The 144,179-nt window shown below is 44.2% G+C and overlaps 2 protein-coding genes across 10 annotated transcripts; one reads left to right on the top strand and one right to left on the bottom strand.

Annotated features, from left to right (window-relative positions):
- Nucleotides 1-59,097: 59,097 nt before the first annotated feature.
- Nucleotides 59,098-106,460, top strand: LOC147318375 (centrosomal protein of 162 kDa-like). 7 transcript variants are annotated; one of them, XM_086310294.1, is made up of 29 exons: nt 60,783-60,823; nt 62,852-62,942; nt 63,381-63,498; nt 66,366-66,488; nt 66,963-67,140; nt 69,381-69,460; nt 69,534-69,604; nt 69,991-70,021; nt 74,359-74,433; nt 81,251-81,457; nt 81,851-81,932; nt 84,203-84,452; nt 84,528-84,744; nt 84,957-85,105; nt 87,278-87,412; nt 87,517-87,648; nt 89,881-89,993; nt 90,360-90,459; nt 90,549-90,675; nt 92,212-92,375; nt 100,072-100,173; nt 100,253-100,486; nt 103,121-103,318; nt 103,501-103,768; nt 104,276-104,408; nt 104,919-105,060; nt 105,132-105,230; nt 105,418-105,552; nt 106,039-106,460. In XM_086310294.1, exons 2-29 carry the CDS (start codon nt 62,883-62,885, stop codon nt 106,237-106,239), a joined length of 3,924 nt encoding a protein of 1,307 aa, XP_086166420.1. In that variant the 5' UTR covers nt 60,783-60,823; nt 62,852-62,882; the 3' UTR covers nt 106,240-106,460. The 7 variants fall into 7 exon arrangements, with proteins under 7 accessions (XP_086166416.1, XP_086166417.1, XP_086166414.1 ...); XM_086310290.1 differs by lacking the exons at nt 60,783-60,823; nt 74,359-74,433 and adding an exon at nt 59,098-59,116; XM_086310291.1 differs by lacking the exon at nt 74,359-74,433 and having other exon boundaries at nt 60,728-60,823; nt 81,251-81,448.
- Nucleotides 106,461-109,554: 3,094 nt separating this feature from the next.
- LOC147318374 (cytochrome b5 reductase 4-like) lies at nt 109,555-128,307 on the bottom strand. 3 transcript variants are annotated; one of them, XR_015131449.1, is made up of 16 exons: nt 128,129-128,307; nt 126,612-126,736; nt 125,752-125,905; nt 121,561-121,661; nt 120,774-120,858; nt 120,376-120,457; nt 120,234-120,291; nt 119,957-120,050; nt 118,436-118,468; nt 118,223-118,345; nt 117,951-118,091; nt 116,796-116,942; nt 116,406-116,556; nt 113,334-113,416; nt 112,806-112,967; nt 109,555-112,344 (listed from the first exon to the last, which is right to left on the bottom strand). XR_015131449.1 is itself a non-coding variant. In XM_086310295.1 (16 exons), exons 1-16 carry the CDS (start codon nt 128,238-128,240, stop codon nt 112,290-112,292), a joined length of 1,710 nt encoding a protein of 569 aa, XP_086166421.1. In that variant the 5' UTR covers nt 128,241-128,307; the 3' UTR covers nt 109,555-112,289. The 3 variants fall into 3 exon arrangements, 2 of the variants coding, with proteins under 2 accessions (XP_086166421.1, XP_086166422.1); XM_086310295.1 differs by having other exon boundaries at nt 113,330-113,416; XM_086310296.1 differs by having other exon boundaries at nt 113,330-113,416; nt 126,612-127,935; nt 128,129-128,246.
- Between the last annotated feature and the right edge of the window lie 15,872 nt (nt 128,308-144,179).

Below are 144,179 nucleotides of genomic sequence, written 5' to 3'. Positions count from 1 at the left end.
GGAACCTTGGTGCATTCCGGAACTCTGAACATTCCGGAACTCTGAACATTCCGGAATTCCGAACATTCCGGAACCTTGCTGCATTCCGGAACTCTGAACATTCCGGAACCTTGGTACATTCCGGAATTCTGAACATTCCGGAACCTTGGTGCATTCCGGAACCTTGGTACATTCCGGAATTCCGAACATTCCGGAACCTTGGTGCATTCCGGAACTCTGAACATTCCGGAACTTCGAACATTCCGGAATTCCGAACATTCCGGAACCTTGGTGCATTCCGGAACTCTGAACATTCCATAACCTTTGTGCATTCCGGAACTCTGAACATTCCGGAACCTTGGTGCATTCCGGAACCTTGGTGCATTCCGGAACTCTGAACATTCCGGAATTCCGAACATTCCGGAATTCCGAACATTCCGGAATTCCGAACATTCCGGAACCTTGGTGCATTCCGGAACTCTGAACATTCCGGAACTCTGAACATTCCGGAATTCCGAACATTCCGGAACTCTGAACATTCCGGAACCTTGGTGCATTCCGGAACTCTGAACATTCCGGAACCTTTGTGCATTCCGGAACTCTGAACATTCCGGAACCTTGGTGCATTCCGGAACATTGGTGCATTCCGGAACTCTGAACATTCCGGAACCTTTGTGCATTCCGGAACTCTGAACATTCCGGAACCTTGGTGCATTCCGGAACATTGGTGCATTCCGGAACTCTGAACATTCCGGAACCTTGGTACATTCCGGAATTCCGAACATTCCGGAACCTTGGTGGATTCCGGAACTCTGAACATTCCGGAATTCCAAACATTCCGGAACCTTGGTGCAATCCGGAACTCTGAATTCCGGAACCTTTGTGCATTCCGGAACCTTGGTGCATTCCGGAACTCTGAACATTCCGGAACCTTGGTACATTCCGGAATTCCGAACATTCCCGAACCTTGGTGCATTCCGGAACTCTGAACATTCCGGAACCTTGGAACATTCCGGAATTTTGAACATTCCGGAACCTTGGTGCATTCCGGAACCTTGGTGCATTCCGGAACTCTGAACATTCCGGAACTCTGAACATTCCGGAACTCTGAACATTCCGGAACCTTGGTGCATTCCGGAATTCTGAACATTCCGGAACCTTGGTGCATTCCGGAACCTTGGTGCATTCCGGAACTCTGAACATTCCGGAACTCTGAACATTCCGGAACCTTGGTGCATTCCGGCACTCTGAACTTTCCGGAACCTTGGTACATTCCGGAATTCCGAACATTCCGGAACCTTGGTACATTCCGGAATTCCGAACATTCCGGAACCTTGGTGCATTCCGGCACTCTGAACTTTCCGGAACCTTGGTGCATTCCGGAACCTTGGTGCATTCCGGAACTCTGAACATTCCGGAACTCTGAACATTCCGGAACCTTTGTGCATTCCGGAACCTTGGTGCATTCCGGAACTCTTAACATTCCGGAACCTTGGTGCATTCCGGAACTCTGAACATTCCGGAATTCCGAACATTCCGGAACCTTGGTGCATTCCGGAACTCTGAACATTCCGGAACTATGAACATTCCGGAATTCCAGACATTCCGGAACCTTGGTGCATTCCGGAACCCTGAACATTCCGGAACCTTGGTACATTCCGGAATTCCGAACATTCCGGAACCTTGGTGCATTCCGGAACTCTGAACATTCCGGAACCTTGGTGCATTCCGGAACTCTGAACATTCCGGAACTCTGAACATTCCGGAATTCCGAACATTCCGGAACCTTGGTGCATTCCGGAACTCTGAACATTCCGGAACCTTGGTGCATTCCGGAACCTTGGTGCATTCCGGAACTCTGAACATTCCGGAACTCTGAACATTCCGGAATTCCGAACATTCCGGAACCTTGGTGCATTCCGGAACTCTGAACATTCCGGAACTATGAACATTCCGGAACTCCGAACATTCCGGAACCTTTGTGCATTCCGGAACTCTGAACATTCCGGAACCTTGGTGCATTCCGGAACTCTGAACATTCCGGAATTCCGAACATTCCGGAACCTTGGTGCATTCCGGAACTCTGAACATTCCGGAACCTTGGTGCATTCCGGAACCTTGGTGCATTCCGGAACTCTGAACATTCCGGAACCTTTGTGCATTCCGGAACTCTGAACATTCCGGAACCTTGGTGCATTCCGGAACTCTGAACATTCCGGAATTCCGAACATTCCGGAACCTTGGTGCATTCCGGAACTCTGAACATTCCGGAACTCTGAACATTCCGGAATTCCGAACATTCCGGAACCTTGGTGCATTCCGGAACTCTGAACATTCCATAACCTTTGTGCATTCCGGAACTCTGAACATTCCGGAACCTTGGTGCATTCCGGAACCTTGGTGCATTCCGGAACTCTGAACATTCCGGAATTCCGAACATTCCGGAATTCCGAACATTCCGGAACCTTGGTGCATTCCGGAACTCTGAACATTCCGGAACTCTGAACATTCCGGAATTCCGAACATTCCGGAACCTTGGTGCATTCCGGAACTCTGAACATTCCGGAACTCTGAACATTCCGGAATTCCGAACATTCCGGAACCTTGGTGCATTCCGGAACTCTGAACATTCCGGAATTCCGAACATTCCGGAACCTTGGTGCATTCCGGAACTCTGAACATTCCGGAACCTTGGTGCATTCCGGAACCTTGGTGCATTCCGGAACTCTGAACATTCCGGAACCTTTGTGCATTCCGGAACTCTGAACATTCCGGAACCTTGGTGCATTCCGGAACTCTGAACATTCCGGAATTCCGAACATTCCGGAACCTTGGTGCATTCCGGAACTCTGAACATTCCGGAACTCTGAACATTCCGGAATTCCGAACATTCCGGAACCTTGGTGCATTCCGGAACTCTGAACATTCCATAACCTTTGTGCATTCCGGAACTCTGAACATTCCGGAACCTTGGTGCATTCCGGAACCTTGGTGCATTCCGGAACTCTGAACATTCCGGAATTCCGAACATTCCGGAATTCCGAACATTCCGGAATTCCGAACATTCCGGAACCTTGGTGCATTCCGGAACTCTGAACATTCCGGAACTCTGAACATTCCGGAACTCTGAACATTCCGGAATTCCGAACATTCCGGAACCTTGGTGCATTCCGGAACTCTGAACATTCCGGAATTCCGAACATTCCGGAACCTTGGTGCATTCCGGAACTCTGAACATTCCGGAACCTTGGTGCATTCCGGAACCTTGGTGCATTCCGGAACTCTGAACATTCCGGAACTCTGAACATTCCGGAATTCCGAACATTCCGGAACCTTGGTGCATTCCGGAACTCTGAACATTCCATAACCTTTGTGCATTCCGGAACTCTGAACATTCCGGAACCTTGGTGCATTCCGGAACCTTGGTGCATTCCGGAACTCTGAACATTCCGGAATTCCGAACATTCCGGAATTCCGAACATTCCGGAATTCCGAACATTCCGGAACCTTGGTGCATTCCGGAACTCTGAACATTCCGGAACTCTGAACATTCCGGAATTCCGAACATTCCGGAACCTTTGTGCATTCCGGAACTCTGAACATTCCGGAACCTTGGTGCATTCCGGAACATTGGTGCATTCCGGAACTCTGAACATTCCGGAACCTTTGTGCATTCCGGAACTCTGAACATTCCGGAACCTTGGTGCATTCCGGAACATTGGTGCATTCCGGAACTCTGAACATTCCGGAACCTTGGTACATTCCGGAATTCCGAACATTCCGGAACCTTGGTGCATTCCGGAACTCTTAACATTCCGGAACCTTGGTGCATTCCGGAACTCTGAACTTTCCGGAACTCTGAACATTCCGGAATTCCGAACATTCCGGAACCTTGGTGGATTCCGGAACTCTGAACATTCCGGAATTCCAAACATTCCGGAACCTTGGTGCATTCCGGAACTCTGAACATTTCGGAACGCGGAACATTCCGGAATTCCGAAAATTCCGGAACCTTGCTGCATTCCGGAACTCTGAATTCCGGAACCTTGGTGCAATCCGGAACTCTGAATTCCGGAACCTTTGTGCATTCCGGAACCTTGGTGCATTCCGGAACTCTGAACATTCCGGAACCTTGGTACATTCCGGAATTCCGAACATTCCCGAACCTTGGTGCATTCCAGAACTCTGAACATTCCGGAACCTTGGAACATTCCGGAATTTTGAACATTCCGGAACCTTGGTGCATTCCGGAACCTTGGTGCATTCCGGAACTCTGAACATTCCGGAACTCTGAACATTCCGGAACTCTGAACATTCCGGAACCTTGGTGCATTCCGGAACCTTGGTGCATTCCGGAACTCTGAACATTCCGGAACTCTGAACATTCCGGAACCTTGGTGCATTCCGGCACTCTGAACTTTCCGGAACCTTGGTACATTCCGGAATTCCGAACATTCCGGAACCTTGGTACATTCCGGAATTCCGAACATTCCGGAACCTTGGTGCATTCCGGCACTCTGAACTTTCCGGAACCTTGGTACATTCCGGAATTCTGAACATTCCGGAACCTTGGTGCATTCCGGAACCTTGGTGCATTCCGGAACTCTTAACATTCCGGAACCTTGGTGCATTCCGGAACTCTGAACATTCCGGAATTCCGAACATTCCGGAACCTTGGTGCATTCCGGAATTCCGAACATTCCGGAACTCTGAACATTCCAGAACTCTGAACATTCCGGAATTCCGAACATTCCGGAACCTTGGTGCATTCCGGAATTCCGAACATTCCGGAACTCTGAACATTCCGGAACTCTGAACATTCCGGAACGCTGAACATTCCGGAACCTTGGTGCATTCCGGAACTCTGAACATTCCGGAACTCTGAACATTCCGGAATTCCGAACATTCCGGAACCTTGGTACATTCCGGAACTCTGAACATTTCGGAACGCTGAACATTCCGGAATTCCGAAAATTCCGGAACCTTGCTGCATTCCGGAACTCTGAATTCCGGAACCTTTGTGCATTCCGGAACCTTGGTGCATTCCGGAACTCTGAACATTCCGGAATTCCGAACATTCCGGAACCTTGGTGCATTCCGGAACTCTGAACATTCCAGAACTCTGAACATTCCGGAATTCCGAACATTCCGGAACCTTGGTGCATTCCGGAATTCCGAACATTCCCGAACCTTGGTGCATTCCGGAACTCTGAACATTCCGGAACCTTGGAACATTCCGGAATTTTGAACATTCCGGAACCTTGGTGCATTCCGGAACCTTGGTGCATTCCGGAACTCTGAACATTCCGGAATTCCGAACATTCCGGAACCTTGGTGCATTCCGGAACTCTAAACATTCCAGAACTCTGAACATTCCGGAACTCTGAACATTCCGGAACCTTGGTGCATTCCGGAATTCTGAACATTCCGGAACCTTGGTGCATTCCGGAACCTTGGTGCATTCCGGAACTCTGAACATTCCGGAACTCTGAACATTCCGGAACCTTGGTGCATTCCGGCACTCTGAACTTTCCGGAACCTTGGTACATTCCAGAATTCCGAACATTCCGGAACCTTGGTACATTCCGGAATTCCGAACATTCCGGAACCTTGGTGCATTCCGGCACTCTGAACTTTCCGGAACCTTGGTACATTCCGGAATTCTGAACATTCCGGAACCTTGGTGCATTCCGGAACCTTGGTGCATTCCGGAACTCTGAACATTCCGGAACCTTGGTGCATTCCGGAATTCCGAACATTCCGGAACTCTGAACATTCCGGAATTCCGAACATTCCGGAACCTTGGTGCATTCCGGAACGCTGAACATTCCGGAATTCCGAACATTCCGGAACCTTGGTGCATTCAGGAACTCTGAACATTCCAGAACTCTGAACATTCCGGAATTCCGAACATTCCGGAACCTTGGTGCATTCCGGAATTCCGAACATTCCGGAACTCTGAACATTCCGGAACTCTGAACATTCCGGAATTCCGAACATTCCGGAACCGTGGTGCATTCCGGAACTCTGAACATTCTGGAATTCCGAACATTCCGGAACCTTGGTGCATTCCGGAACTCTGAACATTCCGGAACCTTGGTACATTCCGGAACTCTGAACATTCCGGAACCTTGGTACATTCCGGAATTCCGAACATTCCGGAACCTTGGTGCATTCCGGAACTCTGAACATTCCGGAATTCCGAACATTCCGGAACCTTGGTGCATTCCGGAACTCTGAACATTCCGGAACCTTGGTACATTCCGGAATTCCGAACATTCCGGAACCTTGGTGCATTCCGGAATTCCGAACATTCCGGAACCTTGGTGCATTCCGGAACTCTGAATTCCGGAACCTTGGTGCAATCCGGAACTCCGAACATTCCGGAACCTTGGTGCATTCCGGAACTCCAAACATTCCGGAACTCTGAACATTCCGGAATTCCGAACATTCCGGAACCTTGGTGCATTCCGGAACGCTGAACATTCCGGAACTCTGAACATTCCAGAATTCCGAACATTCCGGAACTCTGAACATTCCGGAATTCCGAACATTCCGGAACCTTGGTGGATTCCGGAACTCTGAACATTCCGGAATTCCAAACATTCCGGAACCTTGGTGCATTCCGGAACTCTGAATTCCGGAACCTTGGTGCAATCCGGAACTCTGAATTCCGGAACCTTGGTACATTCCGGAATTCCGAACATTCCCGAACCTTGGTGCATTCCGGAACTCTGAACATTCGGGAACCTTGGTGCATTCCGGAACTCTGACCATTCCGGAACTCTGAACATTCCGGAACCTTTGTGCATTCCGGAACCTTGGTGCATTCCGGAACTCTGAACATTCCGGAATTCCGAACATTCCGGAACCTTGGTGCATTCCGGAACTCTGAACATTCCGGAACCTTGGTACATTCCGGAATTCCGAACATTCCGGAACCTTGGTGCATTCCGGAACCATGGTGCATTCCGGAACTCTGAACATTCCGGAATTCTGAACATTCCGGAACCTTGGTGCATTCCGGAACTCTGAACATTCCGGAACTCTGAACATTCCGGAATTCCGAACATTCCGGAACCTTGGTACATTCCGGAATTCCGAACATTCCGGAACCTTGGTGCATTCCGGAACTCTGAACATTCCGGAACTCTGAACATTCCGGAATTCCGAACATTCCGGAACCTTGGTGCATTCCGGAACTCTGAACATTCCGGAACTCTGAACATTCCGGAATTCCGAACATTCCGGAACCTTGGTGCATTCCGGAACTCTGAACATTCCGGAACCTTGGTACATTCCGGAACTCTGAACATTCCGGAACCTTGATGCATTCCGGAATTCCGAACATTCCGGAACCTTGGTACATTCCGGAATTCCGAACATTCCGGAACCTTGGTGCATTCCGGAACTCTGAATTCCGGAACCTTGGTGCAATCCGGAACTCCGAACATTCCGGAACCTTGGTGCATTCCGGAACTCTGAACATTCCGGAATTCCAAACATTCCGGAACCTTGGTGCATTCCGGATCTCTGAATTCCGGAACCTTGGTGCAATCCGGAACTCTGAATTCCGGAACCTTGGTACATTCCGGAATTCCGAACATTCCCGAACCTTGGTGCATTCCGGAACTCTGAACATTCGGGAACCTTGGTGCATTCCGGAACTCTGACCATTCCGGAACTCTGAAAATTCCGGAACCTTTGTGCATTCCGGAACCTTGGTGCATTCCGGAACTCTGAACATTCCGGAATTCCGAACATTCCGGAACCTTGGTGCATTCCGGAACTCTGAACATTCCGGAACCTTGGTACATTCCGGAATTCCGAACATTCCGGAACCTTGGTGCATTCCGGAACCTTGGTGCATTCCGGAATTCTGAACATTCCGGAACCTTGGTGCATTCCGGAACTCTGAACATTCCGGAATTCTGAACATTCCGGAACCTTGGTGCATTCCGGAACTCTGAACATTCCGGAACTCTGAACCTTCCGGAACTCTGAACATTCCGGAACCTTGGTGCATTCCGGAACCTTGGTGCATTCCGGAACTCTGAACATTCCGGAATTCCGAACATTCCGGAATTCCGAACATTCCGGAATTCCGAACATTCCGGAACCTTGGTGCATTCCGGAACTCTGAACATTCCGGAACTCTGAACATTCCGGAATTCCGAACATTCCGGAACTCTGAACATTCCGGAACCTTGGTGCATTCCGGAACTCTGAACATTCCGGAACCTTTGTGCATTCCGGAACTCTGAACATTCCGGAACCTTGGTGCATTCCGGAACATTGGTGCATTCCGGAACTCTGAACATTCCGGAACCTTTGTGCATTCCGGAACTCTGAACATTCCGGAACCTTGGTGCATTCCGGAACATTGGTGCATTCCGGAACTCTGAACATTCCGGAACCTTGGTACATTCCGGAATTCCGAACATTCCGGAACCTTGGTGCATTCCGGAACTCTTAACATTCCGGAACCTTGGTGCATTCCGGAACTCTGAACTTTCCGGAACTCTGAACATTCCGGAATTCCGAACATTCCGGAACCTTGGTGGATTCCGGAACTCTGAACATTCCGGAATTCCAAACATTCCGGAACCTTGGTGCATTCCGGAACTCTGAACATTTCGGAACGCGGAACATTCCGGAATTCCGAAAATTCCGGAACCTTGCTGCATTCCGGAACTCTGAATTCCGGAACCTTGGTGCAATCCGGAACTCTGAATTCCGGAACCTTTGTGCATTCCGGAACCTTGGTGCATTCCGGAACTCTGAACATTCCGGAACCTTGGTACATTCCGGAATTCCGAACATTCCCGAACCTTGGTGCATTCCAGAACTCTGAACATTCCGGAACCTTGGAACATTCCGGAATTTTGAACATTCCGGAACCTTGGTGCATTCCGGAACCTTGGTGCATTCCGGAACTCTGAACATTCCGGAACTCTGAACATTCCGGAACTCTGAACATTCCGGAACCTTGGTGCATTCCGGAATTCTGAACATTCCGGAACCTTGGTGCATTCCGGAACCTTGGTGCATTCCGGAACTCTGAACATTCCGGAACTCTGAACATTCCGGAACCTTGGTGCATTCCGGCACTCTGAACTTTCCGGAACCTTGGTACATTCCGGAATTCCGAACATTCCGGAACCTTGGTACATTCCGGAATTCCGAACATTCCGGAACCTTGGTGCATTCCGGCACTCTGAACTTTCCGGAACCTTGGTACATTCCGGAATTCTGAACATTCCGGAACCTTGGTGCATTCCGGAACCTTGGTGCATTCCGGAACTCTGAACATTCCGGAACCTTGGTAGATTCCGGAATTCCGAACATTCCGGAACCTTGGTGCATTCCGGAATTCCGAACATTCCGGAACTCTGAACATTCCGGAACCTTTGTGCATTCCGGAACCTTGGTGCATTCCGGAACTCTTAACATTCCGGAACCTTGGTGCATTCCGGAACTCTGAACATTCCGGAACTCTGAACATTCCAGAACTCTGAACATTCCGGAATTCCGAACATTCCGGAACCTTGGTGCATTCCGGAATTCCGAACATTCCGGAACTCTGAACATTCCGGAACTCTGAACATTCCGGAACGCTGAACATTCCGGAACCTTGGTGCATTCCGGACCTCTGAACATTCCGGAACTCTGAACATTCCGGAATTCCGAACATTCCGGAACCTTGGTACATTCCGGAACTCTGAACATTTCGGAACGCTGAACATTCCGGAATTCCGAAAATTCCGGAACCTTGCTGCATTCCGGAACTCTGAATTCCGGAACCTTTGTGCATTCCGGAACCTTGGTGCATTCCGGAACTCTGAACATTCCGGAACCTTGGAACATTCCGGAATTTTGAACATTCCGGAACCTTGGTGCATTCCGGAACCTTGGTGCATTCCGGAACTCTGAACATTCCGGAATTCCGAACATTCCGGAACCTTGGTGCATTCCGGAACTCTGAACATTCCAGAACTCTGAACATTCCGGAATTCCGAACATTCCGGAACCTTGGTGCATTCCGGAATTCCGAACATTCCCGAACCTTGGTGCATTCCGGAACTCTGAACATTCCGGAACCTTGGAACATTCCGGAATTTTGAACATTCCGGAACCTTGGTGCATTCCGGAACCTTGGTGCATTCCGGAACTCTGAACATTCCGGAATTCCGAACATTCCGGAACCTTGGTGCATTCCGGAACTCTAAACATTCCAGAACTCTGAACATTCCGGAACTCTGAACATTCCGGAACCTTGGTGCATTCCGGAATTCTGAACATTCCGGAACCTTGGTGCATTCCGGAACCTTGGTGCATTCCGGAACTCTGAACATTCCGGAACCTTGGTGCATTCCGGAATTCTGAACATTCCGGAACCTTGGTGCATTCCGGAACCTTGGTGCATTCCGGAACTCTGAACATTCCGGAACTCTGAACATTCCGGAACCTTGGTGCATTCCGGCACTCTGAACTTTCCGGAACCTTGGTACATTCCAGAATTCCGAACATTCCGGAACCTTGGTACATTCCGGAATTCCGAACATTCCGGAACCTTGGTGCATTCCGGCACTCTGAACTTTCCGGAACCTTGGTACATTCCGGAATTCTGAACATTCCGGAACCTTGGTGCATTCCGGAACCTTGGTGCATTCCGGAACTCTGAACATTCCGGAACCTTGGTGCATTCCGGAATTCCGAACATTCCGGAACTCTGAACATTCCGGAATTCCGAACATTCCGGAACCTTGGTGCATTCCGGAACGCTGAACATTCCGGAATTCCGAACATTCCGGAACCTTGGTGCATTCAGGAACTCTGAACATTCCAGAACTCTGAACATTCCGGAATTCCGAACATTCCGGAACCTTGGTGCATTCCGGAATTCCGAACATTCCGGAACTCTGAACATTCCGGAACTCTGAACATTCCGGAATTCCGAACATTCCGGAACCGTGGTGCATTCCGGAACTCTGAACATTCTGGAATTCCGAACATTCCGGAACCTTGGTGCATTCCGGAACTCTGAACATTCCGGAACCTTGGTACATTCCGGAACTCTGAACATTCCGGAACGTTGATGCATTCCGGAATTCCGAACATTCCGGAACCTTGGTGCATTCCCGAACTCTGAACATTCCGGAACCTTGGTACATTCCGGAATTCCGAACATTCCGGAACCTTGGTGCATTCCGGAACTCTGAACATTCCGGAATTCCGAACATTCCGGAACCTTGGTGCATTCCGGAACTCTGAACATTCCGGAACCTTGGTACATTCCGGAATTCCGAACATTCCGGAACCTTGGTGCATTCCGGAATTCCGAACATTCCGGAACCTTGGTGCATTCCGGAACTCTGAATTCCGGAACCTTGGTGCAATCCGGAACTCCGAACATTCCGGAACCTTGGTGCATTCCGGAACTCCAAACATTCCGGAACTCTGAACATTCCGGAATTCCGAACATTCCGGAACCTTGGTGCATTCCGGAACGCTGAACATTCCGGAACTCTGAACATTCCAGAATTCCGAACATTCCGGAACTCTGAACATTCCGGAATTCCAAACATTCCGGAACCTTGGTGCATTCCGGAACTCTGAATTCCGGAACCTTGGTGCAATCCGGAACTCTGAATTCCGGAACCTTGGTACATTCCGGAATTCCGAACATTCCCGAACCTTGGTGCATTCCGGAACTCTGAACATTCGGGAACCTTGGTGCATTCCGGAACTCTGACCATTCCGGAACTCTGAACATTCCGGAACCTTTGTGCATTCCGGAACCTTGGTGCATTCCGGAACTCTGAACATTCCGGAATTCCGAACATTCCGGAACCTTGGTGCATTCCGGAACTCTGAACATTCCGGAACCTTGGTACATTCCGGAATTCCGAACATTCCGGAACCTTGGTGCATTCCGGAACCTTGGTGCATTCCGGAACTCTGAACATTCCGGAACTCTGAACATTCCGGAATTCCGAACATTCCGGAACCTTGGTACATTCCGGAATTCCGAACATTCCGGAACCTTGGTGCATTCCGGAACTCTGAACATTCCGGAACTCTGAACATTCCGGAATTCCGAACATTCCGGAACCTTGGTGCATTCCGGAACTCTGAACATTCCGGAACTCTGAACATTCCGGAATTCCGAACATTCCGGAACCTTGGTGCATTCCGGAACTCTGAACATTCCGGAACCTTGGTACATTCCGGAACTCTGAACATTCCGGAACCTTGATGCATTCCGGAATTCCGAACATTCCGGAACCTTGGTACATTCCGGAATTCCGAACATTCCGGAACCTTGGTGCATTCCGGAACTCTGAATTCCGGAACCTTGGTGCAATCCGGAACTCCGAACATTCCGGAACCTTGGTGCATTCCGGAACTCTGAACATTCCGGAATTCCAAACATTCCGGAACCTTGGTGCATTCCGGAACTCTGAATTCCGGAACCTTGGTGCAATCCGGAACTCTGAATTCCGGAACCTTGGTACATTCCGGAATTCCGAACATTCCCGAACCTTGGTGCATTCCGGAACTCTGAACATTCGGGAACCTTGGTGCATTCCGGAACTCTGACCATTCCGGAACTCTGAAAATTCCGGAACCTTTGTGCATTCCGGAACCTTGGTGCATTCCGGAACTCTGAACATTCCGGAATTCCGAACATTCCGGAACCTTGGTGCATTCCGGAACTCTGAACATTCCGGAACCTTGGTACATTCCGGAATTCCGAACATTCCGGAACCTTGGTGCATTCCGGAACCTTGGTGCATTCCGGAATTCTGAACATTCCGGAACCTTGGTGCATTCCGGAACTCTGAACATTCCGGAATTCTGAACATTCCGGAACCTTGGTGCATTCCGGAACTCTGAACATTCCGGAACTCTGAACCTTCCGGAATTCCGAACATTCCGGAACCTTGGTACATTCCGGAATTCCGAACATTCCGGAACCTTGGTGCATTCCGGCACTCTGAACTTTCCGGAACCTTGGTACATTCCGGAATTCTGAACATTCCGGAACCTTGGTGCATTCCGGAACCTTGGTGCATTCCGGAACTCTGAACATTCCGGAACCTTGGTAGATTCCGGAATTCCGAACATTCCGGAACCTTGGTGCATTCCGGAATTCCGAACATTCCGGAACTCTGAACATTCCGGAACCTTTGTGCATTCCGGAACCTTGGTGCATTCCGGAACTCTTAACATTCCGGAACCTTGGTGCATTCCGGAACTCTGAACATTCCGGAATTCCGAACATTCCGGAACCTTGGTGCATTCCGGAACTCTGAACATTCCGGAACTATGAACATTCCGGAATTCCAGACATTCCGGAACCTTGGTGCATTCCGGAACCCTGAACATTCCGGAACCTTGGTACATTCCGGAATTCCGAACATTCCGGAACCTTGGTGCATTCCGGAACTCTGAACATTCCGGAACCTTGGTGCATTCCGGAGCTCTGAACATTCCGGAACTCTGAACATTCCGGAATTCCGAACATTCCGGAACCTTGGTGCATTCCGGAACTCTGAACATTCCGGAACCTTGGTGCATTCCGGAACCTTGGTGCATTCCGGAACTCTGAACATTCCGGAACTCTGAACATTCCGGAATTCCGAACATTCCGGAACCTTGGTGCATTCCGGAACTCTGAACATTCCGGAACTATGAACATTCCGGAATTCCAAACATTCCGGAACCTTGGTGCATTCCGGAACCCTGAACATTCCGGAACCTTGGTACATTCCGGAATTCCGAACATTCCGGAACCTTGGTGCATTCCGGAACTCCGACCATTCCGGAACCTTTGTGCATTCCGGAACTCTGAACATTCCGGAACCTTGGTGCATTCCGGAACTCTGAACATTCCGGAATTCCGAACATTCCGGAACCTTGGTGCATTCCGGAACTCTGAACATTCCGGAACCTTGGTGCATTCCGGAACCTTGGTGCATTCCGGAACTCTGAACATTCCGGAACCTTTGTGCATTCCGGAACTCTGAACATTCCGGAACCTTGGTGCATTCCGGAACTCTGAACATTCCGGAATTCCGAACATTCCGGAACCTTGGTGCATTCCGGAACTCTGAACATTCCGGAACTCTGAACATTCCGGAATTCCGAACATTCCGGAACCTTGGTGCATTCCGGAACTCTGAACATTCCATAACCTTTGTGCATTCCGGAACTCTGAACATTCCGGAACCTTGGTGCATTCCGGAACCTTGGTGCATTCCGGAACTCTGAACTTTCCGGAACCTTGGTACATTCCGGAATTCCGAACATTCCGGAACCTTGGTACATTCCGGAATTCCGAACATTCCGGAACCTTGGTGCATTCCGGCACTCTGAACTTTCCGGAACCTTGGTACATTCCGGAATTCTGAACATTCCGGAACCTTGGTGCATTCCGGAACCTTGGTGCATTCCGGAACTCTGAACATTCCGGAACCTTGGTAGATTCCGGAATTCCGAACATTCCGGAACCTTGGTGCATTCCGGAATTCCGAACATTCCGGAACTCTGAACATTCCGGAACCTTTGTGCATTCCGGAACCTTGGTGCATTCCGGAACTCTTAACATTCCGGAACCTTGGTGCATTCCGGAACTCTGAACATTCCGGAACTCTGAACATTCCAGAACTCTGAACATTCCGGAATTCCGAACATTCCGGAACCTTGGTGCATTCCGGAATTCCGAACATTCCGGAACTCTGAACATTCCGGAACTCTGAACATTCCGGAACGCTGAACATTCCGGAACCTTGGTGCATTCCGGACCTCTGAACATTCCGGAACTCTGAACATTCCGGAATTCCGAACATTCCGGAACCTTGGTACATTCCGGAACTCTGAACATTTCGGAACGCTGAACATTCCGGAATTCCGAAAATTCCGGAACCTTGCTGCATTCCGGAACTCTGAATTCCGGAACCTTTGTGCATTCCGGAACCTTGGTGCATTCCGGAACTCTGAACATTCCGGAACCTTGGAACATTCCGGAATTTTGAACATTCCGGAACCTTGGTGCATTCCGGAACCTTGGTGCATTCCGGAACTCTGAACATTCCGGAATTCCGAACATTCCGGAACCTTGGTGCATTCCGGAACTCTGAACATTCCAGAACTCTGAACATTCCGGAATTCCGAACATTCCGGAACCTTGGTGCATTCCGGAATTCCGAACATTCCCGAACCTTGGTGCATTCCGGAACTCTGAACATTCCGGAACCTTGGAACATTCCGGAATTTTGAACATTCCGGAACCTTGGTGCATTCCGGAACCTTGGTGCATTCCGGAACTCTGAACATTCCGGAATTCCGAACATTCCGGAACCTTGGTGCATTCCGGAACTCTAAACATTCCAGAACTCTGAACATTCCGGAACTCTGAACATTCCGGAACCTTGGTGCATTCCGGAATTCTGAACATTCCGGAACCTTGGTGCATTCCGGAACCTTGGTGCATTCCGGAACTCTGAACATTCCGGAACCTTGGTGCATTCCGGAATTCTGAACATTCCGGAACCTTGGTGCATTCCGGAACCTTGGTGCATTCCGGAACTCTGAACATTCCGGAACTCTGAACATTCCGGAACCTTGGTGCATTCCGGCACTCTGAACTTTCCGGAACCTTGGTACATTCCAGAATTCCGAACATTCCGGAACCTTGGTACATTCCGGAATTCCGAACATTCCGGAACCTTGGTGCATTCCGGCACTCTGAACTTTCCGGAACCTTGGTACATTCCGGAATTCTGAACATTCCGGAACCTTGGTGCATTCCGGAACCTTGGTGCATTCCGGAACTCTGAACATTCCGGAACCTTGGTGCATTCCGGAATTCCGAACATTCCGGAACTCTGAACATTCCGGAATTCCGAACATTCCGGAACCTTGGTGCATTCCGGAACGCTGAACATTCCGGAATTCCGAACATTCCGGAACCTTGGTGCATTCAGGAACTCTGAACATTCCAGAACTCTGAACATTCCGGAATTCCGAACATTCCGGAACCTTGGTGCATTCCGGAATTCCGAACATTCCGGAACTCTGAACATTCCGGAACTCTGAACATTCCGGAATTCCGAACATTCCGGAACCGTGGTGCATTCCGGAACTCTGAACATTCTGGAATTCCGAACATTCCGGAACCTTGGTGCATTCCGGAACTCTGAACATTCCGGAACCTTGGTACATTCCGGAACTCTGAACATTCCGGAACGTTGATGCATTCCGGAATTCCGAACATTCCGGAACCTTGGTGCATTCCCGAACTCTGAACATTCCGGAACCTTGGTACATTCCGGAATTCCGAACATTCCGGAACCTTGGTGCATTCCGGAACTCTGAACATTCCGGAATTCCGAACATTCCGGAACCTTGGTGCATTCCGGAACTCTGAACATTCCGGAACCTTGGTACATTCCGGAATTCCGAACATTCCGGAACCTTGGTGCATTCCGGAATTCCGAACATTCCGGAACCTTGGTGCATTCCGGAACTCTGAATTCCGGAACCTTGGTGCAATCCGGAACTCCGAACATTCCGGAACCTTGGTGCATTCCGGAACTCCAAACATTCCGGAACTCTGAACATTCCGGAATTCCGAACATTCCGGAACCTTGGTGCATTCCGGAACGCTGAACATTCCGGAACTCTGAACATTCCAGAATTCCGAACATTCCGGAACTCTGAACATTCCGGAATTCCGAACATTCCGGAACCTTGGTGCATTCCGGAATTCCGAACATTCCGGAACTCTGAACATTCCGGAACCTTTGTGCATTCCGGAACCTTGGTGCATTCCGGAACTCTTAACATTCCGGAACCTTGGTGCATTCCGGAACTCTGAACATTCCGGAACTCTGAACATTCCAGAACTCTGAACATTCCGGAATTCCGAACATTCCGGAACCTTGGTGCATTCCGGAATTCCGAACATTCCGGAACTCTGAACATTCCGGAACTCTGAACATTCCGGAACGCTGAACATTCCGGAACCTTGGTGCATTCCGGACCTCTGAACATTCCGGAACTCTGAACATTCCGGAATTCCGAACATTCCGGAACCTTGGTACATTCCGGAACTCTGAACATTTCGGAACGCTGAACATTCCGGAATTCCGAAAATTCCGGAACCTTGCTGCATTCCGGAACTCTGAATTCCGGAACCTTTGTGCATTCCGGAACCTTGGTGCATTCCGGAACTCTGAACATTCCGGAACCTTGGAACATTCCGGAATTTTGAACATTCCGGAACCTTGGTGCATTCCGGAACCTTGGTGCATTCCGGAACTCTGAACATTCCGGAATTCCGAACATTCCGGAACCTTGGTGCATTCCGGAACTCTGAACATTCCAGAACTCTGAACATTCCGGAATTCCGAACATTCCGGAACCTTGGTGCATTCCGGAATTCCGAACATTCCCGAACCTTGGTGCATTCCGGAACTCTGAACATTCCGGAACCTTGGAACATTCCGGAATTTTGAACATTCCGGAACCTTGGTGCATTCCGGAACCTTGGTGCATTCCGGAACTCTGAACATTCCGGAATTCCGAACATTCCGGAACCTTGGTGCATTCCGGAACTCTAAACATTCCAGAACTCTGAACATTCCGGAACTCTGAACATTCCGGAACCTTGGTGCATTCCGGAATTCTGAACATTCCGGAACCTTGGTGCATTCCGGAACTCTGACCATTCCGGAACTCTGAACATTCCGGAACCTTTGTGCATTCCGGAACCTTGGTGCATTCCGGAACTCTGAACATTCCGGAATTCCGAACATTCCGGAACCTTGGTGCATTCCGGAACTCTGAACATTCCGGAACCTTGGTACATTCCGGAATTCCGAACATTCCGGAACCTTGGTGCATTCCGGAACCTTGGTGCATTCCGGAACTCTGAACATTCCGGAACTCTGAACATTCCGGAATTCCGAACATTCCGGAACCTTGGTACATTCCGGAATTCCGAACATTCCGGAACCTTGGTGCATTCCGGAACTCTGAACATTCCGGAACTCTGAACATTCCGGAATTCCGAACATTCCGGAACCTTGGTGCATTCCGGAACTCTGAACATTCCGGAACTCTGAACATTCCGGAATTCCGAACATTCCGGAACCTTGGTGCATTCCGGAACTCTGAACATTCCGGAACCTTGGTACATTCCGGAACTCTGAACATTCCGGAACCTTGATGCATTCCGGAATTCCGAACATTCCGGAACCTTGGTACATTCCGGAATTCCGAACATTCCGGAACCTTGGTGCATTCCGGAACTCTGAATTCCGGAACCTTGGTGCAATCCGGAACTCCGAACATTCCGGAACCTTGGTGCATTCCGGAACTCTGAACATTCCGGAATTCCAAACATTCCGGAACCTTGGTGCATTCCGGAACTCTGAATTCCGGAACCTTGGTGCAATCCGGAACTCTGAATTCCGGAACCTTGGTACATTCCGGAATTCCGAACATTCCCGAACCTTGGTGCATTCCGGAACTCTGAACATTCGGGAACCTTGGTGCATTCCGGAACTCTGACCATTCCGGAACTCTGAAAATTCCGGAACCTTTGTGCATTCCGGAACCTTGGTGCATTCCGGAACTCTGAACATTCCGGAATTCCGAACATTCCGGAACCTTGGTGCATTCCGGAACTCTGAACATTCCGGAACCTTGGTACATTCCGGAATTCCGAACATTCCGGAACCTTGGTGCATTCCGGAACCTTGGTGCATTCCGGAATTCTGAACATTCCGGAACCTTGGTGCATTCCGGAACTCTGAACATTCCGGAATTCTGAACATTCCGGAACCTTGGTGCATTCCGGAACTCTGAACATTCCGGAACTCTGAACCTTCCGGAATTCCGAACATTCCGGAACCTTGGTACATTCCGGAATTCCGAACATTCCGGAACCTTGGTGCATTCCGGCACTCTGAACTTTCCGGAACCTTGGTACATTCCGGAATTCTGAACATTCCGGAACCTTGGTGCATTCCGGAACCTTGGTGCATTCCGGAACTCTGAACATTCCGGAACCTTGGTAGATTCCGGAATTCCGAACATTCCGGAACCTTGGTGCATTCCGGAATTCCGAACATTCCGGAACTCTGAACATTCCGGAACCTTTGTGCATTCCGGAACCTTGGTGCATTCCGGAACTCTTAACATTCCGGAACCTTGGTGCATTCCGGAACTCTGAACATTCCGGAATTCCGAACATTCCGGAACCTTGGTGCATTCCGGAACTCTGAACATTCCGGAACTATGAACATTCCGGAATTCCAGACATTCCGGAACCTTGGTGCATTCCGGAACCCTGAACATTCCGGAACCTTGGTACATTCCGGAATTCCGAACATTCCGGAACCTTGGTGCATTCCGGAACTCTGAACATTCCGGAACCTTGGTGCATTCCGGAGCTCTGAACATTCCGGAACTCTGAACATTCCGGAATTCCGAACATTCCGGAACCTTGGTGCATTCCGGAACTCTGAACATTCCGGAACCTTGGTGCATTCCGGAACCTTGGTGCATTCCGGAACTCTGAACATTCCGGAACTCTGAACATTCCGGAATTCCGAACATTCCGGAACCTTGGTGCATTCCGGAACTCTGAACATTCCGGAACTATGAACATTCCGGAATTCCAAACATTCCGGAACCTTGGTGCATTCCGGAACCCTGAACATTCCGGAACCTTGGTACATTCCGGAATTCCGAACATTCCGGAACCTTGGTGCATTCCGGAACTCCGACCATTCCGGAACCTTTGTGCATTCCGGAACTCTGAACATTCCGGAACCTTGGTGCATTCCGGAACTCTGAACATTCCGGAATTCCGAACATTCCGGAACCTTGGTGCATTCCGGAACTCTGAACATTCCGGAACCTTGGTGCATTCCGGAACCTTGGTGCATTCCGGAACTCTGAACATTCCGGAACCTTTGTGCATTCCGGAACTCTGAACATTCCGGAACCTTGGTGCATTCCGGAACTCTGAACATTCCGGAATTCCGAACATTCCGGAACCTTGGTGCATTCCGGAACTCTGAACATTCCGGAACTCTGAACATTCCGGAATTCCGAACATTCCGGAACCTTGGTGCATTCCGGAACTCTGAACATTCCATAACCTTTGTGCATTCCGGAACTCTGAACATTCCGGAACCTTGGTGCATTCCGGAACCTTGGTGCATTCCGGAACTCTGAACTTTCCGGAACCTTGGTACATTCCGGAATTCCGAACATTCCGGAACCTTGGTACATTCCGGAATTCCGAACATTCCGGAACCTTGGTGCATTCCGGCACTCTGAACTTTCCGGAACCTTGGTACATTCCGGAATTCTGAACATTCCGGAACCTTGGTGCATTCCGGAACCTTGGTGCATTCCGGAACTCTGAACATTCCGGAACCTTGGTAGATTCCGGAATTCCGAACATTCCGGAACCTTGGTGCATTCCGGAATTCCGAACATTCCGGAACTCTGAACATTCCGGAACCTTTGTGCATTCCGGAACCTTGGTGCATTCCGGAACTCTTAACATTCCGGAACCTTGGTGCATTCCGGAACTCTGAACATTCCGGAACTCTGAACATTCCAGAACTCTGAACATTCCGGAATTCCGAACATTCCGGAACCTTGGTGCATTCCGGAATTCCGAACATTCCGGAACTCTGAACATTCCGGAACTCTGAACATTCCGGAACGCTGAACATTCCGGAACCTTGGTGCATTCCGGACCTCTGAACATTCCGGAACTCTGAACATTCCGGAATTCCGAACATTCCGGAACCTTGGTACATTCCGGAACTCTGAACATTTCGGAACGCTGAACATTCCGGAATTCCGAAAATTCCGGAACCTTGCTGCATTCCGGAACTCTGAATTCCGGAACCTTTGTGCATTCCGGAACCTTGGTGCATTCCGGAACTCTGAACATTCCGGAACCTTGGAACATTCCGGAATTTTGAACATTCCGGAACCTTGGTGCATTCCGGAACCTTGGTGCATTCCGGAACTCTGAACATTCCGGAATTCCGAACATTCCGGAACCTTGGTGCATTCCGGAACTCTGAACATTCCAGAACTCTGAACATTCCGGAATTCCGAACATTCCGGAACCTTGGTGCATTCCGGAATTCCGAACATTCCCGAACCTTGGTGCATTCCGGAACTCTGAACATTCCGGAACCTTGGAACATTCCGGAATTTTGAACATTCCGGAACCTTGGTGCATTCCGGAACCTTGGTGCATTCCGGAACTCTGAACATTCCGGAATTCCGAACATTCCGGAACCTTGGTGCATTCCGGAACTCTAAACATTCCAGAACTCTGAACATTCCGGAACTCTGAACATTCCGGAACCTTGGTGCATTCCGGAATTCTGAACATTCCGGAACCTTGGTGCATTCCGGAACCTTGGTGCATTCCGGAACTCTGAACATTCCGGAACCTTGGTGCATTCCGGAATTCTGAACATTCCGGAACCTTGGTGCATTCCGGAACCTTGGTGCATTCCGGAACTCTGAACATTCCGGAACTCTGAACATTCCGGAACCTTGGTGCATTCCGGCACTCTGAACTTTCCGGAACCTTGGTACATTCCAGAATTCCGAACATTCCGGAACCTTGGTACATTCCGGAATTCCGAACATTCCGGAACCTTGGTGCATTCCGGCACTCTGAACTTTCCGGAACCTTGGTACATTCCGGAATTCTGAACATTCCGGAACCTTGGTGCATTCCGGAACCTTGGTGCATTCCGGAACTCTGAACATTCCGGAACCTTGGTGCATTCCGGAATTCCGAACATTCCGGAACTCTGAACATTCCGGAATTCCGAACATTCCGGAACCTTGGTGCATTCCGGAACGCTGAACATTCCGGAATTCCGAACATTCCGGAACCTTGGTGCATTCAGGAACTCTGAACATTCCAGAACTCTGAACATTCCGGAATTCCGAACATTCCGGAACCTTGGTGCATTCCGGAATTCCGAACATTCCGGAACTCTGAACATTCCGGAACTCTGAACATTCCGGAATTCCGAACATTCCGGAACCGTGGTGCATTCCGGAACTCTGAACATTCTGGAATTCCGAACATTCCGGAACCTTGGTGCATTCCGGAACTCTGAACATTCCGGAACCTTGGTACATTCCGGAACTCTGAACATTCCGGAACGTTGATGCATTCCGGAATTCCGAACATTCCGGAACCTTGGTGCATTCCCGAACTCTGAACATTCCGGAACCTTGGTACATTCCGGAATTCCGAACATTCCGGAACCTTGGTGCATTCCGGAACTCTGAACATTCCGGAATTCCGAACATTCCGGAACCTTGGTGCATTCCGGAACTCTGAACATTCCGGAACCTTGGTACATTCCGGAATTCCGAACATTCCGGAACCTTGGTGCATTCCGGAATTCCGAACATTCCGGAACCTTGGTGCATTCCGGAACTCTGAATTCCGGAACCTTGGTGCAATCCGGAACTCCGAACATTCCGGAACCTTGGTGCATTCCGGAACTCCAAACATTCCGGAACTCTGAACATTCCGGAATTCCGAACATTCCGGAACCTTGGTGCATTCCGGAACGCTGAACATTCCGGAACTCTGAACATTCCAGAATTCCGAACATTCCGGAACTCTGAACATTCCGGAATTCCGAACATTCCGGAACCTTGGTGCATTCCGGAATTCCGAACATTCCGGAACTCTGAACATTCCGGAACCTTTGTGCATTCCGGAACCTTGGTGCATTCCGGAACTCTTAACATTCCGGAACCTTGGTGCATTCCGGAACTCTGAACATTCCGGAACTCTGAACATTCCAGAACTCTGAACATTCCGGAATTCCGAACATTCCGGAACCTTGGTGCATTCCGGAATTCCGAACATTCCGGAACTCTGAACATTCCGGAACTCTGAACATTCCGGAACGCTGAACATTCCGGAACCTTGGTGCATTCCGGACCTCTGAACATTCCGGAACTCTGAACATTCCGGAATTCCGAACATTCCGGAACCTTGGTACATTCCGGAACTCTGAACATTTCGGAACGCTGAACATTCCGGAATTCCGAAAATTCCGGAACCTTGCTGCATTCCGGAACTCTGAATTCCGGAACCTTTGTGCATTCCGGAACCTTGGTGCATTCCGGAACTCTGAACATTCCGGAACCTTGGAACATTCCGGAATTTTGAACATTCCGGAACCTTGGTGCATTCCGGAACCTTGGTGCATTCCGGAACTCTGAACATTCCGGAATTCCGAACATTCCGGAACCTTGGTGCATTCCGGAACTCTGAACATTCCAGAACTCTGAACATTCCGGAATTCCGAACATTCCGGAACCTTGGTGCATTCCGGAATTCCGAACATTCCCGAACCTTGGTGCATTCCGGAACTCTGAACATTCCGGAACCTTGGAACATTCCGGAATTTTGAACATTCCGGAACCTTGGTGCATTCCGGAACCTTGGTGCATTCCGGAACTCTGAACATTCCGGAATTCCGAACATTCCGGAACCTTGGTGCATTCCGGAACTCTAAACATTCCAGAACTCTGAACATTCCGGAACTCTGAACATTCCGGAACCTTGGTGCATTCCGGAATTCTGAACATTCCGGAACCTTGGTGCATTCCGGAACCTTGGTGCATTCCGGAACTCTGAACATTCCGGAACCTTGGTGCATTCCGGAATTCTGAACATTCCGGAACCTTGGTGCATTCCGGAACCTTGGTGCATTCCGGAACTCTGAACATTCCGGAACTCTGAACATTCCGGAACCTTGGTGCATTCCGGCACTCTGAACTTTCCGGAACCTTGGTACATTCCAGAATTCCGAACATTCCGGAACCTTGGTACATTCCGGAATTCCGAACATTCCGGAACCTTGGTGCATTCCGGCACTCTGAACTTTCCGGAACCTTGGTACATTCCGGAATTCTGAACATTCCGGAACCTTGGTGCATTCCGGAACCTTGGTGCATTCCGGAACTCTGAACATTCCGGAACCTTGGTGCATTCCGGAATTCCGAACATTCCGGAACTCTGAACATTCCGGAATTCCGAACATTCCGGAACCTTGGTGCATTCCGGAACGCTGAACATTCCGGAATTCCGAACATTCCGGAACCTTGGTGCATTCAGGAACTCTGAACATTCCAGAACTCTGAACATTCCGGAATTCCGAACATTCCGGAACCTTGGTGCATTCCGGAATTCCGAACATTCCGGAACTCTGAACATTCCGGAACTCTGAACATTCCGGAATTCCGAACATTCCGGAACCGTGGTGCATTCCGGAACTCTGAACATTCTGGAATTCCGAACATTCCGGAACCTTGGTGCATTCCGGAACTCTGAACATTCCGGAACCTTGGTACATTCCGGAACTCTGAACATTCCGGAACGTTGATGCATTCCGGAATTCCGAACATTCCGGAACCTTGGTGCATTCCCGAACTCTGAACATTCCGGAACCTTGGTACATTCCGGAATTCCGAACATTCCGGAACCTTGGTGCATTCCGGAACTCTGAACATTCCGGAATTCCGAACATTCCGGAACCTTGGTGCATTCCGGAACTCTGAACATTCCGGAACCTTGGTACATTCCGGAATTCCGAACATTCCGGAACCTTGGTGCATTCCGGAATTCCGAACATTCCGGAACCTTGGTGCATTCCGGAACTCTGAATTCCGGAACCTTGGTGCAATCCGGAACTCCGAACATTCCGGAACCTTGGTGCATTCCGGAACTCCAAACATTCCGGAACTCTGAACATTCCGGAATTCCGAACATTCCGGAACCTTGGTGCATTCCGGAACGCTGAACATTCCGGAACTCTGAACATTCCAGAATTCCGAACATTCCGGAACTCTGAACATTCCGGAATTCCAAACATTCCGGAACCTTGGTGCATTCCGGAACTCTGAATTCCGGAACCTTGGTGCAATCCGGAACTCTGAATTCCGGAACCTTGGTACATTCCGGAATTCCGAACATTCCCGAACCTTGGTGCATTCCGGAACTCTGAACATTCGGGAACCTTGGTGCATTCCGGAACTCTGACCATTCCGGAACTCTGAAAATTCCGGAACCTTTGTGCATTCCGGAACCTTGGTGCATTCCGGAACTCTGAACATTCCGGAATTCCGAACATTCCGGAACCTTGGTGCATTCCGGAACTCTGAACATTCCGGAACCTTGGTACATTCCGGAATTCCGAACATTCCGGAACCTTGGTGCATTCCGGAACCTTGGTGCATTCCGGAATTCTGAACATTCCGGAACCTTGGTGCATTCCGGAACTCTGAACATTCCGGAATTCTGAACATTCCGGAACCTTGGTGCATTCCGGAACTCTGAACATTCCGGAACTCTGAACCTTCCGGAATTCCGAACATTCCGGAACCTTGGTACATTCCGGAATTCCGAACATTCCGGAACCTTGGTGCATTCCGGCACTCTGAACTTTCCGGAACCTTGGTACATTCCGGAATTCTGAACATTCCGGAACCTTGGTGCATTCCGGAACCTTGGTGCATTCCGGAACTCTGAACATTCCGGAACCTTGGTAGATTCCGGAATTCCGAACATTCCGGAACCTTGGTGCATTCCGGAATTCCGAACATTCCGGAACTCTGAACATTCCGGAACCTTTGTGCATTCCGGAACCTTGGTGCATTCCGGAACTCTTAACATTCCGGAACCTTGGTGCATTCCGGAACTCTGAACATTCCGGAATTCCGAACATTCCGGAACCTTGGTGCATTCCGGAACTCTGAACATTCCGGAACTATGAACATTCCGGAATTCCAGACATTCCGGAACCTTGGTGCATTCCGGAACCCTGAACATTCCGGAACCTTGGTACATTCCGGAATTCCGAACATTCCGGAACCTTGGTGCATTCCGGAACTCTGAACATTCCGGAACCTTGGTGCATTCCGGAGCTCTGAACATTCCGGAACTCTGAACATTCCGGAATTCCGAACATTCCGGAACCTTGGTGCATTCCGGAACTCTGAACATTCCGGAACCTTGGTGCATTCCGGAACCTTGGTGCATTCCGGAACTCTGAACATTCCGGAACTCTGAACATTCCGGAATTCCGAACATTCCGGAACCTTGGTGCATTCCGGAACTCTGAACATTCCGGAACTATGAACATTCCGGAATTCCAAACATTCCGGAACCTTGGTGCATTCCGGAACCCTGAACATTCCGGAACCTTGGTACATTCCGGAATTCCGAACATTCCGGAACCTTGGTGCATTCCGGAACTCCGAACATTCCGGAACCTTTGTGCATTCCGGAACTCTGAACATTCCGGAACCTTGGTGCATTCCGGAACTCTGAACATTCCGGAATTCCGAACATTCCGGAACCTTGGTGCATTCCGGAACTCTGAACATTCCGGAACCTTGGTGCATTCCGGAACCTTGGTGCATTCCGGAACTCTGAACATTCCGGAACCTTTGTGCATTCCGGAACTCTGAACATTCCGGAACCTTGGTGCATTCCGGAACTCTGAACATTCCGGAATTCCGAACATTCCGGAACCTTGGTGCATTCCGGAACTCTGAACATTCCGGAACTCTGAACATTCCGGAATTCCGAACATTCCGGAACCTTGGTGCATTCCGGAACTCTGAACATTCCATAACCTTTGTGCATTCCGGAACTCTGAACATTCCGGAACCTTGGTGCATTCCGGAACCTTGGTGCATTCCGGAACTCTGAACATTCCGGAATTCCGAACATTCCGGAATTCCGAACATTCCGGAATTCCGAACATTCCGGAACCTTGGTGCATTCCGGAACTCTGAACATTCCGGAACTCTGAACATTCCGGAATTCCGAACATTCCGGAACCTTGGTGCATTCCGGAACTCTGAACATTCCGGAACTCTGAACATTCCGGAATTCCGAACATTCCGGAACCTTGGTGCATTCCGGAACTCTGAACATTCCGGAATTCCGAACATTCCGGAACCTTGGTGCATTCCGGAACTCTGAACATTCCGGAACCTTGGTGCATTCCGGAACCTTGGTGCATTCCGGAACTCTGAACATTCCGGAACCTTTGTGCATTCCGGAACTCTGAACATTCCGGAACCTTGGTGCATTCCGGAACTCTGAACATTCCGGAATTCCGAACATTCCGGAACCTTGGTGCATTCCGGAACTCTGAACATTCCATAACCTTTGTGCATTCCGGAACTCTGAACATTCCGGAACCTTGGTGCATTCCGGAACCTTGGTGCATTCCGGAACTCTGAACATTCCGGAATTCCGAACATTCCGGAATTCCGAACATTCCGGAATTCCGAACATTCCGGAACCTTGGTGCATTCCGGAACTCTGAACATTCCGGAACTCTGAACATTCCGGAATTCCGAACATTCCGGAACCTTGGTGCATTCCGGAACTCTGAACATTCCGGAACTCTGAACATTCCGGAATTCCGAACATTCCGGAACCTTGGTGCATTCCGGAACTCTGAACATTCCGGAATTCCGAACATTCCGGAACCTTGGTGCATTCCGGAACTCTGAACATTCCGGAACCTTGGTGCATTCCGGAACCTTGGTGCATTCCGGAACTCTGAACATTCCGGAATTCCGAACATTCCGGAACCTTGGTGCATTCCGGAACTCTGAACATTCCATAACCTTTGTGCATTCCGGAACTCTGAACATTCCGGAACCTTGGTGCATTCCGGAACCTTGGTGCATTCCGGAACTCTGAACATTCCGGAATTCCGAACATTCCGGAATTCCGAACATTCCGGAATTCCGAACATTCCGGAACCTTGGTGCATTCCGGAACTCTGAACATTCCGGAACTCTGAACATTCCGGAATTCCGAACATTCCGGAACTCTGAACATTCCGGAACCTTGGTGCATTCCGGAACTCTGAACATTCCGGAACCTTTGTGCATTCCGGAACTCTGAACATTCCGGAACCTTGGTGCATTCCGGAACATTGGTGCATTCCGGAACTCTGAACATTCCGGAATCTTTGTGCATTCCGGAACTCTGAACATTCCGGAACCTTGGTGCATTCCGGAACATTGGTGCATTCCGGAACTCTGAACATTCCGGAACCTTGGTACATTCCGGAATTCCGAACATTCCGGAACCTTGGTGCATTCCGGAACTCTTAACATTCCGGAACCTTGGTGCATTCCGGAACTCTGAACTTTCCGGAACTCTGAACATTCCGGAATTCCAAACATTCCGGAACCTTGGTGCATTCCGGAACTCTGAACATTTCGGAACGCGGAACATTCCGGAATTCCGAAAATTCCGGAACCTTGCTGCATTCCGGAACTCTGAATTCCGGAACCTTGGTGCAATCCGGAACTCTGAATTCCGGAACCTTTGTGCATTCCGGAACCTTGGTGCATTCCGGAACTCTGAACATTCCGGAACCTTGGTACATTCCGGAATTCCGAACATTCCCGAACCTTGGTGCATTCCAGAACTCTGAACATTCCGGAACCTTGGAACATTCCGGAATTTTGAACATTCCGGAACCTTGGTGCATTCCGGAACCTTGGTGCATTCCTGAACTCTGAACATTCCGGAACTCTGAACATTCCGGAACTCTGAACATTCCGGAACCTTGGTGCATTCCGGAATTCTGAACATTCCGGAACCTTGGTGCATTCCGGAACCTTGGTGCATTCCGGAACTCTGAACATTCCGGAACTCTGAACATTCCGGAACCTTGGTGCATTCCGGCACTCTGAACTTTCCGGAACCTTGGTACATTCCGGAATTCCGAACATTCCGGAACCTTGGTACATTCCGGAATTCCGAACATTCCGGAACCTTGGTGCATTCCGGCACTCTGAACTTTCCGGAACCTTGGTACATTCCGGAATTCTGAACATTCCGGAACCTTGGTGCATTCCGGAACCTTGGTGCATTCCGGAACTCTGAACATTCCGGAACCTTGGTAGATTCCGGAATTCCGAACATTCCGGAACCTTGGTGCATTCCGGAATTCCGAACATTCCGGAACTCTGAACATTCCGGAACCTTTGTGCATTCCGGAACCTTGGTGCATTCCGGAACTCTTAACATTCCGGAACCTTGGTGCATTCCGGAACTCTGAACATTCCGGAATTCCGAACATTCAGGAACCTTGGTGCATTCCGGAATTCCGAACATTCCGGAACTCTGAACATTCCAGAACTCTGAACATTCCGGAATTCCGAACATTCCGGAACCTTGGTGCATTCCGGAATTCCGAACATTCCGGAACTCTGAACATTCCGGAACTCTGAACATTCCGGAACTCTGAAAATTCCGGGATTCCGAACATTCCGGAACCTTGGTGCATTCCGGAACTCTAAACATTCCGGAATTCCGAACATTCCGGAACCTTGGTGCATTCCGGAACTCTGAACATTCCGGAACCTTGGTGCACTCTGGAACTCTGAACATTCCGGAATTCCGAACATTCCGGAACCTTGGTGCATTCCGGAACTCTAAACATTCCGGAATTCCGAACATTCCGGAACCTTGGTGCATTCCGGAACTCTGAACATTCCGGAACCTTGGTGCACTCTGGAACTCTGAACATTCCGGAATTCCGAACATTCCGGAACCTTGGTGCATTCCGGAACTCTGAACATTCCGGAATTCCGAACATTCCGGAACCTTGGTGCATTCCGGAACCTTGGTGCATTCCGGAACTCTGAATTCCGGAACCTTGGTGCATTCCGGAACTCTGAACATTCCGGAACTCTGAACATTCCGGAATTCCGAACATTCCGGAACTCTGAACATTCCGGAACCTTGGTGCATTCCGGAACTCTGAACATTCCGGAACCTTGGTACATTCCGGAATTCCGAACATTCCGGAACCTTGGTGCATTCCGGAACTCCGAACATTCCGGAACTCTGAACATTCCGGAACCTTTGTGCATTCCGGAACCTTGGTGCATTCCGGAACTCTTAACATTCCGGAACCTTGGTGCATTCCGGAACTCTGAACATTCCGGAATTCCGAACATTCAGGAACCTTGGTGCATTCCGGAATTCCGAACATTCCGGAACTCTGAACATTCCAGAACTCTGAACATTCCGGAATTCCGAACATTCCGGAACCTTGGTGCATTCCGGAATTCCGAACATTCCGGAACTCTGAACATTCCGGAACTCTGAACATTCCGGAACTCTGAAAATTCCGGGATTCCGAACATTCCGGAACCTTGGTGCATTCCGGAACTCTAAACATTCCGGAATTCCGAACATTCCGGAACCTTGGTGCATTCCGGAACTCTGAACATTCCGGAACCTTGGTGCACTCTGGAACTCTGAACATTCCGGAATTCCGAACATTCCGGAACCTTGGTGCATTCCGGAACTCTAAACATTCCGGAATTCCGAACATTCCGGAACCTTGGTGCATTCCGGAACTCTGAACATTCCGGAACCTTGGTGCACTCTGGAACTCTGAACATTCCGGAATTCCGAACATTCCGGAACCTTGGTGCATTCCGGAACTCTGAACATTCCGGAATTCCGAACATTCCGGAACCTTGGTGCATTCCGGAACCTTGGTGCATTCCGGAACTCTGAATTCCGGAACCTTGGTGCATTCCGGAACTCTGAACATTCCGGAACTCTGAACATTCCGGAATTCCGAACATTCCGGAACTCTGAACATTCCGGAACCTTGGTGCATTCCGGAACTCTGAACATTCCGGAACCTTGGTACATTCCGGAATTCCGAACATTCCGGAACCTTGGTGCATTCCGGAACTCTGAACATTCCGGAACGCTGAACATTCCGGAATTCCGAAAATTCCGGAACTCTGAACATTCCGGAATTCCGAACATTCCGGAACCTTGGTACATTCCGGAACCTTGGTGCATTCCGGAACTCTGAACATTCCGGAACTCTGAACATTCCGGAACCTTGGTACATTCCGGAATTCCGAACATTCCGGAACCTTGGTGCATTCCGGAACTCTGAACATTCCGGAACGCTGAACATTCCGGAATTCCGAAAATTCCGGAACCTTTGTGCATTCCGGAACCTTGGTGCATTCCGGAATTCCAAACATTCCGGAACCCTGAACATTCCGGAACGCTGAACATTCCGGAACCTTGGTACATTCCGGAACTCTGAACATTCCGGAACCTTGGTGCATTCCAGAACTCTGAACATTCCGGAACCTTGGTGCATTCCGGAACTCTGAACATTCCGGAACTCTGAACATTCCAGAATTCCGAACATTCCGGAACTCTGAACATTCCGGAACCTTGGTGCATTCCGGAACTCTGAACATTCCGGAACCTTGGTGCATTCCGGAACTCTGAACATTCCGGAACCTTTGTGCATTCCGGAACTCTGAACATTCCGGAACCTTGGTGCATTCCGGAACTCTGAACATTCCGGAACCTTTGTGCATTCCGGAACTCTGAACATTCCGGAACCTTGGTGCATTCCGGAACATTGGTGCATTCCGGAACTCTGAACATTCCGGAACCTTGGTACATTCCGGAATTCCGAACATTCCGGAACCTTGGTGCATTCCGGAACTCCGAACATTCCGGAACCTTGGTGCATTCCGGAATTCCGAACATTCCGGAACCTTGGTAATTCCGGAACTCTGAACATTCCGGAACGCTGAACATTCCGGAATTCCGAAAATTCCGGAACCTTTGTGCATTCCGGAACCTTGGTGCATTCCGGAATTCCAAACATTCCGGAACCCTGAACATTCCGGAACGCTGAACATTCCGGAACCTTGGTACATTCCGGAACTCTGAACATTCCGGAACCTTGGTGCATTCCGGAACTCTGAACATTCCGGAACCTTGGTGCATTCCGGAACCTTGGTGCATTCCGGAACTCTGAACATTCCGGAACCTTTGTGCATTCCGGAACTCTGAACATTCCGGAACCTTGGTGCATTCCGGAACTCTGAACATTCCGGAACCTTGGTGCATTCCGGAACCTTGGTGCATTCCGGAACTCTGAACATTCCGGAACCTTGGTACATTCCGGAATTCCGAACATTCCGGAACCTTGGTGCATTCCGGAACCTTGGTGCATTCCGGAACTCTGAACATTCCGGAATTCTGAACATTCCGGAACCTTGGTGCATTCCGGAACTCTGAACATTCCGGAACTCTGAACATTCCGGAATTCCGAACATTCCGGAACCTTGGTACATTCCGGAATTCCGAACATTCCGGAACCTTGGTGCATTCCGGAACTCTGAACATTCCGGAACTCTGAACATTCCGGAATTCCGAACATTCCGGAACCTTGGTGCATTCCGGAACTCTGAACATTCCGGAACGCTGAACATTCCGGAATTCCGAAAATTCCGGAACCTTTGTGCATTCCGGAACCTTGGTGCATTCCGGAATTCCAAACATTCCGGAACCCTGAACATTCCGGAACGCTGAACATTCCGGAACCTTGGTACATTCCGGAACTCTGAACATTCCGGAACCTTGGTGCATTCCGGAACTCTGAACATTCCGGAACCTTTGTGCATTCCGGAACTCTGAACATTCCGGAACCTTGGTGCATTCCGGAACCTTGGTGCATTCCGGAACTCTGAACATTCCGGAACCTTGGTGCATTCCGGAACCTTGGTGCATTCCGGAACTCTGAACATTCCGGAACCTTTGTGCATTCCGGAACTCTGAACATTCCGGAACCTTGGTGCATTCCGGAACTCTGAACATTCCGGAACCTTGGTGCATTCCGGAACCTTGGTGCATTCCGGAACTCTGAACATTCCGGTATTCTGAACATTCCGGAACCTTGGTGCATTCCGGAACTCTGAACATTCCGGAACTCTGAACATTCCTGAATTCCGAACATTCCGGAACCTTGGTACATTCCGGAATTCCGAACATTCCGGAACCTTGGTGCATTCCGGAACTCTGAACATTCCGGAACTCTGAACATTCCGGAATTCCGAACATTCCGGAACCTTGGTGCATTCCGGAACTCTGAACATTCCGGAACTCTGAACATTCCGGAATTCCGAACATTCCGGAACCTTGGTGCATTCCGGAACTCTGAACATTCCGGAACCTTGGTACATTCCGGAACTCTGAACATTCCGGAACCTTGATGCATTCCGGAATTCCGAACATTCCGGAACCTTGGTGCATTCCGGAACTCTGAATTCCGGAACCTTGGTGCAATCCGGAACTCCGAACATTCCGGAACCTTGGTGCATTCCGGAACTCTGAACATTCCGGAATTCCAAACATTCCGGAACCTTGGTGCATTCCGGAACTCTGAATTCCGGAACCTTGGTGCAATCCGGAACTCTGAATTCCGGAACCTTGGTACATTCCGGAATTCCGAACATTCCCGAACCTTGGTGCATTCCGGAACTCTGAACATTCGGGAACCTTGGTGCATTCCGGAACTCTGACCATTCCGGAACTCTGAACATTCCGGAACCTTTGTGCATTCCGGAACCTTGGTGCATTCCGGAACTCTGAACATTCCGGAATTCCGAACATTCCGGAACCTTGGTGCATTCCGGAACTCTGAACATTCCGGAACCTTGGTACATTCCGGAATTCCGAACATTCCGGAACCTTGGTGCATTCCGGAACCTTGGTGCATTCCGGAATTCTGAACATTCCGGAACCTTGGTGCATTCCGGAACTCTGAACATTCCGGAATTCTGAACATTCCGGAACCTTGGTGCATTCCGGAACCTTGGTGCATTCCGGAACTCTGAACCTTCCGGAATTCCGAACATTCCGGAACCTTGGTACATTCCGGAATTCCGAACATTCCGGAACCTTGGTACATTCCGGAACTCTGAACATTCCGGAACTCTGAACATTCCGGAATTCCGAACATTCCGGAACCTTGGTGCATTCCGGAACTCTGAACATTCCGGAACTCTGAACATTCCGGAATTCCGAACATTCCGGAACCTTGGTGCATTCCGGAACTCTGAACATTCCGGAACCTTGGTACATTCCGGAACTCTGAACATTCCGGAACCTTGATGCATTCCGGAATTCCGAACATTCCGGAACCTTGGTACATTCCGGAATTCCGAACATTCCGGAACCTTGGTGCATTCCGGAACTCTGAACATTCCGGAACCTTGGTACATTCCGGAACTCTGAACATTCCGGAACCTTGATGCATTCCGGAATTCCGAACATTCCGGAACCTTGGTACATTCCGGAATTCCGAACATTCCGGAACCTTGGTGCATTCCGGAACCTTGGTGCATTCCAGAATTCTGAACATTCCGGAACCTTGGTGCATTCCGGAACTCTGAACATTCCGGAACCTTGGTACATTCCGGAATTCCGAACATTCCGGAACCTTGGTGCATTCCGGAACTCCAAACATTCCGGAACTCTGAACATTCCGGAATTCCGAACATTCCGGAACCTTGGTGCATTCCGGAACTCTGAACATTCCGGAATTCCGAACATTCCAGAACCTTGGTGCATATCGGAACTCTGAACATTCCGGAACCTTGGTACATTCCGGAATTCCGAACATTCCGGAACCTTGGTGCATTCCGGAATTCCGAACATTCCGGAACCTTGGTGCATTCCGGAACTCCAAACATTCCGGAACTCTGAACATTCCAGAACCTTGGTGCATATCGGAACTCTGAACATTCCGGAACCTTGGTACATTCCGGAATTCCGAACATTCCGGAACCTTGGTACATTCCGGAATTCCGAACATTCCGGAACCTTGGTGCATTCCGGAACTCTGAACATTCCGGAATTCTGAACATTCCGGAACCTTGGTGCATTCCGGAACCTTGGTGCATTCCGGAACTCTGAACCTTCCGGAATTCCGAACATTCCGGAACCTTGGTACATTCCGGAATTCCGAACATTCCGGAACCTTGGTACATTCCGGAACTCTGAACATTCCGGAACTCTGAACATTCCGGAATTCCGAACATTCCGGAACCTTGGTGCATTCCGGAACTCTGAACATTCCGGAACTCTGAACATTCCGGAATTCCGAACATTCCGGAACCTTGGTGCATTCCGGAACTCTGAACATTCCGGAACCTTGGTACATTCCGGAACTCTGAACATTCCGGAACCTTGATGCATTCCGGAATTCCGAACATTCCGGAACCTTGGTACATTCCGGAATTCCGAACATTCCGGAACCTTGGTGCATTCCGGAACTCTGAACATTCCGGAACCTTGGTACATTCCGGAACTCTGAACATTCCGGAACCGTGATGCATTCCGGAATTCCGAACATTCCGGAACCTTGGTACATTCCGGAATTCCGAACATTCCGGAACCTTGGTGCATTCCGGAACCTTGGTGCATTCCAGAATTCTGAACATTCCGGAACCTTGGTGCATTCCGGAACTCTGAACATTCCGGAACCTTGGTACATTCCGGAATTCCGAACATTCCGGAACCTTGGTGCATTCCGGAACTCCAAACATTCCGGAACTCTGAACATTCCGGAATTCCGAACATTCCGGAACCTTGGTGCATTCCGGAACTCTGAACATTCCGGAATTCCGAACATTCCAGAACCTTGGTGCATATCGGAACTCTGAACATTCCGGAACCTTGGTACATTCCGGAATTCCGAACATTCCGGAACCTTGGTGCATTCCGGAATTCCGAACATTCCGGAACCTTGGTGCATTCCGGAACTCTGAATTCCGGAACCTTGGTGCAATCCGGAACTCCGAACATTCCGGAACCTTGGTGCATTCCGGAACTCCAAACATTCCGGAACTCTGAACATTCCAGAACCTTGGTGCATATCGGAACTCTGAACATTCCGGAACCTTGGTACATTCCGGAATTCCGAACATTCCGGAACCTTGGTACATTCCGGAATTCCGAACATTCCGGAACCTTGGTGCATTCCGGAACTCTGAACATTCCGGAATTCTGAACATTCCGGAACCTTGGTGCATTCCGGAACCTTGGTGCATTCCGGAACTCTGAACCTTCCGGAATTCCGAACATTCCGGAACCTTGGTACATTCCGGAATTCCGAACATTCCGGAACCTTGGTACATTCCGGAACTCTGAACATTCCGGAACTCTGAACATTCCGGAATTCCGAACATTCCGGAACCTTGGTGCATTCCGGAACTCTGAACATTCCGGAACTCTGAACATTCCGGAATTCCGAACATTCCGGAACCTTGGTGCATTCCGGAACTCTGAACATTCCGGAACCTTGGTACATTCCGGAACTCTGAACATTCCGGAACCTTGATGCATTCCGGAATTCCGAACATTCCGGAACCTTGGTACATTCCGGAATTCCGAACATTCCGGAACCTTGGTGCATTCCGGAACTCTGAACATTCCGGAACCTTGGTACATTCCGGAACTCTGAACATTCCGGAACCTTGATGCATTCCGGAATTCCGAACATTCCGGAACCTTGGTACATTCCGGAATTCCGAACATTCCGGAACCTTGGTGCATTCCGGAACCTTGGTGCATTCCAGAATTCTGAACATTCCGGAACCTTGGTGCATTCCGGAACTCTGAACATTCCGGAACCTTGGTACATTCCGGAATTCCGAACATTCCGGAACCTTGGTGCATTCCGGAACTCCAAACATTCCGGAACTCTGAACATTCCGGAATTCCGAACATTCCGGAACCTTGGTGCATTCCGGAACTCTGAACATTCCGGAATTCCGAACATTCCAGAACCTTGGTGCATATCGGAACTCTGAACATTCCGGAACCTTGGTACATTCCGGAATTCCGAACATTCCGGAACCTTGGTGCATTCCGGAATTCCGAACATTCCGGAACCTTGGTGCATTCCGGAACTCTGAATTCCGGAACCTTGGTGCAATCCGGAACTCCGAACATTCCGGAACCTTGGTGCATTCCGGAACTCCAAACATTCCGGAACTCTGAACATTCCAGAACCTTGGTGCATATCGGAACTCTGAACATTCCGGAACCTTGGTACATTCCGGAATTCCGAACATTCCGGAACCTTGGTACATTCCGGAATTCCGAACATTCCGGAACCTTGGTGCATTCCGGAACTCTGAACATTCCGGAACTCTGAACATTCCGGAATTCCGAACATTCCGGAACCTTGGTGCATTCCGGAACTCTGAACATTCCGGAACTCTGAACATTCCGGAATTCCGAACATTCCGGAACCTTGGTGCATTCCGGAACTCTGAACATTCCCAAACCTTGGTGCATTCCGGAACTCTGGACATTCCGGAATTCCGAACATTCCGGAACCTTGGTGCATTCCGGAACTCCGAACATTCCGGAACCTTGGTGCATTCCGGAACTCTGAACATTCCCAAACCTTGGTGCATTCCGGAACTCTGGACATTCCGGAATTCCGAACATTCCGGAACCTTGGTGCATTCCGGAACTCTGAACATTTCGGAATTCCGAACATTCCGGAACCTTGGTGCATTCCGGAACTCTGAACATTCCGGAACTCTGAACATTCCGGAACCTTTGTGCATTCCGGAACCTTGGTGCATTCCGGAACTCTGAACATTCCGGAATTCCGAACATTCCGGAACCTTGGTGCATTGAAAAAATGGAGATCGAGGTAATGGACCTCACACAGGGGGAATTCACCCCCACCAAATCCAAGGGAGGCAGAAGAACAGCGCCCAAACCCCCGACAGCTTCACACTCCAGCCTGCCACGCACCACTCAGGATAGACTGAAATCCTGCGTGCAGACCCGCCTCCAAACGAGGAGAATTGAGGAATCCTCCCTGTCTCCTCCCTCTTCACCAGGTTCACCTATTCAGCAAACGCACCCTCCAACGAGACACCCGAACACGCAGAAGAAACTGCAAGACTGGAGTCTTCACATCAGAGAAACATCACTCATCATGGGTGATTCGAATGTGAGCACACTCCCATCCTTTTCAGCACCAGGAATACAAATTGACAGTTTTCCCGGGGCGAAATGGTGCCACGCACAAGCCCTTTTGGAAAAAGCGACCTGCGACGAAGATTTGGAAACACTGGTGTTATCTTTTGGCCTAAACAATAGGTCACAAAGAGACAAGAGCACACCGGTCACAGAGCTGAAAAAGGCACTGCAGACAGCCCAGGAAAGATTTCCTGAGGCTGACATCTACATTCCAGCTATTAACTTCTCCTCAGCTCTGCCCCAGAATGAGCAGGAAACACTGCTGCACTTGAACACTTTTATTGCAGGTCTGGACGAACACATACCTACTCTTCCTGCTTCAATGTTCCACACAGAAAAGGACAATATCCACTGGACTGATAAGACAGCGAAGTGTATGTTGGAGCATTGGAGTAACTATGTAAATGTGGTGTCCCCATGAACCCAGCCAACAGGGAGGGGGTAAGTTGTGACAATTGCAACAGTGTCATTAATTTATCTAAACACTTTCAGCCTTCCACTGCTCAGCGGACCCTTTTAAGTAGGGGCCTTAATTTCATTCCCACAAAAGGTCACAATAAAAATTTCCTATTACAATGTAGATACGACATTCAACAATACCACAGAAGGGTCAAATTGGCTATACATTATGGGGATAAGTCTGATACAGAACCCCAACCCTTCACTCCCAAATCTGATTGGTCTCCTCCCTTGGGCCAGCTTCCACATGAGGTGTCCACCTTGGTGAAAGCTGATTATGAATATTTTGATAATCATTTCCAGATTGACCGCATCAAACCTAACTTAAAGGGAGAAGAAACCAAAGCTCTAAAAGAACTAAGAGAAAACAAACAAATAATTATAAAACCGGCAGACAAAGGAAGTGCTGTGGTCATCCTGGACAGAGATCAATATTTACAGGAGGGCTACAGACAACTAAATGATACAACATACTACTCAAAATTGAAGAAACCCATCTATTTGGACACACTGCCTATTGTGGAGAAAATAATTAATAATCTTTATCAAAAGAAATTCATTAATATGAAACAAAAAAACTATTTATTAGGCTCCTCTGAGCCAAGAGGAAGGCTGTTTTATTTGCTACCCAAAATCCACAAAGACCCGGCAAAGTGGTCTGTACCATTCCAGGTGCCCCCCGGGCGTCCCATCGTATCTGACTGTGAAAGTGAAACATACCACACAGCAGAATACCTGGACTTTTTCCTGAATCCCTTGTCCACAAAGCATGATAGTTACATTAAAGACACATATGACTTTGTGGAGAAGGTGAAACAGGCAGAGGTACCCCCTAACTCATTTCTCTTCTCGATTGACATTGACAGCCTGTACACCAATATTGACATTAAGGAGGGAATGAACTCCATTAGGAATATTTTCCACAAATATCCAGAAAAGAAAAGGCCAGAAAAAGAATTATTACAATTATTGGAAATCAATCTGACAAGAAATGACTTTGAATTCAACGGGGACTTCTTCTTACAAATAAAAGGGACAGCCATGGGCAAGAAATTTGCCCCAGCATATGCCAACATATTCATGGCTGAATGGGAAACTGCAGCCCTGGCAAAATGTATTAAAAAACCATTGTATTACTACAGGTTTCTTGACGACATCTGGGGAGTATGGCCTCATTCTGAACAAGATTTTGAAACGTTTCTAAGCACTCTGAATAATCACAATGACTCAATTAAACTTAAATCCACAATTAGCGACTCCACAATTGACTTCTTGGACACAACCACTTTTAAAGGCCCAAATTTTTCACAGACCCACAAATTGGACATCAAAGTGTTTTTCAAACCCACGGACACACATGCATTGTTGTTTAAAACAAGCTTCCACCCGAAACATACCTTTGCTGGTCTAATTAAGTCCCAATTATTGCGATTCCACAGAATCTGCACCCAGCGGACTGATTTCAGAGCAGCGACCAAAATTCTATTTGCAGCTCTCGCCACTAGGGGGTACTGTCGCTCTTTCCTTAGGAAATGTTTTAAATCATTCCTACAGACCAAACCCATTGATCTGACCCCTATCCTACCAGTGATTGTGACATATGCCCCATCAACATGCAAACTGATCAGAGTGATTAAGAGCAACTTTCAGGATCTTGTCCAGAAAACCCAATTGCTGGGTGATCATAAGGTGATAGCGGCCTTTAGGAGGAATAAAAACCTGAGGGATTTCCTCATTAAGGCAAAACTTTCACCTCTCTCTGAGCCCAAACTCAGAGACCAAGGGCAATTTTTTAAGCACCAAACATGGTTGCGCAGCTTCTCAAACGGAAATGTATTCCACTCACAGTGTAACGGTTCTCCACGCTCCAAGAACTGTGTTTATGTGATTACTTGCAGCGAATGTGGCATCCAATATGTTGGTGAGACAGGCAACACACTTCTGACCAAATATTTTCCTACGTGTGTGTGTGTGTGTGTGTGTGTGTGTGTGTATACACATTTTTACAAATTAAATAGTAAAAAATAATAATAATAATAATAATAATAATAATAATAGTAATAATAAAATATATAAAATATACAGAGTTGAATATGTGCAAAACAAGTGGCATTTATATACAGTGTGGAGTGCATAATGTTGAAGTTCCAGTAGTGAATCTGAGGTGTCTATGACGTGTTCAGCAGTCTGATGGCCTGATGGAAGAAGCTGTCTCTCAGTCTGCTGGTACGGGACCGGATGCTGCAGAACCTCCTTCCTGATGGAAGCAGTCTGAACAGTTTATGGCTGGGGTGACTGGAGTCCTTGATGATCCTCCCCGCTTTCCTCAGGCACCGCTTCCTGTAGATGTCTTGGAGGGAGGGAAGCTCACCTCCAATTATCCGTTCAGAGCACCGCACTACTCGCTGGAGAGCTTTGCAGTTGTAGGCGGTGCTGTTGCCATACCAGGTGGTGATGCATCCAGTGAGGATGCTCTCAATGGCACAGTGATAGAAGGTCCTGAGGATGCGGGGCTCATGCCGAATCTTTTCAGTCTCCTGAGAAAGAAGAGGCGCTGCTGCGCCTTCTTCACTGTTTTGTTTGTGTGTACTGACCACGTAAGATCTTCAGCCAGATGTACTCCAAGGAACCGGAAGCTGCTCACTCTCTCCACAGCAGCGCCGTTGATGGTGATGGGGGTGTGTACTTCTCTGCACCTCCGGAAGTCCACTATCAGCTCCTTTGTCTTTGCGACGTTGAGGGTGAGATGGTTGTCTTGACACCAGTGGGTCAGGGCACTGACCTCCTCCCTGTAAGCCGTCTCATCACCGTTGGTGATAAGACCCACCACTGTAGTGTCGTCCGCAAACTTCACAATGATGTTGGAGCTGTTAGTGGCTGTGCAGTCGTAGGTGTAGAGTGAGTACAGGAGAGGGCTCAGTACACACCCCTGTGGAGCACCAGTGTTCAGTGTGATGGGGGATGAGGTGATGCTGCCCAGTCTGACCACCTGGCGTCTGTCAGACAGGAAGCTAAGGATCCAGCTGCAGAGGGAGCTGCTCAGTCCTAGATCCTGCAGTTTCCTGTCCAGCTTCGAGGGAACGATGGTATTGAATGCTGAGCTGTAATCTACAAACTAATCTACTATAATCTGTAATAATCTACTGTAATCTACTATTAATATAAATCAGGTCACTTTAACCTTGCTGAACTGAGGTAACATTTTTTCTTATGGATGAACTGGCCTAATCTGAGCTTTGATCATTTGCCACCCAAGAACCAGGATGGAGGTTAGTCAGTGTGCTGTCATACACCATCTTCCCTCATCCACCTACAGGAATATTGACATCATTAGGTATGTTTCCATTTTCGGAACTTAAGGGTAATTTTAAGGATGCACCAAAATGAAAATTCTTGTCTGAAACCGAAAATAAGGAAAGCAACGTCAAAAACCGAAACACTGAAAAAAATGGTTATGTCTATAAGAACCATAGTATTTGTGGCTACAATGTGTTCTAACCGCACTAGAATCAAGGCACTGCAATGAATCAATAACAAAACTGAAATTATTTATTTACTACTGACGTAACAACAGTGCACAATATAAATTAAAATTTAAAATAAAATGTTTAGCGCTACCCCACTCATGTACATAATAAGAAATCATAAATGAAAAAAATTATAGATGTACAACTGAAAGTATTGCTAAGAGAGATATGTAATAATGCTGCAGCGGGTCATTTTTGAAGGAGCGTTACATCTTTTTCCGCAGATTTTCTGGTTGTGACTCTTCTCTGATTCTGATAGCCTCTGCTGCTGGTGCTGACTGTCCCACTAAGCTCACCATCTCAGCCTGTGAGTGAATGCGCGGCCTGCCATCTTTCTCCCTATTACCCCGAAGTTCTGATCGTGGAAACACACCTCATGTGTACATTGTCAACATTGTAGGGACGTGCCATCTTGGGTGCCTCACGATTACGATTCGATTATAAAACGATTGTTTTTGTTGCATATTTTTTCCCCATTCAGGGTTTTTCTTTTTTCATTCCCTCCATAGATAAGTTCTAATCCTAAATCCATTCATTTTATATTAATGGAAGCTTCCTGTCTTTTATTTATTTGAAACCACAAATAAAATCAACAGATAAAGTAAGTAAAGTAAAATTTTATTTATATAGCACCTTTCTAGATAAAAAGATCACAAAGTGCTTCACAAAGTATAAAACAAAAACAGACAAAAGTTAACAATATGCAGTTCTAAAAAGATGTGTTTTTAGTTGTTTTTTAAAAGTGATCACTGAGTCTGCAGATCTTAAGTTCCGAGGAAGAGAGTCCACAGTCTGGCGGCCACAGTAGCAAAAGCTCTATCTCCCTTGGTTTTCAGCCTTGTATGCTGAATAACAAGTAGGCCCTGATCACAAGACCTCAGGGACCTCCTAGGGGCATAGGGCTGTAAAAGTTCAATGGTGTAGGCTGGTGCTTGTCCTAGAAGAGCTTTAAAGGTCAGAACCAGTATCTTAAAATGGACTCTGAATTCAACGGGGAGCCAGTGCAGCTGTATAAGCAACGGTGTTACATGAGAGTACTTAGATGTTTTTGTCAGAAGCCTTGCTGCAGCATTTTGGACAATCTGCAGACGCTCCAGGGAGTTTTTGTTTAGACATGTAAACAGTGAATTACAGTAGTACAATCGCGATTAAATGAATGCATGAATAACAATCTCCAGTTCAGTATGAGATACTCTGGGGCTCAATTTAGAAATGTTTCTTAAATGATAGAAGCAGGACCAAAATAGAGATTTGACGTGAACATCCAGGGTAAGAGTAGAATCAAAGGTTACCCCGAGGTTCCTGATAGACGGTTTCACAAATGTTGAAAGAGGACCAAGAGCATTCATTATGTTAGGTACATGTCTGTCTGGAGCACATACAAGGACTTCAGTCTTTTCTTCATTAAGTTGGAGGAAGTTGTCAGCTATCCAACCTTTGATGGATTCTAAACACTCATTTAAAATCTGCAGCCTAGAAACATCTTCAGGTTTAAAAGAAATATATAACTGGATATCATCTGCGTAGCAGTGGTAGCAAATGTCCTCAAAGGTGCTCAAAATATGCTGGAAAGGAAGTAGAAATGTCCAAAGTATGTTTCAAAATCATGTCAAGGTCATATTTTCAATTAACAATAAACATGAAATGTGTGTTGGCAGTTTAAGTATAATAAAAAAGGACCATATTTTGATTTCCTTAAAGGAGGAAACTCAAACACATCCATCAAATTCAGTTTACTTTTAGACCTTTAACCCTGTCTAATGTGTTCCTTCTGTATGTGGTTAAAAAGAAAAATTTAATAAAGTTCAGGTCAGCTTTTCCAAGTCAACCATTACAGAAATTACTTTAAAATCTAAGTAGAAATAATTTAATTTTATTAGAAAATAAACCATAAATAATATCTTCCTTTAAGTCATGTAGGACAAAAATTACACAAATCTTAAAATTATATTCTGAGAAAATAAATATTATTTTCCAGTCAGAGTAATAGAAAATAAAAGCAGCATTGATCTATGAATGTTGAACAGCTTTTTCAAAGTTTCTGTATCAGTTTGACCAACGGGATGTTTACACATTAGGAGTTGATGTCACACTGTCAGCTACAGCTAAGCTGCCTAGGTTCAGAAGAGAAAAAGTTGGCAAATCAGGGGAAACTTGACATTTCTGCTAACATGAAACACAACAGAGACACTACTTTCAAGACTAAGGTGCTAAATATTTGTTGTTTTGTGAATTTTGCACCGAAGGGGTGAGACGGAAATAACAGCCAGCTGTTTCTTGTCAGTCCGTCCGCTAAAAATGTCCGGGCGGCATGTCCGAATATTACGTTTTCCTCCCTTGTTTATTATGAAAAATAATCGAGTTTTAAACGTTTTTGAATCGTAATCGATTTGGTACATTTAACATCGTGATTAATCCATTTTTTTAATGAATCACCACACCCCTACAACATTGAGGAAATATAACTGTACTAACCTCACTGTTCATTTTGGCACAGCATATTGAGTGACAGAGTTTTGTGAAATAAAAATGAACCCACAAATATGGGCCGGGAATATTGAACTGAAAGTTGATTTAGTCCTTTCTTTCCTGTTCTGTTTAAACATAGCCCTGTTCAGGGCACTACCAACTCTCTTCCCATCACAAGCTGCACCACCCAAGAAGATGGGACATGCCAGTGAAGCACTGATTCTTGTCCTTCAGGTCTGGGTTTCTTCATATTTGTTATAAAATAATGCCCCTAAAGCCTTCACTTTAACAGTTTATTTAGCATATGGTGTTTTTATTTAACTGTTACAGGTGCAGTATCTTTGTCATTTCCTAAAGTGTGTAAAGACATAAACCTAACGGTGATGAGGCAGAATTTATTACATTTTTCAATGGCATGAATATTTGGGATTTTCTATACAGTATTTGTCTATCTAAAGAAAAATAACATTAATATGGACTGTAGCGCATCTGATCTATGGTTGTCATCATTCATGTATCACCCCAAGGGTGCACCCCAAAGGGTGCAATAAAGTGAAGTCCAAGTCTAATACATACTTGTGGTTATTTGAACTACCCTGATAGCGTTGGAGTTTCTCCGTACATTGTACAATTTTGTCTTTGTTTTTCTTTTGCCAACAGAAGATCCAGCATCAGCCCTGTTCTGCTCTTTGAAGGGTCCCGCTGTCTTATTGCAGATGGAACCACTCCCATCACCACATTTGCCACAGATGACCTTGGAGAAGGTTTGCTGTATCTTATGGCATACTACTACACCCTGCATCTCACCTATCCTGAATGTGTGGCAAGGCTTCTGTCTGTCATTCAGGCTGAAGTGTTAAAGGACAAAATCCATGAGCAAGACACCACAGGCTCATACAAAACAGTCATGGCAGGCTGTAGAAATTTTTATTCAAACGTAGAGCTGTGTGAGCAAGATATAACTTAGGTCTGTGTTAGGGCTGGGCGATATGACCCAAAATTCATATCTCGATATTTTTTACCTAGATGGCGATATAAGATATACATCTCGATATTTTTTTTTTTAAAGCCATAAAGTAAGAACAAAAAGAGAGTTCTTAGTCAAAGCTGTGTCCCAAATGTCACACAGGCACTTTTATTAACATAGAGCATAGATGTACATAAAATTTACTCAAAAATAAATTATGAGCATTCATTAAATAATAATGGTCAATAAATAAAAGAAAACAATGTTGTTTTTGTGCATAACAAAAAGCTCACAATTGTGCAGTCAAAATGTAAACTAAAAGACGCTGAGCATAGTAACAAAGACAGATTTCACAGCTGCTCTGTTCCCAAGTTCTACTGTGTGACTGATAGCATTGAGTTTGAAATCCTCTTCGTAACCACGTCTCTTAACAGGTGCCATTTATGGTCCTTATACACAGTAGGGTAATATTACGTTGAAGCACAGTACGTATCACTCCGCGAGGCTCCTCGGTAGCCGCAATGCTCTGACAATCCATCCAGCACCGTAGCTTACCAAAGTCGTACTAAAACATTTTTTGACAGATTGCTGAGCGTGTTCCACATAAAATCGGTTCGCGGCCATCAAGCACAACCAGAATTCATACATAAGGCGCGCTGTCAACTTTTGAGAAAATGAAAGGATTTTAGGCTGTGCAGCGCCTCTGGGCTGCATGGCGTTAGCGTGGTTAGCTCGTTAGCGTGGTTAGCTAGCTAACACGTTGACGCCGTCCAGCCCCACGCATGGGGCCATGCGCAGTAACTCGTTAACGGAGATTTGCCGTGTCCATCTTGTTGCTTCCTGCAGGTGAAGCGATGGGGGAGGAGGGGGAGTTGTATTCAGTGAAGGAAGGGCGAGGCCGAGTAACGTTGCGTAAAGACAAAAGTGGATGAAAGAGAGGCAAACTTGCGGCTCGACAAGTATAGTTATAACGTGACATAGACTATATCGATATAAAAGATATTGTCACATCTTATATCTCGTATAAAAATATATCGATATTTTTTAAAAACTCGATATATCGCCCAGCTCTAGTCTGTGTTGGAAGGTTTGGGCCTGATAGCTTTGAAGTTGCAATTTACTCTTGAATTCTTTTTTTTTTTTTTTTTTAATTCTAATTAATGTAATACAAAGTACTTTTTTCTTTAAACACATCTGTTCTGCAACTTGTTTAAAATTGCAAATACTCTTTTTATTACATTTTATATGTTGAGTAGCTAGCTGGTTTAGCAGTTCTAAAAGGAACACAAAATAACAATGTTACACTTACAATGTGTCTTTAAATTTCTGTGTGCAATGATTGACTGAAATATTTGTTACTGTTTGGAGAGTTTGTTTCCAATAAACGTCATGTACACAGTATACTGTACCTGCTTTCATTTGGTGTACATGCTTTGTCCTGTTTTAAGATTTTTTTTAAAAAGATGTATCTTGTTTAGTGGGTCTTGTTTTAAGATCTTTTCTCTCAAAGTAAGAAAAAATGAAAACTTAAAAAAAGCACTTATAGACTTATTTTGGTTTTATTTGACTTAACAGAGTTCTTGGAATAGCTAATTCACAACTTGTTTTAAGATATCTCTTACTTGTCCAAAGCCTATATATTTTTCTTATCAAGTGTAATTCTCTTACTGCACTGGCAGATTATTTCACTAAATTTAAGAAGATTTAGACTATAATCTATTATTTTTTTTAACTTATTTTAAGATGGGTATTTTTTTGCAGTGCAGTCTGTGGGACCACTGTCGGTCCTGAATGATTTCCATGAAAAAAAAAGTGTCTGATAGAAGTTCTACAAGTGAGTCCTCTTGTTCTCACAAGTCTGAGCTCCTCAACTTCAGCTTCTGAGCTGCTACCTGGAAGGAGTCAGGGCTCCACCTTCTTTTGGAGAAAGAGGCAAATTTTCACAATAAGAGGATGTGTTCGGGGAGGACTTAGATGTAGTGTGTCAAGAAGCACTGTGTGCAAGCAGGAGATGAGGACTCAAACACAGACTTCACAGAGGCAAAAATGGGAACTCAAAAAGGTAGTTTATTGTAGGCTCGGGAAAATGATACAACTAATGATGAACTAAACTAGACTGGGAAAATATCAACTAAACTTCACAGAGAGGCACACAAGGGAACACACAGCATGAGGGACGACGTGACACGGAACAAAGGGAGACTCTGAAAAAAATACACAGAAGGTAATGAGGGAAGTGGAAGCACATGGGGAACACAGCTGAGGACAATTACACACGACAGCGGGGGAGGACACGAAACTGAAAATGCTGACACCAAGATGCGGACCATAAACATAACAGAGAGAGGCAGAGAGAGAGAGAGAGAGAGAGAGAGAGAGAACATGACGGAAAGAGGAAAACACAGAACACAAGGAGTGGGAGCAAAGATAAGATACACAGCAAATCCAGCATGTCCAAATTAACACTGTCGGATTTGATTTCAACACTATTAAAGTGTCTATATGGGTCCACACCAGAGAGTGTTAATTTAACTCTTTTTGGAGAGTTGGTACGTTAACTCTGATTTAGTGTTAAACACCAAATCTGTCTGGAGTTGATAATTTAACACTTGGTGTTAAGAGTTTATATATTAACTCTCAAAGAGTATTTTAGTTTAACTACGTAAGAGTTATCTTCTAATTCATTCTAAAAAGCGGGAATTTTACTGTTCTGAACTTCTAGAAATTTCTTTTGGAAATAAACATTTACTAAAAAGATGCAATGGTTTTTGAAAAACATTTATTCTGAACTGTGCACCACAATTTCAAAACATTTTCTGAAAGATGTAACAGTATACATGTTCTCACTTTCATTAGAATTTTGTTTATCAAAAGGTCTGACATGGTAAATGCAAATAACAGCATTCTCATCACTTATTTCCAGTGTTGGGACTAACGCGTTATTAAGTAACGCGTTACAGTAACTACGTTATTATTGTGGTAACGAGCACAGTAACTAGTTATTATGCCAAAACCAGGAACGCGTTACTCGTTACTGGGATTTAGATAGGCTCGTTATTCGTTACTTCGTATGGTGGCTATCGCGGAGCTTCCACAGATTCAACAACATTAGCAAGTGGTGGAGGCCAGCAGGTGGATGAGAGGAAGGGGACGCAGGAGGAGGAGAGACCCGAAGCGGCCGCCCGTCCGAGTGTCAGGTGAACTGAACTTCAGGTAAGACGTTATGACCTGCAGTCTCTCTGGGTCAGATATAAACCAAGTTTATTTGGAGTTTATTTTCGTTATGCTGACTTTTTCGTACTGCGTGCTAGCTAGCATGACGGGGTTTCTATACAGCTGGGTGGGTGCTATGTTACTGATGTTGAACTTTATTTTGTTCATATGGTTAATTATTAGAGTTTCCAACCGTCCCGTAAAAAACGGAATCGTTTCGTATTCAGAGAAATTATTACGGGTTTCGTATTGAGGTGAAAAGGAACAGTTTGTCCCGTAATTCAGCTACAATGAAAAAGACACAAAGCTGGAGTTATTCTGTGTCTTTGCTGCACAGCTGCCTCTTCTTCTCTCATTCTCCCCCCTCCCTCTCCTGTTTCTACTTCAATCATGAAACTGATCAATGATCAGCTGATCGGCTTTTCTCTCTTGTTTATTTATCGCCCACTTTGCGCCAGAAAGAGGAAACCAGCGGATGTCGCGGTAAACAACAGCAGCACGTTTAAGCTTGATCAGCTGTTGTTAGAATTTATTTAGTATTAACTTCTAGTATCAGCTGATGTTTGCTGGAGCCACAGCTGTAAACCTGCTGGTTTGTATATGTGGTGAGTGGGAAACATGAAGATGAAACCAGGAGATGTCCTTACTGAATCATCAGAGCTGAACAGGTGATGGAGAAACAGGTTTACCTTTTAGGTGACATGAATGAGTTGAAGGGAAGTTATGAACTGTTTCTGAGAGACTAATAACACCAGGATCCTTTTCTAAGTAGCTGACAGCTGGTAACTGTGCAGGGGCGGATCTAGCAAAGTGTTGCCAGGGGGGCAGGTAGGGCATTAACAGGGAAAGGGGGGCACAAAGAAATACTTTCTTATTCTCATTTCAAATGTCTCGCTTTTAATAAATAATTATCTGAGTCTTACAACAAACGATTGATAGATTGATGCATATATACCATCAAGACAGTGTACATCACTGTCACAACAGTGTTTATTTGCATTCAAAGGCTTTATGATATTTGCTATAATGGTGGGCCGGTCTCTAGTCAAAATGCCCGGGCCAATTTTTTGTCCCAGTCCAGCTCTGTATGCAGCTCATCTGCAGTCTGGTGTTACCAACATCTTCCTATTCAGAAGGCAGAATTTCTGAGTTCTGAGTACAATCGAAAGCACCACGACTGCAGTTTTTGTGTTGGATGTAAAAAGCGCACATGACGCTGTGACGTAGGCTATAATCATGGTGGCGGTCAACGACGGTCCAGGCGTGGGATTTCTCTCGTGGAAATATGCACATTATCTTTTCCTTTGGTAGGTGACACAGTGCACTTGTGGCAAGTAAGCAAGCTAGAAGACTGGCACTCTTGCTGGGTATCAAGTTAGCAACACATTAACAAGAGAAGTCTGAGTAAAACCAAAGTTACTTTCCCTAGTAACTAGTTACTTTAAAAGTAACGAGTAACTTGAAGTAACTGAGTTACTTTTGATGGAAGTAACTAGTAATGTAACTAAGTTACTAATTTAAAGTAACTTACCCAACACTGCTTATTTCTTCAATACAATATGCATGTCCTTCATTCATCCCTTTGTGGAACTTCAACGCACTTCTGCTCTCCCCCATATTCCATCTTCACAAGCATATCCTGTGCGGAGATTGAATAAAAATTAGTTGACACTAATTAATGGCACAAATAATCCAGTAAACAATTGCAGCACAGTAAAAAAAAAAAAAAAGGAATCCTCTTTGAGCCATTACTTGTGTAAAGTATTTTCCCAAAAGACAAGGACACAGGCAACAGGTAATACTGAACTAAATGTAAAACCTCAACCTTTTTCATTTTTACCTAAACCGTGTGCACAAAACTCTGGAGGGATCTATGCTAACGTAGAATCCAGTCAGGACGCCTGCTACTGCTGTTTGCTCGTTTTTTTTATGGGCGATCGTTTTCAGGCTTCAAGTAGCACCATTATACCAACATTTCACATTCTAGACATTGTTTTAGGTGTATTTGACCAAAAGTTTGACTGAAAATTCACATGCAAGCTTTTTTTCAAGGCTGTGGTATTTGCCCGCAAACAATACCTTTCAGCTAGCTAAAGCATGTTATTATGCTATCAGCGAGCAACATGGCTAATGCCTTTCACACAGCTTTGTCTCAACTCCAAAGAGCCACAGAAGTAAAAGCTCATAATAATAATTGAAACAATCTTTGAAAAAATGACTTACCAAGCATGGCAAACAACTCAAATATGTAGAGCAAAATGTTCTGAAACGGCTTCACTTCAGCTTCGATTGGAGCCGTGCTGGGGGCGGAGTCTGTGAATTTACTCTATTGGTGTCATAGCCCCTGTAGGAGTTCAGAGTTAAGAGGTCAAGAGTTAATGTTTCCATTGTAACACCTCCAGATTTGACAGAGAAACACTCATTTTTAACACTCGATTTTAACTACTATCATTTTACACCTCAGAGTTACATTAAAAGAATGTGACTCTACTTAGAGTAAAATTAACTCTACTTTTGCAAGAAGACTATTAACACTAAAACATTTAACACTTTTGAATTTGCTGTGTAAGATAGAACTTTATTAATCCCTCGGGTGGGTTCCTTTGGGAAATTCGGTTTCCAAATAGCACAGCACCGACAGAAGTTACAGAATGTGAGCAGAATACCATATCTACACATATATAAATACAGAGACATATATAAATAAAGAGTATACAAAAGGGATAAATAGGAATAAGAATACAAGGGAATTGCACATTTCAAGTATTGAAGTCTATTGCACCGTTGGTTATTAACAAAAAGTATTGCACAGTGAAAAGGCACTACAGCTTGCTTGTTCCCCCCTCCTTTGTCCTCCTGTCTCCCCTCCCTCCCCTCCAGAGAGGAGTTAAACAGTCTGATGGCATGTGGGACAAAGGAGTTTTTAAGTCTGTTAGTTCTTGTCTTGGGGAGAAGAAACCTGTCACTGAACAGACTCTTCTGGTTGTTTATGGCCGTGTGCAGAGGATGCCTGGCATTGTTCATAATGTCCATCAGTTTCTTTAATGTCCTTTTCTCTGCCACTGTCATCAGAGTGTCCAGCTTCATGCCGACCACAGAGCTAGCCTTCCTGATCAGTTTCTCCAGCCTGGATGAGTCCTTCTTTGCTGTGCTGCTCCCCCAGCACACCACAGCATAGAAAAGTACTCCAGCAACCACTGACTGCACAATAACTCACATCACTATATACACGGTCACACAGAGGGAGACAATGGGGGATAAAGACACGAAGGGAAATCCAGTAAATTAACCTGAACAACTTAGGACCCATAGAATAACAAATGAACGTAACATGACACAGGAACACAGGAAAACTAAGAACGTTGGGTCAAATGACCCAGGATCCTGACATATTGTGAGCTGTAGAAGGATGAGATGGACTGATGTTATCTGACACGACCTCCGTCTGCAGAAAATGTGCCGATGAACAATCACAGGCGCTTGTTTCCACACAGCAGTCTGGATTTATTTCAACTCACAGCTCCAACATTACAACCATTTTAAATTCAAACACTTTCATCAGCCTGAATATCAAACATCATCACTTACAAACTGAGTCACAGTCAGCTGACTGCTCCTGTAGATGGAGGACAAATGTTTATTACAGCTACAGCTGTGGAGGAGATGTGAACAGAAAATCATGAGGGTAAAGTTCAAACTGAGCCAACCAGCCCCGTCATGTTCCAACATGACTCTGCATGAGCAAAGAAAGTCCACAGAGAGTTTGGTCTGGAAGAACACCTTTATGATAAATTGGAGTGAATAATGTGAGCCAGGCCTCCTCATCCGATGTCAGTGTCTGACCTCACAATTGCGTCTGGAAGTGTGTTCAAATAAAATTCCCATAAACACTCCTAAATCTTGTGGAAGTCATTTCTAGAAGAGTTTAAGCTGTTACAGCTGCAGCAGTGGGAAGACATCAATTTTAATCCTTTGGATTAAGAATAGGATGTCAGTCAAGTTCATATGTATGTAAAGGCAGACAATCAAATACTTCCTGTAATATAGTGTGTCATAAATTTCTCAACCTTCTCAAAAATCAATCAAAAACAAATCTCCTCATACTCAAGCTAAAATGTTAAAATAGAAAAAAAAGATTAAAAAAAGATGTTTACAGCTTTACACACAAATGTTTGTCTCATTGACCTGTTTAAATATTAACAATGCTTAATAACTGATCCATGATCCATCCATCCATTCGCTTCTCAGGGTCGCGGGGGGCACTGGAGCCTATCCCAGCTGTCATAGGGCAAGAGGCGGGGTACACCCTGGACAGGTCGCCAGTCTGTCGCAGGGCCAACACACAGGGACAGACAACCATTCGCACTCACATTCACTCCTAGTGGCAATTTGGATTATCCAATTAACCTATCCCCACAAGCTGCATGTCTTTGGATGGTGGGAGGAAGCCGGAGTACCCGGAGAGAACCCACGCAAACACAGGGAGAACATGCAAACTCCACACAGAAAGACCCCGGCCTGATGGTGGAATTGAACTCAGGACCTTCTTGCTGTGCGGAAACAGTGCTAACCACCATGCCACCGTGCTGCTGATATATGATCCATTATTAGTTATTAACAACATCTCAGGAAAAAACGCTTCAGAATTATCTGTATTAAAAAGAATCTACCAGTGACAACAAACAAAATCCTGTAGTTGTTCTGACATCAGTATTAATGTTAATTATTTCAAATCTTTATAAGAAGGATTTGTGAACTACAGAAGTCGAATTTTACCCTGAGGAAACCTACCAATGACAGTCCCATGCATGTTAGCCTCTTTGTGAGTGTTTATGCATTATGTTGTCTGAGCATTGCTGACCAAAGTGACTGCTGGTGAAACCTGAGTGACGTACCAGTTTGAACTGGTCTGCTCCACTGTGGTTATTGTTCATGTGACACTTCCACCTACTGCTGGACCACAGTTTGTGCTGAAAGTTGCTTCAGAGAGAAGGAATAACAAAACAGAAGAAATAGTCTTTTTACCACAGGTCTGATGACCTGATATGTTTCCACTTTAGTTGATTCATGCATGCAACAATCACAGCTTTCAGCAGACTAACATGCGTCAACCAATCATTAATAGCTCCACGTTTAACAACACAGGAAGATAGAACCATGATGTGCTACTTCACATGTTTCGGTTTCAGAAGCCAGCAGAATGTGTATGTAATCAGTTATGTGAGAGCAGCTCTTTAAAAGGAAGCTTCCAACTGATTTTAAATAGAGGAAATCAGATGATAAATGTTGGTGTGAAAAAGGAACCATAGCAGAGATAATGCAAATGACCTCCTAATGCTTCTTTAGCTAGAGGCTCCTTTCAGAGCCACAAGGAGTCTGTTGTGGGTCAGTTGAATGTCGAGAATTCAATTCAATTCGATTCAAGTGCCCCCAGTCTATGTTCCTGTCTCATCCCTCTGTTGTTTTCACTTCTTCAATCCATCTGCTGTCACTCCACATCCAGCCAGTAGGTGTCCTCACACTCTCCTCCTGCTTTGAGTTACTCCCACAGTGCCCTCATCTGTTTTCCCTTCCCTGCTCGGCCATTAAAACTGCCATCTTGTTCTTGTTTCTTCTTGATGTTCAGCTCTTTGTTCTGCTTTCTGCCTGGAAGCTTCTTCATACTCAAAAATCTCAACAGTTCTTTGAAAACAAAGTAAAAAAGTGAATGTGAGTGAAATCAGTCCAAACTAACAGAGTGAAGAGCAGCAGATGAAGCATCAAAGTCACAAAAAGTAAGGAAAGAAGGAACAAAAGTGCCATCTGTGTCCTTTCAAACAAACAAGCATCAGTGTCCAGGACTAAAACATGAATCCACTGAGGAACTAAGCGTTCCACTATCCGCTCCAAATACACTTACTCCAAACAGGCTATCTTTTATATCTGGCGATCGTGGCTCAAGAGTTGGCAGTTTGCCTTGTAATTGGAAGGTTGCCGGTTCGAGCCCCGGCTTGGACAATCTCGGTCGTTGTGTCCTTGGGCAAGACACTTCACCCGTTGCCTACTGGTGGTGGTCAGAGGGCCCGGTAGCGCCAGTGTCCAGCAGCCTCACCTCTGTCAGTGCGCCCCAGGGTGGCTGTGGCTACAATGTAGCTTGCCAACACCTGTGTGTGGATTTGTAAAGCGTCCACTTTTATATTTTGTGTGATGGCATTATAATTTAAGTTATAAATTTCTGTCAAATCCTTTGGTATAATGACTCCAAGATATGTCAGTTTGTTAGTATTCCATTTGAAATCATACATTTTACGTATGTTTTCTTTTGGTACATAGTTGTAAGTTAGAGTTTGGTTTTTGTGTATATTTAATTTGTAACCCAAGAATTGGCTAAACGGTTCAAGGCGCATCATCAGTTTGGGAAGACTAGAGTCCGGATTTGACAAGGTCAAAAGTATGTCATCTGCGTATAAGCATATTTTATACTCCACTCCTTTAACCTGAATGCCCTCGATTTTCTGGTCTTCTCTAATACATTGAGCCAGGGGCTCTATAAAAAATGCTAACAAGGTAGGGCTTAGGGGGCACCCCTGACGACATCCTCTCTCCAGTATAATAGTCCTGGACAGATTTCCATTCATTTTAATCCGCGCAGTTGGACAACTGTATAGCGATTTCAAACAGCCTATGATCTGCTCTTTGAAGCCAAACTGTTTTAGATAAAGAAATTCCCATTGCACCACATCAAAGGTTTTCTCTGCATCCAAACTCAAAGCAACTGATATAAATTGATTTTGACTCATAATATTTATTAGGTATAATGCTCTTCTTGTCCTGTGTTTGTCTATATTTTATGAAACCCGTTTGGTCGTGGTCGATCAAGTCGGGACTAATATTTTTCCGTCTTCTTGCAATGATTGAAGTAAATATTCTGTAATCTATATTTAAGACTGAGATAGGTCTATATGAGGTGCACTCTGATCTGTCCTTTCCCTCCTTTGGAATCACAGATAGGATAGCTTGTTTACAGGATACTGGAGTCTCTCCTCCCTTCAAGATATAATTAAAACATTTTAACAGCACTGGTGACAAAAGGTCCCTATACCACTTAAACCATTCTGCAGGGAATCCATCTGCTCCTGGCACTTTGTCTTCAGCCTAGATATAGCTTTATCAAGTTCTGCGTTAGTAACCTCTTGCGTTAGTATTTTGTTTTGTTCTTCTCCTATGGAAGGCAAATCTAGAGACTCCAGAAATCCTTTCACTAGTGATGAATCCATTATTTGGGGTTGAGTGTAAAGCTCTTTGTAATGTGATGCAAAAGATTCTTCTATATCTTCGGGTTTGTGGGAATAGGTCTTAGTGGATTTTTAATTTTTGTAACTGTTCTATAAGCAAAGAGCTTACCTCTTTTAACCCTAACCCTATTAACATTAAGTGTTACTAAACTGTACTCTTAAAATGACATGTCTTGTATAAGTCAGAGCATTTACCTTGTAAGACCTGGGTGATAAAACAAAACAAAAACAAAACAAATAAACAACAACAAATAAACAAAAAACACCCACACACAACATAAATTTGATTTCAAAATTTGAAACTTTAACTAAAACAGAACAAATGAGAGAACTGTGGTTTCGACTAAAAAACAGAATTCCCCAAAAACCCTTTGGAGAGGAAAGCTGTCGTTTCACAAGCGGCCTCTCCTGTGTAAAGTGACGTCTCCTGAGGTTATGCATAAACAAAATACCACAAAGTAAGAAGTAATCAAACAATCAAACAGTGTTTTAATCTCTAAGTACTCTAAGGCAGACATTTAACTTTCAGTATATATTTAGGTGTAAAATGAAACCTAAACGTTTACACTAAATTGTATTGTGTACAGTGTAAGGCTGAAATGTCAATCCTTACCCAGGAAAAGTCAAATCGGTAGAGAAACTGAATTTCTCAACTATTCAGCTTAGAACATGATCAAACTGTGTCCCTTGGTTCATGTCGAAATGCCTAGAACATCATCTTCGCTCTCTCTTGATGTTCATCACGGTTCCGGCATCCCGCTGTCTCTGCTGTCTTCCAGGAAAGGTGCTTCAGCTTTTCCTGTGTTGCATCCATGGATTGGGCCTGTTCTCCCGCGGAGCTCAGAACCTTCCTTTTCTGATGGGGGCGTAAGCCTTTCTTTTCTGTTGAATTTCAGTGGGATAGTCCTGGTCAAAGTAGATTCTCACTCCGTTCAGAAAGACCTTTCTTTTTCCAAGCAGAGCAGAGCACCAGTTCTTTAATTCTGTACTTCAGAAAGTAAATCACTATTGACTGGGGGCTGGCATTCGGCGGTGGCTTCGGGCTGAGAGCTCTATGACATCTTTGCATTCCCAGCTCAGTATCACTTAGGGACAACTCCGATTTAATAAATGTTTCCAAGAACTCCCGTAGGTTGTTCCCTTCCGTGTGTTCTGGGATTCCATAAACACGAAGGTTGTTTCTTCGTGATCGGGCTTCCAGGTCTGTCAGTTTAGCTTGTATATTTTCTTGTGCTTGAATAGCTTGAAGCAGAACCTCGTTAGCTACGGTAGCCCACTCCTCCACCTCCGCCACCCTCCCTTCTGCCCCATCCACTCTACTTATTGTGTCCTTTATGTCTCTGACAATTTCGTTTAATATGTTATCAATATCTTTTCTAAAACACGTAAGTTCCGTGGAGAAGGCATCTTTGAAATTTTTCAGGTCTGTTTTCATGTCCAACCTGGTAGCTTTTAGCTCTTCGTGGATAGCACGGATGCTAGCTTGCAGGCCATCCATACCCTCGTCGCTGTCATCATCTGTGTCTTGCCTCTCTGTTTACGACCAGTTTTCCCCTCCATTAGTGTAAAATGCTGTCAGAGTAATAATTCGAGTAAATTTGGGGATTTTTGGTTAGTGAGTCTGGGAGCTCTCACCTTACACGTACCGGAAACCCCCTGGGTACACCCTTCTAAATGTATAATTGAGGTTTCCAGTTCAAAATAAACCACAATTTCAAAGACAAAAGTCCAAATGGCAACATTCATTTGACATTGCATAGACCTTGTTAGCTAGTTGCAACAAAACCTTAATTTGGAGGAACAGGTCCAACTTGCCCACACCAAATCCACTTCCTGTTTGTGGAGATGTCTGTAAAACTCCTCAAAGTAAAATGTCCAAAGGTCCAGGGGAATGTGTGTGTGTGTGTGTGTGTGTGTGTGTGTGTGTGTGTGTGTGTGTGTGTGTGTGTGTGTGTGTGTGTGTGTGTGTGCCGTGCAGCACAGGAACAAAATCAACTGGTCTGTCGGTGGGATTGGCTCGCCATCAATATCAGATCCATTCTAATGCATCGAAAAGAAACCCTGACCTGTCAACAACAGTGTCATAGGAAACACTGAGTTTCCAAATTATCACACTTCACACACTGTTAGCACATAAAAGTACTGTTTGTAACATTAACCATGTTTACAACTGAAAATAAAACTGTGAAATATGTAATAATCGTTGCATTGGTTTCAAGGGCTTCTTCAGTCTTTTCAGTAGTTAAAATATTTACAATTTCAATCACATTTTGAAGAAAACACAACTGTAGGGCATCGCCTCAAGTTTTGTTCAGCAAATAAAGATTTCCACAAAACATTGTAACCTATTTCTCCAGTAAACACTACAAACATTTTACTCACAGTGAACTCATAATAAGTGCAAATAAACAATGAACAGGTAAAATAGTTTGCTCACCGATCTCACAAGAGGACAGCGCAGGAGCGTGAGATGGCACCGTCTCTAAGCCCTGACATTCCACGACCAAACAATGCGGAGAGAACCAGAACTAGTTAGTTGTTTTGAACTTAACGCATCATTTTAGCAGTACACATGCATGAAAGCATTTTTAGCATAAGCAGCTAGTGTTAACTCTTCCTTCTATATTATTTTTGTACCTTTTTTCAGCGAATCTCTCCCTCTTTTTCCCTGCCAGTGTATTCAGAGCTAATGGGGCATAGCTTGTGCTCTCTCAGACGGAGATGGCAGGCGGAACAATGCATCATTTTGCAGATGCTCATCAGCTCTCCACCTCCACCATCTGCTGCAGCAGAAATGGTAATAATACTCTCATTATTCTCATATATTACAATCCATCCATCCATTCGTTTCCGCTTCTCCTTTTCAGGGTCGCGGGGGGCACTGGAGCCTATCCCAGCTGTCATAGGGCGAGAGGCAGGGTACACCCTGGACAGGTCGCCAGTCTGTCGCAGGGCCAACACACAGAGACAGACAACCATTCGCACTCTCACATTCACCCCTAGTGACAATTTGGATTATCCAATTAACCTATCCCCACAAGCTGCATGTCTTTGGACGGTGGGAGGAAGCCGGAGTACCCGGAGGGAACCCACGCAAACACGGGGAGAACATGCAAACTCCACACAGAAAGACCCCGGCCTGATGGTGGAATTGAACTCAGGACCTTCTTGCTGTGCGGCAACAGTGCTAACCACCGTGCCACCGTGCTGCCTGCTATATTACAACCATTATATTACAATGGTTCAGGTTTAATTTTCATTTCATATTATCTCCGCCTGTATATACCTATTGCTACAACCCTATTTGAAGCATTTGTTTGTAAGTTGTGTGTTAAACACTTTATCTGTTTTGTTGTATCTGTGAATATCTTTCCTGAACTTAACTCTTGACAACTATCAGTGAGTTGTTCTGGTAGCAGGTGATATTTTTCTTAAGAAATCCTCTCTCAAAAAGCCTTAAGGATGTCTAGTGATGTGGTGTAAAACACAACTATTTCCAGGAGTAGTTCTGGATAAATAACTTTATGAAACTCAAATGCAGTAGAATATAATAGAATAGCCCTTTATTGTCATTGCACATGTACAACAAAATCATGGGTGCTCCATGCCAACTGTGGAGGATTAAAAAAATATAAATAGTAAAGACATCAGGAATAAATAGCAAATGAACTGATATATATACAGTCAAGAGGAATATATACAAAACAAGAGAAAGGCACACAATGGAGAGTAAAGTGCTTGGAAGCAGTGCAAAAGGTCTGTGTATAGAGTTCGTATGTGAGAAAAGGGTTACGGGGTGCAAGGGGTTACCCTGGTTTTACTGAGGCTGGAGGATCTGGCAATGGCCTCCAGGTGAGGCAGAGGGCAGCCAGTGATTTTTTGCATTGTGTTGATTACCGTCTGCACAGGCTTCCTGTTTTCAGTAGTGGCCCCTGCGTACCAAACACCCAGGCAGGAGGAAAGCACGCTCATTTAATGCTTCCTCTGTTACTTTACAAGCTAAGCTATATGGTATGAGTGTATTGTGCTTACTGTGCACAAAATTATGGGTAATGTCTGTCAGATAAACTGGAATGATGGTCAGCAAAATGGAGCACCATGTATGCGTTCTTGTTCCAGCTAGTATCCCTGTCACACAGCTGGGGGAGTGTGTGCAAGGTTGTGTGGAACAGAGCCGGTGAGGCAGTTGTAAAGAGAGATTATATGGATCCAGAGACACTAGTTTTGGCCCACTGAGACTGCAGTTAAAAACTTCTCCTGAACTTGAAACCATACTTCCATTAAGATAGAAAAAGCTGCACGGTGAGGTTTGATCTCAAGTTCTAACTACAGGAAATGTTAGTAAATACATATGAAAAAAGTCTGAAGATAATAACTGTTTGTGTTGACTGTCAAATGTTTTTTGTTAGTGTAACATTTGTATAACACAAATATCACAGTAATCATATAGTGGTCAGTAAAATGTATTCAGAACTTGCAAATTGATAATGGATTCATCATCTCTTAAGTCATCACAAAGAAATTAGATACAAAATGTGAAAATGGACTCATCTTAGTGAAAAAAGTATTAGTAAAACAATGACACACTGACTGACTTTCAGCAAGCTTTCCAAACAGACATAAGCATGTTTCTCTGTGACAGCAGCTGCCAATCAAATGCCTCATCTTATAGAATCAGGTTATTAATCAAAATAAAACTAATAGAATAAATCAGCCAGACGAGAGTTACTACTAATGGCTGAGGTTAGCTTTATTGTTTTAGTATGACCAGTTTAACAGCCACCCTGCCGCCCGACACCAGGGGGCGATAGAGACGCTTTGCTTTCAGTTTTTGAAAGGTCGTGAATTTATTTCTGTAGTCGTTGGTCTGTGACGCATCGGGTCAGCCAATCGGGTTGCGTCAGGCAATTTAAGACAACAAACAGAGGAGACGTTTCAACAAGTGTTCAGCTGAGTAAGTCCATTGTGTTATGTGAGTTGTGCTGATACAGGAGCGACACAGCTAAGCTACTCAAGATGCAGCAGATGCAGTAGGGGAATAGCTCTTCTCTTTAGCCAGCTAGCGTTACAAGATAAACTGCGGCTGCAGTTGGCTTTAAGGCGCCCGAAAGTACCGGAAGTAAGTTAGTTCATTTTCAAAATAAAACCCAGTCACAAAGTATCAGAATCAGAATTTATTTATCCCCGAAGGGGCAACTAATAAACAACAAAGCAGCATAACGTTTAGATAAGGACAATAAGAACAGGCAATAAGAGTGAAGTATTAAACTCATTTGCTGAAACGATTCTTTACAAAACACTAACAAAAGTAGACATTATTAGGTATAATTAAGTTGAATGAGAATTACAGATTCGAAGATGCGTGAGAGTATTTTAGAATCTGTTGTCGAAAAACACTTGATGGTGCTCGTAGAAACCCAGGTTAAGATTACTTTATTTATACCCACAGGTAAATTTGCTTTACAGAAAAACCCCTTCACAAACACACATACCTAATGAAACCTGACAAAACACATATGTAGTAATTAAACAATATGAATCAGAGCCAAGTCAAATAAGTGTGAAAGCCGCAAATATTTGACTATTTGTGTTGTTAATAAGCGTAATGATGGTTTGACGTTATACTCGTGTTACAGTGAAGAAAAGATTGACCTGCTAGGCGAGTGAGTCTTTTCACTTTATATTTGGATCATTTTGAGCCTCACATCGAAAATGTTGTCAAAGTTAATATGAAAAATCTGTTTTATTTAATAAGGTAATCATAACTCAAGAAACTACTCAGTTCAGTCTTCATTAGCAGCATGGTTTGCTCAGTTGCCATGGCGATAATTCAGGTGTGAAATGGCCGTAAGAGATCTCTCCATGACAACTGAGCAAACTCCATCTATGGTTGAAGACTTTGTAGTAAAGATCCATTCACAGTCAAAGTGGGGACTCGGTTTCTCTCAAATGTGATGCAAAACACACCACAGTGTTTCACTCATTAAAGTAATGGTAGTTTGGGGTGTTTGGACAGAACATTATGTTTTCTAATCTGTTTTCTGCACGTAATATACCAACAGTACAGTGTGTCATATTTTCTAGTAGGTGTATTCCTTATCAGTCTCCACTATAGGCAACGCAGTAACTTTTCAAAGAAGAAAAAATCACCCTAAATAGTAACAGAAATGCTATTTTGTCTGAAAATTCTGGTTTAAAACCGTTTAGAAATAAATGTTGTCTCTATAAGAAACGACTTAGAATTTATACAACCAACTGAACGATGTTTCATTTCACTGCATTCTTCCAATCTTGATATTTCATGCAGTGAAACAGTGTCAAAGCAAGATGAGCCAGCAGAAATGATATTGCCTTTCACAAAGTGCTTACTATGGGTTGACAGGTGCTTTGAAGTTTATTTGGATGGACAGGAAAGTTTATTTTGTTGAGGTAGGACGCTGACTTTGGATGGTTTTGACTCCTGTGAACACATTTTTAAAAGGAACATGCTTAAGTGGTTTGTTGGGTTCTTGTGGGCAGTGCATTCTCCTTGAACAGTTGGCTGTGGTCAGGCAGTTCGGTTACAACTGTTCTGTGTTTTTCAAATGTGATGAAAACATGTGACATCCATACGTCCACTCAGCCTTGCGTGCGGTTTGTGCACGTTAGTAGTTGTGAACAGACCTGCAGTGAATTACACTGATGTGCTTCTGAACAGGCTTTCTGCTCCTGTTAAATGAAAACCTGAAATCTTGAAAGGACATGAGAACATTAGTGTTTGGATGATTCATAGGGTGAATTGTTTCAAGCCCTTCCCGGGCCAAAACCCTAGTTATCTCACATATTTCATACACTATTCTCATTCATTTGAATGATGCAACAAAACAGAAATAGCATTCTGTGAATGGCATATGGACTCTTTGTAACTGAGCATTAAGTAGGTGAGGGTGATGCTTCTCATAATGTTCATAAAAATGTTTTATTGTGTGTTGTTCTTTCCTAGTTTCCTGCTGGTGGATGAGGTGAGCGTGATTATGTCTCGCAGACTAACCAAAGAAGAGCTGGATGCACAGTTTGAGCAGTTCTTAAAAGAGGTAACGCAACATTAATGCGTCTGTGCCGATGTTTGTAAATCATCCTCACACTATCAATTACCCGTATAAAGTCTTTCATTCATCTGATTCTGATCATCAAAATCTAAATGGTCACTTATTATTTTGGGTGGTGGGTTTTTCATCTGTACCCCTCTTGGGCTATATTTAGAACTGCCTGTAAACATTAATGACCAGCTTTACAAGCAAAGATTAGCCTACAGTCAGCGCTCCTTAGAGCGCCGACTGCATGTGAACTGTGCTGGTGCTGAAAGGCTAATATCAGAAGTGATTTTACTGAGAAGTGTTCGTATCTCAGCCAAACAGAGGGAGCTCTTTGTGTATGTAATATCAAAAATGTCACCGTGATCAGTGGTCCCTTTATATCAGCAATAAAAAACAGGAAACCACAGTTTTGTCTTAAGAGCATCTCTTTGTCAGTCTGTTTCAGATGACTCTGTGGATTTAGGTGCTGCTGACAAGCAGCCACACTCTAAAAGCAACCAGAAACCAAGAGTGAGGCAAGATGAGGCACTCAGTGGTGGAGGATCAGCAGCAGGTAATAATGATAAAACATCCAGCACATGTGAGACATTAGCTTTATTGTAGATCATTCTCTCCTCTCTCTCTGTTTGTGGGGTTTTTTTCTTAGATGCAGAAATCTGTAAATAAAAACATGAATTAGGCTGCGTCCACACCAGGGCTGCCACAAACGATTATTCTGATAGTCGACTAATCAGATCATCATCCATTGGACGTAAAAGTACAGCTTATTGCACCAGCAGCATCTGCTCTGATATAACTATCATTAGCTTACAGCTTTAAGTGTGTAAGGTGCTCACTAACAATAAAGACAAGATGATAGTTTATTACATTTTAATGAAATTTGCAGATTGTTTCGGTAAAGTTTAATAAACTCCTTGCTATCTAAAATATAACAGGACACCGGAGTAAACTCTCCAGCATCTCACACTTCTGATAATCAGCTGTCTGCTTGAGGTTTATTCAGCTGTGTAAAAACTATAACTTTAATCTCAGCCAAACCGATTTACTCAGGAACAAATAAATACTAAAAAAAAGATAACATTACATATTACAAATAACATTTTTAAGTTATCTAAGTGACTCATATATCATGTTTAACCTGAGTAGTGAAGTGGATCTTACAAAGCTTCAAACGACGCGTCGACTATTAAATCAGTCGTCGACGGTTTTGATAGTCGACGTAATCGTGACTAGTCAACTAATCGTGGCAGCCCTAGTCTACACTAATCTGGATAAATTTGAAAACGGTGTTTTCATCTAAAAACGCTCCGTGTCCACAGGAGCCGAAGAGTTTTTCATCCACAATGAAACGACTAAAAACGCCTACGTTCCAGTACTGCTCATGCGTGAAACATGAGACAATTCAACCTGCCTCATTTCTGTCTGCTGTTTATTTACTTTCCAACTCTCTGAAACGTCGCGGCAAAATGTCGAGGAAAAACACAGAGTTTTTTAAATGGACTAACAATGAGGTGGAGTTGTTGCTGCGAGTAACACAAGAGTACAAAATTGAAAAGCGAGCGAGAATATAGACCAAAACAAATATGCCGAAATTAGCATTTGGTCCTCTTTGAAGAAAAGCTTTGGGGAGCATGTGCAAACAGATAGTAATCTTTAACGGGGCTGTGAAAAATGGGAAAAGACTAAACAAGTGCTGCACCATGCCGTCCGTCATCTTAGTTGAATTGGTCGCATGACTGCATCATGTGACTAAAATGCGTTATCATTTTTCGTATGCCTCTGTTTTGGCTTTAGCTTTTCCACACTGCAATGCAAAAACTGCGTTTTCTAATTTATGGGGAAGACCCCAAACCTCCCTCCTCCTGCTCATGTGTAGTGCTGCTGCGTGTTGTTCTAAAGTGCATGTGGGGCGATCGTGGCTCAAGAGTTGGGAGTTCGTCTTGTAATCGGAAGGTTGCCGGTTCAAGCCCCGGCTCTGACAGTCTCGGTCGTTGTGTCCTTGGGCAAGACACGTCACCCGTTGCCTACTGGTGGTGGCCAGAGGTGGCGCCAGTGTCCGGCAGCCTCGCCTCTGTCAGTGTGCCCCAGGGTGGCTGTGGCTACAATGTAGCTGCCATCACCAATGTGTGAATGTGTGTGTGAATGGGTGGATGACTGGATGTGTAAAGCGCTTTGGGGTTCTTAGGGACTAGTAAAGCGCTATATAAATACAGGCCATTTGCATTTAAAACACGGGAGGGCATGGTGCTGCTGCCAGAGAGCAGCAGGTGCCAGCACGGCCAGAGGTGAGGCTGAATACACAGACCGTCCTCTGGATGCCATGTAGCATGTAGCAGGCCCTACATGTATGTGTTATGAGAGTGTGAGTGATGTGGATGTCTGTGGATTCTGTAAGGATGAAACCTGCCTGCCGGTTTTCTAAGCTTTACCCTGAGATTCTGGCGTTTCTAGCAAAATACATTTATATTCAAAGAGCTACTTTTAAACCCAGCCCTGTTTATTGTGGCTTCTAAATGCATTTTTTTTGAGTAATTGACTTTGTTCTGACTTTTTCATTGCAGTTATTTTATGCATCTAATGCAGGAATTGCAGCTTCTTTTAATCGCATGTTTTTATCATTGCATAAACCACAAGGATGTATTTGTTAGCAGTTGGGAACATGTTTTACTGTTTACTCATATTTAATACAAACGAAAGCCTCGAAGGGGATTTGTGTCTCTGGTAGAAACCAGCAAGCAGCCACTCATCAAACTAAAATAACAACAATAATAAATACATCTTAAGAACACATTTATACTGTTTACTATAAAATGTTATACATAAGAAACTATAAACAGGAACCTTTCAGACTAGAGCTAATATTGAACTTAAATGTGCTCTAAGCTGCTCCAGTGCGTTCTGAATGTGTTGGGTTGCATCCAGCTAAACGTCTGACAGTCACTCGAATAACTATTTATTTTTTGTACGTTGTCTTCACTTCACCCATTCACACCAGCACGTCCTTCTTGTTTTAGTGCTTTCTGTCTAACATTCACACACATTCATACTCGGCTGCATCAGAGACCAACGTGGCCTCAGCATGTTGCTCAGGGATACCAGCCACCCTGATTGGGTTATTCAAGTGATGATAGGACCTTACTGTACATGTTAATGTTGGTGTCATTCTATAACATGAGACAGCGAGAAATGTTTCAACAGCACCTAAAACCTGACACAGGCTAAACAGAAAAAATTGAAATGATCTGATGAAGACAGTCAGTGAGCTGATGCCTACACTAGGTGGCAGCGTGGGCCTTTTGTTCAGCCAATAATATCGTTTCTATTATGGTGACTGTGTCTGATGTGTTGTTGGGTCCCAGGTGGTGGATCGATGTTGCTTTTCCTAATTTGTTTAGATCAAGATGTTTTTATTTCTGTCAGCACGGTTGGAATCTCAGATTTCTTTAAGGAAGTCTGAGTCTATTCAAGAGGAGGATGAGGAGGCAGAAGGTATTCACTCAAAGGAGGAAGACCTCGTCCTGAGAGACAACAAAGACACAGAGGGTGAGTCCTTGAACACACAGACGAACCAGCGAGAGCGATATGTGAAGGTATTTAAAAAGCAAACAACAGAGGAGCATGCAGAAAACTCTGCTTAGAAACTTTTTATAAAAGAAAGAAAATCAATAATAGGCTCAAATGGAAAGAAGCCCGAGAAGAAAAATATGCGATGAAGAACAGAAACAGATGTTCAGTGAAATTTGTGAGACTACCAGTTTATTTGGGAGGCTGCAGAAATGTACTGACAGCTAAGAAGGTGTTACACAAATTCATGCTTGGAGAAACTGTGCTAGCACTCCAGTTCTCCCAGATCAAAAAGCATTTTTCATCTTTTATTATGTAACCAGGATGGCAATGGTGCAAAACATTTTTTTGAGCATGTAGCACTGAGTAGCTCCACCGTTATTGTCCACCCACATAAAGCACTATACATGAAGGAGTCTTGTGGAGAAGTGCTGTGTTTAAATGTGTGTGCAGGCTCGGCGACGGTGCCAGCTGTGTACATGAGCGCGGTGGGTTTAGACACTCTGGAGGAGGAAGAGGAGAAGGCCAGGTTCTTTGCCCAGCTGGAGGCAGGAGCTTCATCTACTATAGACTACTCCAAGCTGAACAGGGAGCTGGACTCAACACGTTCTACCCCTGCAAACAACTACAGGCATGTCAGCAGCTATGTGTTAGGGCAGGGATAGCTCAGCAGGTAGAGTGGTGGCCCCATGATCGGAAGGTCGGGGGTTAGATTCCCCTGAACAACTACCCTGAGGTACCCCTGAGCAAGGTACCGTCCCTACACACTGCTCCCCGGGCGCCCAGTGGCTGCCCACTGCTTCACTGAGTGAATGGGTTAAATGCAGAGAGGGATTTTCCCCACGGGGACCAATAAAGTACACTTTCTTTCTTTCTGTTACATCCCCTCAGCACTAGTAAATGATCCTTTATTTCACCTCTCTTCATTTTGCCACATTTAGCTCTTGTGTTTCCATTGAGCACTGTGTTCATTCACCCGTCACTAAAACCTGTTCGAACACAGAGAAAGTTCCTGTGCTGCATTTCCTTCTTGCAGTGAGATTCAAACATGAACAAAAGCTTAACAGAAGACCATCAGAACTTTTCACATCTAAATCCGTTTGTGTACATGAGTGCAGAGTGGCAGCAGCAGCAGCAGCAGCCATCAACACAACAGGTTTTCATTGCATTTAGGAAAAAGGAAATCGTTTCTCAAACTAAATATTCAAACATTTGAAAATCAGTTAAAGTCAGTTATGTGCAGTGTTGGTCAAGTTACTTGAAAAAAGTAATCACGCTACTTTACTGATTACTTTTTTAAAGTAATTAGTTACTTAGTTACTTTTTAAAACATGATTTATCCCCTAAAAAAACAATAGATCTTTCAGCCCAATTCTACTTTTTCTACATAATCCATCATACAAAATGTAATCAAATGGAAAAGTCTCTTTTTAAAACTTGTTTTATTAGTTTTAATCTTTTAACTTTATGCATCAAGCAAAAATTTAATTATCTGCAACATTCTCTGACTGGAAGAAATTAGTTTAACATTTAAACCTATTTTCTGCACATTCCAGCACATAAAATAAAATATTTTGTGTTTACACTCAGTCCTTCAAATAGATGCAAGTAAAACACAGCAGAAAATAAATAAAGTCAAAGACTGAGCGGTCCTGTTGCTCTATTTTCACCTGTATATCAGGAGTGGGGCAGGCGGAGGTTTACCCTGGTGCAGTTGTGTCACAGCGGTCAGTGGAAGGATCCGCGAGTTTCTCTGTGAGTTTCACACTGCAGCAGCGTATTTGGTGCTTGATCAGACGTTTAGGGTTTTTTTTCGCTAACAGTAATCTAATTACCTTTTTTGCAATAGTAACCCCTTACTTTACTCATTACTCGAAAAAAGTAATCGGATTACACTGCCCATCTCTGGTTATGTGAAAATGATGTTTTGTGGACAGCTGCAGAGAGTCTGTCTTTGAGTCACTTTGGGGATCCACCGTCCAAAAATACAAACCTTTATAAAGTTGTTAGCATTACGTATTAGTCTGATAAAGCTCAGCAAATATTATCACTTAATACAGTTTTAACTGTTTCAATTAGTAAAGGAATTACAAGTAAATCAATTAAATACCCGTATCTGTTGCTGATGACCGCTATACTGCATAACTACTTACTGAATTTCATGGTAGATACTTTTCTCCCCTCTGTGGTCATTTCAGTTAAATTAGGCTTTTTTCCCTCCTGCCCCGTTCAGCAGCAGCCTAAGGTCCAGAAAGATGCCCGACGGGTTTATTTTTCCGAGTGGATCATTACGGCTTTGCCATACTGGTCCACTTGATTGATCTTTATTTTATTTTTTTAACTTTTAAGTTATTACAATGGGAACATACATGACCGGGGGATAGGAAAGGGAAAGACAGTAAACATCAGCTGGATCACCTGCTGGAAGAAAAGAAGAAACAAGTAAAAAGAGAACAACACAGTAGCAGACCACAGCAGCAGCCTGGATAAGTGTCAGTAACAGGAAATAATAAATACTGAAACTTAATGAGCAGCACGCAGGACTGACAACGATCAATATGTTTAAAGGCAGCAGCAAAGGTGTCCGTGCACACCTGTGTGCGTGAGCATGCTTGTATTCAAAGGGTTTCTCCGTGTAACGATCTATTAGTGGACACAAACTGAGGTGAGCTTGAATACACACACCGTCCTCTGGACGCCATGTAGCGTGCCCACCCCCAAGGCCCCTAAATGAGGCTTCTGAGTAAGACACATGAGTTAATTTTGGACAGTAGTAAAGCACAGCTGTGCTTTCAGCGTCTCTACAACAGCTGCTGCTGTGGAGCTCAGTGTTGTAATTTTAATGTAATAAGAAGGATGTCCTCCCTGCAGGAATGTAGAAGAAGCAGAAGAACCAGTGGAGCGAGGGGGCGGTGATGATCACAGCAAGGTCAGAGGGACGATCAGTCCAGGTAAGAATAATGAAATCTAGGCCAACTCTGCTGTGTCTCTGTCTTTGTCTTAATCATGTCTGTCCTCTCTCAGCCTTCACAGGCTCCCCACACTACAGCGAGGATTTTGAAGATGACGAGGACGTGAAGGTTCCACTGGAGGAGGTTTGTGCTCAAATCTGTACCTGTTAAAGTCAAAAATATTAGAAACTTCATCAGAAAGTTCATTTTCCAATGAAAAGCACACAGAATACAGTTCAATAGTATATACAGTATAACACTGTAAATCAGTGTCGCTGAACACACTTTGTTGATGTATCTGCAAAGTTAAAAATGCTGTAAAAAGAAAAAATTAGCTAAACAAACTGGATCTGAGTTCAACTGGACGTTTGTCCAGGGGGAAACCGTATGATTGTTTAACAGCGACCTCAGGATAACCAGTGGATATAATAACAGCGGTGTATAATTCATGTTAGTAATATATCACTTACTGTTCCAAATGAACGGATATCATGTGACTGTGGCACTGTCACACTCTTGTCCTTTTTCAGACGTCAACGACGGCTTCAGTTCTTGCCAGAGGTAAGACACAGATGACATTGTGCTGAGGCCAGCACACTGAGATGTGTTACTGTCGTCACCGGCAGTGTTCCTAAAGCGATGACCTTTAGTTCCCATTAAGCCTGTGAGGTCTAAATGGTTCTTCTTCTTCCAAGTCTCGTCATAATGATTCAATCTGAAGTACAGATAGTTTAAAAAATACTCCAGTAAAGCCTGATGTACTGAATCAACTTCTTTACTCAAGTAAAGTAAAAAACTACAGGCTCTGAAATGTACTCAGAGTAAGACAGTACAAAGTAACTGACTCTTGTGCTCTATTAATATGATAATAAAATAAAGTACATGAGAATACAAATGTTATTTGAATCTAAATTCTAGTTGTAATGAATGTACTCAGCTTGACTCTGTTATGTAGGACACGTGCAGAGAATTAGAGAACTACAGTGCAGGTAGACCTAAATAGAAAAACGAGTGCAGTCGGGGCTTAAAGTTCGTGTAACACAGGACCCACACACACCTTTCTGATGATGAGTGCATCTACCATTTCCTCAGAGGTCAGTGTGCCGTATGACTGCATTAGCAATAAATGTAATAACGCTCTATATGAACAGTTACTCACTATATAGAACAACGTTATAGGATTATATTTGTTCACAGATGTTTGCAGCTGTCAGCGAATAGTTATCAGCTATTTAGAAACAAAACACTTTTAATCCATAACAGCAAATGAACTGTACAACAGAAAATACAAATGCTATTTATGGTCTCCTCACAACAATGATAAGAAAAATAAACTGGGCCAATATGGCATGTTTGTTAATACAGAGACGCACATGTTACTGTGATCTCTGGTCTCCCACTCAGAGACACAGGTCTCCCAGTGTCCAGCATTCAGAGGCTACCTGAGGACTCATGTGTGAGAAAACCTGCTCACGCAGACATGTAGAGCCAAATATGGTAAATGGCCTGCATTTGTATAGCGCTTTACTCAGTCCCTAAGGGCCCCAAAGCGCTTTACACTACATTCAGTCATCCACACATTCACACACTGGTGATGGCAAGCTACTGTCAATAAGGCCTCTGCAATGTTCTGAAGACAGTTAAACCTGTCAGGTAGTGACGTCCAGCAGGTGAACATGCAGCTCCATGAACACGCACAGCTGTGGATTCCAGCTGCTTCGATGTTGCATTAACTGGCATTAACTCAGCCAGTTAATGCGAGACAAATCCAGCTGCTCATTAAAGATTTCTGGTTTGTTCAGAAAATAAAACATTGGTCCAAACACCTGAAAGTCCCAAAAACACGTTGTGTCTCGAGTCTACGGATGTATCTGTGTATTTCCGTGGTGCTGATGCTGAGCGGACAGCTGCTGAAGCTGTTGAAGTGTCGGAATGTGGAAAGCTAACAATGTCCCTCTCACCGGTAGGCTAACTTATTTTTAGCCAATTACAAGTTGAATCTGGTAGTTGGGTTGTTAGCTAAGATACCGTCATTAAGAAGCAGCACAACTAATGTGTCTATGCGAGCTAATTTGCGATGAGCACCGCTGGCCCAGCCATTTATTTTTTAATGCACCTCTCAGATTAACTCACTGCGTGTCGTGCCCAGGGCTGGACTGGGACAAAACATCAGCCTGGACATTTTGACTAGAGACCGGCCCCCCAGGTATTAAAGCCATAAAGCCTTTGAATGAAAACAAACGCTGTTGTGACAGTGATGCACAGTCTTGTTGGTATATGTGTGATTTCTATACATTTTACATCAGATAAAGACTTTGGTTGTAAGATTCAGATAATTATTTAATAAAAGTGAGACATTTTAAATGAGACTAAGAAATAAAAGTATTTCTTTGTGCCCCCCTCTCCCTGTTAATGCCTACCTGCCCCCCTGGCAACACTTTGCTAGACCCGCCCCTGCACAGTTACCAGCTGTCAGCTACTTAGAAAAGGATCCTGGTGTTATTTGTCTCTCAGAAACAGTTCATAACTTCAACTCATCCATGTCACCTAAAAGGTAAACCTGTTTCTCCATCACAGCTCTGATGATTCAGTAAGGACATCTCCTGGTTTCATCTTCATGTTTCCCTCTCACCACATATCCAAACCGACATCATGACCAGCAGCTTTACAGCTGTGGCTCCAGCAAACATCAGCTGATACTAGAAATTAATATTAAATAAATTCTAACAACAGCTGATCAAGCTTAAACGTGCTGCTGTTGTTTAGCGCGACATCTGCTGGTTTCCTCTTTCTGGCACAAAGTGGATGATAAACAAACGAGAGACGATCAGCTGATCATTGATCAGTTTCATGATTGAAGTAGCAACAGGAGAGGCAGGGTGAGAGAATGAGAGGAGAAGAGGCAGCTGTGCAGCGTTACGACAGAATAACTCCAGCTTTGTGTCTTTTTCAGCTGAAGTCCGGGACAAACTGCTCCTTTTCAGCTCAACATGAAACGCGTAATATTTTCTCTGAATGCGGGACGATTCCATATTTTCAAGGGACGGTTGGCAGCTACTAACTAACCTTATGAATTAAATAAAGTTCACTATCAGTAACATCATAGCACCCACCCAGCTGTATAGAAACTGCGTCATGCTAGCTAGTACGCAGTACGAGTTATTGTAACTGACTGTAAAAAGTCAGCATAACGAAAATAAACTCCACCTAAACTTGGTTCATATCTGACCAGATAGACTGCAGGTCATAACTTCTTACCTGAAGTTCAGTTCACACTCGGACCGGCGGCCGCCTCGGGTCTCTGCTCCTCCTGCCTCCGATCTCCCTCCTCCACCTGCTGGCCTCCACCACTTGCTAATGTCACTGAATCTGTGGAAGCCCCGCCATAGCCACCACCAAACAACTGAGTTATTTTTACACATCTGCCAGCATCTGGCCAATCCACCACCTTTCATTGTTTATACCATTACAAAAAAAATAAAAAATCATCGGGCCGGCCACTGAGCAAATGCCCGGTATGCCCGATGGCCAGTCCAGCTATGGTCGTGCCAACAGTGGCACGCGTGCCCAGGGTTGCCGACCCCTGGCTTAGACTGTCGTTTATTGAGAAATAATCTGCGGTTTTTGGCACCCGCCTCGGACGCAGCCACTCCGACTCTCTCCCAGCATCTTCTGCTCCTTCTCACTGCAGACACACATAAGACGCATAAGGGTGGCTGTAGCTCAGGTGGCAGAGCAGGTCAGCCACTAACCAGAAGGTCGGTGGTTCGATCCCAGACTGCCTCCAGGCTGCATGCCAAATATCCTTGGGCAAGATACTAACCCCATGTTTGCCTACTGGTGGTGGTCAGAGGGCCCGGTGGCGCCTGTGTCTGGCAGCCTCGCCTCTGTCAGTGCGCCCCAGGGCAGCTGTGGCTACAATGTAGCTGCCATCACCAGTGTGTGAATGGGTGAATGACTGAATGTAGTGTGAAGCGCTTTGGGGTCCTTAGCGACTAATTAAAGCGCTATACAAATGCAGGCCATTTACCTTTTTTTTTTTTTTTAAGACACATCTCCCTCATTAACAGTCCCGTACACCTTTTCCCTCCCCGCCTCCGTGCCGCCCGGAGAGCTCACTGTGTCACCCCTCCTCTGCAACAGGCCAGCAAACCACGCCCCCGCCACAGTTAGATTCAACATGTGGGAGAACCCTAAACTTTTGTGGTCTAAGTTGTGGTCTAATGTGAGCTTGAGGAGATTTTCTTTGTGGACAGGCTGTGATCAGCAGAGCTGCTGATCTTTGTGGATTCACACAGCTGACTTTAACAGATGTCAGCAGATGTTTCATGAGCCATCTTTGCTAACTTCCATTTCTCAGAGTACAGCGGTCCTTCGTTTATCGCGGGAGTTACGTTGTAAAAATGACCCGTGAAAGGTGAAATCCACAAAGTAGCCAGCTTTATTTTTTACAGTTATTATAGATGTTTTAAGGCTGTAAAACCCCTCACTACACACTTTCTACACTTTTCTCAGACAGGCACGAACATTTTCACACTTTTCTCTCCTGTTTAAACTCTCAAAGTTCAAACGTTCAGAGAAAACTAAGCCCAGTATTACAGAGTGAAACCAAAGATCAAACCCTGTTTTCAGGTCCAGAATAGAGCAGCTGCCAGATAATTCAACATTAATGAATCAATGGTACGGAAGTGGAGGAGGCAAGAAGAATGAATAAAGTTTGTAGAGTAACAAAGTACAAGTACTTTGTTACTTCTCAGCTCTGTCTGAAACACAACAACACTTTCTCCAAAACATATGATTGAGGTCTTCATCAAACCTTAAAGGCTTCCTCTTCTTTTGTTTGTTTTGGATTTAGTTATTGAAGAATATATGTCACTCCAACTTAATGTTTGTTTCAGTGTCTTTTCATGATTCTCTGGATGAGGCAGGCGAAGAGGAGAGAAAGAACAACACAGTGGAGTCTCTGAACAGAGGCAACACCAACTCCAGAGAAGAATATCGATATGTGTATTTTAAAGTGGTTTTATTTGAAACCTAATATCTTAGACACGCACAGTGAGAGCATTTATATGCAGTGTATGTGGGCTCTATGAATGAGTACAATGCAAATAAGACACACTGATCAAGGAGCCCCTGTTAGCTGGAAATCAAGAGGCTACAATGGGAACAGTAGTAAGCTGTGTGGATGTAAAGAGCCAACTATGGTAGAACCGTGTGGTGTAATTCAGTGTAAATCAGAGAAGCCTAGAAACATGTTAGTTAACAGAGGTACAGAAGGACTCTGAGAGACAGCTGCTGGATGAAAAAGAGGGACAAGATCTCAATAACTGAGTTCTAGAAACTGTCAAACTAAGGCAAGTTTATTTATATAGCACAATTCAACAACAAGGTGCTTCAAAGTGCTTTACAGAGACATTAAAAAACAAAAACAAATAAAAAGCATGATTTAAAATTGATTAAAAAAAACCAGTAGATAATGGATTTGGTGTTTTATTCAAATGCAGCTGAGAACAGGTGAGTCTTCAACCTGGATTTAAATAAACTGAGTGTTTCAGCTGATCTGAGGCTTTCTGGGAGTTTGTTTCAGATATAAGGAGCATAAAAGCTGAATGCAGCTTCTCCGTGTCTGGTTCTGACTCTGGGAACTGATAAAAGACCGGATCCAGAATAAGGGTCACAACGTTGGCCACTAGGATGAAGAGAGGCAAAAAGAATAAATAGCCTGTTTCTCCAAAGATTCATCTATGGGGGAATCTCAGCTACAAGGGAACAATAGCACAAGCCAGACACACCTAGAGCTGAAGGTGAGATCATGTGGGTGGCTGTAGCTCAGGCCAACAGATGAAGCTGGATTGAGTATATTGGAGTGCTTGGCACTGTACAAGGTGCTCTAATAGTGCCCTAATTATATTCATCAGAAATTCAGTGGGACTGTGGAAAATGACACTGGACACCATCTACAAGGCAATCACACAGTAATGCACTGTCCCCACTGCTGTTCTGCATAGGCTTCACTCGCCTAAGTCAGCTCGTCATTAAGAGCAAATACCATCGGCCTTTTGCTGTACATGGATGACATCGAGCTATATCCTAAGAGTTAGTGAGACATTACTTTACTGATCCATCTCACCAGGATCTGCCGCAAGGATATCTGGACGTTCTTGTGACTGGATAAGGGTGGCTGAATGGTTGCAAAGAAAGTGAAGATGGTCCAGGCTGAATGGGTTGAGCTGTAAAAAGGCAGAATAGGAGATGCACAGGACAGCTACAAGTACTTGGGTTACCCACAGGCCAACAGGAACCATGATGAAGATGTAGAAAGGGTAGCCACAGCCAGATATTTCCAGAAGGCGAGACAGCTGCTGAGAAGCCATTTGAACGGTAGGAATAAGATCACAGCCATCAATGCATGCACCAATTATCAGATCCCCCACTAGAATAATACGCTGGCCACAGGAGACGATAGAGACTACTGACATTGAATGCCAGAGCAGCTGACCTGAAAGAGAAGATCATGGCAAAGAAAATTTAGACTCTACATGGCTATTTACCAAGACCCGTGTCACGTACCCTGTGAAAGTCTGCTAGAGGATAAGAGTGCAGCATTATGCACAATCCCTACTGTGACCATCACTGCAACCAGCTGGCTAATTCAGTTTCATTTATACAGCGCCAAATCACAACAACAATTGGCTCAAGGTGCTTTATATTGTAAGGTAAAGACTCTACAATGATCCAGAGAAAATTCCACCAATCAGATGACCCCGTATGAGCAAGTACTTTAACCCTTTAAGCCCATGGGAGCGTACACGCTCCCATTTGTGTAACTATTTTAAAATCCTGGTAGAATTGTCATGATCCTGGGTCTTTGACCCAGCGTTTTGTGTTTTCTATTGTTGTGATATATTTTGGTTCTGTTCTTCCTCAGTTTAATGTTTAGTCATTTCTGTCGGTGTTTCCTCTGTGTAAAGTCCGTGTTCCTTAGTCTGTGTCTTTGCATGTGTGAGTTCCTGTTTTATTTTGCAGGTCTGCGTCTCTCGTTAGTGTTTCTAGTTTCGCTTCCCCTTGTCTCGTTATGTCCAATCACTCCCAGCCGTGTCTCCCTCCTGTTTCCCATTCCCTGATTGCCCTGTGTGTATTTAAACCCTGTGTTTTCTCGTGTGCGTTGCTGGTTTGTCTGCGTTATTTGGTGTTTTCTGGTCTGCGTCTCTCCCTCCGTCGTCTCAGGTTGTCTCTCCGTGTCTCCCTGCATCTCTGTTTCTGGTTTGTTTTTGTTAGTTTTTCCAGTTTAATTCAATTCAATTCAATTTTATTTATATAGCGCCAAATCACAACAAAAGTCGCCTCAAGGCGCTTCATAGATACAGAGAAAAACCCAACAATCATATGACCCCCTATGAGCAAGCACTTTGGCGACAGTGGGAAGGAAAAACTCCCTTTTAACAGGAAGAAACCTCCGGCAGAACCAGGCTCAGGGAGGGGCGGCCATCTGCTGCGACCGGTTGGGGTGAGAGAAGGAAGACAGGATAAAGACATGCTGTGGAAGAGAGACAGAGGTTAATAACAGATATGATTCAATGCAGAGAGGTCTATTAATACATAGTGAGTGAGAAAGGTGACTGGAAAGGAAAAACTCAATGCATCATGGGAATCCCCCGGCAGCCTACATCTATTGCAGCATAACAAAGGGAGGATTCAGGGTCACCTGGTCCAGCCCTAACTATATGCTTTAGAAAAAAGGAAAGTTTTAAGCCTAATCTTAAAAGTAGAGATAGTGTCTGTCTCCCGAATCCAAACTGGAAGCTGGTTCCACAGAAGAGGGGCCTGAAAACTGAAGGCTCTCCCTCCCATTCTACTTTTAAATACTCTAGGAACAACAAGTAGGCCTGCAGAGCGAGAGCGGAGCGCTCTAATAGGGTGATATGGTACTACAAGGTCATTAAGATAAGATGGGGCCTGATTATTTAAGACCTTGTATGTGAGGAGCAGGATTTTGAATTCAATTCTGGATTTAACAGGAAGCCAATGAAGGGAAGCCAAAACAGGAGAAATATGCTCTCTCTTTCTAGTCCCTGTCAGGACTCTTGCTGCAGCATTTTGGATTAGCTGAAGGCTTTTCAGTGAGTTTTTTGGACATCCTGATAATAATGAATTACAGTAGTCCAGCCTGGAAGTAATAAATGCATGAACTAGTTTTTCAGCGTCACTCTGAGACAGGATATTTCTAATTTTAGAGATGTTGCGCAAATGGAAGAAAGCAGTCTTACATATTTGTTTAATATGTGCGTTGAAGGACATGTCCTGGTCAAAAATGACTCCAAGGTTCCTCACCGCGTTACTGGAGGCCAAGGTAATGCCATCCAGAGTAAGAATCTGATTAGATACCATATTTCTAAGATTTTCAGGGCCGAGTACAATAACCTCAGTTTTATCTGAATTAAGAAGCAGAAAGTTAGCGGCCATCCAGGTCTTTATGTCTTTAAGACATTCCTGCAGTTTAACTAATTGGTGTGTGTTATCTGGCTTCATGGACAGATAGAGCTGGGTGTCATCTGCATAGCAGTGAAAATGTATGCTATGTCTTCTAATGATACTGCCTAAGGGAAGCATGTATAATGTAAACAGAATTGGTCCTAGCACTGAACCCTGTGGAACTCCATAATTAACCTCAGTGTGTGAAGAGGACTCTCCATTTACATGCACAAATTGGAGTCTATTAGATAGATATGATACAAACCACTGCAGCGCAGTACTTGTAATACCTACAGCATGTTCTAATCGCTCTAATAGGATATTATGATCAACAGTATCGAACGCTGCACTGAGGTCTAGCAGGACAAGCACAGAGATGAGTCCACTGTCAGAGGCCATAAGAAGATCATTTGTAACCTTCACTAAAGCTGTTTCTGTGCTGTGCTGAGCTCTGAAACCTGACTGAAACTCTTCAAATAAACCATTCCTCTGCAGATGATCTGTTAGCTGTTTGACAACTACTCTTTCAAGGATTTTTGATATGAAAGGAAGGTTGGAGATTGGCCTATAATTAGCTAAGACTGCTGGGTCTAGAGATGGCTTTTTGAGTAAAGGTTTAACTACAGCCAGCTTGAAGGCCTGTGGTACATAGCCGATTATTAGAGATAGGTTGATCATATTTAAGATCGAAGAATTAATTAATGGCAGGACTTCTTTGAGCAGTTTTGTAGGAATGGGGTCTAAAAGACACGTTGATGGTTTGGAGGAAGTAATTATTGAAGTTAACTCAGAAAGATCAATTGGAGAAAAAGAGTCTAACTTAATATCAATGGTACTAAGAGTAGCTGTAGATAATATTACATCTGTGGGATGATTATTGGTAATTTTTTCTCTAATGATAAAAATTTTATTTGTGAAGAAGTTCATGAAGTCATTACTAGTTAACGTTAAAGGGATGGTTGGCTCAAAAGAGCTCTGACTTTTTGTCAGCCTGGCTACAGTGCTGAAGAGAAACCTAGGGTTGCTCTAGGGTTGTTTAGGTTTTTTCTTAGTTTCATGCTCACCCTCGCCATCTCTGTTTGTATCAACATTTGATGAATAAACTCACTTGCATCTGAGCTGCCTGCATAAAGGGTCCTTTAATAATTTACACACGGCTTGCCCCGCAATGACACAAATAAGCTAGTGCAATCATTTTTTTGCGTATGAAACCACAGGAGTTGTACTTACACAGCATGCATTCAACTTGTCCCAGGTCAGGGTTTCCTTTGCAAAAATCAAGTAAAACGTGCTCGCAACAACAGTAACATAATCCAGAAACACACCTTGATCAGCTGTTCATAGCACTTCCTACGTTGCAATTAACATCATCAAATTGTCAGTGCGAACTTTCAAGTCCGCCATTACCTGGGGAAACCGGAAGTGGTGTCGCTTTTCGTGGGGAAAATAGTTTTCCCCCTACAGGGCCTTTCAAAGGTCAGCTGGTGTTTTTGAAAGTCATGTTTGACTTTATGCCTTTCTGTGTAGTTTCTGGGAGGCGTAGAACTTAAATTACACTGTTCTGTGGGGAAATACTGTACGTAAGATGTTTTATGTGATGAGAAGGATTTTAAATTAGATACTGGACTTAGCAGGGGGCCATGTTCTGTGCATGGAGGCTTTCAGCCCAAGTCCAGCACCCTGAGACGATACATAGCGAAAGGAAGGAGGCTAAGAACCAGTGAAAGTCAGAACCACTATTCAGAATGAAACGGCTAAGATCCATGAGTACACCAGGAACATGGCCACAGCTGATAGTGTGCCTAGTGAGTACATGGTTCTGTTGAGGCAACAGAAACACAGAGAACGGAAACATCATGGAAAGACAAACCTCTGCACAACATGCACCACCAGCAGATAGAAATACCTGATATTGAAAAATCCTACCAATGGCACCAAAGGCACAAGCTCGATAGAGGCTGGGGTCTACCACACCACAAGTGCAGTTCAGTCCCAGTTCTATGGTTGAACGCTCTCACAGACTGGTGATGACCAGGCGTAGAAGAAGAAGACGGCCATAGTGATAAATGTTATACCAGGTAGAAGCAACATCAGGAGGACGTAACACAAAAAGCTCGACACAACCCAAGGGCTGTGAGAGGAGCTTGTGTGGAGGGTGAAGCCAATAGTGGTTCACGAGGTGTTTGGGGCACTCGGGGCATGGACCCCTAAACAGTGTGAGTGGTAGTGCTTGTAGGACCATCACGCTCCCAGTTCCGTGGCTGACAAACTGAGCTTGAAGGGTAACGACCATACAACATACAAATTGTGTCAGGAGTGCTGCTGCTTCTTTTTTCGCTCCAGTTCCTCCTCACTCTATAAATTATTTTCTTATACAAGACACATCTCCTGGATGCACTGGTACGCATCTTCAGTGATGTATCCTGGGGTCATCAGGTGTTTCGGGTCTCACAACATCACACACCCTCACCCAGGCGACCCAGCCGGGGGTGATCAGGCCCCGACTTGCGTACCAGTAGCTACCCACGGATCAGCCCTCTTAATCCACAGCCACCTTGTGGCTTTCTCTGCTGCTTCGCTCACAGCCTGGACGGCCCTCTTCTTGGCTGCCCCAGCCACGCCCAGCCGGCCTAGGACTTTGCAGAGAGATCGTCCTGCAAAGCCCCTACATCCCACTTCTATGGGCTCATAGAAAGTCTTCCAGCCCCTTCCCCTGCACTCCTGCACTAGTTCCTGGTACTTTCCTTTCATTGGCCTCCTCAATCCGCTCCTCCCAGTGTACTGTGAGTTCCACCATGATCAGAAATATAGTGTCAGGATGATAGATGGTCTTCAGCTCTGGTATTCCTTTAAGATGTGGCCCTTTCTCTGGGCTTCTCTTTCCTGATGCAGTTTTCTCTTTAGTGTCTGTGTGATTTTACTACTTCTAAGGAGATCAGCCACAGTCCCTGATCTTTGACAGAGATTACTTTAATCCCAATTTGAGGTTATAAAGTGTCTAATCCACATCTCACACACTGTGATTCACATGTGACATTTTCAGTCTATGCAATGAATGAATTATATATTGACTTTTACAGAAAACATTTTAATAACTTTAGCCTCATTAGGTAAAATAATATGTAAATATGCATAATGAAAACCAGATTATAAGACAAAATTGTAAACAATACATATGTGGTCAGGATGTAAACAAGCATGTAAACACGTGAAACGAGCTTTTTCAGGAAGGTCTTTAAACGTGACTGAAGCTTCCCTAAAACATCATTCAAGTTTTAACTTTGCTTTCTGGATAAACTTCATTCATTTCCTCTACAGGTCAGTCTTACGTGCAAAGTGGGGCCTCAGAGTTGGAGGCTCTTCAGGAGGCCTACAGGCAGGTCCATGCTGTGGAGGATTCAGATGATCATGGTCATCATACCTCATCTTTGGAAGTGAGATGGAGCATCAACAGACCTCTGTCTCCTTCCTCTCCTCCTCAACGTGCCCAACAGTCTCTGCAGCCTGTTTCTACCAGTGAGTCAGGTCAGAAATTATTCTACTTTAAGTCTTTGTCGGTCTGAGTATACAGTGTATAAACCCCAGGTCTGTGGTTGCTCAGTGAGCGTACCCTAACGGCTCTTTCTGACACTACAAATGAGATCAGGGATGAACCCTCAATGTCATTTGACAGTTTTGGAAAAAGCATCAAAATTTTTTGATTATTTTCTTTGTCCACAGATTTCAAAGACTTGAGAGAAAGGTCTTCATTTCACATTTGTCACACCTGGGCTCCACTTCTGTGTCACATCATGTCACTTCATGTGTGTTAGCCCTATAAATAAGATGCATCCTACTTGTGCAAAAGTATTTGTGATGGGCAGGATCGTTAATGATAAAAGTATGCTAAGAAATTCTTTTGTCTTTGTGTGTATTTAGAGCTGCCCACTGCAGAAGAGCTGATGAGGCTCCTCCGACCAGAGGCAGCTCAAATTAGAGGCTTCACCCTCCAGCCTGTCAGGTCAGGACTACACAGTCGATGGATTCTCAGCAAGCTGCCAGCTTGTTTTCCTCCCAGTTCATCAGTATCTCAGTGTTTGTGGCACAAATACAGTGTTCAAGTAACATTTGAAGGGACTCACTGTAAATATTCAAACGTCAGCCAACAGACAAGCTTAAATCTGACGTCACAATCTGTCTTAACTATGTTAAGGAGCGATCGCGGCTCAAGAGTTGGCATTTTGTCTTGTAATCGGAGGGTTGCTGGTTCGAGCCCCGGCTCGGACAGTCTCGGTCGTTGTGTCTGATAGGTTTGTAACATAAACCTATTCGCTGGAACGTTAAGGACAATCTGCTACGCAGCAAAAGCAAGACTCAAGGCACCAAAGTTCTCTGGTTTACTCATGCATGAGGGAGACCTGGCTGGAGCCAAGCGTCGTTCCACCACTTGACCACTGTCAGACTCTCAGCCAGGTTTCCCCACAGCACTCCTTTTATTGTGGTTACATGAATATGCATAGGGTCATTAACATATAACATCTTACATAGGTATACATGTGAACAAAGAATACTGTGTGTGTGTGTGTGTGTGTGTGTGTGTGTGTGTGTGTGTGTGTGTGTGTGTGTGTGTCAAAGGTCATATAACAACATGAAAGCACGAAGGCAATCATCCTTGGTCAGGAAGAGGGTAGACTAGACCCCCCCGGTAAGGAAGTCCAGCAGTTCATCTAAACAAAGAGCACTTAGACTAGAACAGACGCAACTACGTTAATCCTACCATAAAATAATAAGACACGGTATGACCTCTCATGCTCCCAAAGTGCTGTCTAATACACACAAAGTTTGCAGACTATCAAGGATCAAAACCTCTACCAATCTACAACTAATTACAACTCTAAGCATATATAAGTAAATATTTCTAAGCATAAATGACAATCAACAATACAAATCTAACAGTGTCCTTGGGCAAGACACTTTACCCTACCGCCTACTGGTGTTGGTAGCGCGATCTGGCAGCCTCGCCTCTGTCAGTCTGCCCCAGGGCAGCTGTGGCTACAACTGTAGCTGCCTCCACCAGTGTGTGAATGTGAGAGTGAATGAATAGTGGCATTGTAAAGTGCTTTGAGGGTCTCGAAAAGTGCTATATAAATGTAATCCATTATTATTATTATTATTATTATTATTATTATTATAAACAAGAGTTCTTGGTATGCCGTGGACAGCAGTTCATCCGTGGGTTGGGATGATCAACTGGAGGAACTCTGCTAGCAATAAAACAAGAAGTGAAGCAAAGAATAAACTCGCAAACAAAAACAGTGAAACAAACAGTAATGAAAGCATCGATCGTTATGGAGAGCATGACAACTTCTGTGATCATCCATCCATCCATTCGCTTCCACTTATCCTTTTCAGGGTCGCGGGGGGCGCTGGAGCCTATCCCAGCTGTCATAGGGCGAGAGGCGGGGTCCACCCTGGACAGGTCGCCAGTCTGTCGCAGGGCTAACACACAGGGATCACTTCTGTGATCATCAGTTCTAAAATTCAGGGAGGCTGTGCAGAATGTTAATTAAAGCGCTTTGCATTGATTTGCAAATATGTTGAAGCCCCTATTTGTTCCCAGCAAAACAAAGAAAATATATCCGATATTTATAAAATGTACAATAAAAAAAAAAAATCTGTTGTATTTAATGATAGCAGCACATCTCAAAAACACTGGGCCATGTGTACCAGCCCCTCTTCTTACAACAGTCCTGAAACATCTGGAAGTAGGAAATCAGCTGCTGGACATGTTGGAGAGCATTGTTGTCCCATTCTTGTCCAGCTGCTCATCATTCCTGACTCTTCTTTATTTTTCATGATGAATCAAATGTTTTCAGTTGGTAAAAGGTCTGGACTCAGAGTGTCAATGATTATGAAATGGATTGTAATAATTAGGAAACCATCTGCACCCTCCAAGAAAATAAAAGTATGTAGTTTACACAGCAAAGGCAAATGTGACAGGTGAGCTAAATGTGTTACCTATCAATGAAACTCGGGCAGATGTGACGACTCATGCTGAAGCCTGTCCACCCGTCCGTCCGTCCACAGTCTTCTGCTCGGCACTAATGTGTACTCATTTATGTAGATGAATATGAGAGAAAAAATGTATTATCCACCGTCTGTCTGTATTTAGAAGAACTCACCATCGTGACATCACTGCCACTCTTCTGAAAAAATAGTTACAGTAGTAACTGTAAAGTTACAATACACAAAATATTTTGTTTATTTTTTACTGTGGTTGTCACTTTGCAGTGTTGTGGAGCCCAACCAAGAAAAGACTTCCAGGGGACTGGAAAGGGCATTCCCGGATGAGGCACAGCACCCTGCAGCTGCAGCAATAAATGGGGCCGAGGAGTCGACAAGCCACCCAATCAGTGCTGCTCACCCCCCCAACAAGGATCTGATTTGCAGCATCAGAGCAGAAGTAGACAAGCTGATGCAGGATCATACCAAAAGCTCTTCTCTCACATCATCTCACACTGGCAAAACTAAGAAACACCCGGTGAGCAAACTATATAAAAGGCACTACTGTAGAAAAGAGATTACATTCACACTTTGCATTATACGTTTTTCTCAGGCCTCCCGTGGCTCCCTTACTTCTCCTTCCTGTACCTTTTCAATGAGACAAGCCACTCCAGCTCCTGTAAGAGGCAAGCGCCTGGATGGGAGAACGGCGGTGACTTCAAGGTCATCGGGGATAAGTAGAGGTTCTGCTACACCAGCCAAAACCCGGTCTGCTATTTCCTCACAGTGTCCACACAGAGCGAACCATGAAGACTGCTGGGACTGCACAGGTTATTAACTGCACACATCAAGTCATCAGAGGCTTAAATAATGTAGGAAAGAATCGTGTGCTTTCCACACTGTTAGAAACTCATTGATCGATCATTGGATAACTGCTTAACTTCATTTCTTATCAACCAGCATCAATTCTGTCAGTTTACCTTGTAATCTCTTGACTTGTTAGCACTTCTTTGAATCCCTTTCTGTGTGTTTTCACTGGTAGAACCAGGAGTAACAGTGAGGAATGAACTAGTGGCATCTGTTCAGTCCTTAGTGGCTGTCCTCCAGCAGCAAATAGATGCTACCAAACACCAGGATTCTGCACAGGAAGTCAGAGAAACCAGGCTGGAGCAACATCTTCCACAGATCCGTGTAAGGAAATACTGTGTGTGCAGGTTTTCCTGACCACCAGCATCTTTTCACATTGTTCTTTTTACTCTGTGTGGTTGGTAATAACCTGTATAACTTCAGGAAGATTACGACAGCTGTTGTGCTGTGTTTGGTTAATCTTGTTTGAACTCTGCAGTGACTTCACTTACTTCATCACTCACATTCCAGTGATGAAGCTGGAAAAGAGGAAAACAGGGCTTGTTTTGTATCTTAGCAAAGTAGATTCATTAATGCATCATTAACATTACACCATAACACAGTGGTTCCTGTGTTCACACTTACACACAGTTACTGTCCCTCCATTTAGAAAGGTGTCATGGTCTATTTTGTGTAGTTGTTTTTTCCTGTGTAATAATATTCAGCATTGCTGTCAATACATTCGTCCGTGTCCGTGATTTAAACAGCCCAGCGCTGCTCCTGACGCAGGGGAAACTAATCCTGCAGGGAGACCTACCTTTGCACTTGTGCAGGTGAAGCCAAAGGCAAGATATGATCATCTGTTCTTTGACTTGGAAGGAAGTTGGTTTGGAAACATATTTGGAGATGCTTCATCCTCTGCTTTGCATTTGTGTGGGAGCCCCGTCAAAAACCTGTCCGTTATGCCAGCAGGGTCCACACGTTTTTCATTCATACTCCCCTTGCAATGGCTCTGCGTCCCCCACTTTGGGAACCTCTGCCGTAACACTTTTGTTGTTTTGTGCTGAGAAACACTCCTGCAGCACATTGATGGATAGAGCCTGGTCTGTGTGCTGCGCACTGCTTATTTAGTGAGTCTTGAATACACAACAGTGTCAGTGCAGTTTTCATTTCTGGGATATTAGTTAATTGATTTGAGGGAACATTCCAGATGATATTCTGACTGGAACTTGGAAATTTAAATTTCCGGCTGCATCTAGAACGTGGCATTGGATTACCAAACACCCTCATGCTTACTTCCATCTCAACTTCTAATACTAAGCGTGTCAGCAGTAACCATGACCTCTGCTTTTCTTGAACAACATCATACAGCGAACATGAATCCATTTATTTTCTATTACTTATCTGAAGCCAAGTTACAGTAGTAAAGGACACTCTTTCGAGGATGCCAATGTTCACACTTTGGACAGAGAGGACAGATGGTTTGAAAGAGGAGTGAAAGAAGCCATCTATGTCCACTGTGAGCGACCATCTTTGAACAGAGGCGGGGTTTACGACACCAACTCTCTGCCATCTATAATCCAGTTTTGAGTTCCCTTCCCTGCCTTAACGCCCACTCACATCCTGGGCCATCTGACCTCAGGAATTCGCATGATAAGGTGGGGCCAGGTTTCACAATGAACACACCCGAAACTCTGGCTGATTGGGACCCACGCCCAGTTTCCCACCTTGGCTCAGGCGATTAGAGGATCATCAGGGGTCCTTTTGTCCCTCTGTGGGGGGAAACTCCCACTAGGTTTATATCTGGGACTCTCCACCATTTGACCTTAGAACTGAAGAAGCTTCTTGGATGAGAGGTGAAACGTCTTCAAGCAACTTAAAGAAGTCCAGATGCTTTTCTTTGCAAGCTCCTTTGACATTTAGGGTATTGGAGATGGAAGGGATGTGTCCTCTCTCCAGCCTGTTCGATGTCTGTGTTGGTGTCTGGCATTGAGATTGAGCTGAACTTCCAGAGGTCTCCTTTTGCCATGTTTTACAGTGTTAGGCCCAGCTCTTTGTGGGATGAAGTCTGTGTGCCTAAAATCTGCTGCTGGTTACCAAAGCAGAGCCTAAAGCTTACAGCTCCTAGATAAAACCTGAGTATGCGTAGTAGCTGGTCATTGGTACAGCTCTGGGTGCTAAAACATAAAATATTTAAAATGGAAAGATGTGAGTAAAGTTAGAGCCTTTGTTGTTTGCACATCACTTTAGCAAACTGAGAGCCATCCAGGGAGTGACTGAGCTGCAGAGCTAAAGTGCCACAGCCTCTGCTTAAAGGATTTCACACGTTCATCCATAGTGTTTTTCACCTTTTACAAGGACAGTGTTGTTTTACCTAACACTACATTTAGAGTGTCACAACACAAACATACTGCCAAAATGTGTGTTCAATAGGAGAAAAGCAAAAACATGCTGCAGCTCCTGTGCACACTGATTCTTGCTGAAAGAGAGACGTGACTTTGGTTTGTTGCCTTTCAGACTGGCCACGACAGCTCCGTGCTGGAGGAGCTGAGGACGCAGCTGGCACAGAAGGAGAGGGAGCTGCAGATGATGAAGGCAGGAGCAGAGGAGCTCAGCTCACTCAGACAGCAGAATTACCTACTGCAAAGCAAGGTGCACAAACACATCACTACTTTCATTCCATATATATGGGAAATCTGTAGGATGGCCCATTCTTATTTGGGTACTGCCAGGGTAAGACTTTTTTCTCTCAACAGCTGAGAAGTGCAGAAGAAGCCAGTCAGAAGAAGAGGTGGGTGGAGGCTGCAGATGTTGCTGCAGATGAGAAGTTCCAGCAGATTGATAAAGAAATAAAAGAGCAGGAGGCACTCATAAAAGGTTACCAACAGGTTAGTGACCCTGAACTCTACATCTTATTGTGACTTTTGTCACAACGTTTTTCTCTCAATGATTTCAGTGTTATTTCGACTTTTTAAGGACTTTTATTAGGACTTGTTTCTAAAACAAATAGACTGTTTTCTAATTTGTGTTCTGTCAGCTGTAATCCCAGCAGTGTAAGTAATTTTATACATTTGCTACATCATCAACTGAATGGATGCAAATTTATGATACTACATACTAGGGCTGCCACGATTAGTCGACTATCAAAATCGTCGACGACTGATTTAATAGTCGACGCGTCGTTTGAAGCTTTGTAAGATCCCAAAAGACGCAGGAATAAGTAGCAGGATTTAAGAGTGTAATAACGCACTGAAACAGAAGATGGCAGCACTGCATGTACAAGGATGCCAGCTGCCGTTAAACCCCGAAGAAGAAGCTGTGTCCCAGAATTCATAGCGCAGCCCAGCTCAGTTTCCAACAATGGCAGCAGCTAGTTAGTTTTAATATTACTCTTATTATTCTTTCTGGTCACAAAATAAACGTTTAACATATTTTCATGGAGAATGTAGCTGTGTAAACCTCAAATATCTGCTCAGTTTATCAAGACACCGCATATTTTCAAAAGCGCTCCGACGTTTTCGGAGACGTCTGTTACCCACTAGCTCGATAGCTAGCCGGGAGGTCAAGGGTCACTAGAGCCGCCGAGAATGGCAAAGTCCCGACACATCATTTTCAGATCACTGCAGACTTTCGCTACTCTACATCTACTTTAGATGTGTCCTTGATCCATCACAGCTGATTTAAATGGATAAGTTACCTCCTCAACGGTCGTGTCCAAATTCATGGGCTACGTCCTCCTGAGGCCGCATTTGTAGACCGATTACGTCACAGCGACGCGCCGAAGGCTGTCCAAATTCGTAGACTCCTCCGAATGCAGCCGACAAATGCGTCCTCCTTTTCCCTGAATTTGAAGGATGGGTCGGGTGTGTCCTTCGTGGCCTACCATATCCCAGAACTCATAGCGCGGCCCAGCCAAACTCCAGTTTCCAACAATGGCGGCCGCTACTAAGTTTTAAAATTACTCATACTAATCTTTCTGGGTCACAAAATAAACTTTTAACATATTTTCAGGCGAGAAAGTAGTTGTGTAAACATCAAATATCTGCTCAGTTTATCAAGATATCGCATATTTGCAAAAGTGCTTCGACGTTTTCGGAGACGTCTGCTACCCACCAGCTCGACAGCTAGCCGGGAGCTCGAGGGTTACTGATGCGGCCGAGAACGGCACAACTCCCGGCACATCATTTTCAGATCACCGCGGACTTTCGCTGCTCGGGTTAAACGTAATATATAATTCACTTAGACAACCTAAAAATGTTATTGTTGGGCTTTTTTCAGTGTTTTGTTTGTTCGTGAGTAAATCGGTTTGGCTGAGATTAAAGTTATTAGATTAGATTAGATAAAACGTTATTAATCCCCCGGGTGGGTTCCCCCTTGGTTTTCACACAGCTGACTAAACGTCAAACAGAAAACTGATTAAACAGAAGTATGAGATGGTCGAGAGTTTACGCCAGTGTCCTGTTATATTTTAGATAGCAAGGAGCAGACGGCCGAGTTTATTAAACTCCACCGAGACAGCGGCGACGCTAATCAGAAGGCTAGACCGTCCAATTTCACGGCCGTTTACTTCCGGCCTACCCGACCTTCTGAGGACCCGGCCCACATAGACCGCGAAGGCCGGGTCCTCAGGAGGATGCAGCCCATGAATTTGGACACGACCAACATGTCCTGTAGTTCTCCAGAGGCCTGGTAATGAACTAATCATGTGATTCAGGTGTGCTGACCCAGGGTGAGATCTAAAACCTGCAGGACACCGGCCCTCGAGGTCTGGGATTGGGGACCCCTGCTTTAGTTTGCATAGGTTTGGGAGATGAGAGTGTGTCTTTAATGAGAGGGACTCATTTTCCCCAAGCACTAAACTTTCTGCCATCTGCTTAAAACAACTTTTTAGAAGTGCTCTCCACTCGTAGCAGTGCTTTGCCTCAGAAGCTCTATGTTAAGACGCCGTGTGGGCACAGTTTATGAAATTCTAATCATTTTCAGTTTTATACAAACTGCAGTAAATAGAAAAGCCCATATTGGGTGTGAGCAACGGTTTAAAAAAACAAGAGCCATTTGTACCTAGTTGTTGTTCTTTTCATTGTTTTTTTGTTTGTTTTTTTACATTAATCTTCCTCCAGGAGAATGAGAAGCTGTATTTACAGATGAAGGCTCAGCAGGCCAAGAGTAAAGCTAATGAGGAGGCCATGTTTAAAGAAAACCAGCGGCTGCTGAATGAGCTGGCTGCCACCAGGTGAGCGTCTGACAGACCTGTACGTCCCACACACATGTTGTTGTACCCATATATGTGTGTTTATGTGCACTGTGAAAGACTGACCACTTGGAACACTGCGAGTCATACACATGTTCATGCATCGCTTCATTCTGTGCATTTAAGCACCTAACAGTGAAGCTAACAGTGAAGCTAACAGCACGTGTTTGGGCTATGGAAGGTATTCAACTCATAGGCCAAACCGGAGAGTCACTCGTGTTCAGGGACAGCAGCGCTAACTTTATTCAAAGTTTGTGAAGTAGGTTGTTAACAAATAGAGATCATAAAGTCCTCTAGCTGTGGAGTGGTTGTTCTGTGGTTAGGGTAAACCTTTTCTAACCTCACCAGGGAGCAGCTGCATAAAACTTCGAGGCCAGTGGGAAGTATATGCTTAACGGATCATACTCCACGCACTGCAGACTTGTTAGCGCAAATAAACTCACTTCAGGTTAGTACCGCTCTCATCCACCTGTACTGTAAGGCTTGAAGGGCTATGTTAGCCTCTTTGATGTAGCACAGATGTGAATCTTTGTGCAGAGAAATGAGGCCAAGATGTCTGAGGACGTCCACAAGCTTAAGCAGGAAAAGCAGGCTCTGGAGGTGGACTTGCAGCTCATTAAGAAAGAGAGAGACCTGGCTGAAGCCCGAGCCACCTCCACATCGGGTAAGATAAAGAACAGTCCTGAAACTACAATATTCATATTTTTCATCCCCTTTTCACTTCATATACAAACCCAATTCCAAAATGCTATAATAGGATAATGACAAGCCCAAGTTTGGAGCTTCGTTTTGCCTTCAAAACATGTAGAAATATGCAAAACTCTGCCAGTTTAAAAATGTGCCACCTTAGCAGAAACCCATAAATCAAAGTGGCAGCTTCAAATGTTGTGTTTGACCAAAGAGACTCACTTTAATGTTGTGTGACAAAGAAAAGCATCAAATGCTGTCAGGATTACTGCAACACTGAAAAGATGTGTAACCAGCTGCTACTGGTGATTTGTTTATAAAACCCCAAAAAGTATCAAACTGACAAATATGTCATTAAATGTATGATTCAAAGTGAAGTTGTCACCAGATGTGGGTAACATGTAATCCACACATAGATGTCAGTAGTACTGAACGTGCTGACTGATGTTTACTTAACTGTTCGCACAAAAAGCCGTTGTTGGAGGCGACGGCTTCACGACGTCTCCTGTGTGGAGAAAGTATTCCCAGGTGTGCTCGGGCGGGATTTTGGCCCAAACTTCCACGCAAACAGTCTTCAAAACTTGAAAGTGCTGCGCGGGCCCTTTCTATGACCTCTGACCTTTAGTTCTTTCCACTGACTTTAACCTGGATATGGGTCAGGTGACTGGCTGGGCGAGACACTTTCTTTCTTTCTCTGAAGCCAGTCAGTAGTTTCCTTTCTGTACATCTACTGTCATTTCTTCGCTATCAGGAATGTCTCGGCACATTTTTCCCTTCATCCTGAAGTGTGCCAGTGTCACATGCTGAAACACCCAGGCCTTGGTGGTGCATACCTGTTGGCATGGTGTTTATTATGCATGCAACGAGTGGAACTATGGTCTCATCTGACCAGACTATGTTCGCCCAGTATTTCAAAGGCTTGTTTGATTGTTTTTCAGCAAAATTTAAATGTTTCATTTTGCTTTTTCTTCAGTAATGAACAGTATTGTGCATACAGGCCGTGTTTTCATTGTGTTGTTTGAAACAATTGCAGGATTCCTGGTCTTTCTGTAGCTCTCCACAAGTGGCCCCTGGCTCTGCGATAATTCTGTTCACTGCTCTGTGGGGAGAACCGGCCATGACCGGGCGCTGGCCACTGGAACCTTCAGGATTTTAGAAATTCTTCTGTAACCAATCAGGATGTTTTACAACAATAGGACTGTGACGGTCTTGAGCTAGATTATTTGTTTTTACCCATCATGAGATGTTTCTTGATGGTCCCATCTGGCCTATAAAAAGGCAGGATTGCTTTCTAAGTACTTGTCTGTGTCACTCCTCATTCTTACACACAACTTAATCTGTGGACATTTATGTTTGATTTCTTGTAATGTGGGAATTAAGCTGGTGAAGCTTTCATGTCAGTAGCACCTTTAGAAATATACTTACTTAGGAAACTGGTGACATGTTCAATACTTATTGTACCTGCTGTGTATATGTGAGTAAGAACTGAGTGCGTTTCTCCTGAACGTGTTAGGAAATCAGACCTTTGAGATGCGTGTATTAGAGGACAGGCACCAGGAGGAAGTGACAGCCCTTAAGAAAAAGCTGCAGTGGTTTGCTGAGAAGCAGGAGATGCTGGACAGAGATGCTGGCAGGCTGAAGGCTGCTACAGCTGAGATACACCAGCTCAGAGAACAGGTGATGCTCCGCTCTCACACGATGGTTACAGACTGATTTGTTTTGTACCCTCAATCTGCATGAATCCTCTGTCTGTGCTAACTACTTTTTATTTTAAATGATACTTGCAAAGAAAAGCGTCTGGACTTCTTTGAGTTGCTTGAAGACGTTTCACCTCTCATCCAAGAAGCTTCTTCAGTTCTAAGGTCAAATGGTGGAGAGTCCCAGATTTAAACCTAGTGGGAGTTTCCCCCCACAGAGGGACAAAAGGACCCCCTGATGATCATCTACCTAATCCAAGGTGTGAAACTGGGTGTGGGTCCCAATCAGCCAGAGTTTCGGGTGAGTTCATTGTGAAACCTGGCCCCACCTTATCATGTGATTTCCTGAGGTCAGATGGCCCAGGATGTGAGTGGGTGTTAAGGCGTCTGGGGAGGAACTCAAAACTGGATTATAGATGGCAGAGAGTTGGTGTCGTAAGCCCCGCCTCTGTTCAAAGATGGTCGCTCACAGTGGACATAGATGCTTCTTTCACTCCTCTTTCAAACCATCTGTCCTCTCTGCCCAAAATGTGAACATTGGCATCCTCGAAAGAGTGACCTTTGACCTTTAGATGCAGATGGACTGCTGAGTCTTGTCCTGTGGAGGTGGCTCTTCTGTGTTGTGCCATGCGCTTGTGAAGTGGCTGTTTGGTCTCTCCAATGTAGAGGTCTGAGCATACCTCGCTGCACTGTACAGCATACACCACATTGTTAAGTCTGTGTTTTGGAGTTTTGTCTTTCGGGTGAACCAGTTTTTGTCTGAGCGTGTTGCTGGGTCTGAAATGCACCGGGATGTCATGCTTGGAGAAAACTCTCCTGAGTTTCTCTGATACACCGGCTACATAGGGGATGACAATGTTGTTGCGTCTGTCCTTCTTATCCTCCCTCACTGGTGTCTGGTCTTCTTTTCTGTGCCTCTTTGCTGACTTTATAAAAGCCCAATTAGGATAATTAGTTTTGAGTGCTTCCTTTACACTTTTACTGCCGTTTTGACGAGCCATCAGGCAGCCTTCACACCTCCAACGGCCCCAACAATAGAGACACTTTGGACACTCATTCCCCCACCTCTCCCCCCTACATAGAGCCATCACCACCATCAAACACTTCACCTACAACACCCCCCTCCTCACCCCACACAAAAGAGGATTTCACACCACCTCCTCCCACCACAACTCTTCATATTCATGAAGCAGATGTGAGGAAGCAGTTTAAGAGTCTGAATGCTCGGAAAGCTCCCGGCCCAGACGGTGTGTCTCCTGCCACCCTCAGACACTGTGCAAACGAGCTGGCCCCAGTGTTTTCTGGCATTTTCAACTCCTCACTGCAGGCATGTCATGTGCCTGCCTGCTTCAAGTCCTCCACCATAATCCCTGTCCCCAAGAAACCTAGGATCACTGGACTAAATGACTACAGACCCGTGGCTCTGACATCTGTGGTCATGAAGTCTTTTGAGCGCCTGGTTCTCTCCCATCTCAGGACCCTCACGGCCCCCCTCCTGGACCCCCTGCAGTTTGCATACAGAGCCAACAGGTCTGTAGACGACGCCATCAACATGGCCCTACACTTCATCCTGCAGCATCTGGACTCCCCAGGAACCTACGCCAGGATCCTGTTTGTGGACTTCAGCTCTGCCTTCAACACCATCCTTCCAGACCATCTCCGAGGCAAGCTTTCCCAGATGAATGTGCCTGATCCCATCTGCCGGTGGATCACTGACTTCCTGACGGACAGGAAGCAGCATGTGAGGCTGGGAAAGAATGTCTCGGACTCCCGGACCATCAGCACCGGCTCCCCTCAGGGCTGTGTTCTTTCTCCTCTGCTCTTCTCCCTGTACACCAACTGCTGCACCTCCACCCACCAGTCTGTCAAGCTAATCAAGTTTGCAGATGACACCACCGTTATTGGGCTCATCTCGGACGGGGACGAGTCTGCCTACAGGAGGGAGGTTGAACGTCTGGTGTCCTGGTGCAGCCACAACAACCTGGTGCTGAATGCCCAGAAGACAGTGGAGATTATTGTGGACTTCAGGAAGCACACAGCTCCACTCCCCCCCATCATCCTGACTGATACCCCCATCATCTCTCTGGACTCATTCCGCTTCCTGGGTACCACCATCACTCAGGACCTGAAGTGGGAGCCCACCATCACCTCCGTCATTAAGAAAGCCCAGCAGAGGATGTACTTCCTGAGGCAGCTGAAGAAATTCAACCTGCCAGCACGGACGATGATGCAATTCTACACCGCAATCATCGAGTCCATCCTCACCTCCTCCATCACCGTGTGGTACACTGGAGCCACTATCAGGGACAAACAGAGACTGCAGCGTGTTGTGCGCTCTGCTGAGAAGGTGATTGGCTGCAGACTCCCATCTCTGCAGGACCTGTACACCTCCAGGACACTGCGGCATGCAGCTCGGATCTCAGCTGACCCTTCTCACCCTGGACACAGTCTGTTTGACCTGCTCCCCTCAGGCAGGAGGCTCCGGTCCATTCGCACCAGAACCTCTCGCCATAAGAACAGTTTCTTCCCCTCTGCTGTTGGACACATGAACAATAAACGTACGACTGTTCCCACCACTAACACATGACCCTACGCTGTGTTCACTGCATCATTCCATGTTTGGCACTGATCACCACCTGCACTCATGTATATATCATGTATATATCATGTATATATCTATCTACTTAGCACTTTTAACTCTTATTCTTATTTTTATTTTCATGTCTATTTAAGCGTAATTTATAACAGTATGTTTGCACTGAAGCACCGCAGCAATTTCCTAATGTTGTAAACCCGCTCAACATTTGGCAATAAAACCCTTTCTGATGTGTGTGTTCCTTCTTTTTCCCTTCAGGCTTAGAGGGAACATGTTCTGCCCGGTGGTGTAGGGTCCTGATTACTCCAAGTTTGTGTTCCAGAGGGTGATGGGAGTCAAAGAGGAGGTACTGGTCCGTGTGTGTGGGCTTCTGGTAAACTTCGATGTTGAGTTTGCCGTTCTCTTCAATGTGCACAGCGCAGTCCAGGAAAGGCAAACAGTCGTCCTTTGTGTCTTCCCTGGTGAACTTGATGTTTTTATCCACAGCGTTAATGTGCGCAGTGAAGGATTCCACTTCTTGTGTCTTGATTTTGACCCAGGTGTCGTCTACATATCTGTACCAGTGGCTGGGTGCTCTTACTTTGAAAGAGCCAAGAGCCTTCCTTTCCACTTCCTCCATGTAAAGGTTGCTACAATAGGTGACACGGGGGAGCCCATGGCACAGCCATGTTTTTGTCTGTAGAAGCCTTCGTTGTATTTGAAGTATGTAGTGGTGAGGCAGAGGTCTAACAGTGTGCAGATCTGATCGGGTGTGAAGTTGGTCCTGTCCTCCAAGGAGCTGTCTTCTTGTAGTCGTTTTCTGACAGTCTCCACGGCCTCCGTGGTGGGTATGCAAGTGAAGAGAGAGACTACATCAAAGGACACCATGGTTTCATCTGGATCCAGGGTAAGTTTCTGGACCTTGTCGGTGAAGTCGGTGGAGTTCTTGATGTGGTGTGGGGTGTTCCCCACGAGAGGAGCAAGGATGGTAGCAAGGTGTTTAGCAATGTTGTAAGTGGCTGAGTTTATGCTACTGACTATGGGTCTGAGTGGGACAGCTTCCTTGTGGATCTTAGGAAGTCCGTAAATGCAGGGTATGGCATCCCCTGGGTAAAGGCGGTGATATGTAAGGCAGTCAATGATTTTGTCCTTTTCAAGGTCCTGAAGGCAAACTATAACTTTCTTTTTGTAGCTGCTTGTGGGGTCTCGCTTTAGGGCTTCGTAGGTATTGTTGTCACTGAGGAGAGTAGTGATCTTTGTATGGTAATCTGTAGTGTTTAGGACCACGGTGCATCTTCCCTTATCAGCTGGTAAAACAGTGATGTTGTGGTCTTTGCTCAGGGAAGCGACGGCCTTCTTTTCCTGTATTGTGAGGTTGGATGGAGGGACTTTGGCACTGGAGAGGGTGGCTGAGACTTTCATCCTGATTTGCTCTGCTTCTGTCTGTGATAATTTATTAATCCGTATGGCGGTTTCTGTGGCTGAGATGAGGTCCACTGTGGGCAACTGTTGCGGAGAAATGGCAAAATTGAGTCCTTTGACTCAATTTTGAGTCAAAATGACCTAGATGACTGAGAACCTTCACAGACATATTTAAATGATACTCTGACTTCAGTGAACTTCCCTCATGCAAGTCATTGTTGTTAGTTTAATTCAGTTATTCTTCCTGTGCCGTTCGGCACTGTAGCATCAGAGTTATCGTCTGAAGGCCAAGAAAGAGGCCCAACAGGCAACGTGGATCATTACGGCTTTGTCATACTGGTCCACTTGATTGATCTTTATTTTTACTTTTAAGTTATTACAATGAGAACAGACATGACCGGGGGATAGGAACGGGAAAGGCGTAGACAAGGGAAGTTCAAGAAAATCAGAGGGACAGAAGGAAAAGACCACAAAAGTCAGCTGGATCACCTGCTGGAAGAAAAGTCAAGAAACCAAAAGAGAACAACACAGTAGGCAGACCACAGCAGCAACCTGTAACAGTAACTAACAAATACTGAATGTTAATGAGCAGCATGCACGACCGACAACGCTCAATATGTTTAGAGGCAGCAGCCAAGGTGTCCGTGAACACTTTGTATAGAAATTGACAGAGATAGAGATTGACAGACCACGTGACTTTCGTGCATTGCATTGTGGGTACGAGTGGCAACAACATCAAAACACTGCATCAAGCGCATCAAGCATTTCCAGCACCGGCAATCATTAATTCTGCGGTTTTAATCCCTACTTGCATTTTATGTTTACGAGTTGCAGTTCTGTACAAAACGACGGTGAACACGGCAGCTCCGTACAAAGACAGACGTGGCGAAGAGGCAAAAAAAGGACGAGGAAAAAATCAAAGGAGTGAAAGGGTCAGACCCACACGAGCATACAGAGTGGAGTAAGGACGTTAGCATGCTGCACAACTTTCATCACGCACATATTTATTATTATATGGTCCTAAGTGTGAGTGCACACACTCACAACATGTTTAGTAACTTCAGATCCTGCAACAAGCCCAGGTCCAGTTTACTTTGGTGATTTGGACTATTCCATCTCACAGCTGTTGTTACAGGCCAACGCATCTATTTGTTGTTTCAGGTTGTAGTGTTACACAACATTTTCAGATCTAATAGAAATAAAATGAGTGTTTCGTAATTCATTCAATTATTGTTTTTATTTATAACTGGCATTATTGTTTCGCTCTATTATAGAATCTTACAGGAAAGGCAAAATTGTAAAAAAAAAAATCCATCGTGCTTTATTAGCTGCTTCGGTGAAAAACTAATCAACAATGCAACAAAAAAAAAAACATTACAAAACAACATACTGGAAAAGTTATTCATCAATTGATTGCTTCAATACAACACTTGGGCACATATATGCGGGACGTTTCGATCTCGCTCTCTCTCTTAACCGATCAAATCGGGCTGTGGTAGCAGCTTTAAACTCGGTCTGACCCAGGCTGATAGAGGGGCCCAGTCTGGATCACATTCCTGCATTTTGTAGGCTGGTTTTCCTACAAAACACAAACATTAGCCCGCAAAGCCACAGTGAACAAAGCAGCATAGCAACGAATTCAATTCAAATTAAGACTTATTTGTAACCTACATCAACAATTACAACAGCAGACTGACCTTCGTGTAAATGCTTGGAGCAGACTAACCTGTGAGTGTTCTGGGACGTTATATTTGGTCTTTGAATGGCTGCAATCCAGGCCATCCGTCGGCTCTTTGTTACTTCGGAAACATGGCTCGAACAATTTCTCTTCAACGATGTAATCCGATAAAAACGATCTCTTTACCCGTCGGCTTCCCGTGGCTGTCATGCGACCGGCTATTGCAGTTAATAATACAACGGCTTCGTACACTGGTACCGCTTGCCACTCTTACCCAGAATCCTTTGCAGTTTTACCACGGAAATGACGTCACATTTTCAATCTCTATTCAAAAGGTTTCTCCATGTAACGATCTGATAGTGGGTGTGGCGAGTCATAGCCCCGCCCACCAGGACATAAAGCAGGCTAATTCAATGACTGTAACATAACCTTCTAACGTGTGACTCAGTGTTTGTACCTGAAATAGATGGTGTAGTCGAGCCATCTAAGAGTCTGTTTTAGCATGTGTGTGGTACAGTTTTCATTAAATACTCTAAACAACTAATTTAAACAGGACTTATAATAGAAACAAAACATTCAATCACACCATTTATAATTAATGAGGTCAGTGTTTAGTCTTAGAGACGGTTTCCTTTGTTGATCAGAACTTTATTTGTCTTTGTTGTTGTTGTACCTTTTTTAGATATACAACTTGAATAATTCATCATTCCCATTTAAGGCAGGCTGGTGGTTGTACTCTCCCAGTCAGACCATGTGACCAGGCTGTGATGGTTTTGCCACAAACCATCGTTTTTTTTTCCTGCTGTCACAGAGCACCTCCTACAGGGGATTGTGTGATTGTTGGTTTCAGTCTAACATTCAGTTCTTTATGTTACAGCAAAATGTGCCTCAAGGAAACTATTGTTTTGATTTGAAAAAATGGTAAATGGCCTGTATTTGTATAGCGCTTTACTCGTCCCTAAGGACCCCAAAGCGCTTTACATATCCAGTCATCCACCCATTCACACACACATTCACACACTGGTGATGGCAGCTACATTGTAGCCACAGCCACCCTGGGGCGCACTGACAGAGGCGAGGCTGCCGGACACTGGCGCCACCGGGCCCTCTGACCACCACCAGTAGGCAACGGGTGAAGCATGGACAATGCTGGGCATCCTCTGCACACGGCCATAAACAACCAGAAGAGTCTGTTCAGTGACAGGTTGCTTCTCCCCAAGACAAGAACTAACAGACTTAAAAACTCCTTTGTCCCACACACCATCAGACTGTTTAACTCCTCTCTGGAGGGGAGAGGGAGGGGAAACAGGAGGACAAAGGAGGGGGGAACAACTAAGCTGTAGTGCCTCTGCACCTCACTGTACAATACCTTGTGCAATACTTTTTGTAAATAGTCAACAGTGCAATAGACTCAATACTTGAAATGTGCAATTCACTTGTATTTTTATTTTTTATTCCTATTTATTCTATTTATCCCCTTTGTATATTTTATTTATATTTGTCTCTGTATTTATATATGTGTGTGTGTGTGTATATATATATATATATAACAGTTCTGTAACTGTAACTTCGGTCGTTGCTGTGCTTTTTTTGGAAGTCGAATTTCCCAGAGGAACCCACCCGAGGGATTAATAAAGTTCTATCTTATCTTAAGTGTCTTGGCCAAGGACACAACGACCGAGACTGTCGGAGCCGGGGCTCGAACCGGCAACCTTCCGATTACAAGACGAACTCCCAACTCTTGAGCCACGATCGCCCCACTAAAACTAAAATTGATTTAAATTGTGTTAATTTTGAGGAACGTGCCTATCTTTCCTGGCTCTGGAAACATTGCTCTAGAGCAGCGGTCCCCAACCCCCGGGCCTCGGGGTCCGTGGGTTGGGGACCGGTCCGTGACTCGTTTGGTACCGGGCCGCGAGAGTTCTTTTGTGGTGCTTTACAGTGACAACAGTGAAAGCTTTAGGAATGAGGATGGGAAGTAACAGGCCGTCTCCATTTCAGGTAGAAAAACTGAAACAGGAAGTGGGCAAAAGAAACAGCTGGCAGAGAAAGGCGAGAGACAAATTTGTGGACTCGAAGAGGATGAAGGACTTGGAGCGACAGGTTTGGCACACGGGCATACACTAACAATTCATTTCTCCTTCCTTCTTCTACAACTTCATATCACTTGTGTTTTCACCAGGTGAAGGAGCTGGAACAAATACTCAGGAGCAGAAACCCAAATTCGCTGCCTGCTTTGATTTATGCTGCAGCCACATCTGCCAGCCACGAGGACGCTGGCAAAATGTCCTCTTCCAGCCGGATCACTGCTCTGCTGGAGCGAAGGATCCAACGTCTGGAGGCCGAGCTGGAGAATCACGATGAGGAAGCCAAACGCAGCCTCCAGGTTATGGAGCAGCAGTTTCACAGAGTCAAGGTACAGCTAACATCAGTCCACAGGCTTGTCGATGTAACGACCTGCCAGCACTCAGCCTGGAAGTAACAGCTGGGTGACTTTGAAGAGGACCCTAAACAGAAAGCCCCCGTCACACCACCGACCTGTTCACCCCCTTCCAGCTTGGGTTCAGGGGTCAAACACTCTCAGCTTTTAAGATTGGGCTTAAAACTTTGATAAAGCGTATAGTCAGGGCTGGATCAGGTGACCCTGCATCCAGCCTCGGCTGCTGGGGGCGTGTTTATACCTTTTACAGCTGTCTGCTAGTGTGGGGTTTTGTCCTTTTTAAATGACAAAAAATATGTTAATCACATCTTAATACCAAAGAAATAGGGCAGCCACCGTCTCTTGCTGGTCATCAGTAGAAGTCACTGAATCCACACTTTGTGATCACCACGTCTCCTCCTGCTTGGTGTGCTAGAAAAGCAAAGCAGAGCGACAAACAGACAAAAGCTTCATAGAGAACTGAAGCCCAAAGAGGAAGCCGTGTGACATAATAAGTTCAGTTTCAGTCAGTCAATGAGCTTCTTAACCGCACAGCTGTGAGACTAAACAGTAAAACCTTTATTTTTCTCCTTCACATGTCTGACTTACAGCAGATCAGTGAGGAAACGTGTGTCTGTGCTGAACCAACACTTTTAAATGTTCTTGCTGTGGAAGTACCGTATTTCCCGGACTACAAAGCGCACCCGAATATTAGCCGCACAAGCTAAAATCAGGGGAAAATCCTGGTTTGTACATACATTAGCCGCACCTGACCAAAAGCCGCAGGTGTTTCAATTTTGACTCATCATATGTATAATATAAGAGATATGTAAGAGAATATGCACAAAGCGAATTGTCAGGAAAGAGACGGCTGTTTGGAGACACACCCCTTTTATTAATATTTTGAAAAACAAGTTATGGATACATATTTGCACATGTAGTACATAACAATAACCTACAGCACACCAGAAAAATAGATCCGGCCTACCTTTTAGGCTCAGGTGCAGCGACACGGCTTTAACAAGAAGAAAAGTCAGTCATTCACCATCTTTCTCTTCTTCCTGCGCACTGAAACCACCAAAGTCCTCTTCTCCAGTGTCGGAAACGAACAGGCTCAGGATGGCTTCGTCATCCACTCTCAGCTTCTTTCCTTCGTTGTCACTTTCAAAACCAAAGAAATCCTCGTTGTCAGTGTCGGAGTCGAACACCCTCAGAAGGGCCGTGGCGGTGTCCTCCTCTCCATCATGCAGCAGTCCAGCCCTTCGAAATCCGTTGGTGATCGTGGATGTTTTCACACTTTTCCACGCTGTCAGATTCCACCGGTGGAGTTGAGCATAACTTGCTTTTCGCAAGTTTATCGCCGCTGGTCATCCGCGCCTCCCGCTGAACGCGTAGCGCTACTTTGAAGTTTGTTTTTCGCGCTACTTGTACGGCACTATGTTGCCTGGCGGATGGACATGTGACCAACATACCACTCTTGAACCCCGATCCTTCCGCCAGGCAACGTAGTGCCGTACAACAGCAGAACAAACAAAACAAATCGTCTTACGATATCACAAAAATCATGGACAATCCATAGAAAAGAAGCACCTGACTAAAAGCCGCAGGGTTCAAAGCTTGTGCAAAAAGTAGCGGCTTATAGCCCGACAATTACGGTAGTTTGATTCATCACAGTGAAGAATCACGTTTCAGACGTCTGCTTATAGTAGAGACTCCGTGTGTTTTATAGAAGTCTGTGTCAGAACCATTATTTTCTGTGGTTTGTATCATTTAATGATGAAATGATCATTAAAAACATCAGATGAGGGAACACATGAACCAGTTCCTCTTGTAGCGCCTCGTAGCACTTAAAGCTCTTTACACAGCTCGTCTCAGTCACCTGTCCACAAGCTCAGTCACAGTGCTGTGGAGCAGCCAGGGGTTGAAGCACCATTAGCAGATAACTCAAGAGATGAGGCAGAGTGAATACATTATAATATTTTTCTGATTCAACTCCAGTTTCACTGTAGTAAAATCCCTCAGCAGCTGTGTGACAGCACTATGAGTCACTTACAGCACTGGCCATTTTGATTTCTGTGGAAAAACTGACGGACAGAAAGGTTTTATTTCAGTTTGGACTCTTGTCATGGACATGGACATATTCATTAGTGTTTTCAGAGCATTGTTTCATAAAGGACTGCAGCCTCTCTACTGTGGAGGATCTGAGTCTGTAGGCGTCGGCCTGCTTAGTCACACCCACGAGCCTGTCAGCTGCTGACTGGCTCAGTTTCCAGCTGTACCTGTTAACTGGTTTGTGTATCACTCACTGTTTATACGTAAAGTAGAAAGTGTGAAGCACATGTGGCTTGTTTCACACAGGGATCAGTAACAGTGTTCTTTGGTCGGTAGCTGCTTTTGATTTGTTGTTTCTTTGCTTGCAGTCACTGATGTACTGCGCTTGGTCCTGTATTATTAATTCCTCTTCATTAAGGACTGTTTTATATATAACTTGTCACAGTTATTTAATCAAATTAGACACATTATAAAATCAAATACATTTTAAATCATGCTCACAAACTGAGTCTTAAAAACAAACAACCTGCAACAGTGTAGCAGATTTTTGTTGAATGCCACTATGTGTCTGCTCTGCAGCTCCGCTACGAGCAGCAGATCTGTGAGCTGGAGCAGCAGCTGCAGCGTAAGCAGCAGCTTGAAGCAGCAGCTGGGTCCCAGTCACCAGTAGTCCAGGCTCTGGAGGAAGAGCTGTACCGTGTGAAGCAGAGCCACAAACAGAAGGAGAAATCTCTGCATGAGCAGATCGAGTCTCTCCAGCAGCAGCTTAAACAGAAGGTCAGTACAAGTCTTACTAAAAGCAAAGAGCTATTGTCTTAGCTGCCTCCAGATGCTAGAGCAGGCAGCCTTTGCCCTGAAACCTTGGAATAATGGATGAAGTAGGATAATGGAGGAGTTGATAACACAAAATAAACTTGTACTCGATTATACAATACTGAGGAGAGCCCTTCGTTTTACAGGCCCTGCTGAGTCCCGGCCGGCACCAGCGCCAAGCCGAGGCAGCATTTGGTGTGCGGCTTGAGCGGCTGAATCAAGAGCTCGCTAAAAAGACACGGACCATTCAGGAACTGAAGAAGGAACGGAGGAACATGCCGTCTGCCCCCAACACACGAGCAGAAAGACGATCCACTGAGAGCAAACACCAACAACCAGGTCTCCTCACTGCAGGAGGAGAAACATTCCCAGCTGCTCCGTGTGAGAAGACCTATCAGCCCACCGTATTCACAGGTGGGAATGCACTTTTTTAAAGTAAGTAATACACAAAAGGGACTAAAGATCACCTGATGCAATCAAAATATTTTGTGGTCACACTGTTTAATTCACTTTGATTTTATTTATTCAATTCCAAATCCCAACAAGATTCGCCTCATCGGGGACGAGAGCAGGGAGACGAGACTAAAGTCGTGCTGTGGAAGAGAGCCAAAGATTAATAACAACTCATAATGCAATGCAGAGTGCTGTATAAGTACATAGTGCGTGAAGGGGGCAATTTATGGTGTGTGTGTGTGTGTGACTGTTATTTGTCGAGCGATCCTTGAAAGTGGTTTACACACAAGTGTTGTTTACATATTCTAGACTTGCATCAGAAGGAAGAACATGCCCACATCGATCCCAGTGTGAACACTAACAGCAGGGATATAGAAGCGTCTATAAGCAGGGCTGTGGTTTTCCAGATTTAAAAAATGCAGCTAGCTGGAGGCGCTAGAAGATTTTTTTCATGTTTCCTTCTGACAGGGAGTCATATCTCTGAGGTTCTGCAGGAGAACGAAGCTTTAAAAAAGCAGGTGGAGCTTGTGCTCCTGCAGAGCGAGCAGGAGAAGGAAGCTCTGAAGGCTGATGCTGCACAGGCCAAGCAGCAGCTGTGCAGGTACAGTTTTGTAGTTTTGCTTCTGTGTGCTTTCTGCTTGTTTCCAAATGCTTCTACTTGCACTTGCTGTTTAGGAAATGTTATACTTAAAGCAGTGAAGCAGACTAAATATCAAAGTTCATTTACAGTGTTGAATTTCTATCCCTGAGCCGTAAAAGGCTGATGGGGAATATCACTGTCAACGTCAATACACAGGTGTACAACAAAGTGCCAACCACTGGTTATACTCGAGAACAAACAGTGTGTGGAGATGATACAGATCACATCATCTGTCAGGAAAACGGTGAAGGGGATGTCACGTTGGGGATGCGTGGCTGCTATTGGAACATTTGTGCTGCTGATGAATTCTCAGGAATATAAAGTTACACTCTCTTCAGATTCAGGCAAAGCTGATTGGACAGTGCTTCATAGTGCAAATAGAGACCCATCCAGCAAAGAAGTAGGATGTTCTTCAACAACCCAGCCAATCACCTGCTGCCCCTGAATTAAAGATATGATTTAATCTCCCAGGCTGACAGAGGAGTTTGAAGAGCAGCTATCCACTACGAAGGCAGAACACTTTAGAGTGTTGGACCACCTGCGGGCCACCCATGCACTCGAACACTCAGACTCTAAGGTTGCAGAACTGACTAATAAGCTGAGCACTCAAGAGGTAGGGCTCCCTCATCAAGCAGCCTCTGTACAACATGAGCCTGCTGCTTTAACATTCATATGTACCTGCAGATAATGATGAATCATCTGGACAAGCAGCTGAAAGAAACGCAGGGGTGCAAAGAAGCACTGAAAATATCCAGGAGGAGAGAGGATGCTCTGCAGACGCAGGTGAGGAGCTGGAGAAAGATCGCTGTGCTGGCTCTATCCAGGATTGTACACAGAAAGACTCTGAATTATGGAATGCCAGGACTGCCAAAATGAATTAATGAAATACACCATTAAACAATTCATTAAATGTGTCAATAATTAATTGGAATTAATTAATTTAATTTAGCTGCTTCTGTCTCATGTTTAGCTAACCAAACTGCTGCAGGAGCTGAAGGAAGCTAAAGAAGCTTCAAGCTCAGAGGTGAAACTCCTGTGCACCTTGGAGAGGAAGATACTGAACATGGAGCTCAGACACCAGCACAGAGAGAAGGAGCTGCAGCAGGTACCAGTGAGGGCCCAACTAGCTGACAGAAACTGGAACCCAGAACCTGATGTGAACCTGTAGTGACCCCTAAGGTCAAGATTCAGGTGTTTTAAATCAGCAGTTGTGATAAACTTTGAACACAGGCTTGGACATCCACGGTGGGTGATCCCCTGAACTAACCACGTTCAAACAAAAGCAGGTCTGGATCCACATTGTCAGCGTAAATGAAACTAACTTGAACTAGTGGCAAACTTGTACGAAAACGTAAGCTGACCTGAATGTTATGCTGTAAATGACTTTAAACGTCTCCTGGACTCTGGGAAACCGTCTGCGAGTCACACAGACATCGGAGTTAGACACACTGCTGAACCTGTGGCCAAACATATACACTGTTTGGTGGAGAAGCTTGTGCACTTCCCCTGATGATATTATCCACATAGAGGTCAGATGAAGTAGTTCTACTGTATCAAATACAACCTGAGGTCTTTTGTTTGTGTCCTTCAGGTGCTTGGGGGGGCGTGGCAGACGCCAGGTGATGATTTGCAGTCTGAGCTGGAGCACTGGAGACGTCTGGCTCAGGACAAGAGCAGGGAGATGGATGCTTTCCGCCTTGAGCTCGACTCCATCCTGGACATCCTGAGACATCTGCAACGACAGGGAGCGGTTCTGCCGACTCCTGAGCTCGCCATTCCACAGAGGAGTTAATACAACGTTTGAAAGCTGAGACTGTGAATGCTGCACTGATTCCATGCCAGTGTGTCAGCAATAGAAGCTTTTACTTGTTATTTAAATAACTATTTTTATATTTTTCATGTTAATGGTTTATTAGGATCAGTATTGCACCAAAGACCTGCAGAGACTGGCTTACCATCCCTGCCTCCACAGAGGAAACAGTCGTGTAAAATAAAGAAACCTCTCGAACATCATTTTGTTTTTTGACTGTTTTACATGTCTAGATATGACAGCAGGGCCTGCAGATAAAAGTAATATACTTGATCACAACCACAATATGAACACATATTTAAATATTCTGCAGTAAATGTTCTCCTTATGGCCCCAGTGTGAGGTGGAGGCCAAGTCTCAGCTAACACTGGCCGGCTTGGTTAGCAGCCTGCACCCAAGCATGGCTGCTGCGCAACATGCCCGTCAGTTCCTCTGCAGGTGTTTTTGATGGGACTCACATCAGCGTCTCAATTCTTCATCTCTTTTCCTCTGTTTCAGTGCCTTTGCAGGTCAACTACATGCCAGACTTTGTAATAAGAAATCAGCTCCAGATTCAACTTATAGATCCAATTTGTCTTCATTATCAGATTTTCCATCTTCTTGGATTCTTTGCACAGTTTGGTGGTCCTACATGAGTTGGCAATATAATTAAACCCATAGCGGTGAGAAAGGTTTTTTGTTACAGTCATTTGTCAGACTCTTACATATCTATAGCAGCAGAGTCATTGAATCAGAATTTGAAACTCCTGGTTCTGAAGACTTCATGTACATGCCGTTTTCCTTGTGATCACTCTTTCAGTTAAGTACAGAAAACTGCAGCGAGTAGCCATATTTAAGTCTACTATAAAATCTTCAAGCGAGCAAATACATTAATCATCGATTCATGCTCAAGCCACTGACGAGGAATGCTGTCAAACCTGATGTCACTGAGTGAAATACGGTGTACAACAGTCTGTGGCAGCTGTGCGCCCATGTGGGACACAGATTACAATCAGTCAATTACAGACACTACTGATCTTAACTTGTGTTTAAAGCACGCCGCCTGTCTTCAGAGTCAGTTTCTTCCGCTCCAGCTTCTCTACGACCATTGGAAAAACCAAAGAGCTGTCAAAAAATGTCAGGAACGAGGCTGTGGACCTGCACAAGACCAGCAAGAATACTGAAGATTGTCGTGGTCTTCCAACTTGACAGTGATTGCCAACATACTGCCAAGGCAACAAAGGAGCGGCCGAGCCAGTCTCCAGGCCTCGGTACTCAGGAGGGAGCTGAACTTTCTTTTTGTTTAGCAGCAGCCAAGAAAACTACAGGAGTTTCTATAAAGAGGGTGGAACAAACTCCTTCCTGAGATGTGTGCAAACCTGGTGACCAGTTACTGCTGTGCTTCGAAAGAATCGTTTTTCCATCAAGTGTTAAGTCATGTTGTGCTTGGTGTGATATAATATTTATTTCACTCATGACATGAAAATCTATTTAAGTTTTTTTCTGTTCTTTCTGGATACTACCATGAAATTTGTGACTGTTCGTTTCTTTTGTATGTAAGTGAACTTAAAGCAGGGGGTGAAATTAATAACTGACAAAAATACTGGAGCCTTTATTATGAACTCCTGTAAGCTCCTGGCACTTACTGCGCTACAACCAGGAGGTTTTTGTGTCGCCAGAAGTTCAGAGGTCTGTGTTATTGTGTCAGCGGAGCACTGGCAGCTTTTACACTTTATGCATCTCAGGATGTCTCTGACACCTGGCTGCCACTTTGTGGATGAGTTGCTGAATATTTTGTTTTGGAGAAAATACGTCAGATCACGAACACAAATTCTCAACTTTGTTCCAGCAGTTATCTACAAACTTCTAGGTTCTCATAATTTTGCATCTCTTTGTGTTGGAGCCTGACTCTCTCAGATGAAATGCATTTGTGTGATAAAGGATGTGCTGGCTTTAAACTGACCGACCGACCCCATGTTCATTAACACTGTTTTAAACTGGTAAACATAAGACTTCAAAAAGAAGAGGGAGAAAAAGTTATTTAACATAAATAACATAAAATCATGTGAGATGAGAGAAGGATTCTCTCAATTACACTGCAAAGGCATTCTTAATATAGTGTTAAACATCAGTTTAGAAAAACACCCAAAAAACCGTGCTAGATGTCTCTACCTGACTGGACTACTGTGTTTGGACACACTGGATGTGCCATCGTTGAGGTTCGTATTGTAGGCAGTGAAGGATGTCCCAATTTAGAGGTTCATCCAAATACAGCCTACAAATGCATCCTACATTTCCCAGGATTGGAACGATGCACCTGCTGGATCCTTTGTTGCTTTATTATTCGTTTTTGAAGGCGTTGCACGGGTTAGCACCCTCACACCTTTCTGGTCTTTTTAATTGGTACACCCCAAAGAGCTCACTTGGGGGTACGGCTCAAATGCTCCTGTGCCGAGGTCCAGATTAAAGCACAGAGGAGATCGGGCCTTTGCTGTAACTGCTCCTAAACTGTGGGACAAACTGCTCCTTCACATCAGGACCTCCCCAACATTGGACTCTTTTTAAACCCACTTTTGTTCCTTGGCTTTTAAATCAGAAAGAGTTTGTATGACTTTTATTTGTCTCATTTCTTACTTAAATCTTCTCTTTTTATGCTTCTTTTTCTTAAATGTTATCATTTCTTCCTATATTTTTATCTCTTGATTACCTTAAATGTACACCCCCTTGGTCAACAGTCGCTGTTTTAAATGTGCTACATAAATAAATTTGACTTTGACAGGATCAGGGCATGCTCCTAATGAGACGACAGTGTCCTGGGGCATTTCCCCCCCACGTCTCGATGGTCATTGCGAGCTCCCGGACAGTCTGAAGTGCAATCTGCCACATGAGGCCAGGCATTGTTGGGCTCAGGCCCGATATGTAATGGCAGTCAGGTGCTCAGCCTGCAGAGGTCTGTGCCTTCCTCTGGAGGAGTCCTCAGACCAAACCGTTCATCTGCACGATGTTACGAGCAGCATAATGTTCTCTATGGTCTGTGCAACGTCAGAACTACTTCATGGCACCAGTAGTGACGCTGACCCCAGCTGCCTACAGCAGCCCAACAATAATGTTCAATGGAAAACAATATTAGTCTGACAGTAGTGTTAATGTAGTGTTTGCTCTTAACACATGATGTCATGATGTCGTGTTAAGAGAGCGGATTGTCAGAGGGACCTATTAGTGTGTCGCACAGCAAACGAGAGCCTAAACTCAATAACAGCTCTCGTGAATAAACTACCTGATCTCCTGAATCCTGGGAAGGTTATGAAGATTAGTAATCAAAACTAAGACGGCTTTGGATTAGACTGTTTTATTGTCACTGAAAACCACAATACTCAAACTATGACACAAAGTTTGGTATCTGATGTGAAGTGGAAACGATATAACATTATTGTCCAGAGTAACGAACATGAATGAAAGAGAAGCCTACAGAGTAAATATGTACATGGATTCACAGTATTTGCACAATGTTATTTTTGTGTGCTTGTGTGTGTTTAGGGTTTAAAATGTGAGGACGGTGTTCCTGAGCTGGTTGTTTCTGGATCAGAGGTTCCTGAACCTCGTTCTTCCCAGAGGGAAGCAGGGAGCACAGACTGTGGTCTGGATGGGAGGATGATGTTATGAACCTTCTGCAGACTGTGTTTCCAGGTTGTGTCTGCGATACGGGGCAGCTGAGCACCACACTCGGTGTAAATGCTTTCATTTGTCTTTACAGTGTGCAGTGAGATGCCCATCTGCTACAAAACAGCCAATGTTAATTCACCACCGCTCTTATTAATACATTTTACACACGAGTTTTGTGCTGTGAATGAATTAAAATAATGCAAGATTAGAAATGTTTCACCTGGTTTAACCTCTATGTACTGTTAACTGTAACGTTTGCATTCAGCTGCAAACACAGTGTTTGTATCCACACATGTGTAGAGGAGATGTTAGTTATTCTTTTCAGTATCAGTGCAGGTGTGAAGCCTGCTCTGGCTTTATTGATCCGGATTTATTTTAATGAACCTCAGAAAATCTGATTGGTGTCAATTTATTTTTCCACAAGTTCAAGATTGTTTGTTCCAGCTGAAGCTACAGGCTGCCCTACAAAAAATGCAAGTTTGAAGCCTTATGTTAAAGGAGAGCAGTTTCCCTGAACCCAGACTGAGCTGGCATTACTGATATGACACAAACACAGAGCTGTGGTGTAGCTCGCACACTAATGGAATCTGCTGGATTCATTTTTGTTGCAGCTACATAGCACATCACGTTGTTCTGTCTGCAGCCTGAATGTCTTTGTTGCACAATTCAAGGGTTGTGTTATCACACTGCAGGAGCAGAGGAGCCATACTGGGGTACTTGGCGTGACTGTAACAGTGGATGTGCGTCCCTGACTGATAAGTCATGTTAGGTGACCAAGTATTGATGAAGTTTACCAACTGTAATGTAAACGATGTTTTCTAATTGTATCCACTGACAGTATTATACCCATTCAAGACATGCATGCAGCATGGGCTAGACCCCAAATGCTAGCTAAGCCTAACTACTGGCTTAGACGTCACCCAGCTTAACAAGGTCAGGTGTTGGGAAACCAGAACAGGACAGATGAGAAGCTGCCTACACGGGTAAGGACAGGAAACATGGAACTGATGTAACACGGCTACGCCAGCGAACCCACTCAGAGAGGTTATATGCATAAATGTGATGACTATGAACGGGCAAAGAACCAAGAAACACCTGGTAGCTCAGTGCTAGAACCTTTTGAAACTGAAGATCCAGAGACTGCAGCCCAATGGGAACAATGTGCACCAACTATTGTGGGAGGAGCTAAAGGTAAATGGACTGGTTCTAATATAGCGCTTTTCTACCCAATCTGAGCACTCAAAGCGCTTTATACAACTTGTTCATTCACCCAATCACGCCAGCACGTTTCTAGGCTTCCAGTGCTACCTAACATTCACACCCCGATGGATGCACTGAAGAGCAACCTGGGATTAGTATCATGTCTTCTGGTTAGTAGGTGACCCGCTCTACCACCTGAGCTACAGCCACAGGTCGGCACTGCTGAGGCCTGTATTATGTAGCAATGAGTTTGATATGATCAAAGCAAACCTTTGAATTTAGCCTGAGCAACGTTTTTAAAGCCCCGGGAAAAGGCTGCTTTACTGGCACCGTGACCAGGCGGTGGTGCCACCATACCATGCTAGGAAGCACGTGGCGCTCATTAGAGTTTTCTTTTTGATAGTTGGAAAAATCTCCTTCTGTTGCAACACTTTTGCATTTCGTTGCCCTGTACCTGTGCATGTGCAATGACAATAAAGTTGAATTCTATTCTATTCTTTTCTTTAGCAGGCAGAGATACTCCTGGGACATTTCATTGTTAGTAACCTTCTACTCTCGTAGCTGTGTGGCATAACATCCTGCAATGTGAACTCTGTGTTATTGCAGGTCTTTACCTTACAATATAAAGCACCTCGCAGGGATTGCTGTTGTGATTTTAACACTTTATAAATGAAAGTGAATTAAAAACTAGAGGCAGGTGATGAGGTTCTGTCAAGGCAGAACTGAAGGTGCAGTGTGTTTATAAAAATCAGCAGGTTGGACTCAGGCTGAGGTGTCACTGGCTGTTCACTCCTCAAAGCATTCAGGTGAGCAGCAATTAAATATGCCCAGTGAGCGCAGGTTACCTCACTGACGAGGTTAAGAGCAGCTTTAAGCTAAATGAGCTGGAGTAGGCATTAAGGCCATGTACACATGATAGCAAACTGAAAAACATATATATATATAGCAAATGTTTTTCAGTTTGCTATCATGGTGTGTCACGTGTAGAATTTTGAAGTGAAAAACAAATTGAATGTATTTTGGAATAAGGCTGGATCATGACAAATGCTGAATGAATACTTTCTGGATCCACTGTATCTGAAACAGTACCAGTGATATTTCTCTTTATTTATATGACGTTCCTCAGAGCACCTCCAACGTATCAGCATCATCAAGTTCTCGATGCATAGAAACACAGTGTTCCCTTCACGTCAACCCTGGAAGGCGTGGAGCTCCTGCTCACTGAAGCCCTGATGCTTCAACAACCTACAAGAAGAGCACACAGGAAAGGAGGTCAACACAAAGCTGAGTCAGTTCACGCTACACATGGAAAATGTTCTCAGTGTGGTGTTGTTAGGCCCGTGCAGCTGAATGTTTTAAAAAGATTTCAGGTGGAAAAATATGTGCCATTAATTACATCAAGTCCTTGGAAAAAAAAAGAACAATAGAGCGCGGAGCTGAGGCAGTTTGGCCTTTGAATTTATAACACATTTATTATTTAATGATCATATAAAATCTGAGACTTTGCCGGAGTCTATGTGAACATGCTCGCTGCCTGTTTCAATGATATTTCTAGGACGTATCACATGACTGTATTGGCGCTCTTAAATGCTGTGATTGCACACCAAGTGAAACAGTGCAGTCAGTCGAACAGAACATAGATCTCCGTGAGGATGGCTTTTAAATAAAACACTTTGTCAGAGCAGCAGTGCGGTTGTGTTACCTACCCGAGTGTTAGCTCTGTGAAGGCTGCAGGGCCACAGACACACACGTAGCATTTGGACCCATCAGGCCTGGACAGCAGCTCAGTAAGTATGGGCTCGTTCACCGGACCTTTCCGGCCGGTCCAGCGTTCACTGGGCTCAGAGAGGACATGCTCCACCTGAAACCTAACACACAGCAAACGGAAGACGAGACACGAGAGCCATTTTACATGTAGACATGTCTCCACAGCCATTCACTTCAGTTGAGAAGAGTTATTTTTCTGACACACCGGCTTATTGAAGCTCCAAAGGCTAAAACAAATATTGAACCAGCTATCTAAATTACATTTAACAGGACTGGCCTAAACTGGTTACTACTCCTCTCCTCATCGTCTCTCTTTCTCTGCATTTTCTTTTTCTTTCTTAGAGCTCGGGTTCTTTTCTACCGATGACTCCACCCTGCTGTTTGTTCACATGCACCACCTTAGAGGCTTGTTGTTAACACGACCCACAGTGTGAGGCCCTCCCCAGGCACACAGCTCCTATACCTGCCGTTATTAGCAGCCAGTTCATCCAGTTCAAAGCGCCAAAGAATGTCCTCTTCTCGTCGGTTAAAAAAGAGCAGCTTTGTGTTTCTGGAGACACACAAACATGTTGTAGGTTATGAAGCAAGCAGCCAACTGAAAAACACTACAACTGTTTTCTCAAACTAGTGTCAAGAGCACAGGGAGTTCACTGGTAAAACACCAGAGGTCACAGTGCACACAGAGCATTTAAGAACACAGTGTCAGAGCCTCAAACAAAATATAATCAACCACCCACACATGACAGATAGATGTTGCATCCAAACACTTTGGTTTTCATAAAATGATCAGGTTTGTGCAAACGTATTTGTTGTCTTGTTGGATTTGTAAGAATAAATCAAAGATGGTGAGTGGGTGTGAGATACTAAAGCTGTTGCACAGCTAACCAGATCCTTCAAGCACTCTGAAGTATTGATGGGAATCAAGAACCGGTTCCCAGAAGTCTAATTCCTTGTTACTTTGCTTGTCTATCCATCCCGCAGTTCCCCTTGCACTTCATAGTGCCACAGTCTTCAGAGTGGATGGACATGACTTTTATTTCTATAAAAGGAGTGCAAACTGCATCCACAGCAGCTGCATCATGCTGCTAACGCAACTTTAGAGCTTTGCAAACATGCTAATGCTAATCTAGCCAAAAACCCAGCGACGTTAAAGCTGAGTGAGGCGGCCCAGCAGACACACTCTAAGTTTCAACAGTTAACATGAGCACTGATGAGCAGTCAGCCTCCGTTTCTACAGTACTATCACCATGGCAACCACTTTCATCTTTGCTTCGTGGTCACACCTAAGTACTAAGAGAAAGATGACGTGTGTCCTCATTAGGACAGATCAGTGTTGGTGTGTGGGGCTGTAGCTTTATGTGTTTAAATGGTGATTATCACACAGTGTGTTTCAGTGCGTTTTGGAAAAATGCAAAAACGGTGTAAAAAGTAGTGAAACAAATTCCTGGAAGGTAACGTACGGCACTACATTTAAGAAAAGTGACCAATAAGTAACTTTTTTGAGCAATGAAACCCAAAACTGATCACAACAAAGACGGGAAATATCTCCAGTACGCAAACATCTGACCCACAGCATGCAATGAATGAATGCAGGAATGTAAGGTCTTTGCAAGTCATCTTTTTTGTTTGCATGTTTGCTCTCTTGTTGTTTGTTTGTTTGTTTGTTCCTCTTGTTGTTTGTTTGTTTCTTCCTCTTGTTGTTTCCTTCTCTTGTTCTTTGTTTGCTTTTCTTGTTGTGTGTTTGCTTCTCTTGTTGTGTGTTTCTTTCCCTTGTTGTGTGTTTCTTTCCCTTGTTGTGTGTTTCTTTCCCTTGTTGCTTCTTTCTCTTGTTGTGTGTTTGCTTCTCTTGTTGTGTGTTTGCTTCTCTTGTTGTGTGTTTGCTTCTCTTGTTGTGTGTTTCTTTCCCTTGTTGCTTCTTTCCCTTGTTGTGTGTTTCTTTCCCTTGTTGTGTGTTTCTTTCCCTTGTTGTGTGTTTCTTTCCCTTGTTGTGTGTTTGCTTCTCTTGTTGTGTGTTTCTTTCCCTTGTTGCTTCTTTCTCTTGTTGTGTGTTTGCTTCTCTTGTTGTTTGTTTGCTTCTCTTGTTGTTTGTTTGCTTCTCTTGTTGTTTTTGCTTCTCTTGTTGTTTGTGTCCTTCTCTTGTTGTTTGTGTCCTTCTCTTGTTGTGTGTTTCCTTCTCTTGTTGTTTGTTTCCTTCTCTTGTTGTTTGTGTCCTTCTCTTGTTGTGTGTTTCCTTCTCTTGTTGTTTGTGTCCTTCTCTTGTTGTTTGTTTGCTTCTCTTGTTGTTTGTTTGCTTCTCTTGTTGTTTGTTTCCTTCTCTTGTTGTTTGTGTCCTTCTCTTGTTGTTTGTTTCCTTTTCTTGTTGTTTGTTTCCTTTTCTTGTTGTTTGTGTCCTTCTCTTGTTGTTTGTTTCCTTCTCTTGTTGTGTGTGTCCTTCTCTTGTTGTGTGTTTGCTTCTCTTGTTGTTTGTGTCCTTCTCTTGTTGTTTGTTTCCTTCTCTTGTTGTTTGTGTCCTTCTCTTGTTGTGTGTTTCCTTCTCTTGTTGTTTGTTTCCTTCTCTTGTTGTTTGTGTCCTTCTCTTGTTGTGTGTTTCCTTCTCTTGTTGTTTGTGTCCTTCTCTTGTTGTTTGTTTGCTTCTCTTGTTGTTTGTTTGCTTCTCTTGTTGTTTGTTTCCTTCTCTTGTTGTTTGTGTCCTTCTCTTGTTGTTTGTTTCCTTTTCTTGTTGTTTGTTTCCTTTTCTTGTTGTTTGTGTCCTTCTCTTGTTGTTTGTTTCCTTCTCTTGTTGTGTGTGTCCTTCTCTTGTTGTGTGTTTGCTTCTCTTGTTGTTTGTGTCCTTCTCTTGTTGTTTGTTTCCTTCTCTTGTTGTTTGTGTCCTTCTCTTGTTGTGTGTTTCCTTCTCTTGTTGTTTGTTTCCTTCTCTTGTTGTTTGTGTCCTTCTCTTGTTGTGTGTTTCCTTCTCTTGTTGTTTGTGTCCTTCTCTTGTTGTGTGTTTGCTTCTCTTGTTGTGTGTTTGTTTGCTTCTCTTGTTGTGTGTTTGTTTGCTTCTCTTGTTGTTTGTTTGCTTCTCTTGTTGTGTGTTTGCTTCTCTTGTTGTGTGTTTGTTCCTCTTGTTGTTTGTGTCCTTCTCTTGTTGTTTGTTTGCTTCTCTTGTTGTTTGTTTCCTTCTCTTGTTGTTTGTGTCCTTCTCTTGTTGTTTGTGTCCTTCTCTTGTTGTTTGTGTCCTTCTCTTGTTGTTTGTGTCCTTCTCTTGTTGTTTGTTTGCTTCTCTTGTTGTTTGTTTGCTTCTCTTGTTGTTTGTTTGCTTCTCTTGTTGTGTGTTTGCTCCTCTTGTTGTGTGTTTGTTCCTCTTGTTGTGTGTTTGCTTCTCTTGTTGTTTGTTTGCTTCTCTTGTTGTGTGTTTGAACTGATACAGTTCGGGGAGGTGACCAACAACCAGATGGTTGCTCCAAGTACATTGATTTATATAAATGAATGCACTTACTGATCAGCACTGAATACAAAGGTGTCACTTATGAGCGCTGCTTCTGAAAGTTTGCTCCTACCCGATGGTTTCGATGTCTTCGAGGGCCGCACGGATGAGACGAGCCATGGGCGTGAAGCCTGTGCCTGCAGCTATTAAGTAGAGGTTTGTAACATCACGAAGAGGGCGGAGACTGAAGGTGCCTTCTGGACCACTTACGGCCACACGATCACCTAGAAGAGTAAACGCGTCATTATTACAACAGTTTCCACAGATTAAACACCTTCATCAAATCAAAATTCAGAACATTATTTACTGTTCGATGGCGAGTTGGTCGCGTTATTGTGCCGCACGTGGAAAAGCACACATTGGTTTTTTCATTGTACTTTTGTTTGTTACAGGTTAAGAGAGAGAAGTCACTGGACCTCATCCATGTTCCCACCCTGGGAGCTGCTCCCTGAATGTGACTCACCGACACTCAGGCTGCTGAGGTGTGGGGTGAACGCTCCACCAGGGTAGACTTTGATCATGAGGTAGAGGTCTGATTCCTGTGACCCGTTCTTAGAAGCTGCTGGAAATGTGTGCTCCACTGGAGTGTACGGCCTCACTACCTCCACGTCTGCATGTAGATAACAAACAGTAAGATTTACAGCTGTGCCCGTCTCGGTGATGTCACACTCCCAGAAACAGTCCAAGGTCAGAGCTGTTTCTGTCTGTGATTCGCTGCCATTGAAATAATCAAACTAATATCAGCATTTTACTCACTGACCTGTCATCACTTATCTAGCTGTGCTCATTTTTAACTATAGTAAGGCTTAGAATGAGACTGGTGGAAACAGTTGTCACAAAAATGTGCAGTGATGTAAAAAATCATTACATAAAAGTTAGAAATCACATATGAATTGAATTATACACATTTGCAGGTCACTGAGTAAAATAAGTAGCGATCCCCTACAACCCAGCCACACAAAGGCTGTGCGCTACATCATAATGAACCGATGAGTCAGATACTCCTGAAGTAACAACCAGAGAGCTGTGACAGGACATCAGGACTGCAGACTCGGGAGTGGAAGAGCACAAACCCTGAGATGTGTGCAAACCTGCTGACCATCTACTGTTGCCAACAAGAGGCTCTCCACCAAGTGCAAGGTCATGTTTTCCATGTGGTTCAAATACTTATTTTACTCACTGAAAATCACTTTACAACTTTCATGTAATGTGTTTTTCTTATTTTCAGTTTGCGTCCTCTCCACATCAAAATGAAATGAGCACAATAATCAGATTTTATGCCTTATGCTGATTTTATTTGGAGGTTAGCAAACGCACACAGGCGGCAGCACTGGGGACCAGTTTGTCCCACTGATGAAAGAGGGCAGCACATTATTCTGGACAGGAGGCCTGCAAACTGAATGCACCTGGTTTAAGACACCAACAACAAGGATGTGAATACTCTGTACCACTGTGTACTTCATGGTTGTAGATGATAATGAAACATCCCCACACAATATAAACTTTCTAACACTGCTCTATCTTCAGCAGCTCACCACACCTGCTTCCACAGGTGTTTTAAGCTTCCTCTAAACTGCAGCTTATACACGTTTCACCAGCTGCCTGTGCGACTGCTCACCTTGGACGAGCGCTTTCAGACAGACGTGTTTCCCGACTGGCACATGCATGACAGTCCCAGCAGGGAGCTGCAGTCTGAACAGGTAAGTGTTGTGGTTCACCTCAGTCTTAGACACCAACACACAATCCCGATAGAAGAGAGCTGTAAAACAGGGAACAGCAACGTGGTCTCCTATGTATCTTTCTTTTTGTCTGAGCACACAGCATGCAGGAAGCGAGTGGAGCGATGTGAACGGGCTACACGGGCACATCTGTGATGCTGTTGGAACCCACCTCGGTCCTTTTGGCGTACAAACGTATTATGGGACTCCAGAGGTTGACCGAGACTCGCCCATTTTCCGTGAGCACCTTTGCGTATGCTAACCTGGATCTTTCCCACGGAGAAAGCAGTGTGAACTGTAGATGATAACAACTTACCAACTTAAGGACAACAGCAAGACAGTGCATGTTCATTTTACAGAATCTGTTTTCAAAGATGTTGTTCACCTGCAACATTTTCCTCAACTTCATCAGAAAGACCTGCAAAAGCACGACAGTCGATTTTACAAACAAAAGCATTTATTCATAAGCTTGAAACTCACATTAGGGCTGTGTTGACAGAAGCTGTGCTAAAAGCTGGAGGAACAATCTCCACAGGAGAAAAACTGGGGCTTCCACAAGTAACAGCACCTAAAAGTCTCATTAGACATTCAAGTAGTTCTGGCACCAAATCAAACCATAATCTGATTTTAGCTAAATCTGGATACCACCGATTCACACCTTTATAAAGCTAAGCAAAGACCAAGACTACAACCCCAGCTTTCAGATCCTCTATGGTGAAATGCTCAATGACAGCAGAAAGAGAAACATCTGCTGTGACTTGTGAGGGGTGAAGAGAACAGAGAGTCAGCAGCAACATATGTGGGAGCTAACAAATATCTCTGTAGGACTTCCACAACTGAGGAATGCTTGGGAGAAAGCTCTTGTGTAGCTGTGGTCAAACGTTTACACGAAACTCAGGCTCTCTTTGGGCTTTTAATGATTTCTTGGAACGGCTCTTTTCCCAAAGTGGACTGAAAAAAAAAACAAGAATTGAGCACACAAATCTAAATCCATTTTGTATTTTCTCTCACCAAAGTCAAACAGATACATACAGGCTTAAATACTGTACATACATCCCAGCTAATACTTGACTAAATGTCTCTCGGTATGTTGAACCTTGAACAGTTCGTTTAAATTGGTCAGTTTTACACATATTTCAATACAGTTCAGCTCGGAGCTTTGGGAAGGTTAATGTTAACCTGCTTTATGCAGAACAACAGCTGGGAACAGGTCTGGGATCACTGTCCTGTGCTGTTTTAACTGTCTAGCTGAAGAGTTCAGAGGTCGTCCTTCTTCTGCACCAGGACCACTGGCAGCAAAGCAGCCCCACAGCACGATGCTACCACCACCATGCTTGACAGCTGATCTGCTGTTCTTGGGGTGGCGATAGCTCAGGAGGTAGAGCGGGTCATCAGCTGATCTACCGACGTGCCCATCAGAGTACGAATGCGTATCAATGTTAGACAGAAAGAACTTAAGCGCAGATAAAAGGTGCTTGTACGGGTGAATGAGGCGTGCTGTATGAAGCTCCCGCTCTCGTCAGTGAAGCTCAGTGTTTGCCTCATGTGAGTTATTGTAGTTTGCTTTTCATAGATGCACCTATGCTGCCGGCCTTGCAGCAGGGCCACGTTGATGACCCCAGGAGCCTTTTACAGCTGAGGTGCTTTTTTAAAGTAGTGTATCACACTTCCAGCCCAGCAGCTCTTTAAGGCCTCTTAGCTTAGTGCCACACCTTACACAACCTTACCTCCTTACACAAGTCTGCTATGACTGACAGGCAGATGATAACAACAGTTAATGAAAATGTTTCTGTGTTTGCCAGATTGGACAGCTGAGAGTTGGGCTTTCATTATGTAGAGTGAAAGACTGCTGCAACGACACAGCGCAGTGAGCTGCGTAGGATCGATGCAACACAGCAATACTCACGCAAATGAATCATGTAGGACATTTTCCCCAGCAGCACCTCCAGTCGAAGAACACCTGCCTTTAGATCGACAGTGGTACAGCCTGAGCTGGGTATCTGACACATACAGATGGTACAGTTACTGTGTGCACAGCTGGTACTGGTTGTACTGGTTAGAGGAATGAAAGCAACACAGGACACAAGTGGAGCTCAATAACAGTCAGGGCCTGGATGCACACAGTGTAGAGGGGGGCATGTGAAGAGCTCCATCTTACAGCACATCACAGGTGGAGCGATTACCTTTCTTCTGGTATAAACAACCAGATGAACAGTCCCATCAGTCTGGAACCAATCGTACCTGCAGCAACAGGAAGAAGAGGATTTTGTCACTCGAGAGCTTCCTTATCAGATGTGTTCTTTAGGTGCTTACTGTCCTTCATACCGAGGGCGAGAGTCTTTGTCTGGAAGAGGAGCCACTGAAGTCGGTGAGGCGAGGCCAGTCACAGGTGGGGGAGGGAGGATTGCTATGGCAACAGACGAAACCATGTTAGGTGCAGCAAAAACTTTCAGTTGGAATAACAACAACACATCATACTAAACATGAACATACACAGCATGACTCGATTATATTTATGTGTATTTATTACAGATGTGCCAATAAACTGGTCACAGCTGCACACATGTTTATTTTTTAAACACAACTATGGCAGCACCAGGATGTAGCGTCACAGCAGTTTCTACATGTATACTTGTGAGAAGCCCCCCGACCCCCAGCTTCATAGACTTAGTTAAAGGCTGTGTTTTTCTGCAGAGTGCAGACGGATGTAAATCTCTGTGTACCTCTAACAGCTGTGGCGGCCTTGGTGCTCATCCTGCCCACCAGGCACTCTTTCAGCATAGACTCATAGTTGACCCAGCGATGGACCTGCTCACAAACACACATATACACTCATCCAAGTCAGTCTCACCCCAACCAATCACAGCAGATGGCCCCGCCCCTCCCTGAGCCTGGTTCTGCTGGAGGTTTCTTCCTGTTAAAAGGGAGTTTTTCCTTCCCACTGTCACCAACGTGCTGCTCACAGGGGGTCATATGATTGTTGGGTTTTCTCTGTATCTATCAATGTATTGTCTACCTTACACTATAAAGCCCCTTGAGGCGACTGTTGTTGTGATTTGGCGCTGTGTAAATAAAGCTGAATTGAAGCTTTGAGCTTACAAATCTATATCATACTGCAAACACAAGTCCTGCTGCAGTCTTACAGACTTATTTTCACCTCTGCTCAGCTTTGCCCGTTAGCGAGGCCCCACTTTCACACATGAAGCCAACAGGAGAGTCGTTTTAATTGACTGTGAGACTGATAAAGAATTATGTCACAGTCTGACGCTAAAATCGAAGCTAAACACATCGGCATGACTAAACAAACAAATCCTGCCTAGAATAAAGAGCGGACATGTGAAGTCGACTCTGTAACTGATTTATTGATTCCAGTGATGCTTGATAGGAAAATGAGCCTACAGTCGCTTCGTGTGCACACTGGTAAACCAATTAAACGTTTACCACTTATCATAAATCTGCAGATGCATTCCAGACTATACAATACACTGCATTTACTTTTTGCTTCCATACCTGGTCAAAGAGTTCAGTTCCATCTACTCCTGCTGCCTTCATCAGCTCCTCTTCTCCACCAGGGTGGTAGTCCATGTAGGCACTCACATTATACACCATACCTGTCAAAAACATCCACACAACGTTTTGTGTATTAAGTTGTGTTTGTCCTCTGCAGACAGAAACAGATAAAACAGTATAAAACGATTGTTCAATATTATCATATTTTTAATTAATTATATTTTTAAAATTACACAGAATACACCCAGAAAACCCAGAAAGGTCCCACATCGTGAGCGTGCACACTCTGCTGAGAAATCAGCTGTGTTATCAGTGACTGGGCTCCTCACACAGAGAGACCTCGTCCTCAAAGGCTGCAGCACGTCTGCTTTACCTTAAATGAAACAGCTTCAAACTAGGGCGGGCCATGTTTATCGAATACACGCGAGGTATCGCGAGTTTTTCCACGTGCGACGCATAAATGGCTTTATCGTAACCATTGAGTATACGTCGCCATGGCAATATTAAGCTGTCTGCATGTAATTCACTGAGTTTTTTTTCTCCCACACACTGCAAATGCATCACTAATTCCCCCCTCCCAACCTGACACACTGCACTCAGCATGCGTGTTTATTTACTACAACATCGGGAAAAACATGGTGGCGGCGGGAGTTTGAGACTCGCTGTCGTTTGGATTGCACCAGTCGGGGGTTTTTGTAGTCGCCGTCTACACTTTTGTTTAGACAGTTTTTGTTTAAGCACAAAGGAGCACATTTTTAATTTCAGTTGTTTTGTCTGATGAAACATTGCTCGATGCCCTTTTCTGTTGCCGTGATCTTTTGTTAAATATCAGTGTTGTTGACGACAGAAAGAGACGAACAGCATCGTCACTGTGACAAACCTCTGTGGCGAACCCTCATAATGTCCTCCTGATACCACGGGACCCCACTTCATTTGACTGTTTTTAAAAGTATAAATTGCCAATCAATTCAGTGTTACAGCTTAGTTTTACTTAAGACCAACACATGACCACAAAATTTACCCTACATGTTACATTTTGGGCACTGTTTTGACACTATTTTTTTATTCCATTTCAAATGTATGTCTCATTTATACAAAATGTTTCTTTGTTTTTGGGTAAAAAATAAATTAAATCATCAGTTATTGTGATTATCGTTTCACAACCAGAGTCGGCTGCTTTAACAGATGATCACAGACGGGTTTATGTCAAAGTTAATGTAGGAAACTGTTTTTAAACTACAAGTTTTTTACTGGCAGCAAATAATCACATCTGTTGTCCTCTGGGCTCAAAAATGCCCCCGTTTGCTTTGACTGTTTATAAAGCAACAAGTACTGTCAAAGGAAAATAGTTTTTATATAATGTGATCAGCTTCATGAAATGTATTCTTTTATTGATCACTAAGCAAATGTCTACGTGACGTTTGACATGTACTTTTGTGTGATAAACAACTAATAGCTTCCTCTTTCTGTAAGAACATACAGACTTAGAAAAAGGGGAACCTCAGCTCAGAGTTCTTAGAATAAGAAGCTATTTGTACACACACACACACACACGCACACAGACAAGTATAAATAAAGCACGCAGACAGTGATGAGACGCAGGTCGTGCGTCCATGACTGCTCTCGCGAGTAAAGACAACTGCAGTGTTTGTGTTTTCTAACTCAGGCGTCTTAGCTGAAGAACTACGGGGTGATTTAGAGAAATCCCCTGTCAAGTATAAAATATCATTTCTGTGTTTCAAGGTTTTATTCATCTTTATTCCAACTCATTGCCTGACAGTTTTCTATATTTTGGCATGGTAGGAGGGCATGAGTCTGAGTGAAGGCAAACTTTCATGAGGACAAAGGCGTGTCCATATTTGACCCAAGTGCAGGAGGAAGCTCAGGTTTATTCCTCTGCACTGGTCCCATCATGGACAGCTTTCTTTCTGCAGTTGCAGGCCAAGGGGCATATACAGTAAACAAGCTGTTACAGGTGATTGTTTTCTTTTGGAAACCTGCAATGTTAGGGACAACTCGTGTCCTGACTGCAGGACAGACGGTTTGCCATCGCACACGAGCATGTTCCATGTACAGCTGGACCTGCATCACATGCTGCCCATGTTTTTGTCTCATAGTTCCCTGGTTTACTTGGATGTTCTGTTGGACAGAGTCCTCTGAAGGGGACTTGGTGCTCATACAGTCACATCAGTACCAGGATCTTACATCACAGCAGGAGGAACACCCACTTGTTCCATACACCTCAAATGGGAGCACGTTTGTGTCATGAACGACGATCATCTATTGTGTCTTTATCAAGAAATTATGTCCTTTTTGTGCTTCTGTGATTAATCTTGTGTCACCTTTAAAACTTCTCTACCAGACTCAGGATGTCATAAACTGGCCGTAGCGACTCTGCTGGATGCACGGCAGTAAGAATCAACACACCCACATATGCCTACAGCTGCATTCGGTCCATTTTTCTTCCTCTCTCGTTGTCCCTCCTTGTTCGTCATTGAGTTGGCTGTAGAGCAGGTCATCTGCTAATTGGATGGTTGTTGGTTCAATCTCTGTGTGCTCTAGTCTGGAGTTCTTACCAAGGTGTCCTTGGACAAGCTCCTCAGACTACCATGTCCTGGATGCCTGAGAACCTACTTGAACATAGTTCAGATTCTTCATCACTTTTCTTCACTTCATAGCCTTCTTCCACTTCTGCAGGTGGCTGATGTGCTTTTTCAGAGAAAGGGTAGCATGTGCTCTAAATATTGACAATATTTTCTATATCTTCTAACCCTGGATCTTCCTGAACATTGATTCTCCCTCCTCATTATACTAGAGGACAATATGTGCTTTGTCCTACTGGTCATTGCTTTGCACAACATGGTAAAAAAAAAAAAAAAAGTATGCTCACAAGCCTCCACTGCAATGGAGACCTGTGAGCTACTTTCTGTGTATGTATTATTGTAGGGTCGACCTTACAATATGAAGCACCTTGATGCGGCTGTTGTTGTGATTCGGCGCTGTATAAATAAAATGTAATTGAATATAGAGCACCTGCCTCCTCATTGTGCTGCCTGTTGTGGTTGTTATGACCAGTGCTTGACCCCACACATCAGTGATCCAAGATCAAAGATGTTTGAAAGCAGTATGGTGTGAAAATACAGCTCTTTGCAACACTTTGTACTTTGGGGTCATTTTTGTCCCCGAGGACAAGAGATGTCATAAAATCCAATAAAAATCCCATAAATAACTCAAATTACTTAAAACTTATTCCAGTCATGCATAGTATAGTAATGAATAACTTCTGTTATTTTCAGACCATCTGATGAATAAAAAACACATTGTTGAGAGCAAAACATTTCTTTAGAGGACAAAAATGTCCCAAGGACAACACAAGGGTTCAAATAAAACATTTCAATTCATTCAGATTTTTTGTGTTCAAAGTAGAAAAACTTACTGAACGGTGAATTTGAATGAGTACAGCTGTGCAATGTTGGGCCGTGTATGGTTGAAAATCACATTTGTTTTTGGAGGTTATTCAGACATATTGTGATATATCGTGTATCGTGATCAGAGATGGGCAGTAAGGGATTACTATTGCAAAAACGGTAATTAGATTACTGTTACTTTCCCGTAGGAACGCTGCGTTACTGCGTTACTAAAACCGTGATTTTTTGCGAGAATGTCTCACGACAGTGACGTAAGCGAGTGCGCTGTTAGTGACAACAGCTGTGTGCAGGTCAACAGTATATTATATATCGAGTGCGGAGAGAGTATGAGCGTGCAGCGTTTAAAGCGTGGAAGTACTGACCTTACTTTGAGTTTGATTCCATAAAAAGTGACAAAAACATTAGTGTCCGCTGTGCGTGGGAAGAAAACTTCTTTTTACAGCGAAAAAAAACCCTAAACTTCAGAGCAAGCACCGAGTAGCTACGACGTAATGGGAAACTCACAGAGAAACTCACGGATTCTTCCACTGACTGCGGCACACCTGCACCAGGGTAAACCTCCACAAACCCCACTCCTGCTTTACAGGTGAAAATAGAGCAACAGGACCGTTGAGTCTTTGACTTTATTTATTTTCTGCTGTGTTTTACTTGCATCTATTTAGTTTGTCATATTTGTTTGTTATATAGTTTGTCAAAAGGACAAACTTCACAAAGAGAAGTGCCATGAAGTTTTCTCCAAGAAGAAAGGCCTCTGCAGACTCACCTCGTATGCAGGTCCAGCAGTCCTCTCTCCTGTTGTGTTTCTGCAGTTCTTCCTCAGTAACTTCAATGAGGCGCCCTCTGAGTCCAGTAAGATCTTTTCCACTCTTGGCAAACCGAATCCAGTCCATGAGACTGTGGCCCGGCTTCAAGGCCACCTTTGAGGGCAGAGTCATGAAAAACGTTAGGAACTCATTTTAGACAGCAGAGCTCTGGAGCTTTGTGGAAACTCAATTCTGCTAATATGCCAGATGTTAATGGTGTGACGTTCAAAACCCCAAAACTCTGAACGAATAAATACTGCTCTCTAATGCAAAACATAAATCTGCCATAACAGCAACCAGCCTTGTTACTTCACATACACAACAACTGATGCATCCCACGAAGTAAGCTCTGACATTATTTTACGTTTACTTATTTAGCAGAATATTTGCTTCCGCCACTGAAAAAACAACAAACAAAAAACATTTTCACTTGGAATAAATTAGGCACGAACTCGTTGTTGGATTCGACATTTCCAGGTAACAACGTGAAATCTTGATTTATGTGGCAAAAAGTGTTCAGTTGTTCTCATGAGCGGAAACGACGACACAGGTGTCTCCAGATTACTCGGTTATTTCCACTGCGAGTTTATTTTATGTGCCAGGTTTAACTCACTGACTTATTTGCCAGAATAGAAGCTCTGATTTATTAGAATAATAAAGAGAAATGTAAAAAAAAGTCAATTGCGCAATAAATATTTTGGAGGATAATTAATAAATGGTTACAAAAGTAAAGAAGGGAGAAAGCGCATCAACACAATAAAGTGTGTAACGGGCGTGTGCGGGATTCACGGGTGTTCGGGGGATCCAGAAAGTGAGTTACCTTGTTCCTCCCGGACTGGCCGGACGGAGAGACCCGCTGCTGGGAGCTCGGTGCCGGAAAGGACTGGGTCGGGACGTTTAACATGTTGTGAACGGTCCGGAAGCAGCCCCACTTTCGTACAAACCCTGTTTAACCAGCGGCAGTTTAACACAGTCACACACAAACACCAGATATCACAGTGCTGTCATGCTGTCGGCGGTGCTAGCTCAGGACACATCTCGGCCGAGCAGTGCTGCTAGGCTAAGCTAGGCTAACAGGTCAACGCACTTTAGAGGCAAATCTAAAGAGTGAGACTTCGACTGAAGTTAATGTTCGCGAGTTGAAAGAAATATTTAATAATCAAATCCAGTAGTTCTCCTTATCCAGGATGTAAGTGCGAACTACCGCCTGGCTTAAGCTTCCGTAAATAAATAAGACTACATTTGTCGCGCACTCTGACGACAAAGTCAACACGTGAAGTCATCATTTTGCGACGTCGCTGCTTCGCGACCAAACAAGTTTAACGTGAGCAGATTATCTTTCTGTATTCTTACGATAAAAATATGAATTTAAGAAAATGCTCGATTATGATCCACCAGATTCTCCCGTGTCTGGGAGCTGAGATCGTCATAAGTTTGTGGACTTCCCAGTTGTTTAGCTTCTTTCTAGACTTCAAATCAGCTAAAGCCTCTTTCCAGTCTTATTGACCGAAGCTCCTGAAGTGCAGTCATTGATGCTGTTCATACTTTTAAATAAATTCATTTCAGCTCAGTTTTATTTTTATAATACCAAATCACAGCAAGAGTTGCCTCCAGGTTTATATTGTATGACAAGGATCTTACAATAACGCAGAGAAAACCCCAACATGGGAAGGAAGGAAAACTCCCTTTTAACAGGAAGAACCTTCCAAACAGGCTCAGTGAGGGGCAGCAATCTGCCCCAACTGTAAACATTGTAAAGTGAGTTTCATCTTTCATCAATTATTTATGTTTTGTTGCTTTCATTTTGTATTATGTGTGTATTTTTCTAAATCTATAGTTTATTCTTCAATTCAGCTGCCAGTGCACTAATCAATGCGATTTGCCAGATGTTTCCAACACAACTCTTTCATATGAACACGCTTGTATCAGTAAACCCCAGGTTAACTTAGCAGGCTGATAACCAGCATCATGCAACCACTTATGCTGACCGTCAGTGTTAGGGGAAGTGCTTCCAGGTCATGAAAAGATACTCTGGATATGTTGAACTTGCTTCATAGTACAGAAGGCTCAGAGTGAACTCTAGAGTTACCCAGATCAGCCCACACCCTGCCTTGTAGTACAGGCCTCAGGGTTTCCTCGGGGTGCTGCAGTTAAGACATTTACAAACAACATCAGCAAAACATTGGTGACACTGTGTGATGTCTTTGGTAGGGTGTCACTACAGAACAAGAGGAGCTGCATCAAAAACAACACTGATTACACCACTCAGAAAAACTCACAACAATTCAAAGTTAGCTTGAATAGAGTCGGGTTAGTTACACTGACATGAAAACACACCTGAAATTAAACTACTGAAAAAAGTGACAACAGATGAACTATTTCCTCCCTCACTCCCGCCGTCATCTTCCTCCTCCTCCTCATCTGAATCTGTCTGGTTGTCAGCTGGCATTGTGGAAACGTGGCATCTTCATTTCAGTGTTACTACTGTGCACTCTAAAAGACATCATGGCAGCTGGAGGGTTTGCTTTTCAAAGGCTAATCTGCTAAGAGGATTAATGGACAAGAGTGCCCAACCTTCACAATAAAAGTCTGTATGTACCTAGTCAAGACTCACGGAGAGAGGGTTGGTAGAGAGCAGTAACATTAGTTTTTCTCAAATGTTAAAACACAAAAGCCAATCCTGTAACCCAAATGACCAGTAGTCTAAACACATTTACTAAATGTAGCCACCATATTCCAGTACCGTAAACACATGTCACATGAAGACACAATTCACAAAACACAACCCTCTATACTCATAAATCTAAACACATGTTTCCTTGCTAAAACACATGTTGCAAAACAACTCTGCTCATATCCTCAAATGAAAGCCCATGTGATGCAAAATGCTTGCCACAGTCACCAATCTTTGAACACAGGGAACACACCTGGCGTCAGTCACTACACACAATGACTCAAAATTGAAGACACTTGTTGCTAATGCTGTACCCACATGTAAAAGCAAGTTCAGAGTGCACAGTATGCTGAAGGTTCCAAACAAACACAATGGATGAAGGCAGAGTCAGGGGAAGAGGAATTTGATGCAGAGGAGGGAGAAGAGCTGGCCCTGGAAGAAGAGGAGCAGGCCAATGAGGAAGAGGAGTTCAAATGAGAGGAGGAAGAGGAGCGACCAACGAGGAAGAGGAGGAGGCCAACATGGGAGAGGAGAAGGTCCAGGAGGGAGAGCAAGACAACCTCGCACCATCATTACGGACGAGATGCGAGCAACAGCTCAGCGACATGATGCCGCACAGTGATTGTGGTGTGTGTGTGGTGTGAATAACGTAAATAAAAAAACTTCACACCCTGTTCATGTTTTCAAGATTACTGTTGTGTGCAATAGATTCTGTTTTTGCATTGAGTTGTGTTACAGTAGTGTACGTACATGCAGGATTTTCTATAGATTTATACTACTCATATGAAACTCACAAATCTAAATGCCTAATCCTCTGCAGAGATCTACGACGATCCGTTACTGTATAGTTTCTAAAATATGCATTGGCAGTTATGAAACAAAGAACCTTCTCACAAATTGAGCATTGTGTTTTCAATTGTTTTGCTGTAGTGTGTAATGCTGTGTATAGTGTTTACAGTTTTGACAGCTTCGAGCTGCTCTCTTGGTGTGGGAGTTTGAGTTTTGCAGTGGGAAGGTGTGGTTGTGTTTATGTAGCTTTAGAGAAGGGTGTTGTGTTTGGACATTGGGGGACCTGGTGGTAACGTTTGTGAAATGTGTTTTAGCATTTGAGAAAAACTGTAATGATGGCCAGGCTTCATGAAGGGTATTATTGAATATTTCAGTGAACTCATAAAATGTAGTCTAAAACTATAATATGTGTTCTTGGTTCATTACTTACTTGGACTTGTGTTATTTGATATTTTTCTTGCTTTGCTGCTGGGTTTGCAGTAACTCATACCCCAGCACGTGGAACTTTAGTGGGCATCGCTACAAGTTGTTCTATGTTCCTCCCTGCAGGTGGCAGCAGAGGTCAGCAGTAATGACTGGACGGGTTACATCAGTCTTTGTGGAAGTTATTTTGTTGCCTGGATGGATCAACACAGAGTTAGAGCTCAGTTATGTCAGATTGGAGTGGACATGTGTTAGGATGTGAAAGTGTTTGTTGCCTCTCCATGTTCATGTTTCAGTCCTTTTTCTTTAAGTTCTCCGTCTGCTTGAATCTCGTGCGTGTATTCTCTGTTAGTCCCAACTGTACTATATTTAAATGAGACTTTTGCTAATGTGCATGTCACGTAGCAAATAATAACTATAATTTTCCTTTCTATCTCCTTTTTTGTCAGTCCTTCTATGTGTCCCTGCCTCCTAGCAGATCCAGCTGAAGGCCAGATAATTACAATTTCAAAACCATTTGCCAGATCATTACCAGCTAATCCCATGTTTGGTCTGATGAGTCACGCGCCTCATTTGCCACGGTGCATGCAGCTTGGGGCCCTTTCACAAACACTGGCCAAGGACCACCAGCCTGCCCTCGGGGGCCACCACACTGCTTGGGTTGGGCTTGGGATGGTGGGTTGTTCCTCCACGACAATCAGGGATCCATTACAGAGGAAATTAAGGGACAGAGTGTAAATCTAGACAAGATTTTTAAAGATTATTGGGCCTTGTGTTTGTGTGCAGACTAAAGCGATGCACTTAAGCAATCATTCTGTGAGGATAAAAGTCCCATTCATTTTTATCTATCCCTTTGCATGCTCTCTGTTCATACATCTTTCTGCACTCTGCACTATAAATTAATGTTGTAATCACTCCCACATCTCATAGGTCCCTCCTGTACCTGCTACTTGTCTAGAACATGCGCTACCAGCCATATTGGTTAACGATTAACAGGAAGTTGGTCTAATGCAGATAATGAAGGAGACCTCCATAGTGTTGGTATACAAATAAAAATTTATGCAAGCTGTGTGCGAATTGGGAAACGTAAAAATATCAGTCAGAAATCGTTTTTCGGTTATTGCAGTCTGAAAAGATTGAAATATGCAGTTTAATTTACCAAAAATATTTAAGCTCTGAATTATGTAGTAGTGTTTGGAATGTGACCCTTGTGCTGAGGATTAAAGTTTCACGAATGAACACACGAGTTGTTAGGGTTTGTATGCAGTGGCTAATAGCTGATAAAATCAGCAGCTGATTCTCATGATGCCTCAATGCTGTTTGTGGCAGTTAGTGCATAGACAGACAGAACAGAGAAAAAACCCAGAAGACATGAAGAGAAGTGGGCTGTTACGGCCAAATCTTTATAGTTCAGTTTCAAAAACACTCCAGTATCTGAATTTGAATAAAGAGAAACTTCACATTTCACTGAGCAAAACCTAAGACAGCAGAAAACATGAGGTCAAAATGCACAGCACTGCTACGGACTACTGCAAGGTTCAAAATCATTCCTGGTGGCGTCATCACCGTACATGTCTCATTAGACATGGTGATTTGTTAGTTTGTCATATATAATCATGATGATAGTATATTTTTGATGTTTGATTGATTTGATTGATTTTTGATTGAATCTTTATTTTGAACATGTTGAAAAAGTATAAAAAAAATAGAATTAAAAGAGACAAATGAACAAAGCAAACAAAAGGAAAACGAGCAACCACAACTCCAAATAACGTCCATGTTCAAAAAGGAGCAGGAAGAAGCATAAGCTTATTTAATCCCACCCCTTTTCCACTATCTAGTATCAATAGACTACAGAAATACCTCCTTGCAATTACATTATATGTTATGTGTAAATTTTTTTTTTAATATATACACATATATGTTTCTATCTATCCATACATACGTATATACACACATACGCACATATACACATTTTCAATAACCCCATTAACACCTCAAGGATACACAACCTACAATTTTATATATATATATATATATATATATACATATATATACATACATACATACATACATACATATACATACATATACACATACATATATACCCATACCAACAAACCCGTGCATGCGCACACACATGAAAATATTAGACAAGAACACCCTATCAAATCTCTACCTTTTCCCTGTACCCTGTAAAAACCATATCCTTAAACCGCTTTTTAAACTGCGCCATGCTTGGACATTGCTTCATATCTTTACTTAGTCTGTTCCACAGCTTCACTCCACACACAGAGATGCAAAAACTTTTTAATGTTGTACGGATACGAGGATGTTTTAAATTTAATTCCCCCCTCAAATTGTATCCCCGTTCCCTTTTAGAAAACATTTTTAGAATATTGTCAGGAAGCAGGTTATTTATTGCTTTATATATAATTTGTGCTGTGAGAAAATGAACCAGATCTGTGAATTTTAGAATTTTTGATTTTAAGAATAGTGGATTTGTATGATCTCTGTAACCAGTTTCATGGATTATCCTTATGGCCCTTTTTTGTAATATAAAGATTGATGATAGCGAACATTTGTAAGTATTGCCCCAAACCTCTGCACAGTAATTCAAATACGGTGCAATCAGGGAACAATAGAGAATGTGGAGTGATTTGTGGTCCAGAATGTGTTTTACTTTACTCAAGATTGAGACACTTCTTGAAATTTTGTTATGTATATGATTTATATGAGACTTCCAGTTTAATTTATCATCTATAATCACACCAAGAAACTTATGTTCAAGTACTCTTTCAATTTCCACACCATCTACATGAATCTGCACTTGTGCATTTCTAAGGGAATTCCCAAATAAGATAATTTTAGTTTTACTTAGATTTAGCGATAGTTTGTTCCTGTTAAACCATTTTTTAATTTTGCACATTTCTGAAGTAATTGTATCCAGCAGCTCCTTTAGATTCCCCCCAGAACAAAAAATATTTGTGTCATCTGCAAATAATACTAATTTTAATATATCAGATGCCTTACAAATATCATTTATATAAATAATAAATAATTGTAAGGCATCTGATATATTAAAATTAGTATTATGTTCAGTGGATGTACCTGATCTAGGCTCAGCTGTCACATCTCAGCAACAGGAAATTACCAGTTGTTCTGGACAATTGTTTCCTGATACTTCTTTCACAACTAGCCATCTGTGCCAGGACTTTGCCGAGCAGCTGTGAAGATAGGCAGCATGAAAAACACTTGGTTCGTACCAGAAGCCGCCCATTAGACCTTAATGTCCATCTGCTTCTTCCTCTGCATGTTCAGCCCTTATTGCCGGTGTCTTCTCGTAAACATTTGCAGTGAATGGACTGTTTGCTGTTGTTGACAGTTAGTTCCCAGTGGCATGCGGTTGTTGGATTGGCTGAATGTACGGTGTTCTGGCCTGGGTCAGTTGACCAGAAACAGAGTTTCCATGGTAACTCATGCGGTCGAGGCGGGTAGATCAACAAATAACTTTGGCGACCATTTTATTTGATGTGCTGCACACTTGCCGTCATCACTCCAACCTTGTCGGAGGCATTTGCCAAACACGTCAGTTGTTCTTGTTTGTGTGCACACGTGTATAAATGCATCTGTCTTACCAAAGTCTTAATGACTATTCAGACCAATGTAATTTATTACATGTGGAATCGTGGTTTCAAACTCCAACTGCAGTTATGGGTAATATGCAGAGATATTACACGTTAAAAGTAACGTGTTTCTGTGATTTGATTACTTTTTTCAAGTAATGAGTAAAGTAAGGGTTAGGGTTAGGTGACGGGCCAACCTCCACCCGCCCCACTCCTGCTAAACAGGTGACAATAGATTTAAGAGCTGCTGAATCTTTGATTTTATTCATTTTCTGCTGTGTTTTACTTGCATCTATTTGAAAGAGTGAGTGTATACACAAAACATTATTTTATTTTATATACTGGAATATGCAGACAATAGGTTTAAATGTTAACGAATTTCTTTAAGTCAAAGCCTGTTGCATATAATTACATTTTTGCTTGATGTGCAGAAAGTTCAAAGATTCAAACTATCCATCCATCCATCCATCCGCTTCCGCTTATCCTTTTCAGGGTCGCGGGGGGCACTGGAGCCTATCCCAGCTGTCATAGGGCGAGAGGCGGGGTACACCCTGGACAGGTCGCCAGTCTGTCGCAGGGCCAACACACAGAGACAGACAACCATTCACACTCATTCGGACATTCACACCTAGTGACAATTTGGATTATCCAATTAACCTATCCCCACAAGCTGCATGTCTTTGGACGGTGGAAGGAAGCCAGAGTACCCGGAGGGAACCCACGCAAACACGGGGAGAACATGCAGACTCCACACAGAAAGACCCCGGCCTGATGTTGGAATTTAACTCAAGACCTTCTTGCTGTGCGGCAACAGTGCTAACCACCGTGCCACCATGCTACCTACATATATATATAAACATATATATATATATATATATATATATATATATATATATATATATATATATATATATATATATGTATATATATATATATGTATGTATATATATATATATATATATATATATATATATATATATACATATACATATATATTTATACTCAAGTGGCTCAAGTAGTACAAAGTAGGTTTTTTTATTTCAAATATTGTACAATAAGAGAAAAACTGCAAACATGAGCATAAATCTTTTTTCTCCCTCGTAACAAACTGAAGCCTTTTGTTGACCAAATAAACACACTGGTCTCTTTCTGTCCACACACGTGGCAGCACTTCTGCTATCATTGTGTTTGTATTTAACAAAATCAAAATGCAGACATAAATGTACACATTAGAACTGTTGCACTCAACAAAAAACACATCCTCCCTAACAGAAAAAGTAACTTCAAGGGCCAAATTGCATCCTATTTTTTACATAAACCTATGGGTCATAAGTAGGGCTGACACGGGCCAGAAGAGGCCCCGGGGCCAGGGGTTTGAGGGCCCTGATCTAAAGAATAAACTACTAAGAGCTCTGATTTTGGTCTACTCCATCTCTTGAGAAAACTTTGGTTTCTAAAATTATGTTTTATTAAACATACAATGATTGAGCCATTACATAATCAGGAAGTATTGGAAGGACCACAGCTGTGGCCATTAAACAGAAAGCAGCTTCTGATCTGGCTTTACCTTTCTGATCTCTAACTTATGTCTATGTTTTGACAGAGTTATTAATTATCAACTGTGGAGCATAACGTATGGTGTGGTTTATTCATGTTTAAGTAAAGCTGGTGCTAGGTGGAGCATAACAACGAGCAGCTATGTTCCAGCTGTCCACAAACGTGCATGAACATCGCCCTGGCAGTTTTAGTTTTACTGCACCTTTCAGTAGTTTATCAGATAATAACACAGTAACAAATCAATGCTTTACACACACACACACACACACACACACACACACACACACACACACACACACACACACACACACACACACACACACACTGTGTGTGTGTCACATTTTGGTGGGGCATCCTCCTGCCCAGGAATCATCTACACAGTCATTATACACTCGGTGAGCAGTAACTTGTTTGAAGAACTTCCAAACTTCTCACTGGCAGTCTGGTCGACCTTTCACCTCTGGCCTTTGCTCAGGCACTTAAATAGAATTGAACCAATCGATTCTGTCGTGATCTTTGAAATTGGCTGTGTCTAACTCAGTTCCATGTTCATAAGGTCAGGTCAGTAGTCAACAGATCACTCAAGACAGCTCCTGGGAGAGACACATTTCATTTATTCATATTATTTTTCAGATTCTTATTTGCTGATTTGTTTTTACTGCACTTGGAATAACAGACGCCATCTTTGTGATAATTAAATTATTCATTTTTCAAAAACCACCTGAAGTCTAAAAATGTGTCTGCATGTATCTGTTGAAACCCAGCGATGTCAGTACAGCCAGTGATGTCAGTAGTGATGTGTCGGTCGTGAACGAAACAGCTCTTAGAGCCGGATCTTTGACATGAACGACGCGAGCCGGCTCCTTATCGCGAGCCGTGGGTTGTTTTTTTTCTTTCTCTCACCCTCTCTCTCTCGCACTTTTTCCCGCTTCACTCCGCGTGCGAGCCTTGTGCTTTACGCTAGGAAGAGGGTGGAGGGGCGGTAGTTACACTCAGTAGCACAGGAACAGAGCGGGAGGGAGAGAGAGAGAAAGAGAGCCAAGGACAACAACGTCACATCGAAAGGTATAGTAATCATCCACAACTATTTTCAGTTGCAGATGATAAAGGATTCAGAAAGTTTATTCATACAGGTCCATATGACAGAGAATATGCATCTTCTTTTTGTTTTCATATTATAATTTATATTTAATTGTGTTGTGGTTTGCAGTGTTTTGTGTGGTTTCACTTTAAATTTGTTTAAAAGGAAAAAGCTGAAAATTTAAATAGTTAAAAGTGGAACTGTGACTAGTTGTTTTTTCTATTATATGATTTATTTATTACATTTTATGTGGAGTGAATAAATAAAAGTATATTTACGGTGGCCCCTAGAGACAAAGCACGTGCAAACTTCAAAACACGTACGAACTCTGAAGCATATAAAAACTCAAAACACGTACAAAACACAACAGAAGTGCTCCAGGATGCTAGGGGGCAGCGTTGAGCTTTTGTTACCTCGTGGCTACACAAGCCAACAAGTACCAACGACCAGATTTGGTGTGCGGTAGTAACAGGTAAATGAACATTTTTTTAATTATTTGAATATATATGAGTGCATGTGTATAAATACACAAACCATACACACATGCTTTCAATTGTGTAATTTAAGTGATCTAGTAGCTCTGCTTTGAAGTTCAGTTAACCCTAGAAATGTGTTTTGGAGTATGTACGTGTTTTGTCTCTAGGGGCCACCGCATATATTTATATATAAACATATATAAATAAAACCACTTTTGTACATTAGTAATTCCTTTTGTGCATAATTTTATATTGTTTTTAATAATAAATTAATTAAAGCAACAAAACAAGAACCAGCTCATTTTAGTGAGCCGAGCCGAAAGAGCCGGTTCTCTAAAAAGAGCCGGAAATCCCATCACTACTTGTCAGTGTGAGGGTTACATGAGCAGCCCCACATAGAAATACTCAGCAGGACAAAACCCACTGAGATTATCAGATCTGTGGAGCCTGCCCGTCAAAGCAGACGGCCTCAGGGCAGAAATGTAGGACTCGCTGACACTGAGGAAACATCCAGAGTTCCCTTTGGCAACTTGAAATGGATCAACTTGTAAAGAAGTTCTCAAAAGACAAGTGGCAGCTACAGAGAAGGCAATACACGGTTAAATAAAGGAGAAACAAACCTAAAACCCTGAATAATCAACAGAAGCTTCTAGAGCAAATACAAGAACTTTGGACAGTTTTCACTACTGCTGCTGCAGTGTCTCATCCTCAGTGCCTCAGGTTTCTTTGGGCTCAATCTTTAGCTTCTCATCCCACTGACTCCCACTTTCACTCGTCCCTCAATCAACTCCATTTGTTTTCTATACCAGTTATTTTCACCTGATCCTTTCCATACTGCTAAGTTAAAAACCTCTCATTAAAGTAGCAATATCACATAAATTGGATGTCATATTGCTACAGTCTTGCACTCTTGCAAGAACTAAAATGAGTTCTGGGCTCTGAAAAACTTCGTGAAGCTCTGGTAAATCTTAATTTAAAGCCACTTCATTTTTCATAGCTGTCTGTAGGCACCAGTATCATGGTTTCAATTGTAAAAGTCTACCAATGTACCAGAAATTGTAACAGAGTGGATGTTTTATCTGTTTTATAAAGCATCACTAGAGAATACTTACAGTATTTATTGATGACCTCTTTTGAGCTGCTGGTTACCAGGCTCATTTTCTAGCTGTGATTTTAGTCTGTGATTTTAGAGTGTCAGAAAGCACTCAAACGCATCATTGTTCAGCGACTGTAACAGCATGAAGTGCTGAGTGAACTACATCAAACCCAGGCTTGTAATATGTAGAACGATAAGACTGCTATCACTGATCGATAAAATAAAGTCAGCACACCCTGACTTTATTTTATTTCCATGTAAGACACACAAACACGAACACACACACAAACACACACGAACACACATGAACACACACACAAACAAACACACACGAACACACACACAAACAAACACGAACACACACAAACACACAAACAAACACGAAGACACAGACACACACGCAAACGAACACACACACACACAAACACACACGAACACACATGAACACACACACACACACAAACAAACACGAACACACACAAACACACAAACAAACACGAAGACACAGACACACACACAAACGAACACACACACACACAAACACACACGAACACACACACAAACAAACACACACACACACAAACACACACGAACACACACACAAACAAACACGAACACACACACACAAACACGAACACACACAAACACACAAACAAACACGAAGACACAGACACACACACAAACGAACACAGACACACACACACACAAACACACACGAACACACACACAAACAAACACACACAGACAAACACACACGAACACACACACAAACAAACAAGAAACATACATGAACAGACACACAAACAAACACACACACACACACACAAACACACACACACACACAAACAAACACGAACACACATGAACACACACACAAACAAACACACACACACACGAACACACACACAAACAAACACGAAGATACAGACACACACACAAACGAACACACACGCACACACACACACGCACACACACGCACACACACACACGCACACACACACGCACACACACGCACACACACACACGCACACACACACACACACACACACACACACACACACACACACACAGGTTCGTCCCCCAGCTTAAACATCAGTGTTTTCTTGCTCCAACACAGCGATGCTGACACTACACTGTCTCTTGTAATGAGTCTGGCCTTTGGTCGCTTCCTGAATGTTCTGCACTTGTGCTAATTAATGAAAGCACCGTGCATGTACTAATTGCTTCGTGCCTTCTTGATGATGGTCCTCATCAGCCAGAATAAGGCTTATGAATTGCTCTTATTGGATGTTAATGATATCACACATGCAGCCCTGGGAGGTCAGGTCAGACAGTCTAATCACAGGTAAAGGTGTGCCTTTGTTGCTGATTGGATGATATAAGGCCACATGCTTGGGGGGAAAGTCTGTAATTGGAAATTTATTTGGCTTTAATGACATGATGATATTGAGATGAAAGTCATAAGGAAAGAGCCATATGTTAACTTTCAACTTATCTGGATACTTTGTAGAATACAGGTTAGAACACTGTCACGAAACAGGAGTTTTATCTCAAAGTTGTTCAAATGAAAGGTGCAGTTTTATTTTTAAAGTATTATTTTGTAACAAAGAACAACAGTTGATGACTGCAAGTAACAGCTTTTTTTCACCATCCTGTAAAAGTTCTATAACATTGAAAGCTTTGAAAATAGGTCACTCAGTAGAAACAGAGGTTTCTATTACAACTTCACCTCTTTCCCACGTGCAGAGACGAGAGGGTGGAGTCTGCAGAGGCTAAAGCTTCAGCAAAACCTGCAACATGCAGAACAGCTTTAATGTTTGGTGTGCTTTAGCTGGTGCTCTTGATAGAGACCCTAATCAATACCAAAAGCATAAATGTGTTGGGTTTTTGTAGCTACTACAAGTGCTCTTAGAGCTTTAACCCCCTTTTTATTGATTGATTGATTGATTGATTGATTGATTGATTGATTGATTGATTGATTGATTGATTGATTGATTGATTGATGCTATCATCAGTGCTTCACAGAGGTTGTCACCTGAAATGATTTTTAGTTAACAGATTCTCAGAAATGAACTAACTGTGTGTTTGGTTACTGTACTGAGTATCAGTATGCACCAAGCAGGATTAGCCACCTTTACCATACTATATAAATTATAGTTACCAGAAACAGTCTATCATTGCTTTAACAAATGAAGGTCATTCTTCATTTGAAGAAGGCTTCTGTCAGGGGCTGGGTCTGTGACCTGCTGCTTTCAGTGTGTTTTGATCTGCTTTGTTATATTTTGGATTATTATTAATTGGCCGTGAGTTTTAGTTTAGTCTGTGTTTCGCCCAGGCTTCTGTGCTAGTTGTCATGTATTTCTCGTCCGCATGTTTCATGTTGTCAAGCCTGTGTTGTGATGTCTATGTCTCGCCGTGTTTACTGTTTTATTTTGAAAGTCTTGTGTTTCTATGTTCAGTGTGTTTAGTTGTACTCTTTCCTGTGACGCTGTTATGTTCATTTGTGTCAGCTGGTTTTCCAGGTGTTTCCACTTCCCCTGATCACCTCCTGTGTTTCATTCAGTCTTTTCAGGTCGTCTGTTTTCCTCCCTTCATGTCATGTCAAGCGTTCGGGTACTTCAGGTTTCATGTTCATGTGTTTCCGCATGCTCCTGCTCTGAATCATGTTCATGACTTTTTCATAGTCGTCACAGTCTAGTTTTTCCCACTTTAGGTTTTAGTTTTCCCCATTGTTCGTTTTTGCCTTTTTGTATTCATGTTTGTCGGCACAAATAAACGGCTCACGTTTTGTTTAAACTTGGTTCTGTCTTCTCTTGTGTTCTGCATTTGGGTTCTCCTTCTCACTCCCAAAATTTTTTTAAAATCAGATTTCTAAATGAAATTCTTAAAAACTGGAGAATTGTTATTTTTCTATATCAAAGTAACCTATTGATAGTTGTTAGTACACCGAAGAGTACTTTATTCTGCTTTACTGCTAACTTTGTCGTCCAGAATGTACACATAGTATACTGTAGTATACTGTAGTATACTGTAGTATAATTTCAATTCAATTCAATTTTATTTATATAGCGCCAAATCACAACATAAGTCGCCTCAAGGCGCTTCATAGATACAGAGAAAAACCCAACAATCATATGACCCCCTATGAGCAAGCACTTTGGCAACAGTGGGAAGGAAAAACTCCCTTTTAACAGGAAGAAACCTCCGGCAGAACCAGGCTCAGGGAGGGGCGGGGCCATCTGCTGCGACCGGTTGGGGTGAGAGAAGGAAGACAGGATAAAGACATGCTGTGGAAGAGAGACAGAGATTAATAACAAGTATGATTCAATGCAGAGAGGTCTGTTAACACATAGTGAGCGAGAAAGGTGACTGGAAAGGAAAAACTCAATGCATCATGGGAATCCCCAACAGTCTACGTCTATTGCAGAATAACTAAGGGAGGATTCAGGGTCACCTGGTCCAGCCCTAACTATATGCTTTAGCAAAAAGGAAAGTTTGAAGCCTAATCTTGAAAGTAGAGATAGTGTCTGTCTCCTGAATCCAAACTGGAAGCTGGTTCCACAGAAGAGGGGCCTGAAAACTGAAGGCTCTGCCTCCCATTCTACTTTTAAATACTCTAGGAACAACAAGTAGGCCTGCAGAGCGAGAGCGAAGTGCTCTAATAGGGTGATATGGTACTACAAGGTCATTAAGATAAGATGGGGCCTGATTATTTAAGACCTTGTATGTGAGGAGCAGGATTTTGAATTCAATTCTGGATTTAACAGGAAGCCAATGAAGGGAAGCCAAAACAGGAGAAATCTGCTCTCTCTTTCTAGTCCCTGTCAGGACTCTTGCTGCAGCATTTTGGATTAGCTGAAGGCTTTTCAGGGAGTTTTTTGGACATCCTGATAATAATGAATTACAGTCGTCCAGCCTGGAAGTAATAAATTCATGAACTAGTTTTTCAGCGTCACTCTGAGACAGGATATTTCTAATTTTAGAGATGTTGCGCAAATGGAAGAACGCAGTCTTACATATTTGTTTAATATGTGCATTGAAGGACATGTCCTGGTCAAAAATCAAAAATCTGGTTAGATACCATATTTCTAAGCTTTTCAGGGCCGAGTACAATAACCTCAGTTTGATCTGAATTAAGAAGCAGAAAGTTAGCGGCCATCCAGGTCTTTATGTCTTTAAGACATTCCTGCAGTTTAACTCATTGGTGTGTGTTATCTGGCTTCATGGACAGATAGAGCTGGGTGTCATCTGCATAGCAGTGTAAATGTATGCTATGTCTTCTAATGATGCTGCCTAAGGGAAGCATGTATAGTGTAAACAGAATTGGTCCTAGCACTGAACCCTGTGGAACTCCATAATTAACCTCAGTGTGTGAAGAGGACTCTCCATTTACACGCACAAACTGGAGTCTATTAGATAGCTATGATACAAACCACTGCAGTGCAGTACCTGTAATACCTACAGCATGTTCTAATCGCTCTAATAGGATATTATGGTCGACAGTATCGAACGCTGCACTGAGGTCTAGCAGGACAAGCACAGAGATGAGTCCATTGTCAGAGGCCATAAGAAGATCATTTGTAACCTTCACTAAAGCTGTTTCTGTGCTATGATGAGCTCTGAAACCTGACTGAAACTCTTCAAATAAACCATTCCTCTGCAGATGATCTGTTAGCTGTTTGACAACTACTCTTTCAAGGATGTTTGATATAAAGGAAGGTTGGAGATTGGCCTATAATTAGCTAAGACTGCTGGGTCTAGAGATGGCTTTTTGAGTAAAGGTTTAACTACAGCTAGCTTGAAGGCCTGTGGTACATAGCCGATCATTAGAGATAGGTTGATCATATTTAAGATCGAAGCATTAATTAATGGCAGGACTTCTTTGAGCAGTTTTGTAGGAATGGGGTCTAAAAGACACGTTGATGGTTTGGAGGAAGTAATTATTGAAGTTAACTCAGAAAGATCAATTAGAGAAAAAGAGTCTAACTTAACATCAATGGTACTAAGAGTAGCTGTAGATAATATTACATCTGTGGGATGATTACTGGTAATTTTTTCTCTAATGATAAAAATTTTATTTGTGAAGAAGTTCATGAAGTCATTACTAGTTAACGTTAAAGGGATGGTTGGCTCAACAGAGCTCTGACTGTTTGTCAGCTTGGCTACAGAGCTGAAGAGAAACCTGGGGTTGTTCTTATTTTCTTCAATCAGTGATGAATAGTAAGATGTTCTGGCTTTGCGGAGGGCTTTCTTATAAAGCAGCAAACTATTTCTCCAGGCTAAATGATGATCCTCTAAATCTGTGACACGCCATTTCCTCTCCAGATTACGAGTCATCTGCTTTAGGGTACGTGTTTGAGAATTATACCACGGAGTCAGGTACTTCTGATTAGAGACCTTAGTTTTCACAGGAGCTACAGTATCCAGAGTCGTACGTAGTGAGGAGGTGAAATTATTAACAAGATAATCGACCTCTGTTGGAGCAGCGTTCAGATAGCTGCTCTGCTCTGTGTTGGTACAGGGCATTGAAGATGATAACAGTGGGTGGATTATATTCTTAAACTTAGTTACAGCGCTTTCAGAAAGACATCTACTTTGATAAAGTCTACTCTCCACCGCTGTGTAATCAATTATTGTAAATGTAAATGTTATCAGGAAATGATCAGACAGGAGAGGGTTTTCAGGAAACACTGTTAAATGTTCAGTTTCTATGCCATATGTTAAAACAAGATCTAGAGTGTGATTAAAGTGGTGGGTGGGTTCTTTTACATTTTGAGAGAAGCCAATTGAGTCTAATAACAGATTAAATGGCATGTTGAGGCTGTCATTTTTAGCATCTACATGGATGTTAAAATCACCCACAATAATTATTTTATCTGAGCTCAGAACTAAATTAGATATAAAGTCTGAGAAATCAGACAGAAACTCTGTGTAAGGTCCAGGTGGACGATAGATGATAACAAGTAAGACTGGTTTCTGAGTTTCACAGCTGGGGTGGACGAGGCTAAGCATCAGGCTTTCAAATGAATTAAAAGTCTGTCTTGGTCTTTCATTGATTAATAGGCTGGTGTGAAAAATTGCTGCCACACCTCCCCCTCGGCCTGTGCTTCGAGATTTCTGGTAGTTAGAATGACTCGGGGGTGTTGATTCATTTAAACTAACATAATCATCCTGCTGCAACCAGGTTTCTGTAAGGCAGAGTAAATCGATTTGTTGATCAATTATTAAGTCATGTACTAACAGAGACTTGGAGGAGAGAGACCTAATATTTAATAATCCACATTTCACTGTTTTACTCTTTGGTTCAGATGTGGATACTGTATTGTTCTTTCTTTGTAATTGTTTATGTTTAAGTTGTTTGTTGCTGGTTTTTAGTTTGTTTTTTGTCTGTTTGGGAGCTGACACAGTCTCTATGGAGATGGGTTTTTGGGGGGGGTAGCAGGAGGAGAGAAGCTGCAGAGAGGCGTGTAAGACTGCAACTCTGCTTCCTGGTACCAACTCTGGATACTCATATTTTGGGGGGTTTAATAAATTTGTCCATATTTCTAGAAATGAGAGCTGCTCCATCCAAAGTGGGATGGATGCCGTCTCTCCTAACAAGACCAGGTTTCCTCCAGAAGATTTGCCAATTATCTATGAAGCCCACATCGTTTCTGGGACACCACT

Source organism: Aulonocara sp. 'chitande type north' Nkhata Bay, linkage group LG11 (assembly GCF_057382095.1).
Source record: "Aulonocara sp. 'chitande type north' Nkhata Bay isolate Kocher_YH1m ecotype deep benthic linkage group LG11, A_spYH_male_GT1.1, whole genome shotgun sequence".
NCBI classification, from domain to species: Eukaryota; Metazoa; Chordata; class Actinopteri; order Cichliformes; family Cichlidae; genus Aulonocara; species Aulonocara sp. 'chitande type north' Nkhata Bay.
Note: the sequence above shows the minus strand (reverse complement) of the source record. Positions and strands in the feature narration are given on the sequence as shown.

Excerpts from the sequence above, each read along its gene's own strand:
- LOC147318375 (XM_086310294.1), top strand. The coding sequence starts at position 62,883 with ATGTCTCGCAGACTAACCAAAGAAGAGCTGGATGCACAGTTTGAGCAG. Across the intron at positions 66,489-66,962 it reads AGACAACAAAGACACAGAGG|GCTCGGCGACGGTGCCAGCT; the intron begins GTGAGTCCTTGA and ends ATGTGTGTGCAG. Across the intron at positions 90,676-92,211 it reads CCGAGCCACCTCCACATCGG|GAAATCAGACCTTTGAGATG; the intron begins GTAAGATAAAGA and ends TGAACGTGTTAG.
- LOC147318374 (XM_086310295.1), bottom strand. The coding sequence starts at position 128,240 with ATGCCAGCTGACAACCAGACAGATTCAGATGAGGAGGAGGAGGAAGAT. Across the intron at positions 113,417-116,405 it reads GAAGACATCGAAACCATCGG|AAACACAAAGCTGCTCTTTT; the intron begins GTAGGAGCAAAC and ends GTGTGTCTCCAG. Across the intron at positions 112,345-112,805 it reads TTCACAGAGCTAACACTCGG|GTTGTTGAAGCATCAGGGCT; the intron begins GTAGGTAACACA and ends CTCTTCTTGTAG.